Source organism: Nycticebus coucang, chromosome 1, assembly GCF_027406575.1.
Source record: "Nycticebus coucang isolate mNycCou1 chromosome 1, mNycCou1.pri, whole genome shotgun sequence".
Classification (NCBI taxonomy): Eukaryota; Metazoa; Chordata; class Mammalia; order Primates; family Lorisidae; genus Nycticebus; species Nycticebus coucang.
In genome coordinates this window covers 47,972,316-48,097,919 of record NC_069780.1, presented here as the reverse complement: position 1 = coordinate 48,097,919, position 125,604 = coordinate 47,972,316, and the positions used below count along the sequence as shown (strand labels likewise).

Genomic DNA, 125,604 nt, shown 5'->3' with positions numbered 1-125,604 from the left:
GGCTATTAAAGTGCCAGGCCAGAGGTGGCCAGGGCCTGAAGCTGGGCAGTGGTGAAGGAGCCCAGAAAAAGGGTGTATTTGAGAAATAGCCAGGGTGTGAAACTGGGCTGGCTCCACAGCCAATAGAGGAGAGGATGGTGAGGGGGGAGGGTGGGGCTTGGGTTGACTGGGTTGCCCTGGCGGGCCTTGCTGGCTTTGCCGGCCTTGCTGGCAATAACATTCCTCATTATAGTTGCTGCCTGCTCTCCTGCCAATAATTCTCACAAAGTGACAGGGAAAAGGGTGCTTCAGAATGACAGATGCTTTGTTTGAATGTACTGATTATAGCCTTACCTTCTGGCATTTGCCCTTTAATGTAAGACGAGCCATTTTTAAATAACTGGAGGCCAGTCCTATTTGCAGTAGAATTCTAGAAAATAACTAGAGTTTATAACTTTTTGCAGTTTTCCATTTGCCATCTCACTTAAGACTCCCAGCAGTGCTGTAGTGGAGAAAGCAGTCTCACCAGCCCCCTACTGCCAGTGAGGCAGCTGTGACTGAGAGAGGTCCCATCACTTGCTCAAACCCACATGGCTTCTGAAGAACTGACCCAGGAATTCTGTAGAACCTTTCTTACTCTGTGACTTTATAGAGCCCCACATTAGCTGAGTCTTTTGGTTTTTAGTTTAGAACGGCATATGTTGCTTTTTCTTTCTATTTTAAAACATATAATATCTACAACTTGATTATAATTTTCATAAGGTTAGGAATAATGTATTATATCTCTTTTTCCTTCCACAGCTACTAGGCAATCAACAACGAACTAGGTTTTAATAAGTGATTTCTTTCAAAAATAAAAATAGCTAGAAATTGGGGGCAGCATTTAAAGTCAGCCTAAATTACTTATTCTAAAGGAAAGGAGTGGGGATCAGAGTGCCATCTAGTACTGCAGAGCCAATGGGGACCCAGCCAAGAGAGCACTTATAAGCTGGTAGTTAAGAACAAGGGCTTTCCTGTTACAGATCTCTGTTCTCCCGTGAGCTGCAGCACTTACGACCTTAGGCAAATTATTTAATGTCCCTCTGTCTCAATTTCTCCATCCCAAAGACAAAAAGAAATAAAACAACGCGGGATGGTTGTAGAGTACATATAAATTCATAGCCCAGGGCCTGGCATGTAGCAAATCTTTCAATATATGTTAGTAACCATTAGTATGTTAGTAATCCAGATAGCAACTCAAGCCTCCATCCCAGGATTTCTGTGCTAACCTTGGGATATAGTTGCAACTCTGTCTCCCCACCCTACAGAACTCTCATCTCACTAATGCCTTATCTCCATTTCTTGGATTCACACTACCTTATATGTGGAGTTTGAGCTGTTTTTTCTTGAATGCCTACTACACCCTGCTCCTCAAAAATAATTATACAGTACATTTCAACATATGGAATAATTTTACTAATAATTCAGAAATACAGTAAGAAGATTCCATGACAGATTTCTAGGGTGGAAAACTTAAGGTATAATGCTGAACTTTGTTCTTCTGAAGACTCTTGGGACTTCGCCAACTCTAGCTTCCCATCAAGTTGCTCATCTCTTGCTCTGCCTCCCTCATTTGCTGCTAAAACAACCCAAACAACAATAATTAGGGTACTTCCCACTGTTCATGGGGTTGGAGAGAACACGGCTGCTTGCTCAAGCTCCCTCTTGAATGGCCAAAGACTCCACAGATGAGGGGTCCTTGCTTGGGGTCCCTTCCCTTCTCCTTTATCCAGAGGCTCTGTGAGGAGAAATTTTAGTCAATTTCAGTTTTAGATACCTTTTTTACTCTTAGTAATATGTTAATATCAGACACTGTGATGATGAATGCTTCCTGCTTAGTAAGATGGAAAAGGATGACATTGAGTGAATTGGGTTTTTTAAGTATCTCTTGGCTAGGTTATGACCTTCACTCCTGTCCCAAAACTTACCATCTGCACTGACTATAACATTGCACAACCTTCAGGTGATAACTTTAAAAGGAGTTTGGTTTGCATGAGATGCAAAGACAACTCCTTACAAAGCAATGCCATAATTTTGACTCAAATAAACTACCTCTTAAATAGCTAATTTTTCTTCAGTCTTTAGAATAACATGGTGTCTTACAATTACATAATATCTATAAATTACTGAAATGTTTTCAAGTTACCTCTATTTGAAATGAAGGATATCTTGTTATTTTGGGACAAGAAATGAATGTCTTCGTCCTTGTGCCAATAAAAATGAGTTAATCTCAAATTCATGCAGATCTGGAGATCTAGTTCTTAAAAAGGTGAATCCCTGAACTTGACATTAAATAAAAAGTGCAGTTAGAAATTTGAAGTATGCCTTCCATTTCACGGGAACCACTTTTTGAAATTTTGTCAGTAACTCAGTACATTCAGTATCCGGTGACTAAAAGATATTAATACAAGCTGTTTAGGAGAAAGGATGAAACATCCTTCTGCTTTCTACTATATGATGTCAACCCTCTCACTAACTTGTCTTTTCTGAAGAGCAGTCAGAAACGTTGGTGTGAACCCAATCAAAGTTACACGACTTTATATCTGGGTTTTTTAATTGCCACTTTGATGGAGCGTAATAGATAGTTTCACTGAGAAAGCTTGTTTTGTTATCTCTAATCTGTCATCATTTTGATTTGGTAATATCCATAATGTCTCTAGTTTCAATTTCATTCCTTTTCAATTTACACTTGAGGTTTAGACATGTGTGAATTCACAAATCCACTTCAATTTAGAATAAAATTTCCTTTTGGAATAATTAGACAAAAGGACTAAAATCTTCACCTAATTCTCAAAACAACAGATATTTTAGAATCTTAACTTCAGAATAAACAAGTAGATTCAGAATTCTTAGAAATTTGAATGACTGTTTCCTGAAACAGTTGCTATTCAAAAGCTAAAATTTCAACATTAATTTGTTGCATAATAATTGTAATGCACTTGTTGTTTTTGCATGGCCAGAAAGAATCCTTTTCCCTTTTTTAAGATAAAACCCACATTCTCCTTGGGAAGCCACTCCTGTTTAGTCTCAATGTAGGTGGCTGGGATAAGTGAACTCCTCTTGGTGGCAGGGCAGAGCGTGTGAGGAAACCTACTCAATTAGAGTATTGTATGAGGTCTGACTGTTAAGTTCTTGAACTTAACCTGTGCACATACATTAGCAGCACTGTACAAACAACTCAGTAAGGTTTCGTATCCTTGGTATATCGGTGTCTCACATCTCTGTTCATGTCAATGTGTGATGGTGTCTTCTGAGTGGTGTTCATTACTGTTATTGCATGTCTCGTATACCATTGTGAGAATGTTGGAGCTTGAATTAGAGCAATAAACAAACATTCATACATTTCTTATTAAACTTGGCCAGAGTGGAAGTGAAATCAGGAACATTTTAATCTAAGTTTATAGAGATAATGCCATGAAGAAAATAGCAGTATACAAATGGAGTAAATGTGTTTCTGAGGGGAGAGAAAGCCTCACTCATGAAGAGAGGTCAGGGTGGCCAGTAACATTGCAAAAATTAATCACATTGCGCATCAATGGCTGTGAGAAGCATAGCAGACCAAGTAAACTTCAATGGAGAAACAGGAAAATCTCAACTTAAAATCTTGGCGTGAGAAAGGTGTGGATCTTGCATCACGACAATGCACTAGCTCACATGACATTATCTGTGAGGGAGTTTTTAGCCAGTAAACAAATGACTGGATTAGATCACCCTCTCTACTCACCTGATATGCCCTCCCCCCACAATGAGTGTTTTCTTTACCCAAAGATAAAGGAAATATTGAAAGGAAAACATTTTGATGGCATTGAGGATACCAAGAGTAATACAATCTCAGCTTTCATGGTCTTTCCAGAAAATGAGTTCCAAAATTGCTTTGAAGTGAGGACTATGTGCTAATCTCAGAGTGTAGCTTCCCAAGGGGAGTACCTTGAAGGTGACCATAATGATATTCAGCAATGGGGTATGTAGACTTTTTTAGGATAAGTTTGTGAACTTAATTGTCAGACCTCATATCTTTCAAGGACCAACAGAGCCAAGAGATGGAAAAAGAAAGAGCCTTAATCGCTTTGAGACTGGATCCAGCTGGCCTAGGATGCAGTTTACCTTGGAGTCCTTGATTATGTAAGCTTAAGTCAGCTTGAGTTACTTTTCCTCTTACTTACAATAGACAGAATCCTGATCATAACAAACAACTTCAGAATATATTTATTTGGCAGTATCTTCAGTAATATTTCCCTTTAGTTTATGTCTACTATGCTACTAAGTTTTTGAAGTAGATATAAATTACTTACGGTGGTAATTTCAAAAATGACCCCAAAATGCACATTCAAGGGTTTATTGTTTCTATTTCTGGGTTGGTAGCTCTTATTCACATGTTACCGTGAACAAATCTTATTTGTATGTAAGTGAAAGTTTCTATTACCAGAAGCGTTTCTAAAATCTGAGTTTGCATTTCATTTCATGTGTTTTGTTTCTTTGCTTCCTGTTTCTAGACTGTCCATGCATCTGCTTTAACATCTTACAAGAGGGAGAGAGAAAGTGGACTGTATGAGATGAACCTTTACAAAGCTTTATCTGGCCAGTTACAGGTGGTAACTCGTGCCTGTAATCCTAGCACTCTGGGAGGCTGAGGCAGGAGGATCACTTGAGGCCAGGAGTTCGAGTCCAGCCTGAGCAAGAGTGAGACCCCCCTCTCTATAAAAAATAGAAAAATGAGCTGGATGTTGTGGCAGATGCCTGCAGTCCTAGGTACTTGGGAGGCTGAGGCAGGAGGATCACTTGAGTCCAGGAGTTTGAGGTTGCTGTGAGCTATGACAACCACATTGCATTCTACCCAGAGAGACAGAAAGAGACTCAAGAGGAAGACTTAACTTTTTGTACTGCACCACAATTTTCTTTATCTTCTTTTTTTCTTCCTCTTCTGTTTTTATATAAGAATGTACTTATATGTAAGAATCTTTGTTTACTAAGTTATATTAATTTTTTTCTTCTTCTTTTTTTTATTAAATCATAGCTGTGTACATTGATATAATCATGGGGCATCATTCACTAGCTTCACAGACCGTTTACCAAGTTTCACATATACCCTTGTAAGATGCACCGCTGGTGTAATCCCACCAATCCCCTTCCCTCTACCTACCTCCTCCCTCCCTCCCCTCCCTTTCCCCCTTCCCCCTATTCTTAGGTTGTAACTGGGTTATAGCTTTCATGTGAAAACCCTAAATTAGTTTCATAGTAGGGCTGAGTACATTGGGTACTTTTTCTTCCATTCTTGAGATACTTTACTAAGAAGAATATGTTCCAGCTCCATCCATGTAAACATGAAAGAAGTAAAGTCTCCATCTTTCTTCAAGGCTGCATAATATTCCATGGTGTACATATACCACAATTTATTAATCCATTCGTGGATCGATGGGCACTTGGGCTTCTTCCATGACTTAGCAATTATGAATTGGGCTGCAATAAACATTCTGGTACAAATATCTTTGTTATGATGTGATTTTACGTCTTCTGGGTATATGCCCAGTAGAGGGATTACAGGATTGAATGGCAGATCTATTTTTAGATCTCTAAGTGTTCTCCATATCTCTTTCCAAAAGGAATGTATTAATTTGCATTCCCACCAGCAGTGCAAAAGTGTTCCCTTTTCTCCACATCCACGCCAACATCTCTGGTCTTGGGATTTTGTGATATAGGCTAGTCTCACTGGAGTTAGATGGTATCTCAAAGTAGTTTTGATTTGCATTTCTCTGATGATTAAAGATGATGAGCATTTTTTCATGTGTCGGAAGGCCGCGCACCTGTCTTCTTCAGAGAAGTTTCTCTTCAAATCCCTTGCCCAGCCTGTGATGGGATCCCTTGTTCTATTCTTGCTAATGCGTTTGAGTTCTCTGTGGATTCTGGTTATTAAACCTTTGTTGGAGACATAACCTGCAAATATCTTCTCCATTCTGAGGGCTGTTTGCTTGCTTTACTTACTGTGTTCTTGGCTGTGCAGAAGCTTTTTAGTTTGATCAGGTCCCAGTAGTGTATTTTTGAAGCTGCTTCAATTGCCTGGGGGGTCCTCCTCATAAAATACTCGCCCAGACCGATTTCTTCAAGGGTTTTCCCTGAACTCTCCTCTAGTATCTTTATAGTTTCATGTCTTAAGTTTAAATCTTTGATCCAGTGAGAGTCTATCTTAGTTAATGGTGAAAGGTGTGAGTCCAGTTTCAGTCTTCTACAGGTTGCCAGCCAGTTCACCCAGCACCATTTGTTAAATAGGGAATCTTTTCCCCACTGAATTGGCTTGTCAAAGATCAAATAACAGTAAGTAGCTGGATTCATCTCTTGGTTCTCTATTCTGTTCCAGACATCTACTTCTCTATTTTTGTGCCAATACCATGCTGTTTTGATCACTATCGATTTGTAGTATAGTCTGATGTCTGGTAGCGTAATTCCTCCTGCTTTGTTTTTATTTCTGAGTAATGTCTTGGCTATTTGAGTTTTTTTCTGATTCCATATAAAATGAAGTATTGTTTTTTCAAGATCTTTAAAGTATGACAGTGGAGCTTTAATAGGGATTGCATTGAAATTATATATTGCTTTGGGTAGTTTGGACATTTTAACAATGTTGATTCTTCCCAGCCATGAGCATGGTATGTTTTTCCATTTGTTAATATTTTCAGCTATTTCTTTTCTTAGAGTTTCATAGTTCTCTTTATAAAGATCTTTCACGTCCTTTGTTAGATAATTCCCGAATATTTCATCTTCTTTGGCACTACTGTGAATGGGATAGAGTCCTTAACTGTTTTTTCAACTTGACTATTGGTATATAGAAAGGCTACTGATTTATGAATGTTGATTTTGTAACCTGAGACGCTGCTGTATTCCTTGATCACTTCTATGAGTTTTGTAGTAGAGTCCCTAGTGTTTTCCAGATATACAATCACATCATCTGCGAAGAGCAAAAGTTTGATCTCTTCTGACCCTATATGGATACCCTTGATCACCTTTTCTTCCCTAATTGCGGTGGCTAAAACATCCATTACAATGTTAAAAAGCAATGGAGACAATGGGCAGCCTTGTCTGGTTCCTGATCTGAGTGGAAATGATTCCAATTTAACTCCATTCAGTATGATATTGGCTGTGGGTTTGCTGTAGATGGTCTCTATCAGTTTAAGAAATGTCCCTTCTATACCGATTTTCTTAGGTGTTCTGATCATGAAGGGATGCTGGATATTATCAAAAGCTTTTTCTGCATGGATTGAGAGAATCACATGGTCTTTGTTTTTTAATTTGTTTATGTGCTGGATTACATTTATAGATTTACGTATATTGAACCAGCCTTGAGACCCTGGAATAAAACCAACTTGGTCGTGATGTATAATTTGTCTGATGTGTTGCTGGATTCTGTTTGTTAGAATCTTGTTGAATATTTTTGCATCTATATTCATTAGTGATATCGGTCTATAATTTTCTTTTCTTGTCGGGTCTTTTCCTGGTTTGGGGATCAGGGTGATGTTTGCTTCATGGAACGTGTTAGGTAGTCTTCCTTCCTTTTCTACCTTTTGGAACAGGTTGAGTCTAATTCCTCTTTAAACGCTTGGTAGAATTCTGACATGAAACCATCTGGTCCCAGGCTTTTCTTTTTAGGGAGGTTTTGTATGGTTGATGCTATTTCTGAACTTGATATGGGCCTGTTCAACATTTCCACTTGATTCTGGCGAAGTCTTGGAAGGTGACGTGCTTCCAAGTATCGGTCAATTTCCTTCAGATTTTCATATTTCTGAGAATACAGTTTCTTGTAATATTCATTAAGGATTTTTTTGATTTCTGAGGAGTCTGTTGTTATTTCATCTTTGTTGTTTCTGATTGATGAGATTAGAGATTTTACTCTTTTTTTCCTGATTAGGTTGGCCAAAGGTTTATCTATTTTGTTGACCTTTTCGAAAAACAAGCTTTTTGATTTATTGATCTGTTGTATTATTTTGTTTTCAATTTCATTTAATTCTGCTCTAATTTTGGTTATTTCTTTTCTTCTACTGGGTTTGGGGTTGGAATGTTCTTCCTTTTCCAGTTGCTTGGGATGTCCCATTAAGTTGTTAATCCTCTCTTTCCATTCTCTTGAGGAAGGCTTGCAGTGCTATAAATTTCCCTCTTAGAACTGCCTTTGTGGTGTCCCAGAGGTTCTGATAGTTCGTGTCTTCATTGTCGTTTTGTTCCAAAAAATTGGCGATTTCTTTCTTAATCTCATCTCTGACCCAGATATCATTCAGCATAAGGTTATTTAACTTCCATGTTTTTGTATGAGTATGCAGATTCCTGTTGTTACTCAGCTCAAGTTTTATTCCATGGTGGTCCGAGAAGATGCATGGAATAATTTCTATTCCTTTAAATTTAGACTTGTGACCTAAGATGTGATCGATTTTGAAGTAAGTTCCATGGGCTGATGAGAAGTATGTGTATTCTAAGTTATATTAATTAAGCAGGATTTTAACTATAAGCAGAAAACCCCAACTCAATTGGCTTAAATAATATGAAAATCAATTTCACATACCAAAAAGTTTAAGTGGGAATAACTTTTTGGCTAGTTAATTCAACTACTGATTGATAGGTCCTTTTCTTCCCATTTTGCTGACTTCAGGAAAGTGTCCCTCATTTAGTAAGATGCCTGCAGCAATGCCAGGCATTAATGTGCAGATGATAATAATTAGGGGGAAAGAACTGTTTCTTCCCGTGTGTCTTTTCATCAAAGATGAAATCAGGTCCTGTTGACAGAATTATATCAGGTATTCATGACTAAACCAGGTGCTGACAAAAGGGATGGGAATATATTATTGGCTTGATCTACCCTCCTGGGATTGGGGATAGGAACAGCTTCCTCTAAAAGGATGGCTGTGAAGAGAAGGAATACTCAGTTGGGAAGACTTCTGCTGGGGGCCAGTTTCTTTTACAAATGCACAGAGCCCAGCCCGGGAAGGGCCCTGTTCTTTAATGCTCTCATGTCATGTAATTCTCAATAAATTTCAAACAAAGGGCTAATGGAGACTGTCTTAGTTCTGGAGCATCAAATAACCTCACCAAGGGCTTGGGAGAGTGTCTTTTTTATTTTCTTTTCCTTGGAAGATTGTGAAAATAAATTTTGCTGTGCAGAAGTGAAGCAAAAGAAGCCAAGGGAAGATGGAAGACAGAAGCTACTTATGTAGAGTTGTCAGTACAGATGTGAGCTGTCAAAAAGAGAACAGAAGGGGTGAAAGACAGAAAGTAGAAGGCAAGAAAGGACAAGAAAGAGTTGTTCCCTGGGGATAAGCCAAAACAGGTGGACAGCTTATTCTCCCAAGGCTTATTGGCAAATGTGATTGCTTCCTACAGGAATTGCTCCAGGCAAACGTTGTGTTTAACTTTGTAGCTGTTTAATAATCCTTACAATCATATATTGGCTTACAGTTATTTTTTGTTGGTTTGTTTTCAATCTATTTTTCCTCTCTCCTTTTTTCTCCTTTCCCTATTCCCCTTTTCTGCTGTCTCTCCCATTTTTCTTTTAGAGGGCTGCTTTCCTCATAGTAGTCACCGCAGGTCTCTCTCCTCTTTTCAGAAATAGATGATAATGTTTGGTAAATGTCTATTTTGCCGACACGTGCAAGGCCTGGTAAGAATGTGGAATTTAAGCTGACCTTTCAAAGGTCCCCAGACTTTTGAAAGTTATGGGGACCAAAAAAAAAAAAAAAATTCTCGTTTTGATTTGATCCAGTTTAATTCAGTCGCTTTTAATTTAAAGAGATCTGACTGATACATATCAGTGCCACCACTAGACAACATAGTTAGGTATTTTTGGTCACGTTTTAAGAAAAGGTGTTTTCAAGGAAATTCCATTTTTTTATCTTCCCGACTGTTTAATACTTAGAAAAATAAAGAATAAACACAATCTATCCTTGGGAATGCGTCCTCTGACAGGTTGGCACTAATCAAACCCCACTGGATTCAGCCAATCAGAACTGAGCAGGGCGTGGCCATCAGCTGCGTGTAGGTGGAGAGAATTGTTTGCCTTCACAACTTAGCTGAACTCGGGGAAGTAGGGCAGGGGTACCTGATGTGCTACATGGTAAACAACACAAATCAAGTAAAAGGTGACTGTACTCAAAATCTTTACCTTATATACATGGCAGAAATGACTTCAAGCAATAGAGAAGGCGAAAAGGACACATTTTTAATCAGATGATGAAAAAAAGTAAGATAAGGAAGCAACTTCAGAAAACTTAAGCTTTCTGTTGGACTTCCACGTAGCCATTCATGTCACATGCTCTTGAGTTCTGTTAACCTCCTTCCCTGTAGAAATAAAAATAAATACAAAACAGACTGGCAATTTAGTCCTATTAGCCAAAGGGGAAAAAAAAAATTTTTTTTTTTAAAAGAGACATGGTCTCACTCTGTAACCCGCGATGGAGTGCAGTGGCCTGGTCATAGCTCACTGCAACCTTTCTTTCCCTCCTCACATTCCTTCCCTCCCAGCCTCACATGGTTCTACTTTCACTCCTCTTCTCTTTTCGGTGAGGTGCTTCATTGATCTTCCTGAGTCATCTCATCCATTTCCACGGGTTTCACCACAACTGTGTCCCTAACTATATCCAAACCTTCATTTCTGCCCTGTTCTTTGCAGAGGAAATCACTGCCTGTTTTTTCCAAGAACAAAACAGAGATGTTCCTGAGTGAGAGTGAGAAGCATTTCTTAGGACAAACCCTGTATCATGTTTAATTTGATCCATATTTTCCTGAAACTCTTGAGTTGAGGGAAGACAGAGATGATAGGAAACTTTTCACCTGCCAAATAATAAACCAAATGTTACCTCCATCCACAAAGAGGCAGTCACAATCAGACGTATTTACAGTTTGTTCCTTTCCCTGGCACTGAATAGAATGCATAATGCAGTGGTTTCATCAAAAGGTTGTAATGTAAGAAATTACATGCTGAATCTTCCTAACCCCTGTAAACACAGTAATAGCTCCATGGAAAAAAGAGTCTCTAGAATTGTGAAAAATGATGAAAGATTGAGACATTTGGCAAATGAATACATATGTAAATTTTTAAAGATGATTGAACTAAAGTAACTTGGTTTTTGAAATTTGAAGAGGGGTATGCTTGTTCAAACATAGAAATAACATGCTGTATATCCATGTGATTTTGGCAATTAAATTGTAAAATCTGGTCTCTCACTTTTCTTGGATAAGGGTGGCTTTTAAATTGACTCATGTATAAAAAGAATATGCTACAGAACAAACTTTGGGTTATTTATTTTTTTCACATAAACTGGCCTGTTTCCAATTTGTGAGTTATTGAAATTGAGTCAAAGCTGATGTTTTTATAGTGAAATTTTTGAATATCCATTTATTCATTTTTAATGATAGTGTTCAATTATACTACTAAATAAGAAAACATACCAATTTTCTTAAGTGTTCTGATCATGAAGGGATGCTGGATATTATCAAAAGCTTTTTCTGCATCAATTAAAAGAATCATATGGTCCTTATTTTTTAGTTTGTTTATGTGTTGAATTACATTTATAGATTTACGTATATTGAACCAGCCTTGAGACCCTGGGATAAATCCCACTTGGTTATGGTGTGTAATTTTTTTGATGTGTTGTTGGATTCTGTTTGTTAGGAGTGTCCATCCTTATCCTTAATTATTTTGGTTGGTTTAAAGCCTATTGCGTATGCAAACAGGATTGCAATGCCTGCTTTTTTCTGCTTTCCATTTGCCTGGAATATAGATGACCATACCTTCACCTTGTGTCTATATTTGTCTTTTAATGTAAGATGTGATTCTTGTATGCAGCAGATATCTGGCTTGAGTTTTTGTATTCAGTCAGCCAACCTGTGCCTCTTTAGAGGACAGTTTAAACCATTCACATTAATTGAGAATATTGATAAGCCTTTGAAGAGTCCAGTGGACATTTTTCATCCTTTTGTGACTGTGGAAGTTGGAATTTGATCAAAATTTTCTGGGTGAGTTTACTTTTGTGGTGGAGGATTACGCTGGTCTTTATGGAGGATAGGTCTGAGAATATCCTGGAGAGCTGGTTTAGTTATCGCAAATTTCTTCAACATGTGAAGTATTTAATTTCTCCATCATAAATGAAACTCAGTTTAGCTGGGTATAGGATCCTGTATTGAAAGTTATTTTGTTTTAGGAGATTAAAAGTCAATGACCATCCTCTTCTAGCTTGAAAGGTTTCAGCAGAGAGATCTGCAGTTATTCTAATATTCTTCCCCTTGTAGGTAATGGTTTTCTTTCATCTGGCTGCTTTCAGAATTTTCTCCTTCATATTAACTTTAGTGAAATTGATTATGATGTGTCTGGGGGATGTCTTATTCGGTTTGAGTCATGCTGGAGTTCTGAAACTGTCTGCTATCTGAATTTCAGAATCTCTTGGCATGTCTGGAAAGTTCTCCTTCATAATCTCATGGAGAAGAGACTCTGTGCCTTGTGAAGCCACTTCGTCGCTTTTGGGGATCCCTATAAGACGAATATTGGTTTTCTTTGAATTATCCCAGAGCTCTCTGAGAGAGTGATCTGTTTTTGCCCTCCATTTCTCATCCTCTTTGAGAGTTTGGGAGCGTTCGAAAACTTCGTCTTCAATGTCAGAAATCCTTTCTTCTGCTTGCTCCATTCTGTTACTGAGGGATTCTACTGTATTTCTCAGATCTTTGAGGGATGCAACTTCTTGTCTCAATGTGTCAAAATCTTTGGTCATTTGGTCTTTGAATTTGTTGAATTCTTGAGATATGTTTTGGGTTACTGCTTGGAGTTCTAATTCAATCTTATTTGCTATCCAGATTCTGAATTCGATTTATGACATCTCAGCTATTTGTTTGTGCATGGGATCTTGTGCTGTGTTTGCCCCATTGATCCTTGGGGGAGTTGATCTACTCTGATTATTCATATTGCCAGAGTTTTTCTGTTGATTTCTCCTCATGATTGTTTTTCACCATTGCCTCTGGCTGTCCTCAGAGTTGGGGAGGTGTCTCTCCAAGATTTCTGAAACTAATAGAGGCCATCTACAGCAAACCCACAGCCAATATCATATTGAATGGAGTTAAATTGAAATCATTTCCACTTAGATCAGGAACCAGGCAAGGTTGCCCATTGTCTCCATTGCTCTTTAACATTGTAATGGAAGTTTTAGCCATTGCAATTAGGGAAGAAAAGGCGATCAAGGGTATCCACATAGGGTCAGAAGAGATCAAACTTTCACTCTTCGCAGATGATATGATCATATATCTGGAAAACACTAGGGATTCTACTACAAAACGTTTAGACGTGATCAAGGAATACAGCAATGTCTCAGGCTACACAATCAACACCCATAAATCTGTAGCCTTTATATATACCAACAATAACCAAGCCGAAAAAACAGTCAAGACTCTATTCCTTTCACAGTGGTGTGAAAGAAGATGAAATATTTGGGAGTATACCTAACAAAGGATGTGAAAGATCTATACAAAGAGAACTATGAAACCTTAAGAAAAGAAATAGCTGAAGATGTTAATAGATGGAAAAACATACCATGCTCATGGCTGGGAAGAATCAACATTGTTAAAATGTCCATACTACCCAAAGCAATATACAATTTTAATGCAATTCCTATTAAATCTCCATTGTCATATTTTAAGGATCTTGAAAAAATAATATTTTGTTTTATATGGAATCAGAAAAAACCTCGAATAGCCAAAACATTACTGAGCAATAAAAACAAAGCAGGAGGAATCACGCTACCAGACCTGAGACTGTACTATAAATCCATAGTGATCAAAACAGCATGGTACTGGCACAAAAGCAGAGAAGTAGATGTCTGGAACAGAAAAGAGAATCAAGAGATTAATCCAGCTACTTACTGTTATTTGATCTTTGATAAGCCAATTAAAAACATTCAGTGGGGAAAAGATTCCCTATTTAACAAATGGTGCTGAGTGAACTGGCAAGCAACCTGTAGAAGATTGAAACTAGACCCACACCTTTCACCTTTCACCGTTAAGATAGACTCTCACTGGATAAAAGATTTAAAATTAAGACATGAAACTATAAAAATACTTGAAGAAAGTACAGGGAAAACTCTTCAAGGAATCGGCCTGGGTGAATATTTTATGAGGAGGACTCCCCAGGCAATTGAAGCAGTGTCAAAAATACACTACTGGGACCTGATCAAACTAAAAAGCTTCTGTACAGCCAAGAACATAGTAAGTAAAGCAAGCAGACAGCCCTCAGAATGGGAGAAAATATTTGCAGGTTACACCTCCGATAAAGGTCTAATAAACAGAATCCACAGAGAACTCAACCATATTAGCAAGAAAAGAACACATGATCCCATCTCAGGTGGGCAAGGGACTTGAAGAGAAACTTCTCTAAAGAAGACAGACGCACGATCTACAAACACATGAAAAAAAGCTCATCATCCTTAATCATCAGAGAAATGCAAATCAAAACTACTTTGAGATATCACCTAACCCCAGTAAGAGTAGCCCACATAACAAAATCCCAAAACCAGAGATGTTGGCGTGGATGTGGAGAAAAGGGCACACTTCTACACTGCTGGTGGGAATGCACACTAATATGTTCCTTCTGGAAGGATGTTGGAGAATACTTAGAGACCTAAAAATAGACCTGCCATTCGATCCTATAATTCCTTTACTAGGTTTGTACCCAGAAGATCAAAAATCACAATAGAACAAAGACATCTGTACCAGAATGTTTATTGCAGCTCAATTCTTAATTGCTAAGTCATGGAAGAAGCCCAAGTGCCCATCAACCCACGAATGGACTAGCAAATTGTGGTACATGTATACCATGGAATATTATGCAGCCTTAAAGAAAGATGGAGACTTTACCTCTTTCATGTTTACATGGATGGAGCTGGAACATATTCTTCTTAGCAAAGTATCTCAGAAAGGGAAGAAAAAGTATCCTTTGTACTCAGCTCTGCTATGAAGCTTTATTATAGCTCTCACATGAAGGCTATAACCCAACTACAGCACAAGACTGTGGGGAAAGGGCCAAGGAAGGGGAAGGGAGGTGGGAGGTTTTGGTGGAGGGAAGGTAATGAGTGGAGCCACACCTATGGTGCATCTTAGAATGGGTACAGGTGAATCTTACTAAATGCAGAATACAAATGCCTACATGCAGTAACTAAGAAAATGCCATGAAGGCTATGTCGAACAGTTTGATGAGAATATTTTAGATTGTATATGAAACCAGCACTTTGTACCCCTTGATTGCACTAATGTACACAGATATGATTTAACAATAAAAAATTAAAATAAAAATATAAATAAATAAGAAAACATGAAACTTATGTTCTAAAGAGAAAACAACAACAATAAAATATAAGAAGATAATTTTAAAAAGTGATAAGTGGTCTACAGGAAATAAATAAGGTGGTATCACAATATTAATAATTGTTAACATTTATTGAATACTTTCTATGTGCCAGTACTGTTCCTTATGTGTAATCTTGTAATGTAGGTACTATTCGTATCCTCATTTTATGGATGAGAAAACTGAGGCACATTGAGGTTAAATAAATTGTCCAAAGTCACATAGCTACAAATAACAGAGTGAGGATTTGAAGTGAAGCAGTTTCCTGTGTAATGAATCAATAGTTTTGCAGAAAACAACCAAAATAGTTAAAAGAAACATCTTAAAATCATCAAAGAGGTAAAAAGATAATTTTTTCAAAGGCCAAAGGTGAAGAGCAAGTGATAACTCTGAAGGTAAAGGGACACAGAGGTGAAGTGGGCATAGAAACTGCCTTTGCCTTAAAGACATTTACCTATCTGAGTAAATCAGAAGCTTTGTTTTGATGACATTGCCAGAAAAGGGAGATGTCACAGAGTGGCCTCTCCTCAATAAACTAGAAACTCTACTCCATAGGGTTGCACAGTCAGAACAGGCATGAACCAGAAGTAAAACAACCCAGAAGAAAATTAAAGCTCCTGATTTAATCATTGTCTCAATACTTAGTTTAAGATGCAAGGATCGGGCGGCGCCTCTGGCTCAAGGAGTAGGGCGCCAGTCCCATATGCCGGAGGTGGCGGGTTCAAACCCAGCCCCGGCCAAAGAAAAACCAAAAAAAAAAAAAAAAAAAAAAAAGATGCAAGGATCCCCAGAAGACCAGTAGATGGAAACAAAAATTCTCTTTGGGGGTTAGTGAGCCTTTATTTGTAGGTCTCAAGCTGTTTCCACAAATAATTTTTCAAATACAACATTCTACACACAAAGGAAATTGAAAACATAAGGAAACTAGACTTAAGTAGGAACCAGCAGAAACAATAACCAAAAATACCCACAAAGACTTCAAAGACAGACAATAAAAGAACTATACTGACCTCGTTGAAGTAAAAAAAAAAACAAAACTTGAAGACATCCTTAGGAAACAAAATTATAAAACATAGCAAAATGGATTTGAAAAAATATAGATGATCTAGAAATAAAAAATATAAGCAAAATTTAAAAAATCAATGAATGTATTTGATACCAGTTTATATGAAAAGCTAAAGAGAAATTAATGAACTGAAATATAGGTTAGGAGAATTATCTTGAGTATTGCATGAAAAGACATAGAGCTGAAAAATATAGTGGAAAAAGAAAGAATTAGAGAATAATATGTAAAGGTCTAATCTAACTTTAACTCGTATTCTAGAAGGAAGCACAGAGGCAATATTTGAAGACATGAAGGCTAAGAATTTTCTAGAACTAATCAGAGCCCCCCAACCAAATTATAGAGTTAAGAAAACTGATGAATCTCAAACAATATAAATACAGTAGTCCTCCCTTAGACATGGTTTCATTTTCTGTGGTTTCAGTCAGTAGTGGTCAACCACAGTCTGAAAATATTAAATGAAAAATTCTAGACAGAAACAATTCATAGGCAGCGCTCATAGCTCAGTGGGTAGGGTGCCAGCCACATACACTGAGGCTGTCGGGTTTGAACTCGGCCCAGGCCAGCTAAAACAACAATGACAACTGCAACAATGAAGAAACAGCCTAGCGTTGTGGTGGGTGCCTGTAGTCCCAACTACTGGGAAGGCTGAGGCAAGAGAATGGCTTAAGCCCAAGAGTTTGAGGTTGCTGTGAGCTGCGTTGCCAAAGCACTCTACCCAGTGTGACAATCTCAAAAAAAAGAAAGAAAGAAACAATTCATAAAATTCATAAATTTTAAATCACATGTTGTTATGAGCAGCATGATAAAGTCTTATACTATTTCACTCTATCCCTCCTGAGACATGAATTATCATTTTGTCCAGTGTAACCAGGCTGTGTGCTACCCACCAGTTATCAGATCGACTGTCCTGGTATTCAGTGTTTTATGTTCAAGTGATACTTATTTTATTTAATAATGAACCCAAAGGGTAAGAGTAGTGATGCTGACAATTTAGATATGCCAAAGAGAAGCCATAACGTACTTCCTTTAAGTGAAAAGGTAAAATTTCTTCACTTAATAATAAAAGAAAAAGAATCATATGCTAAGAGTGCTAAATTCATGTCAGTTATTGTTGTTAATTTCTTAGTATCCCTAATGTATAAATTAAACTTTCTCACAGGTTACATATATACATGTAGGAGAAAGCACAGTATATGAAGGGTTTGTTACTATCTGTGGCTGTAGGCATCCACTGGAGGTCTTGGAACATATACTTCTCAGATTAGGCAGGGAAAACTATACCAGGAAATTGACCCTTAAATAAATTAGAGTGAAACATCAGAAAATCAAAAGCAGAAAGAAATTGTTAAAAGCTTCTCAAGAAAAAGGCAGATTATCTTTAAAAGAATAACAACCTGCCATCATAGTTGTCAGTGAAATGACTATCTTCAATGTGATGAGAATTGTGCAGAGATCTAATTGTGTGGGAGCTTGTATACAATGGTAAGAAATTTGCACTGTAGTAAATCCAAAGACCTTAAAAGGTTGTGAGCAGAGGAGAATGACATAATCTGATTTAAGTTTTACAAAGGTCCCTCTGGCTGCTTTGTAAAGAAGAAATTTAAGGGAGAAAATGATAAAGACAATAGTCAAAAGGTCATTGCCATAATTTGCACAGGGATAATACTCAAAGAATATCAATATATAAATGAACATCAACCAGAAAAATGGATTTGTCTTGGCCATATCTTAATGCTATTATTCAAACTTTTATAATCTTAGATATATAAAAATAAGCCTAATTGCATAGATAATATAGATAATATGTAGTTAGGAAAAAGGGAGACTACCTAAGGTGATAAAATTAGTACACAAGAAGATTTTAACTTCTTGACATGGTGTAACAAATGGAACAAGAAGAAATTAAGCAGGGTAAGTGTATTAGGAGTGACAGGAGTGAATACAGTTCATCTTGGAAAACACGAAAGGTTTCTTTGACAGTGAGCCCAAGATGAGTGAACAGTGGCTTCAGTCTTGGGCTCATTAATTACTATCTGTGATCGTACCGTGTTTCTTTGTACTACTTAAACCAGACTTTAAGGGTTCAGGTCATTTATGAGCTCCTTGCTAAAAAAAAATGAGGACAAGGATGATGAGGGAGAGCATAAAAGCATATTAGGTAGGCATTTTGGACCAACTGGGGATATTTAACAGTGATAATTCAATTTTAATTTTTCACTAATATTTGTTGAACATTTCTCTTATGCCAGGGACAGTCATAAGAATTAGAGACATCAAAACTATATAAGGATTTTGGATCCTGTTTTCATGGTGTTCATAGTTTCATTACAGTATAAACAAGAATAGAACATTCATGATAAATTGCATAATTATCTTCAAATAATTTCAGGTTTATTATGTGGAAGAAGAAACAGGTATAACATCTAGGTAAGAATGAAAAGCTGTGAATAAAATATTTAACTTATTAAAACAAAGTATTTCCTAAAAATTATAATTTTCCCAATATGGAATAGATTATCTTTTTTGTTTGTTTGTTTTGTGATAGACTCTCACTCTATCATCCCAGGTAGAGTGCAATTTTGTCATTATAGCTCACTGCAAACTTCTGGGCTCAAGGGATCTTTTCGCCTTAACCTCCTGAGGAGCTGGGACTACAGGCATGCACCACCATGCCTAGGTAGACCATTTGTTGTTGTTGTTGTTATTATTATTATTATTATTATATTTTGCTCCCAGGAAAGTAGGAATGGACTATCTTTTATAATAGTAAGTTTTCCAACATTTGAGTCATTTAAACATAAGAATAATCCACTTTGAGGGGATTATACATTAGAAGGCTGAACTATGTATATATTTTTTTAGTTTGTTCTCATCTGGATAATCTATGATTCAATGTGTATTACTTCTTAGTTACTGATTTACAAACTACCACAAGCTTAGTGACTCAAAACAAAACATATTTATTACCTCTCAGTTTTATGGGTCAGGAATCCAGGTGTGCATTAGCTACATCATCTACTTGCTGCAATTAAAGTTTGACCAGGGTTGAAGTCTCATTTGAAGGCTAGACTGGGGAAGGATCTGACTATGTCAGTTCTTCAAGGGTTGTGGGACCGAAGCCTTCATTTCTTGGCTGGCTGTTGGCTGCAGGCTACCCTCATTTCCTTCCCTTGTGTGAAGCACCATGGCAACTTGTTTCATCCAAGTTTGTAAAGGAGACAGGCTATTGATCAGACAGAACTCACTATCATATGTAAGCTAATCATAGAAGTGGCATTCCATCACCTTTACTGTGTTCTATAAGTTAGAAACCAGTCATGGGTCCTGCCTACAGTCAAGGTGAGGATATTACACAGGACATAAATACCAGGAAGTGAGGATCCTAGGGGGCCGTGTCAGAAACTCTCTACCATACTATAAATAAGAAAAACCAAGGTGTGTTTGGAGGCCTGAGGAGGTTGGAAAAATTTGGAGAATCAGAGTGGTTCATCTGATAAAGAATGAAGGGGTTATGGAGTAGAATTAAAAACCTGGCCAGATGTTAGCAGCCTGCAGAATAATGTTCTTTGGGACAAAATGCGTTATGTTAGAAATTTTGCTCTGACAGAGAGTTATAACTCTAATACCAAAATCTAACAAAGGTAGAACAAAAAAGAAAACTACAAATCGCTCATAAAGAGATGAAATCTTAATACTAGCAAAGAGATTAATCACTGTAATAAAAGAACAATAACTACAGTCAAGTGAGGTTCTTTCCAGGCATGCAAGAAAAGTGCAATATTAGGAAATCTGTTAGCCACCACACGGTTTAGGAGAAAAACTCCAACCCCTGATTATCACAACAATCTGCAAAAAATAAAGGCATTTTATAAAATTCAATATTCACACCTGAATAAAATGTCTTGGTAAAATAAGAATAAAAGTACACTTTAATAAATATTTTAAAGTGTTAGAAGAAGAGTTTTTAGCATGATAGATTAATCTCTTGATGCTTCCAATTAACAACCTTCCTGTATCCACGCTTTTGTAATGTGACTTTGCATCTCCTCTCACCAAGAGGTAGTCAATTTCTCATATCTTGAATCTCAGCAGGTCTATTTTTGGCTTACAGAATTCAGCAGAAGTGAATCTGTGCCAGTGATAAGCCCAGGCCTTAAGAACCCTTGCACACTTCCAGTTTTTCTCTTGGACCATTGCCCCTACCAAGAGCACAAGCCCTGGCTAGCCTGCTGAAGGCTGAGAAATCACAGCAAGGAGAGCCAAGAGGTCCCAGCTGACAGCCAGCCAAGTCCTGGAAGCAGAGTTAGCAAGATAGCACATGGCTGCATGCAGACACATGAGCCCAGGTCAGACCAGCCAAAATGCCAACCTGACTTGCAGTACCATTAGCTAAATAAATGGTTGTTTTAAACCATTAAGTTTTGAGGCAGTTTGTCATGCAAAAACATCTAAAGCATATAGCTAGTAAGGCCATGGAAATCTTCAATCTATTTCCTTGGTTTTGGAAATGACAATTTCTGGTTTGGGTTATTTCCAATTCATTAATAAATTTCTGTATGCTAACAAAGGGAATCAAGTAATGAAATGATTATTCTTTATAAATAAGAGCCTTTATTATTGAATTACAGATCAGACTCAGGATAATGATATTTTGCTATTCTTTTTGTGATGAATTTAGTTTTAAGGATCCCTTAAAAGACATTTAAAGACAACTGTATTTAAAGGACAACTGGCCTGAATGAGAATTTTAGCTGGTTTATGCCTTTTTTCCTTACTCACATCCTTAAATGTAAATTCATGATAATTGCTTAGGCTTATTACTCTTTTTTTTTTTTTTTGCTAACATGATTACTATAAGCTATTAAGCTTTATTTATTTATTTATTTATTGAGACAGAGTCTTACTTTGTTGCCCTCAGTAGAGTGCCATGGTGTCACAGCTCATAGCAACCTCAAACTCTTGGGCTTAAGCGATTCTCTTTCCTCAGCCTCCCAAGTATTTGGGACTACAGGCACCTGCCACAAGGCCTGGTTATTTTTTTTTTTTTTAAAGACAGGGTCTTGCTCTTGCTCAGACTGGTCTTGAACCTGTGAGCTCTGGCAATCCACCTGTCTCAGCCTCCCAAGTGCTGGGATTACAGGCATGAGCCACCATGCTCAGTCAGCTATAATACTTTAAATCACAGTGCAGACCTGAGTTTCCAGAAGCATATTACCTTCGTGTTTTGGTTCAAAATCCATCTGTTCCTAACATAATCTCATAGCAGATGAGCTCTTTTCTCCCTTTGATGTATAGTAAAAATGGAATCCTTGTATTTCCATTTCCTTTTGGGAAATTTCCAGCATTCCCTATACAATCAAATAATGGTACTGGAAGGATAATTTGGGGCACACAGCCTCATTAAGTATGCTCTTCATTTTTATGATGTTACTAATTGCTCTGCATTAAATGCCTCTTTCTCTTTTCTGGTACTATGCAAGATTTACTACAGTGTAAAATACAATTCAGATATTCCCAGTTATCCTCTGAAGATTAACTAGTCATTGTAATTATTACGTGCTATAAAAACTGGACCTGTCATTTAGATTACCCAAAGCAATGCAAATCTAGAGAAATAAACAGTCTGTTAAACAATGAAAGTCATAATTAAAAAGTCATTGTGAGCCCTACCCTCTTCTTGAGGAAGAAGTTCTGGGCCTTGGGGATCCATCTCAAGTTCCCAGTGATGTTCTTGAATCCAACATCATTGAAGGGCATGAGTCATCTAAAATCATCTAGGATCTCTGGGACTGAGATTTCTCTCTAAGCTTACTCCCAATTCTTCAATCAAATCTTAAATAAATGAACTAAATAACCCTTAGGAGTAGATACCCTTCCTTTTGTACTTTTTTCTCTAAAGAGCTATTTATTTTCCAGCTAACTTAATGTAAGACAGGCTTTCCTACCACAACAGCTTTAAACATAATATCACTGATTGGGATTTTTCTCATTCTAGGTCTTTTCTGTTTGTTAGAATCTTTTCTTGATATTTACCACATAGATAACTTAGGAAGCACAACTAATATGACCATGACACTAGGTCCTATGATAAAGAGTCTATGGTCTTCCCTGTGGAAGAGACGATTATGAAGTTATTCCTTCCAGACACTTCTTTAAAAGGTATTGTTATCTGTTCTCATCAAGGAAGCTTTTGGGGGGCATCTATTCTTTAAGGAGCACATTCACCATTCTTTCTCTTTACTAATAAAGATAATTATATTTTGGAGTCATGATCCAAGTTCAGTTTCCTTGCTTAGAAAATGAATGCATTTCAGAATGAATGTAAACAAAATTCTGAAAAACTTTGGAAAAATATATATGTTCTTAGTTGCTTGGCTCTGCCCAGTTCTGGCAGGTTCTGATAGACAGTGCGGGCGCAAGAAACCCCAAACACACCTCTCCTTCTATTACTATTACTGGGATACACAATTTCACTTAGTCCTAAACAGTACTGCTGTTAACCCAATGAGAGAAAGGAGTCTGTTATAGGCTAATTGTTTTTACATGTAACACTTTATCATTTTTTTTTATTTCTTTTCTTTATGCTACAAATATACTCCCCAAATAGTCTGCAAATTAGGAATCATTTCACTAGAAAGATAGTTTTGTGGAAAATGTAACTTGGTATGAAAACATTATCACTCCCTAGGATCAGATTTTGTGACAATGATGCAGTTTCCTCTTAAACCTGCCATACTCACACCCACAGATACCAGCACCTGTAAAGCTTACCTGAAAAAATCCTCTAGTTTCTCTACAGTTTCTCACCACAACCCTAATTCAGGCCCTCATTTCCTTTCCTCTGTTCTGCTGCGTCTAGCTGCAACTTGGTCTCCTCACTCCCTGACCTTCCCTATTCTAGTTCATCCTGATTTTAATCATCTGGAGGGCAACTTCAGTCTTATCACTGACATGTTTAAAATCCTTAAGACTAAACGTCTCAAAATTGAGTACATAGGATTCATGCTTCTCCATTCTTGTGATGCTTTACTAAGAATAATGTCTTCCACTTCCATCCAGGTTAATATGAAGGATGTAAAGTCTCCATTTTTTTTAATGGCTGAATAGTATTCCATGGTGTACATATACCACAGCTTGTTTGATATGAGGACAATTAATGACAATTAAGGTCACGGTAGGGGTGGGGGAAGGGGAGAGCAGAGAGAGAAAGAATGAGGGAGGGGTGGGGAAAGGAAGATCAGAGCGAGGGAAGGAGGGGGGGTGGAGCCTTGGTGTGTGCCACACCTTTTGGGGGCAAGACACGATTGCAAGAGGGACTTTGCCAAACAAGTGCAATCAGTATAACCTGGCTTATTGTACCCTCAATGAATCCCCAACAATAAAAAAAAAAGATTCAAACGTTTTGGGGGGGGCATTCCCAACTCTCTTCCACCTCGACAGGACTTCTCTGTCCCACTGTCCTTCCTGTGGCAAAGCAGACTGTTCTACTCACTCTTTGCTGCATCCACTCCGTACTTCCCTGCCCTTTCTGCCTTTGTACTTTCAGTTCCTTTAACAGAAATAGCCTCTCCATCACTTCAAGTATAAATTCTATCAGTCCCTCACAGGTCAAATCAGATGCCACCTTATTCATAAAGTCTCCCTGGCTTCCCTGTGTAAATGTAACTGATCAACTTCCCCAGCTTGGGGGGCAGAAAAAACTACATTCTCTAAATACAGCTTCAATCGCTCTGAGCTCTACCCCACAGAATTGTAGAATGTCCTTCCCAGTGGAAAGTCCTCTCTCCAGGGGAACTCCAGTGCCCTCAGGCATGCTTTCTCAGTCCTAGTGGGCAATATAATTGCTCTTATTTCCAGGAGAAAAGCAGAAACAGAAAACCTGTATCTTCAGCCCCAGGGCCCTTTCCAAGTCACACCTTGGTGCTGGGAAAACACCAGAAATATGGTTACTCCTGTCCATTATTTGAGAACCTTTGTCATACTGCACAGGTACTACTGCCAAATCTGGCAACATGCCAGTCAGAGCAAGTCCCGTCCTCTAAAGAAATGCCCTTGGGACATCTAAGATGATACCACTTTGTTGCTCTGACTGTCCTTTCCCCTACTGCAGAGGCCAGGGAAACCTTGTCTACCTGCTGGCACATGCAGCCACAATTGCCCCCATCACCCCTAATGTTGAGCTGTTACCTGATTCCTCCAGTCTACAAAAGTGTGCCCACAGAGCCTCTGAAACCCACAGTACTGTGAGCAATGCTGGAATGAATAGCACACTCTCGAGGGATTTTCATCACAGCCCATGTTGGAGGTAGAGCCCTCCACCCCATGCCACTTTGTCCCTTGCTTCCTGACTTACACTCCTTCCCAAGACTAAACCTTCACACCGCCTGTCATTCAGTTAAATGTGCCTTTCAGGAAATCATCCAAGTCCTTAGGAGATGCACCAGATGAAATACCTTTAATTGTATTTTTTTAAAAAAGATCTCAACAGTGCAAACTAGATTAAGCAATAATAAAATTTTATGGATGACATAGTAAGTAATTTAGGGGTAGGACAGGCTCAAGCACCACTTAATGCAGTAGCTAGCCCCATTTCCATGAGAATCTTGGCTCTATCTTCATTTTTGTATTGACTTCATACTCAAGGATAAAGGTAACAGGTAGGCTTAGAAGGCCGTGAACATACATTCCTATGAATGTATGTTCCTTAGAAGGAGTGACAGGGTGGCTTCTGTAAGAACTCCTGGAGTAGCTGGCAAAATGTTACCCACAAACTCCAGAAAGATTCCCCAGAAGCCCTTTTTCAGCCTGAATGGATGAGATGGAGAGTCCCATTCCTGAGCCAATTTCTGGGAAGGGGGACCAAAATTACTAGTTGGGACCGTCCCACCATGAGTCACATAAGGTTTTACACAGAGGGTGGACACCTGAACAAAATTGGGTGGGTAGAAATGACAAAAAGATCACTGAGCAGGCAATCACCATGCCCATGAAAGAGGAATTTCACTCATGCCTTATAATAGCTCCCGTCTTTCTGAAGTGGAGATGTTGAAAACATCTCAAATATATTGATTAAAATCTTAGATACTGCAATATTACCCATTTAAAAAAAAGATTTTAGAATTTTACAAACATGATATTGAGCCAAAGAAGACAGATACAAAGGAGGATATGTACTGTATGATTCTGTTTATATAAAGTTCAAAAATACTCTATTGTATTAGAAATAAGAGGAGTAAGGACTGGAAGGGGGCAGGAGGAAGGATTCTGCACTAATGACCTGTTCCTGATTGATGCTAGTTACAGCATGGGTTTCATTTGTGAAAGTTCATTGAGCTGTACATATCTGATTTATGTACTTTTAGAATGTATGTTCTACTTCAATTAAACAATTAATAAAAATGAAACCATAGTGTGAAGGATGTGCAAGCTGTTACAGATACCAAGATAAATAAGACACAGTCTCTTCAAGACTCAGGGACTTGATAGCTGAGTGGAGGAGTCATATGTTAATCATCCATTGTTACACCGGTTTAGTCATAGTATGTTAATAATCCATTGTTACACAGGTTTTAGGATATGTTCTATGAAAAGGAACATTAACTCTAAGGTTAAGTACACCCTCTCAGAAAGGATCACATACAAGTTGGAACAAATGAAATGTATGGGTATGAATTTCCATAGTGAGAGATGAGTGGGGTTGCTGCAAATGCACAAAAGTAATAGAGTAGCTGAGTATGGTTCAGTACAGCTGGATCTGAGTAGGAAAAGAGCAGACCACAGGGGACTTTTAGGAGGAAGACTTTACATTGAGGCCAAAGGAAAGGAGATGGCCACTTTCTGTCATCAGCTAAGAACACAGTCAGCACCCACAGTGAAGGGATTTCTATGCAGCTGAGAAATTGGAAATAACATCTGTAAAGAGATTGACAAGCATCAGGGCTTGGCTGAAAGGAATTAGCAGGATGCCAACAAGCCCAAAAGTCAAGTAATCTAGATTCATGCCCCTCTTTTTTCTACAACCTGATCTGTACCCTTAGACAAGGCGGAATGGGGAAGGGAAAGAACATTTATTGACTATTTCCTCTACTTAGGCATAAGAGAAAGGTAGGGACATCTAGTTCATGTCATTTAATAATCTCATTTAATGCACTCCCATGTCATAGTTATTCTTATTCCAGTTTAGAAGGAACTGAGCCTCAGAGTGGCAGAGCTGTGATTCAAACCCAGGACTTCTGGGGCCCTGGTTCAATCTCTTCCTGCAGGACGCTGTGGAGGATCAAACGTCCTACCTTGTTGGGGCCTGGTTTTCCTCATCTGTTTGGGTGAAGGATATGCTCCTGGTTAGTTCCAAAGTCCTTTCTAGTTCCTTCCAAGATTCTATGCTATAATTAGGATACAAATTCATCACCCAGAGATTAAATGAAAAAAAATATTTTTAACATACTTTATTTGCAAATTCTTGGTCATAAGTTATGTTCTGTTTTGTTATTTTTTTATAAATCAAAGGATAGGCTTTTAGAGATTTGTTTGTAAATTTTATAGAAAATAAAATGTTTCTTTAATAGTAGTTAGGCATCTACAAGCTATTTAAAGCCAGGCCTCTAGATGTTTAAAAAGCAATACTATAACTAATTTCCATAAAATATCAGTGGAAAAAAATCATGCCTACTTGCGAGAATAATGACTTTATATAAATAATTAAGCATGATGCAATGTTGTTTTTAATGATTAAAGTCACTATTAATTCTCTCCTTATTCCTATGAACCTCACATAACCCATTCCCATCATGATCTGTCCCAATGCAAAATTAAAATGTTATGGCTAGACTTTGGTATTGGGCTCAGAACATTTGTTTGTTTTGCTATTACTGACATCAAATGCATACTCAGTGATAGAAAAAAAAGACTTCATATGATCTGACTTTTTTCTCTCTTAAAGGAAATAACATTGTGACCTAATGCATCTATATCAACATCTATCTCCATATGTGAATGATACCCACACTAAACTATTAGTAAGGCATCCATGAGGGGGATGTGGTACTGTGGGGAAACCAGTGGGCTTTTACTTTTGGTTTTACTCAAAATATTTTGGTATTGTTAGGATAATTTTTTGCCATTAAAATATATTCATATGTTACATGCATAATTGTTTTACTTCAGAATATTACAGGGGTACACATGCTTTAGTTACATGAATTGCTTTGAGGCTATAAGGGTGCCCATCACCTGAATGGTGTGTATTGTACCAATGAGGTGTGAATTTACCCTGCCCTCCTGCCCCTTTATACCTGCTTGCTTTCCATTGAGTTTTAGTAACATATGTACACATGGATGTTGATCTATTAGGTCCAGTTTAATGGTGAGTACATGTGTTGTGTGCTTTTCCATTCTTGTGATATTTCACTTAGAAGACTTGTCTCCAGTTCCATCCAGGTTCTTACAAGAGATATGAATTCATCGTTTTTTATCTGAGATGTAATCCATGGTATACATATAACACATTCTATTAATCCACTCATGTATTAACGGGCACTGAGTTGATTCCACATTTTTGCGATTGTAAATTGTTCTATAATAAACATTTGAGTGCACTTGTATTTTTGATAAAATTACTTCTTTTCCTTTGAGTAAATTCTCAGTAGTGTGATTGCTGGATCAAATGGTAGGTCTACTTTTAGTTTTTTGAGGTACTTCCACACTACCTTCCCTAGAGGTTGTACTAATTTGGGGTCCCACCAACAGCGTATAAGAGTTCCTCTCTCTCTGCATCCACACAAGTATCTGTTATTTTGGAAAGTTATGTGATATCTCATTATGGTTTTCATTTGCATTTCCCTGATGATTAGAGAGGTTGAGGATTTTTTCATATGTTTATTGGCCATTTTTCTACCTTCTTTTGAAAAGAAAGTAGCTTGGTGCCTATAGCTCAAGTGGGTAAGGTGCCAGCCACATACACCAGAGCTGGTGGGTTCAAATCCAGCCTGGGCTTGCCAAACAATGACAACTACAAGCAAAAAATAGCCAGGTGTTGTGGTGGGCACCTGTAGTCCCAGCTACTTAGGAGGCTGAGGCAAGAGAATTGCTTAAGCCCACGAGTTAGAGGTTGCTGTGAGCTGTGACTCCACAGCACTCTACCCAGAGCGACAGCTTGAGGCTCTGTCTCAAAAAAAAAAAAGAAAGAAAGAAAAACTTCTGTTTAGATCTTTTGCCCACATTTTTATAGGTGGTTTGACTTTTTTTGCTTGCTGGTTTGCTTGAGGTCTTTATAGGTTCTGGTTATTAGCCCTTTATCAGATGTATGGCATACAAATATTTTCTCCCATTCTGTAGGAAGAAAATTCTATTTATTATTTCCTTGGCTATACAGAAGTTTTTTTAATTTATTCAGGTCCCATTTGTTAATTTTTGTTGTTCCTGTGATTACCTTTGGGGTTTTCTTAATAAAATACCTAGGAATATATTTAACCAAGGAGATAAAAGACCTCTACAGGGACAATAAGTAGGTGATGAAGGAAATCATAGAGGATGTAAACAAATGGAAAAACATGTTATCCTCATGGATCCACAAAATCAACTTTGTTAAAATGTCTATAACCACTCAAAGTGATCTACAGATTTGATGCAATCTCCATTAAAACACTAACATCATTTTTTGGAGATCTAGGAAAAATATTTCCAAGCTTCATATGGGACCAGAAAATACCCTAAATAGCCAAAGCAACCTTAAGCAGTAAGAAGAAATCAGAGGCATCACTTTACTAGATCTCAAGCTATGCTATAAGGCTATAGTAACCAAAACAGTATGGTACTGGCACAAGAACAGAGACACAGACCCATGGATCAGACAAAAGACTCAGATATAAAACCATCCTCACATTGCCATCTGATCTTTGACAAAGCAGATAATAACATTCACTGGGGAAAAGAATCCCTATTCAATAAATGGTCCTGGGAAAATTGTTTAGCCACATGTAGAAGATTGAAACAAGATCTGCACCTCTCGCCACTCACAAAAATTAATTTATGATGGATAACAGACTTAAACCTAAGGCACAAAACTATAAGAATTCTAAAAGAAAATATGGGAAAAACTTTTATAGACGTAGCCTCGACAAAGAATTTACATGTGTGCTTTTTTTAAAATAAAGAGTACCATTTTCCTAGCCTTCAAAATTCTTCAGAATTAAATCATTCTGAAAAATTGGAAAGCCAAATAAATGACCATATCTAATGAAATCTTATAATTGAATAAAAATGATTACATGTTTTACTGCCATTCTTCATAACACCAATGTTTTATGCTGAGAATCCTAATTTTTTCTTAAAGATTTTAAACATTATTGATAGAGGGAAGTACAACAAAGAAACAACTCCATTAGAATACTCTCTGTAAATGTGAAGAACAAAGGATATACACAAAGTCCCCACATCTAAAGCCAAGGAAATCTTCTCTGGGCAATAACAGCAATGTTCAAGAGCTGTGAATGCCTAAGAGAAGTAAATTGAGAGTTTAGCAACCAAAGCTGCAATCATTACTCCCACAATTACATTAAATTTTCAAAAATTTATTGACTGGCCACATTATGCATTAGGGAAACACAAATGAATAAAATATGGTCTCCTTTAATACCAAATTAGAAGGCTGATCTCTACCTAAGTAAGCTGCATGCTCTACTCAACTATCAGGGGTAATGTTATTAGCATCTAAAGCAGGGAGGAATTAATTCTGCCTTGGGAGAGGTGAGGCATAAAAATTAGGGGAGCTTTTCAGAGCAGGTGACTTTGTACTAGACTTAAAAGACAGATAGGATTTTGCCAGGCAGTAAAGGATGTACAGAAGTTTATTTCTTGGTAGTGGAGAAGGATAAATATGAAAGCGACAGGGCAAACAAAGGCATGTGGGCACTAGGTGTGGTAATGTAAGGTACCAGCCTCAGGAGTGGGAGGCAGTGAGGGGAGGATGCTGAATGAGTCAGAAGTACCAGGATAGGAACTGGAAAGGTAACTTAGGGTTTGAGTCCAATTCTAGCATCATGGCAGACTAGAAACCCTGAAGGATTTCCTATAATACTCCCAATTCCTCAGTAAATTATGAAAACATCATGCTTTTTAAAGAATTGCTCAAATCACAAAAAAATCAAGAGAAATAGCCTAGGGCTGGCCCCTTGACTCCCATGCTCAAATAGAACAGTGAGTTGAAATGAAAATGGTGAGAAGTAAGCCATCACTAATCTAAGCATTGGGATCAGAATATTAAGCCTCATTTACAACCCCAAACCTCAGATATAAACTTAACCTGAGATTTCAACATTTAAATCTGGATCCCAAATCAGCAGAGTCTCTTGGACCCCAATAGCAGAAAATCCAAATCTTCTTTGGAGAAACATAACCCTACTTCATGCCCTTAGACCAGGCGTCCTCAAACTGTGGCCCACGGGCCACATGAAGCGGTGTGATTGTATTTGTTCCCATTTTGTTTTTTTTACTTCAAAATAAGGTATGTGCAGTGTGCATAGGAATTTGTTCATAGTTTTTTTTTTTTAAACTATAGTCCGGCCCTCCAATGGTCTGAAGGACAGTGAATTGGCCCCCTGTTTAAAAAGTTTGAGGAAGCCTGCCTTAGACTATATTCAATCCAATACAAGATCGCAATAAAAATTATTCACAAATAAATTACCAGACACACAAAGGAAAAGCCACTGTATGTGTGAGTAAACAGAAATAACAAGCAACAATATAGAACTCCTCAAAACTTTCAATAGTGTAATTACTAATTACAGAATATAAAATAACTATGCATGAGATAATTTTAGCAGTAAAGTATAAGATTTTAAAAATAAGCTAGAATGCTGGGCTTAGTGGATTACTCCAATAATCCCTGCACTTCAGGAGGCTGAAGCAGGAGAATCGCTTTTGCCCAGTAGTTCTAGGTCACAGTGAGCTATGATCACACCACTGCATTACAGCCTGAGGGGTAAAGTGAGACTCCTTCTCTAAAACACACAAAAAACAAATAAATATTTTTTAGGATAAAATGAGCAAGAAATACAGACTTCCAAAAATGAGCAAACAGATTAGAAAAATAACCAAGTTGAACATTTGGAAATGTAATTGCATAGAATCAAAACTTAACCGACAGGTTAAATGAACAACAAAAACAGAGAATAGCCTTATTCTACTTTTTCTTTTCTCATGGCATTTATCACTTTCTACATTCCACATAATTTATTTACTTACTATGTTTATCATTTATTATCTATACCCCCACTCTTTAAAGATAAGCACTTCCTGTGCAGGGATGTATTTGTTTTGTTCACTGAGGTATCCAAGTGGCTAAAACAGTGCTTACCACCCTGTGAGTGCTAAATAAATATTAGTTAAACAAATGAGTAAAGTTTTCCAGAATGTGACAAAAAATATAAGGAGAGAAAAAATATGAAAGAGGTATTAAGGGATGTGGAGAACAGAATGAGAAAGAAGGCTTAACAAACATCTAGTTAAATTACAGAAAAAGAGAAATCAAAGAATAAGAGAGAATGTTCTCTAAGAGATAATGGCTGATAATTTTTCATCACTGACGAAAGACACAGAGACACAAACATAAGGTTAATTATTTCCTTTCTTCCCCAAGATTCTTCCTCAAGAACACACTCCTTGACAATTGTCACAGAATGAAGACGACGAGGTTTTGTTAAATAGGACTTGTCCTCATTCCCTCCACCTCACCTAGATGAATTTAGGACATCCAAGTTGGGTCAAATAGTGTTCTTAACAGGAACGGTATAAGGAGGGAATAGACATGAAGGTTTATGGTGTCTTGATTAAAGCAGACTTCTCTCACCAAACTTTTTATGTTGCCCTGTCCCCTTGTCACTCTGAAGGCTTTGTCATTCTGTGAAATCATTACAGTAAGATACAGGATAGGTGAGAAACTCAACTTTCTTTTACAAAGTGAGAAAAGCACAATTAATTGTGAAAGGAGAGATGGAAAAGGACAACTGGTACCATGCTCTGGATAGTAGTCACCCTCTTAAGCTAAACAGATCAATTTAAGAATAAGTACGCAGGAAGTTGAGGATATAAAAATAGATTCCCTTGAAACTCTCTGTGCCCGAGGACACCTTGGGCTCCCAGAGTTACAGTTTGGCCAGTCTGAAGGTTGCTGCTTTAGACCTGTTCACGCTTGTGTATGTTAAGTGGTTTATGCAAAAATGTTTGGAACAATAATATTTGTACTAGAAAAATAAAAAAGAAACAGCCAGATTCCATCAGTAAGAAAGTAAAAAATAAAAGTAGGATATTCACAAAATTGTATATTACATGAAAATGAAGATAAATGTCCAACTGTTACATACAAAAACATGGATGGACCTTAGAAACATAATGCTGAGTGAAAAAAAGCAAGCTATGGAAGTCTTGATGCCATTTTTATGAAGTTTAAGAATAAGCAAAACTAAATATATAATTTAAGGAAATATATATATGCCGTTAAACCTTTTTTCCAAACAGCAGGAAAACGACAAATGTGGTTTTCAGGTCAGTGGCTATTTTGGGGTAGGGAGATAAAACTGAAGGTTCAGCTGGGGAACAGCACCCCACATGGCTTCAACGGTGTTGGTAATAGTCTAGTACTTAACTTGAGTGCTGTGTTGGTTTCCGAGCCCAGATTAAACACTATTTCTGGGTGTGTCTGTGGGACTGTTTCTGGATGAGATTAGCATTGGAACTGTTGGGCTCGGTGAAGTAGGATGTCCTCCCCATGAGGGTGGGCATCATCCAATGCATTGGGGGCATGAATAGAACAAAGGGTGGAGGCAGGATTCACCCTTTTTGCTTCTTGCCCTGAATGAGCTGGGACACCCCGTCTTTTCTAGCCCTCAGCTTGGATTTATACTCTGATTCTCAGGCCTTCAGGCTTAGACTGAATTTCATCATCATGCTTCCCCAGTCTCCAGTTTGCAGACATAACCATTTGAGCCCATTCTCACAATAATTATCTTCATAATAGATAATATATGTCTCCTACTGGTTCTTTTTCTCTGGTGAACTCTTAGTAACACAAGTGGGTATGCAGGGGTTCATGTTTTATGATGCTTCATATACACTGCATATAGCTACTTTTTAAATATCATATACTATATAAAAGAAAAAAGTCCCTGGCCTTCAATTTTGCAAATATTGGGTATAGAGAAATCACATATAAAATTCAAATTAGATGATTAATGTGAAATCCTTTCAAACATCAAAAGGATTATGATTCTTTTAAAATATATGCATATTTTCTTGAGAAAGCTATAAGCTCTTTGAGAAGAGAGACTGTTTATCTTCTTTTGTGTTATAATACCCGTGATACATATTGAATCACATCCTCATTTGAACTGAAACGTTAAAAATGAAAGAGAAAAGAAAAATAACTTGATTGTATCCAGGGAGTAACAGGAAGTCTTTAAAGGGTGATGCAAGAGTGACGGGATCTGGTCTGGATGGAAAAGATGACTCTAGCAGCAGAGAGGCAAAGAAGTGGGAGCTGGGGAGGCATAGAGACCTGGACACAGACCCCAGGAGAACAAGCAGGAAACTTGCAGTAACGCAGACTAGAGAAGATGAGTACGGGAACTAAGACGAGGCGGTAGGAAGAGAAAGGAGAGGCAGGAGCCAAGGCGTAGTCCAAAGGCACCGCGGACGGGAGTGGGGGGTAACTCCACGGGGCAGGCAGCTGCCGTGACTTGCTTTCTCATCCAGGTGAGTGGGAGGATGATGGAAGAGAAAAGGAGAGAGAAGGGCAGGTGTCTGAGCAAATTCACCAGCCTCGTGACCTTGGAGAAGCCAGTTGGCTTCTTCATAGCTCATGCTTCTCGCATATAAAATGAGGTGTCAGCACAGCGCTCGCTGAGATCCTGGCTTGAACACTGACTCTGTGACAGCAGAGCGCTTTTCCTCCTGAGCCCTTCAGGACATGCTATGGTGTTTATTTCTCAGATCTGTGTGAGGCAGGGAGAACTCTTGGAAAGATCACACATTTTTCCTTTTCTTTTCTTGCTGTCCTTTGGAAAGTTAGGGTCTAAGAAAAATATTCAGGACATTTTCAGGGAAAAAGATAACCTGAATATTCAAGAATATTTTGTGGCCAAAAATATAATGGCAGAGAAAAAGCAACTGCTGTATAATACAAATAAAAATCCTTCATTTACTTCAAAATTTGCTGAATATAAAGTGAATAATATAAACAGTGATGAGTGACTCCTGGGGAAGAGAAGGATTCACTTAGGAGAATGTTTATCTTTATTCCATTAATAACTTGATTAGCAGAATTTCTAGCTTTAGGTATAAAAAGGTGCTAAATAAATATTATTTTATGTAAATGATAATGCATTCATTCAAATGAGGAATGTCATTTTAACAGGCTTACCATTGTGTAAGAGTGAGTATGATGTTGTGAAGCCATGCTTTAATAAAGATCTTTATTTCATAGAAATAGTTCTCCAAAATTATGGAAAAATAATGATTCAAAACATTTTTACACCAAATATATTACTTGAATAAAGCATTCATGGTTATATAAATTTTATTTCAAACAAATTGCTTTTAGTTTTTAAAGGAGGTGTTGAAAAGTTCTGTTTCAATAAGGAAGCTACTGTTGTTTTTCTTTTAGCAGCCATATTTGTTTTGTCCCCGGGAAACATGATTTATAATTTCTTTTTATTTATTAAAGCAATGAGAAAAGATATACTCTTCAGCAGTAGCTGTAGAAATTTAGTTTCAAGAAGGGAGCAAGAGAGGGAGGAAGGAACACAGGAAACAGGGAGGGGATCAATAATTAGGAGGAAAAATTAAAAATTCATTAGATAAATATAATTCACAAGTACTGTGGGGAAATATTTATCCCTGCATTATTTTCACTTATTAGTCACGAAGAAATGTCATTAAGACCCTGTTACTGCTTTTATTGTATCTTTTAAATTTATCCTGTGTTTAAGTCCTCTCTAGGGAAAAATACATATTCTCATATATGGTTTTGAAAATCACTCTGGAAAGAAATCTGGAAAAATCAATATAGTGTAACAGAAGAATACTATTCAACAATTATTTCTGTACTTATCCATAGGTAACATTCACCAAATGATGGACATTTAAACCATCAGTGTATGTTATTACAGGTAAAAATACTATTTTTCTTAATGTTGCCAAGTAATGTATAGTAGCTTGATAGCAGAATTACAAAGTATAGAAATAAGCTACTAAGTAATAAGCTATAGTAATAATTCTACTAGAAAGCTACTAATAGAATTTCTAGTAGAATTAGCTTCACTAGTAGCTTTCTAGTAGAATTAGCTTCACTGAATGGTAATAATTCTTTCCCAATTCTTCCCATAAGAAGAATTAACAAACACAGTTAAATACCAAGTGGGAAAATAACCAAAGTTAAAGTCCTTACATGGAGTACATTAAGGTGCCCTTGGTTCATCCCTCTTTATTTTGCCACTGCACTGACATGCAGCTCTGTGCTTTGGTGCTGGTACATTTTCCTGTATTTCTCAGTAAATACCTATTAACTAAATGACTGATTAGTTCATTGTACTTTTCTTTCTATAGCTTACAAAACATGTCAAGAGCTCCAGTGTAAAAAAAAAATGTGACTTTTCCTCCTCTCCCATCGTTCAATCCACATCAAAAAATTAGAGAAGGAAGAAAGTTTTATATCCTATATCTAAATGAAAATCTAAAAGAAAGAGTAGGGATTGAAGCGATGAATGTACACTGAAAAGTTCTCACATGTTACTCAAGTGGCCTACAGTCAAGGAGCAAAGAGGCTCCAAACCTGTGACCTGATTGGTCACTAGTGAAACACAATCAGGTTTGGGCACAAATAGGAAAGAAAAAAGCATGGATTTGTTAGATTCATGTTGTATCAGAATAAACACATGTAGGGTTAGCAGAGAAGTGATCCCCTTGCAATAACTGTCCCTATAATTAATCATGTAGATAATGAAATTAAACAAAAGCATTTTAATTTGAACAGTTAGGTTTAATTTTTTTTTCTATTAATAGAAATAGCAAATAGTTGAAACTTTGAAAATCACAGAAAAACTAAAGGGAAATTTAAAAATTATCAGAAATCCTAACTACCTCTCCCCCTTCCTGCACTCAGAAATAAACTTAAGTTCTTATAGTCTTTTTGCTATATTGGTTTATGGGGAAAAATGGCATAAAGTTATAAAGTTCAGTAGCCTACAGATCTTTAATTAATAAGTATCATCAACTTTTCCTCATATCATCCTTTTGTGGCAGCTCAGAATTCTATTGCACAGAAACACCAAATCCTATTATTTCTAGTTCTTTCTATTACAAATCGTTCTGTGACTATGCATGTTCAGATTATATCAGATACACAGTACAATTAATAATTAATCAAATAATTGAGCTCTGATGAGGGAGGACGTTTAACAAGAAACAAAGAATGGATTTAAATGGGTTTGGACAATTATGTATTGCTTATTTTACACATTCACAATGAGAAATTACTGATCTCTTGAGGTCTGAAGTGTGACTAAGAAATAAATGTTGAGATTTTAAAGGAAAAAAATGATGATGTCTGCTTTAAACTAATTGCTTTTCTTAGAGATTCTTTGAGGTTTTTTCCTTTTTTTTTTTTTTTTAATTGTTGGGGTTCATTGAGAGTACAAGAAATCAGGTTACACTGATTGCATTTGTTAGGTAAAGTCCCTCTTACAATTTTGTTTTGCCCCCAAAAGGCGTATCACACACCAAAACCCCACCCCCCTCGCTCCTTCCCTCTCTCTGCTCTTCCCATTTTTTTTTTGTATGTTTGTTTGTTTGTTTTTAGAGACACTCTGTTAACCAGGCTGGAATGCAATGACACAATCCTAGCTCACTGCAACCTCCAACTCTTGGGCTCAAGGTATCTTCCCACCTCAACCTCCAGAGTGACTTGGGCTACAAGCATTTGCCACCACACCTAGCTGATACTTTTCATGTTTCCTGGGTGCAGGAAGGGGGAGAGGTATTTAGATGGGGTCTCACTATGTTGCCCAGGCTGGTCTTGTACTATGTACAAGCAATTCTCCAACCGCAGCTTCTTGAACAGCTGGGATTACAGGTGAAATCATTTAACAGTGGAGCAAACAAAAGCCTTAGAATTTATTTCCTATATCATTTATCATTTGTCAGTGGATTACTAAAAAGAAACATGGGAAAGAATTTTTGCTATTTCAGGGAAGTTTGAAGACAAATGCATTCTAGATAAATTAAATGCTCAATATGCTCATATACCAGTATGATCACTGATCAATTTCAATAGTGGATTGTGTCAGAGGCAAAAAACTATGTGGCTTTTTTAAAAATCTAAAATTCTAGATTATAATTAAGTATTTAATTATAAAGTATGAGACTGGGCCAAGCAAAGTGGCTCACCCCTGTAATCCTAGCACTCTGGGAGCCTGAGGAAGCAGGTGGATTGCTTGAGTTCAGGAGTACAAGAACAGCCTGAACATGAGTGAGACCCTGTCTCTACTAAAAATAAAAAAATTAGCCCAGTGTTGTGGAGGGGGCCCCAGCTACTCTGGAGGATCACTACTTGAGCCCAAGAGTTTGATGTTGCTGCGAGGGAGGCTAACACCATGGGGCAACAGAGTGAGACTCTAGCCTGGGGCAACAGAGTGAGACTCTGTCTCAAAAAATAAAAAATAAATAAATAAATAAATAAAGTATGAGGCTGGGATCCTCTGTTACATACCAGCATCAGTTTTACTAATTCCATCGCCAACACAAATGATAAAAAACAAACTCAAAAATAACTCAGAATATACCATGTAAAGGAATCAGTTAATGGACTAATTCTTTCTGCTCTTCATTGGTTACACATCCTGGTAACTGGTGACCTTTTTTTTAATCCAAAAACTTTTATTGGAGGTAATACATCAGGTTATTTATATAAAAAGAAGTTTTAGGAAAAGGACTATTACTATATGCCTTTTATCCAATTTGATCCCTTGCTCCCAAAATAGTTCTATACTTTAAATATGGGCCAAAAATAAGAGTAATAAAAGGAAGCAGGAAAAGGAAAGAAATAAAATAGATTTAAGCCAGGGGATGGAGAGATTTACAAAGAATCTAAGACTTCTGCTCTGAGTTATTCTCACAACTAAAACTTCAATCTAGCCCTGTAAACACAACCAAATTGCTTAACAAAGACTTAAGATCATCACAATTTAGAGAAGATGATGTTTAGATAAAAATATATTTAAGAAGTGCCTAGATCATGTCATCATCATAACCCTCACCTAATGTATCAATATAACAAAAAAAGTTCTGGTCAAAATTAAATTTCTCAAACATACACCGAGTGCTAGTCCTCATCCTCGGGAAAAGGATGTATAACAACAAAAGTGTTTGCTCATAAATAACACATATTTAAGTATATATTTTTCTGTCACCTTATAGGTTATCCTTTCTCCAAATAAGACATAATTCTTCACATATTTCTACTCACCTCCATCCCCTACTGCTTTCATTCTGCAATGGATTCTTCTGCAATGGATTCTTTCATTCTTCTGATTTAATGTGCAGTCTGGCAGCACCATTGTGTGTTTCCTCCAGCCTCACCCACCTGCGCAGGTGGAGGTGCAGCATGGCAGAACTAATTTCACCAGTGAAAGGGAGAAGGAGCAAGGGAGTTGAGTGCAATATGCAGGGAATGGTTGTAATGCTGGTCAAGGGATTTAAGCCAGGAAAGGGGTCATGCAGGTAGAGAAAAAGGGCAGGATTTATGGATAGGAGTTTCTGGAAAGATCTGAAGATTGCTAGAGTTGAACTACTAGGAAGAATGTGCTGTAAGGTCAGAGAATGAGGTAGATGGAATTGAGATTAGGGAGGGGTTTAAGTAGTAGTTATGACAAATTCTAGGGTATGGTCATGGAGTATTGACTTAGGTAGAATGTAGGACAAGTTACAGGAAAAGAATTCAAGAAACAGAGAGGACAGAGTATTGGAAAGATCATCTACATATATACTGAATCTTCAAAACTTAAGATAGGAAAAGTGCTGGAGAGAGTGACAGTGAGTTTGAGCTAAAATCATAGAGAAATTAGGAGGGGCTCAGGAAGAGATGGCTGCACCAATGAGAGTAAATTGGTAATATCATCTGGTGACGTCAGATTGAAAGCTGACAATAGTTTGAAGCAGGGAAAAGAGAGAGAAAGAGAGAGAAACAGACTTAATGTCATTTCAGGCCCATCAACGTAAAAGGGTGTAGAGGGAAAAAAAGCAGCCCTGACTTGAAAAGACTGGAAAGACTGGAAGAAAAGAAGCATCCTCAAATGATAACCAGGTTTTCTATAGAGCAAGAAGATGAAGGGAACTTTCAGAAAAAAGTGGTTGCAGGTATAACAGATTTTGCTGACAATGGACCTTGAGTTGCTGAAGAAACAATGGAATTAGGATGAGTTGTTTCTTTAGGAACTCAAGGTCCATTGTCAGCAAATCAATTCAGGAGTCTGGTAATGAGCATGTGGGAAATAGAACTAAAAGTAGAAATGGGCAGAGCTGATGGGAAGGAAAGGTAGTTAGGAATCTGGAGTTTTTGTGGTGAGCAATGTGTATGTAAAGGTAAAGGGTCAGGCCAGGCATGGTGACTCATGCCGATAAACCCAGCACTTTAGGAGGCCAAAGCAGGAACATTGCCTGAGGCCAGGAGTTCAAGACCAGCCTCAGCAACATAGCAAGACCCTGTCTGTAAAAAACAAATAGAAAAATTACCTATTTTTCATGGGCCTGGTGGCATGTGCCTAGAGTCCCAGCTACTTGGGAGGCCAAGGCAGGAGGATTCCTTGAGTCCAAGGATTTGAGGCAGCAGTGAGCTATGATCCCATCACTGAACTCCAGCCTGGGAAAGAGCAAGAACTTGTCTCTAACTAAATAAATAAGTAAATAAAAACTAAATAAAGTCTGCTGATGGAAATTTAAATAACTACACCCTTCATATAGGGCAATTTGTGGGTATTTAAGAAAACATAAAGTGTATATATATTTTGACTCAAACATTTTAGTCATTTTCCTGGGAATTATTCTCCTATGGCAATCAACTTACAAACAAATTAAATGATGGATGATTAAATAAAGTCCTATATGTATTATGAGATAGACATATTGTTAAGGAAAAATAAAAACAAGTTGCAGAACAGTAAGTATAGTGTAATTTCATTTATATATATTAAAAAGTAACATTAAGCTATATGCAGTGTAACATACATAACAAACACTTCTAAAAAACTTACAACATGCTAGAACTGTAGGTGCTTTATGTATTAATTTGCTTAATCAGCTGTGCACTATTATCATTGCTATTCTATGGATAAGGGAACAGCCCCATAAAAAATAAATAATTTGCCCAAGCACTCAAAATGTTAAAAGGTGGAACTCGAGGGCGGTGCCTGTGCCTCAAAGGCATAGGGCACTGGCCCCAAATGCTGGAGGTGATGGGTTCAAACCAGCCCCAGCCAAAAACTGCAAACAAAAAAAAAAGATGGAACTTGAATTCTGTTCCAAGCAGCCTGGCTCCAGGGCTCTGTGCTTTTCAACATATTAAATTGCCAAACAGAGACAGGCGCCCCCCAAGGGAGTTAATTTTTTTTATTGCAATTTTTGGCTGGGGCCAGGTTTGAACCTGCCACCTGTGGTATATGGGGTGGGTGCCCTAAGATCAGATGGGCCTTGGTCAGGAGTTTTTTGCTGGTGATATGATCTTGCCAGACTTTGCATGAAAAAAACAGTATCACTGATAAATGCGATAGATATAGGAAGATTTCCACGGTTGCCCACTTGGATTCTTCAAAAACTTAACTCGAAGGCTGAGAGCAGTTTCAGTGAAGAAGAGGAAGAAAAACTTCAAGATGCATTTTCTCTAGAGTAACAAGATCTCCACCTGGTTCTTGAAACAATATCATTTATTTTAGAACAGGTAGTATATCACAATGTGAAGCCAGAAGCAGCAGTTAGAAAACATCCACCTTACACAAGACAAAGCAGAAGCCTTTGTGAATGCTTGGTCTTCCATGGATCGAGAAACAGTAGAGAAGTTCAGGCAGAGGATTCTTGCTCCCCATAAAACAAGTTCATTGTTCACTTAGAAAATCCATACAAGGTAAGAGCTGCGCTGCGACCGCGACCGTGATTGGTGCCAGCCACAACCGCAATGGGTGCCTGCCTGGACCTCGATAAGAGCTGCACCTCAACCCCTGACCCGCGACCACTGGGCCTCCGCATGCCCTGACCAAGAACTCTGGGAGCCACGCAACCCCATGTCCTCCCTCCTGTACCCTCCATGCCTCCACACCGGCCTGCTTGTCTGGCCAGGGACTCTGGTAGCCACGTGCCCTCCAGAGTCCTCCTTGCCTCTAAGGAGAGCCCTTCTCCTGGCCAGAGACTGCTGGAGCCTTGGGCTCTCTGTGCCAAAGTTGCTGGGTGCCAGGCACTCCCAAACTGTGTGCACCACCCCCACCCTGTTGCTGGATCTGGATGTGTCACACTCTGGAGTTGCTGCCAAAACCAGAACCCCCTGGCTGGGGCAGCACTACACAGGGTCACTCCCTACAAAGATCCAGCAACAATAGAGTGATCCCACTGGGGTCTAATCTTGGAGAGACACCTCCCCAATTCTGAGGAGGGCCAGAGGCAACGGTGAAAAACAATCATGAGGCAAAATCAACAGAAAAACTCTGGCAATATGAATAATCAGAGTAGAACAACTGCCCCAAGGATCAATGGGGCAGACATAGCACAAGATCCTATGCACAAGCTAATAGCTGAGATGTCCGAAATCGAGTTTGGAATCTGGATAGCAAATAAGATTGAATTAGAATTCCAAGCAGTAACCCAAAAGATATCTCAAGAATTCAATGAATTCAAAGACCAAATGACCAAAGATTTTGACACATTGATACTAGAAGTTGCAGCCCTCAAAGATCTGAGAAACACAGTAGAATCCCTCAGTAACAGAATGGAGCAAGCAGAAGAAAGGATTTCAGACATTGAAGACAAAGCTTTTGACTGCTTCCAAACTCTCAAAGAGGAAGAGAAATGGAGGGCAAAAACAGATCACTCTTTCAGGGACGTCTGAGATAATTCGAAGAAAACCAATATTCATCTTATAGGGATCCCCAAAAGCGACAAAGTGGCTTCACAAGGCACAGAGTCTCTTCTCCATGAGATTATGAAGGAGAACTTTCCAGACATGCCAAGAGATTCTGAAATTCAGATAGCAGACACTTTCAGAACTCCAGCATGACTCAAGCCAAATAAGACATCCCCCAGACACATCATAATCAACTTCACTAAAGTTAATATGAAGGAGAAAATTCTGAAAGCAGCCATATGAAAGAAAACCATCACCTACAAGGGGAAGAATATTAGAATAACTGCAGATCTCTCTGCTGAAACCTTTCAAGCTAGAAGAGGATGGTCATTGACTTTTAATCTCCAAAAACAAAATAACTTTCAACCCAGGATTTTGTTCCCAGATAAACTGAATTTCATTTATGACAGAAAAATTAAATACTTCAATTACATTCACATGTTGAAGAAATTTGCCATAAGTAAACCAGCTCTCCAGGATATTTTCTGACATATCCTCCATAAAGACCAGCATAGTCTTCCACCACAAAAGTAAACCCACCCAGAAAATTCTGATCAAATTCCAACTTCCACAGTCACAAAAGGATTAAAAATGTCCACCGGACTCCCAAAAGGCTTTCAATATTTTCAATTAATGTGAATGGTTTAAATTGTCCTCTAAAGAGGCACAGGTTGGCTGACTTGATACAAAAACTCAAGCCAGATATCTGCTGCATACAAAAATCCCATCTTACATTAAAAGAAAAATATAGACTCAAGGTGAAGGGATGGTCATCTGTACTCCAGGCAAATGGAAAGCAGAAAAAAGCAGGCATTGCAATCCTGTTCGCAGACGCAATAGGCTTTAAACCAATCGAAATAAAGAAGGATAAGGATGGACATTTCATATTTGTTAAAGGTAATACTCCATATGATGAGATTTCAATTATTAATATTTATGCGCCCAACCAGAACGCACTTCAATTTATAAAAGAAACTCTAACAGACATGAGCAACTTGATTTCCTCCAGTTCCATAGTAGTTGGAGATTTTAACACCCCTTTAGCCGTGCTGGATAGATCCTCCAAAAAGAAGCTAAGCAAAGAAATCTTAGATTTAAACCCAACCATTCAACATCTGGACTTAACAGACATCTACAGAACATTTCATCCCAACAAAACTGAATACACATTCTTTTCATCAGCCCACAGAATATACTCCAAAATCAACCACATCCTAGGCCACAAATCTAAGTTCAGAAAATTTAAGAAATAGAAATTATTCCTTGCATCTTCTCAGACCATCATGGAATAAAAGTTGAACTCAAAAACAACAGGGACCTGCATACCCATACAAAAACATGAAGGCTAAATAACCTCATGCTGAAGGATAGATGGGTTATAGACAAGATTAAGAAGGAAATCACCAAATTTTTGGAACAAAACAATAATCAAGACACGAATTACCAGAACCTCTGGGATACGGCAAGGCAGTCCTAAGGGGGAAATTTATAGCACTGAAAGCCTTCCTCAAGAAAACAGAAAGAGAGGAAGTTAATAACTTAATGGGACATCTCAAGCAACTGGAGAAGGAAGAACACTCCAACCCCAAACCCAGCAGAAGAAAAGAAATCACCAAAATCAGAGCAGAATTAAATGAAATTGAAAACAAAAGAATTATACAACACATCAATAAATCCAAAACTTGGTTTTTTTGAAAAGATCAATAAAATAGATAAACTTTGGCCAACCTAACCAGGAAAAAAAGAATAAAATCTCTAATTTACTCAATCAGAAATGGTAACGATGAAATAACAACAGACCCCTCAGAAATTCAAAAAATCCTTAACGAATACTATAAGAAACTCTGCTCTCAGAAATATGAAAATCTGAAAGAAATCGACCAATACTTGGAAGTACGCCACCTACCAAGACTTAGCCAGAATGAACAGGCCTATATCAAGTTCTAAAATAGCATCAACTATACAAAATATCCCTAAAAAGAAAAGCCCAGGACCAGATGGCTTTACATCAGAATTCTATCAAACCTTTAAAGAACTAGTACCTATATTACTAAACCTCTTCCAAAATATAGAAAAAGAAGGACTATTACCCAACACATTCTATGAAGCAAACATCACCTTGATCACCAAACCAGGGAAAGACCCAACAAGAAAAGAAAATTATAGACCAAAATCACTAATGAATATTGATGCTGAAATACTCAATAAGATCCTAACAAACAGAATCCAACAACACATCAAAAAAATTATACACCATGACCAAGTGGGATTTATCCCAGCATCTCAAGGCTGGTTCAAAATACATAAATCTATAAATGTAATTCAACACATAAACAAACTAAAAAATAAGGACCATATGATTCTTTCAATTGATGCAGAAAAAGCTTTTGATAATATCCAGCATCGCTTCATGATCAGAACACTTAAGAAAATTGGCATAGAAGAGACATTTCTTAAACTAATAGAGGCCATCTACTGCAAACCCACAGCCAATATCGTATTGAATGGAGTTAAATTGAAATCATTTCCACTTAGATCAGGAAACAGGCAAGGTTGCCCATTGTCTCCATTGCTCTTTAACATTGTAATGGAAGTTTTAGCCATTGCAATTAGGGAAGAAAAGGCAATCAAGGGTATCCACATAGGGTCAGAAGAGATAAAACTTTCACTGTTCGCAGATGACATGATTGTATATCTGGAAAACACTAGGGATTCTACTACAAAACTTTTAGAATGATTAAGGAATACAGCAATGTCCCAGGCTACAAAATCAACATCCATAAATCTGTAGCCTTTGTATATACCAACAATAAACAAGCCGAAAAAATAGTCAAGGACTCTATTCCTTTCATAGCAGTGCCAAATAAGATGAAATATTTGGGAGTTTATCTAACAAAGGATGTGAAAGATCTCTATAAAGAGAATTATGAAACTTTAAGAAAAGAAATAGCTGAAGACGTTAACAAATGGAAAAACATACCATGCTCATGGCTGGGAAGAATCAACATCGTTAAAACGTCTATACTACCCAAAGCAATATATAATTTTAATGCAATTCCTATCAAAGCTGCATTGTCATATTTTAAAGATCTTGAAAAAATAATACTTCGCTTTATATGGAATCAGAAAAAACCTTGAATAGCCAAAACATTACTCAGCAATAAAAACAAAGCAGGAGGAATCATGCTACCAGACCTGAGACTGTACTATAAATCGATAGTGATCAAAACAGCATGGTACTGGCACAAAAACAGAGAAGTAGATGTCTGGAACAGAATAGAGAACCAAGAGATGAATCTAGCTACTTACCACTATTTGCTCTTTGACAAGCCAATTAAAAACATTCATTGGGGAAAAGATTCCCTATTTAACAAATGGTGCTGGGTGAACTGGCTGGCAACCTGCAGAGGATTGAAACTGGACCCACACCTTTCACCATTAACTAAGATAGATTCTCACTGGATAAAAGATTTAAACTTAAGACATGAAACTATAAGAATACTTGAAGAAAGTACAGGGAAAACTCTTCAAGGAATCGGCCTGGGTGAATATTTTATGAGGAGGACTCCCCAGGCAATTGAAGCAGTATCAAAAATACACTACTGGGACCTGATCAAACTAAAAAGCTTCTGCACAGCCAAGAACATAGTAAATAAAGCAAGCAGACAGCCCTCAGAATGGGAGAAAATATTTGCAGGTTACACCTCCAATAAAGGTCTAATAAACAGAATCCACAGAGAACTCAACCATATTAGCAAGAAAAGAACACATGATCCCATCTCAGGTGGGCAAGGGACTTGAAGAGAAACTTCTCTAAAGAAGACAGACGCACGATCTACAAACACATGAAAAAAAGTTCATCATCCTTAATCATCAGAGAAATGCAAATCAAAACTACTTTGAGATATCACCTAACCCCAGTAAGAGTAGCCCACATAACAAAATCCCAAAACCAGAGATGTTGGCGTGGATGTGGAGAAAAGGGCACACTTCTACACTGCTGGTGGGAATGCACACTAATACGTTCCTTCTGGAAGGATGTTGGAGAATACTTAGAGACCTAAAAATAGACCTGCCATTCGATCCTATAATTCCTTTACTAGGTTTGTACCCAGAAGATCAAAAATCACAATAGAACAAAGACATCTGTACCAGAATGTTTATTGCAGCTCAATTCTTAATTGCTAAGTCATGGAAGAAGCCCAAGTGCCCATCAACCCACGAATGGACTAGCAAATTGTGGTACATGTATACCATGGAATATTATGCAGCCTTAAAGAAAGATGGAGACTTTACCTCTTTCATGTTTACATGGATGGAGCTGGAACATATTCTTCTCAACAAAGTATCTCAGGAATGGAAGAAAAAGTATCCAATGTACTCAGCTGTACTATGAAGCTAATTTATAGCTTTCACATGAAGGGTATAACCCAATTATAGCACAAGAACATGAGGAAAAGGCCAAGGAAGGGGAAGGGAGGGGAAAGGTTAGGGTGGAGGGAGGGTAATGGGTGGGGCCACACCTATGGTGCATCTTAGAATGGGTAGGGGCGAAACTTGCTAAAGGCAGAATACAAATGTCTACATACAATAACTAAGAAAATGCCATGAAGGCTACGTTGAATAGTTTGATGAGAATATTACAGATTGTATATGAAAACAGCACATTGTACCCCATGATTGCACAGCTATGGTTTAACAATAAATGTACACAGCTATGGTTTAACAATAAATAAATAAATAAATAAACTGCCAAACAGATATAGAAGTATATTTTTAAAAGCCCTGAAGGGGTAAGAAACTGGCAGTCTTAAGGCCACATGTGACCTTCTGGTCCTTAAGTGTGGCCTTTTGACTAAATCCAAATTTTACAGATCAAATCCTTTTATTAAAATTGGTGAACAGAGAAAGATGAAACTTTTCTTGCCTCCTTTGGTTCTTAAGAAAGAACAATCCTGAAATCAGAAGGCCACAGGTTCCCCACCCACGTGAGGGGAGTAGAATTCAAGGGCATAAAAGATGCAAAACATCGTTAGTTTTTACTTGGAATATTTTGGGCCTCGTTAAACTTTTGATATAGAATATATTCACTTGTATAGTTTGGGGTTTTCTCCCTTGAAAAAAAGTTGCAATGTGATTCCAGTTTGGACCAGATTTGTGTACAAGGTAAAATTCAGCATTATTTAAAGACTAAAATGGCTTGAAGGAGACTTTAAGGAGGAGATTTTTAAGTCTTAAAGGATGAAAAGTTTGTCAGGTAGACATAGAAAAGTTTGTCAGGTAGAACATAGTTGGTGCTCACTAACTCTTTTGAATGAATGGATTCTAGGTAGAAGACACACAAACAAAATTTCAAAGGAAAGATAGCAAGAAATAAATCTGGCGAAAGAGGTCAGGGCCAGATCATTGCAAGTGTGTTAAGTAAAGGACATTATCTGGAAGCAATGAGGACACTTGGAAGGATTTTAAGTGGCAGAGATCCAAGGTATTTGGGTTTACCTTAGGTTTATGGGTCATCCTACAGGTGATCACTCCACATTAAATAGTAAGGAATAGTACAAGAGAATAGCTGTTGCTGCTAAGGATGGTGATGATTTGAGATTCTGGGAGATAAAGTGCCACACCTCTTGGGGGCAAGACACGATTGCAAGAGGGACTTTACCTAACAATTGCAATCAGTGTAACCTACCTTATTGTACCCTCAATGAATCCCCAACAACTAAAAAAAACAAGTGTATAGATTTTAATCAACCCTATCTAAAATGATCTACTACTTTATATTTTCTGCATTTAGGGTCATTTCATTTGCTCAGATTGCAGCCTTGGGATTTTTCATTTTCTTAGGTATTGGTGATTTTTTTCCACAATTCTGCATTTATGTAAAAGTAGGTTCTGAAAGCAGGTCTATAGTCATAAATAAGATCTTCTCATATGTTCTCCAAGAACATTATTCTATCTAAACTGTTCCATTTTCCCCTGGAACAGTTCTAATACATAAATCCTTAGTGCACTCTTGCTGCTCGTTATGAGCTTTTATTGTTCCGCCTAAATCAATTCATTTCTGGACATTAGGTTTCTGCTGAATTATCCCCAGATGTGTCTGTTGATATTTTAGTGTATTTGGCTGTCATATGCATACTATTTCTAGCCAGGAATGAGCTGATTATTTTTAAATAAGGTATTATTGGTGGCATAGGCCCTTCAATGCATTTTTGGTCAAAATCCACCTGTGATTCACTAAGCTGACTTTTCATGAAAATTGGAGCCATTTATGGTTTGGGAGCCTGCCATCTCCTTTCTGATGTGTGAGAAGTCTCTCCTTTGGGATTTCAGAATTTTAAGCTGCTAGCCAAACAGTTGAATGGGGGGAAAAGTCCTCATAAAACAAACAAAATATCCTTTAAAAAACATTCTTTTTTGTTGTTCAGTAGGTAAGATGAATGTTTAACTTTCATAAGAAATACTTTGGTGTATAGGACTTGCTTGTTTGATATAGATACCAGGTCTTTTATTACTGTTCTGGGGCTCTGCAGAAAGTATCACCTTCTGGGGTACCCACCTTTGGTACCCACCTAATGTGGAGTGACCACCTGTAGGATGACCCAGGGTACCCACCTGGGCTTTGCAGAAAGTATCACCTTCTGGGGTACCCACCTTGACTGGGTACCAACAAAGTCCACTGGACAAAGCTCCTTTTCCAGAATAAATCTCCTTTAAGCCACGATTCAAAGCTTCCACTTTCCAGTTATGTTTTCAACCATTCTGTTCAGTAGTCAAGCCTACATCTATTGCATACAAAAAGATATAACCTGCCTCCTTTCTTACCTTATGACAACATAGATGCTGATTGATTGCCTCTGTCCCCATCCCCAAAGGATAATTAGAACAGAAGTTCTGATTGAGTTATAGCCAAGGCTTGAATTCAAAAGGCACAAATTTTCAATGAAGACTCAATTGTTTACTGTATTTGATGTTTACAGATCCATTTGGACTTTTCCAGTCCTTACAGATATAGATGGCATTGAACATCAGTGCTTTTCAGGATGCTCATTGATTGACATCATTTGACATCCTCCTTGGAGCACTTACTCCATCACTAAGGGCACTTACTCCATCACAATGTTCTCTATAAGGGCAGTTACTCACGGACTTAATCCATTAAGAAAGATGTAAGCCACACCAAAAATTTTTTCCAGGCATTTAAACCTCCTCTAAGAAAAGATTTATTATATTAAAAAATAATCTGTAGAGCCAAGTGAACTGGGTTTTAAAAAACTATTTACATAATGAAGATATTAATGTATGTAAAAGTATGAACATTTAGGCAGGACCATTTGGAGGAATTCAAGCATTCTAAGGTGATCAGATTAGACTTTATGTCCTTTAAAATATGTTTAAAGTCTACATAGTGTTTGATTTTCTAAGCCGTATAATCTCTTCCCTTTCCTTTATCCCTAAAATCCTTAAAGACACTATAATGATTACTATGTTATACTAAAAGTATTAACAATTTAAGTTGTTACCTATTTCTATGTTGTGTGAATGTCTCCTAATTTTAATTTTTAATCAAAATTTGCATCAAAATGAGACCATCGAGTATCCTATATGGGTATTTCAAACATTTCCAAGATAACTTATTCCAGGTGAACATAAGAAGAAACAGAGAATTTTTTTATTTTTTAGTCTTTTTTGTTTTTCTTTATCTTAACACTTCTGTCTGATGTTAAGAGTTACAGGATAAAGAAGTTACATTTGAAGATTAGAGCCGACTAATGTGCGGAAGGAAGGGCATGGCTTACAGTAATGGGAAACATTGTTCTTTGTATGTTCAGAGTGTTTAAGTAAGTTCCACTTTCCTTCTCTAGCTTCCTATTTGGTTGGACTTGGGACACTTGGCTAGTCAGGTCCCTCTGTATCCATTGGGGGTGAGTAGACACTTGTGCTTTTAAACAAAACAAAGTATAGTGATTATTCACTAACCTGGTAATATGGAAACGAACAATGATTTTAATTCTATTTTGAGCAATTCAGACCTTAGAATAGGGTTGCATTTGGGATCCCATCCTAAGAATGTGCATGTAGCACTGAATAAAATTGACATAAAGGGCTGAATGCATGGGAAAAGTAAAAAGCATCACACTAAGTTTTTTTGTTTGTTTGAAATGAGGATTCTCAATGTTGCCCAGGTTGATCTTGATCTCCCGGGCTCAAGTGATCCTCCTGCCTCAGCCTCTAGAGTATCTAAGATTCCAGGCCCACACCACTATGCCTGGTTTCTACACTTGTTTCTAATTGACATTTTAAATATGTCCTAAGAATTCAGCCTGGATAGGCTTAATATAAATAAGAAACCATTTTAGCTTATTTCACTAAAGGTAAAAAGTACCATGATTGGAAAAACTGACCTGCTCTATTTTCCCAACTTCTCTTTCTGACAGGCGACTTATATGACTCACTTCTGATGGTTTCCCTGTTATGAGTGCTTGATACTCCTCTTCTCCCTCCAGGAAGGAAACATAAATTTGAGGAACATATAGTTTATGAGTCGGCAAGGATCATAGGGATTAGGATTAAGTAGAGTTATTGCCAACCTTGCCAAAAATAGAGGCCGAACAGATTTGATGTTTGTTATGTTTTCACAAAGAGCTGCTGAGGAAATGAATGCTAAGCCTTAATCCCTACTTTTCTTCAAATCTCCAAACACAATAGCAACCTAAGTCTTGGAGTTAAGTAACTTTTCAGATTGTGAATTTAAAAACTGCAAGCATTCATCAAATCTATATCCTACTAGTAGAGAGCATTGATAATAACATGTACAAGGACTAATAACATGTACAAAATCATATTAACAGGTAGGCCAAAGAATGCTTGGGCATAGAAAAAATGATTAATAATGCACTTAGTCACACGGGAAAGTTGTTACAACCTCTTTAAGTACCTAATTTACTCCTGGAGATTTCTGCGGTGTATAGAACTATGAATTTTTTCATCTATAAAATTTAATAGTTGTCAAGAGCTGCGAAGGATTCAAGACTTTTACCCAATTGCAAGCTAACAAGGTAGTCAGCCACAGTTTTATGAATGCTGACAGAAGGCACAAAACTCCCAGGCTAGGAATGAAGCACAGTTTATTACTCATAGCAACAGCAGTAGCCAGAAAGTAGAACCACTTATGCCAGTTCCCTGAGTCCTATTTCCCACAAAGTGACATGAAGAAGACCGGGTGACACCTAGGTGCACATGCTGTGGGTTGCATTGCAAGAGAAGAACCCTGAGCCCTGAGTTTAGGTAGCCTGAATCTTTTATAACAGTCAATAAACCTGCCTGACCTTTGCCCAAGGGAGAGTGTTATCTTTATTATTCTGGACAGTAAATATACAAAGTCTAATAATTAAGTTGGTGCACTCATCCTCAAAAAGGTACTATATAGCAGTACAGTCACGTTTGAAGTACTCCCTTAAGAAGCTGTGCCCCCATTTCTAAAACTGATTGAAGCTATCTATGACAAACCCACAGCCAACATTTTACTGAATGGAGTAAAACTGAAAGCTTTTCCTCTTAGAACTGGAACCAGACAAGGTTGTCCTCTGTCACCTTTACTATTCAACGTAGTGCTGGAAGTTCTAGCCAATACAATTAGGCAAGACAAGGAAATAAAGGGAATCCAAATGGGAGCAGAGGAGGTCAAACTCTCCCTCTATGCTGACGACATGATCTTATACTTAGAGAACCCCAAAGACTCAACCACAAGACTCCTAGAAGTCATCAAAAAATACAGTAATGTTTCAGGATATAAAATCAATGTCCACAAGTCAGTAGCCTTTGTATACACCAATAACAGTCAAGATGAGAAGCTAATTAAGGACACAACTCCCTTCACCATAGTTTCAAAGAAAATGAAATACCTAGGAATATACCTAACGAAGGAGGTGAAGGACCTCTATAAAGAAAACTATGAAATCCTCAGAAAGGAAATAGCAGAGGATATCAACAAATGGAAGAACATACCATGCTCATGGATGGGAAGAATCAACATTGTTAAAATGTCTATACTTCCCAAAGCTATCTACCTATTCAATGCCATTCCTATCAAAGTACCTACATCGTACTTTCAAGATTTGGAAAAAATGATTCTGCGTTTTGTATGGAACCGGAAAAAACCCCGTATAGCTAAGGCAGTTCTTAGTAACAAAAATAAAGCTGGGGGCGTCAGCATACCAGATTTTAGTCTGTACTACAAAGCCATAGTGGTCAAAACAGCATGGTACTGGCACAAAAACAGAGACATAGACACTTGGAATCGAATTGAACACCAAGAAATGAAACTAACATCTTACAACCACCTAATCTTTGATAAACCAAACAAGAACTTACCTTGGGGGAAAGACTCCCTATTCAATAAATGGTGTTGGGAGAACTGGATGTCTACATGTAAAAGACTGAAACTGGACCCACACCTTTCCCCACTCACAAAAATTGATTCAAGATGGATAAAGGACTTAAATTTAAGGCATGAAACAATAAAAATCCTCCAAGAAAGCATAGGAAAAACACTGGAAGATATTGGCCTGGGGGAAGACTTCATGAAGAAGACTGCCATGGCAATTGCAACAACATCAAAAATAAACAAATGGGACTTCATTAAACTGAAAAGCTTCTGTACAGCTAAGGACACAATAACCAAAGCAAAGAGACAACCTACACAATGGGAAAGGATATTCGCATATTTTCAATCAGACAAAAGCTTGATAACTAGGATCTATAGAGAACTCAAATTAATCCACATGAAAAAAGCCAACAATCCCTTATATCAATGGGCAAGAGACATGAATAGAACTTTCTCTAAAGATGACAGACGAATGGCTAACAAACATATGAAAAAATGTTCATCATCTCTATATATTAGAGAAATGCAAATCAAAACAACCCTGAGATATCATCTAACCCCAGTGAGAATGGCCCACATCACAAAATCTCAAAACTGCAGATGCTGGCGTGGATGTGGAGAGAAGGGAACACTTTTACACTGCTGGTGGGACTGCAAACTAGTACAACCTTTCTGGAAGGAAGTATGGAGAAACCTCAAAGCACTCAACCTAGACCTCCCATTCGATCCTGCAATCCCATTACTGGGCATCTACCCAGAAGGAAAAAAATCCTTTTATCATAAGGACACTTTTACTAGACTGTTTATGGCAGCTCAATTTACCATTGCCAAAATGTGGAAACAGCCTAAATGCCCACCAACCCAGGAATGGATTAACAAGCTGTGGTATATGTATACCATGGAATACTATTCAGCTATTTAAAAAAATGGAGACTTTACATCCTTCGTATTAACCTGGATGGACGTGGAAGACATTATTCTTAGTAAAGCATCACAAAAATGGAGAAGCATGAATCCTATGTACTCAATCTTGATATGAGGACAATTAATGACAATTAAGTTTATGGGGGGGGAAGCAGAAAGAGGGATGGAGGGAGGAGGGTGGGGCCTTAGTGTGTGTCACACTTTATGGGGGCAAGACATGATTGCAAGAGGGACTTTACCTAACAATTGCAATCAGTGTAACTGGCTTATTGTACCCTCAATGAATCCTCAGCAATAAAAAAAAAAAAAAAAAAAAAAGAAGCTGTGCCCCAAAGCCAGCACCTCATCTACCCTTCAAAGTAATTCTGGGACTTTTTTTTTTTTTTTTTCAGAATGACCATCACAACTGTTGTCATATGGCACACAAAAACATGCAATAATGAACATCACTCAGCAAGACAATGCCACATGTTGACAGGGACCCAGCTTATGAAACCTTACCAAGTTGTTTGTACAGTGCCGTCAACATAAGCACACAGTAGAAAGTTCACGAACTTAATTGTCAGACCTTGAAAGATGACAGCTCTGATGGTCATTCCAAAAAAGAGTTCCAAAATTGCTTTGAAGAATATACTAGGTACTGATGTTGGTGCAGAGCTTCCGAAGAGGAGTACTTTGAAGGTGACCATAGTGATATTCAGCAATGAGGTATATAGCACTTTTTCTAGGATGAGTTTACGAACTTAATTGTGAGACTTCATATTTGCTCTTTGCTCCAGAGAAGGACACTACCTCCTTCTTCCAAGGCTCTTTGCCATACAACGTGCTTGAAAAGATATTCCAGAACAGAGGTAGCCATTGCCTCTGTTCACAAGATGTATATCGCATGTGAGGCCCTCATAGAGAATTGTCTTTGAATTACAGATTCCTGACTCTATTTGCTCAAGATTGAGACTGTATGTGAAGCCCCTAGATCTGCCACTTAGCCCATTTTCCACTCCTGCCTCAAATTGAGCTTTTCTTGACAATGCTATTGATAGATGTTGATAGAGTAAAGGGTGGAAAATTTAAATGGGTTGGGAATTATAACTTTAGTAGTGGGGGAGATGAAAGTCAGAAACCTTATAGGGGTGTTCCACCAAGTCTTCCTTGCTACTTGGCAGCTCCTCGCCCCTCCACCCCCCCAAAAGCATCTTCCTTTCACTTCACTTTTATACACAGCTAGTAATTCCACTAAATGGAGAGTTATTGCAATCTTTGAAAAATGTATCCCTTGGAGCATTAAGGACTCAGGTGTTCACTCACATTAGTGGGAATTTGTGTAAGGCAGTTTCCCTTTAATAACTAGCTGAGAGCAACTACCCTGAAGGAAAAGTAATTTTGACTGGTCGGGGATAGAATGAATGGTCATCATTACGCATGGAACACTTTAGTGGTACAGCAGGTCTAAGAGATAACATTGTAGAAGGATTAAAGCAATATGATGTCACCAAGCCCATAGGTGCCAGGGAAGATAGGCACAGTGAGATAGAAAAGGATGCAGAGAAAGAGCACAGAGATGCCAAAGAGAAGATTTGGCCATTCTCAGATGTTACTTGGAGTTGGCACAGTGCCAAAGCAGAGGAAGCAATCTCTCTTCTTCTTTCTCTTCACTATTGGATCTCTTTATTTCACAAATATTTATCATATGTCTCCTGGTGGCACTGCCACTGATGTTATTACTATTACCATTTATTGAACACTCATTAAGTTGCCAGATTTATGATTCCACTGGTGGGACAAGGTCAAATAAAATGTTGTCCCTACCCCAAAAGAACTTATAGACCATTGGAAGAGATGGAAAAGTCAGTCAACAGTTATACAACTAAGCTAATGCTATTCTGGAGAGGAATCTCAATCAGACATCCTAAATCTTGCCTCAGGACCAACACTTCAGACTTCTATTTTGTTTCTTAGATCACAGTAGTAACCTAATAATAGCTAATACTTTCATGGGACCTACTATATGCCAGGCATGGTTTTTAAGAGCCATTAACACATAATCCTTACAACAGCCCTATAAAATAAGCACTCTGAGTATACCTTAATTTTCCAAAGGTAGAAACTGAGGCTCAGAGAGGTTGAAGTGGCTTCCTCAGGGTCACAGAGCTTGTGGACAGCAGAGGTGGGATTTGATTCTTGGTGAGGCCTACAGTATTTTTTCTTAGATACCTCCCTATACTGTCATTGAAACACATTTAAGATAAATGTCCAGAACATATAACCATCATTTATAACTTATTCTATGTTAAATTTTGAGTCCCAAACTTCTGACTTGAAGAAATTTTTAAAACACATGTTTTTATTTAGGAAACTTCCTGTCTTGCAAGAGAACTGCAAACATTAGCAATAAACAGTTTTAAGACACCATAAACCATAAATTCTTTCTGAAGGACACTAGAATGTTAATTACCACATCATAAGTTTAGGGATTGTGGTTTTGGGGGTTCACTTATTCTGATATGCGCATTTTCTATTTTATTAGTTTATACTGCTAACAAAATTAAACACTTAAGTTTACTTTAAAAAGCAAAGCAAAATCCGTTTATAAGAGAACTTCTATTCGTAAGAAAGAAAAAAAGATGTATACCATTTGGAACATTCTACCTCTTCTCCATGCTCTTACTGCTTTCAGAAAATTGCAAAGTTTAACCTCCATGCTGTGGTGCAAGAATTACTTCTCAACAATTCTTCTTATTAAATATGTTGCAGACGGCCCTATTTGCATTGAAATGTTTAATCTTTACTCTTCATGTCTATTTTTATTCTTTGTGATTTCTTCTATTCCTTAGACATCAGACAGTTCTTCTATTCTAGGCTGAACTGTATCCCCTTAAAATTCACATGTTTAAGTCCTATCCCCAGTATACTACATCAGAATGTAACTGTATTTAGAAATAGGGTCTTTTGACAGTAATTGAGGTAGAATGAGGTGGTGAGGGTGGACCTTAATTCAGTATGAGTGATGTTCTTATAAGAAGAGGTGACCATGTGAAGAGAAGAAGGCAACTATTTACAAGCCCAGGAGAGAGGCTTCAGAAGAAACCAACCCTGGAGACTCTTTGAACTCAGACTTCTAGTCCGAATTATGAGAAATCATACTGCTGTTGTTTAATCTACCCAGTACTTTGTTATGGCAGCCCCAGGAAACCAATACAGTGTGTAAGAGTAAACCCAGGTGACCTGAGCATTTATGTAGAGTTCCTATCCCATCAAAAGCTCTGCAAAGGAACTCCATGAATTTGTCAATGTAATCATAAAGAAATTATAGACTTTATGAATTCATTCAACAAGCATTTATTGAGCTTGCCCTGGACGTCAGGTATTGAACTAAATGGTTAGGACAGAAAGATAACTACCCCCCCTCCAAGTAGCTCAATATAAATAAGACCCCAAATCAGCATCAAGGAATTCACAGTTTAAAGAGGCACATAAAGAGTTTCAATACGATGTGATCAGTGGTAAGATTGTTGTATGCACAGGGTGGGTAAGGATCATGGGCCAGGAGAACTTCACCGGGATTCAGGAGGGCTGTCGGATTGGAGGCCACAAGTAACCTAGGTCTTTAGGGAAAATAAGAAGTCTGACAGGTGGATGGGGGAGAGACACTTCAGGAATGCCATAGACAAAGGCAGGAAAATAGGAAAGTGTCTAGAATATCAGGTGATGAGTGAGAAGTGCAGGGTAACTGGAGTTAGGATGTGTATGAGAGAAGGTGGGAGGAGAGACTGATGATCTGGGGTCAGACAATGAAGGGCTAGCTTTGCCAAATTTGGATTTTAACCTGAGAGCGATGGGAAGCCACCAGAGACTTTTATAGAGAAAAAATCATGATCAGACTTGCTTTGAGCTGAAGTCTTCTCAGCAGTGTGGAGAACAAAATGGTGAGGAAGTGGGTTGCAGACAGACTGGGTAACAGGGAAGATCATGGAAACCTGAACTGAGGTGGTGATATGGGATGCAGAAGGGCAGTCCTGCTTTAGAGACATGTCAGAGGTGGGATCTGGGTGGGGCTGGTAACTTACACTGTGAACATTTTAACACTTTCATGGGTGCCAGCCAGTGAAAGTTACTTATAACTGTTAAAGCACTAGACAATATTTACTTGTTTTTTACTTTTCTGTATCAGATATATGTCACTGCTTCCTTTAACGTGTAGGCTTATTGTCATTTTAATAAAATACACGATGTTTTTATTTACTTTTGAAGAATTAAATTCAAAGGGGCTCTATACTTCCTTATTTGAGTTTTGTTTAAATTTGGGAAGAATTGTTCCTCATAAAAGTACAGTAAAATTGGGTACAGTTAAAAATAAATAAATTTTATTTTATCTCATCATAGCATGTCTGGCATTTTTGTGATTCTTCCAAGTTGGACTTGCTGGAAAACTGCCTAGTTGAAGAAATAGAAAGTCTGGGGAATACACTCTCCTGGGTCTAATCTGAGATTTCTCACTACCCACCTACCTTGAGTAGTTTACTCCGTCTCTCTAGGACTAGGCTTTCTTATTTCTAAAAGGATAGATTCGTGATCTCTAGGGAATTTTGCTGACTAAAATTCTGTAACTCTTCCCAGAAGAATGACTGCTGTTGAATTTTAAAATGCATTTTTTTTAAGTTTTTTAAAAAAAGACTTTAAATTTTGCTGAAAAGTCTTTCTTGGAAAGTACATAAATCCTGTTAGATGTTTTCGAAATTCATGAAAAGAAATGAAGCATCATGCACGTCTAAAACATTACCATTCTGGGGTATAAATGGAGTGTACTTGAACCTCTGCAGGTTCAACTAAGGCTTACGGAGAGTAACAGTGAACAAGCGATGCTTTTTGAACACATCTAGAGGCCTGAATGGGGTATATACGACTGCAGGAAGATAAACGAGCCAGCGGATTCCCTTTTACCTTCCTCAGGAAAGCAACTTGTATCTGTAGATGCAGAAGGGCTCTGGATCTCTGGAAGAGAAAAAGGACAGCGGGGGGCAAGTTTTTCAGATTTCTTTACTCTTCACCTGCCGGTCTGACTTCCTCTCCAGTTCTGTCTGATAAGGAATTGACTCTCCCACCTCCTCGTCCTACCCCTCCCTCTCCTACTCCCTGAGTAACGATGCTGTCCTAGTAAGTGATGCTGTCGGAGACAGGAGCCCGGCACAGAGGAGGCATCGCCGCCGCCGCCGCGGGGCTGGAGAACCTTTACCGGCACCAGCGCCCCGCTCGGCCCCGGGCGTCCTACTCGCGGCCACGGCCGCGGCGGTCCCTCCCGCGGTTTGATGGTGGGCGGCTGGGGCTCGGCTTCGGCTCTCGCCTCTAACCGCCCGGGCGCGGCCCGCGCCTCGCTCTCCTCCCGCCTTCCCGCTCCGGGCTGCCCGGGGCTGCGGGAGCCGCGGGAGGCGGGGAAGGGACGCCGCGGGGAGACCACGCGGCCGCGCCGGCGGCGGAGGCCGGCGGCCGGCACCCCCTGGCTCGGACCGCAGCCGGCGCGATGTCCACCAAGGTCAGGAAGTGCAAGGAGCAAGCGAGGGTGACCTTCCCCGCGCCGGAGGAGGAGGAGGACGAGGGCGAGGACGAAGGCGCGGAGCCGCAGCGCCGCCGCCGGGGCTGGAGGGGCGTCAACGGGGGGCTCGAGCTGCGCTCGGCGCCCTGGCAGCGGGAGCCGCACGGCTACTGCCCGCCGCCCTCGTCCTCGGGGCCCGACCTGTGAGTACCCGGCCGGGCCGCGGCCCGCACCTCGGGAAGGCGGCGCGGGCGGGGGGCGGAAAGGCGCGCCCGGACCTCCGAGTCCCGCGCGGCACGGGCGGCCAGTTGGATATGGGTGACTTCGAGGGTGCAGATGCAGACCTCCCCCAGGGGCTTGCCCACTAGGTCCTGCTCGGTGGAGTGGATTGAAGGGCACTGAGTGTCGGGGTCTCTGTTCTGGTCTAGCGCAAAGCGCAGTCTGCAGACGGACACACAGACACCAGACGAGCATCCCAGCAAACAGCCACTCTCTCTCCTTTGGCCGGGGACACGCGCACGACCACCCCGGGGGCTTGGAAAGGGACCCTGGGGGTTCCGAGCTTACCCGGGGAGACCAAGGAAGGGGAAGGTGTGCACAGATCCAGGCGCGCACTTGAACCCCGAACTCCTCCCTGTCCCAGTGAGAAACCACCCTGGGAACTCGGGTCCCTCCGACGCTCGGGCGGAGGCAGAGAAGTGGAGAGCAGGGAGGTGACAGAGTGCACACAGGGTGTGGACTGCCGGGACGTCTGGTCTTCCTGTGGTTCAGTCACAATTGGGATTAAACTGGAACCGAAGCCCAGGGTCCCCCGAGGGAGGAAGTGGGCGCGGAGCAGCCGCGGGAGTCGCTTTAGTGGTAACTTTGGCTGCGGTTCCCAGGCGGCTTTGGATCAATGGCTGTTTCTTTTCTTCTTTCTCTTTTTTCCCCCTCCCTCTCTCCTCCCCCTTTTTTCCTTCTTCCACCCCCCCCTTTTAATTTTCTTTTTTAACCAAGGAACAGTCGGCGCTCTTGTGTGTGAAAAAGACCAACTTTTCTTAATTTTCAATCTGCGAGACAGCCTTTAAATCAGTTGTGAGACGCAGAGAAGATAAAAAGAGGGTGATCAGTTTTATAGGGTGAGATGCTCTGTATTTTTCTTGTCACGTACCTTGGGCGTGCCGTGGAGCTTACTGTCTTTTTTAGGAAAAACGCACCGAGAACTAGGTAGAGAACTTGAGGTCAGACGGTGGTGGGCGGCACCAGCCCGCGGAGCGGGGGAGGTGGTTCTCCCCGGTAGGGACCGAGGTTCGGCAGCGCCCCCTGCTGCCCAAGGGCTGCCCGCAGCTCGGGGCCGGGGCCTCTGGGGCTACCCCGGGACCCACGGAACCGCGCCCTCTCGGCTGGCCCAGAGGCAGCGCCAGTCCTAGACACACAGGCTTGTAGAAATAGAAGCAATCAATGACTGGGAGTAGAACCCGCAAGGAAGGGTTCTGATTAAAAATGAGCGACGCAACTCGACGTGGTTCAGTTATTGCCGAAGGCTAGTAAGGAGTGGAAATGGCCCAGGAAATGGAGGGAAGGTATAGCCTTTGGGATTAAGACGCTCGCTTCCCCACCTCCCTTAGGTTTTTAACACGTTGTCCATTTTCCTTTTGCCAAATTGATTTTTGTAACCTACCTCAGTTTCTTGATTCTCTCAAAATTCTTTTTTCTTTTATCTTAAATCCGGACTAAATGGGACACCTGAACAGTCTTATCTGAGAAAGTAGGGCGGAGCAGAAATTACTTTGCCTTTTAAAGTTTGAGGTCAATTACACAAAGCCCTTGGGCAAATTCTTGTAGGCTTGTAGTCTAACTGCTGACAGATCATCTTTCCTATTTGCTAATTATACATAATTCAACAAGTAAACGTGGTGTATTTATTTTGCAGAGATGAAGATGATCTAGTCATTTTAAGGAGATACGTTGATAAATATTTTTTCTAGAGGCAGAACAGCAGATCTTCATGTTTATTTGAAGCTGTCACTTGGTATTATTGGAGACTAGCTTGATATCTGCATCAGAGATTAGTTCTTTATACCACCTTTGAATAGCATGTGGCCACTATAATGAACAGTGCTTATTTATATTGTTTAAAAGTGAACATGACAGGATTCAGAAGGGTTATTTTGGTAGGCAGAAAAGTGTGATTGAATTTAAAATTCAGGGGGATGCTGAGGATAGAATCCCACTTTTACTAAAAAATTCCTTGAGGTAATCCTGTTTTCCAGTATTCCATTTGGGAATTTTAAATAGACTGACTTAGGAGGAATAGTGTCATGTTCTATACCACTAAGAAGATTTTTTTTAATTTTTGATAGAACTTTTAATTCAACCGTTGATTCAAACCAAGACTTCCTTTATCTCAACTGTTTGCAAACTTAGGGCCAAGTTATATGTCTTAAGACAGACGATTTCATTCTTGAAAATTTTCAGCTATATCTGAAATATAAATATATCTGATGAATTCCAAAAAGGTGATTTAAGGCCGTTCTCATTAGTTTCATTTCAAACATTCTCAAGCATGTAAATGTGCAAAATCCAGGCTAAGTACAACAAGCCATGAGTATGAGTATGACAATTTTCCTGCTCTCAGGAGTTTAAAATCTCCTGAGGAAGGGGTAGGAATGAGATTAGGCATGAGCAATTATGCTATAAGTTAGAATAAAATGATATTGTGTATATATACATATATATCTAAAGATGTATAGATAGAGAGATCTAGGGTCAAGTGCAAAGAGGAAATGGACAGACATAGGGGAAATCAAGGACAGCTTTCTGGACCCTCAAGAATAGCTGGGATAACAGGCAAAGACTGGAGGAGGGAGAGGGGGGCAGCATATGGGATTAATGCTGTCTCCTCCCAAAATGCTAGGCATGTCTAGGGAATATTAGTCGAGAACACAGAGTATGTGTAAGGGAGCAAGGAAATTTGACTGGACATGTTAGTTTGGAGCTTATGGATCTTGTATACCAGGATGAGGCAATAGGGAGCCACTGATTGTTTTGAAGCAGTAGTAATTTAATCAAAGCCACTCTGAGAGCAAGATGGATTGAAGTGACAATCAACCAAATGTGAAGAAACAAATTAGGATGTTATTGTAGATGCCCAGGCTGAGATTAGTATCTGCAATAGTGCCCTTTCTGTGGAATCGGAAGGGGAGAGACTGGGAGAGAGAATACACAAATAGAGTCTGTGGGATTTCGCCATTCCTATGCATAAGGAGTTTAAAGAGAAAGCAGGATCAGAGATAATTTGGTAATTTTGACCCAGATAACTAAGATTGTTAATATCATTGTTTAAAAGAACAAATAGAAGGAACTAATTTTTAAGATAATTCTGATTCGGATGTCAAGCAGGAAGATGGACATACAAAGTTAGAGTTCAGGAGAATTTGAGAGTCTTCTGTCTAAAGGAAATTGTTACAGAGTTGTGAGGGTTGAGGAGCTATCCAAAGAAGTGGGAGGGGAGAAACAAAGGGAGCTAAGTTAGTTTTTTGAGGGAAAAAATTTTGTTTTAGAGGGTGAAGAGAAATAGTAGTAAGTAAAGGACACAGAAAAAGAGAAGAAGCAGCGTGGTACTATGGCAAGGCTGCCAAGAGAGAACAATTTCAAGAAAAGGCTTGGCAAACTCAGGAAATCAAGAGAAAAACTGACGAGCCACTAGTAAGAAGAATCAGTCTGTGTGTATTCACAGATATGCACAAAATCATTAGCTGTCTTCAGCAATGTTATCTTTAAAAGAGGAGGATGTCTAAAAATGAATTCTGTTCAGTTGTTACTCCAGAGAAAGTGCTGCCAAAAATTGGTCATAAGAAAAGCAGTCAATTTGTGGTTATATAATTTGTCATGCAGTCATTTATACTCATTCACGGGAATCACACCTCTTTCAAGCAGTGTTTATCATTGTCATCGTTTGGCAAATGAGGAAATCAGTACACAGAGATATAATTTTCTAACAGTTACCCAGCAAATCAATAATAAAGCTTCTCTTGTGGTAGGGGAGCTGGAAATGAGTACACAGTGCCTTGTAACAGAGATTATCTAGTTGTATGTTAGTTTCTGTGGCACTGGTCTTGGCTTTGTTTAGCTGTGGGATTAAGAACAGTGCTGTGTACTGGCAAGGGCATCCGATTGGAAGTAGCACCTTCCTCCAACCCCCGGATTAGAAATCAGACATTCTTCAAGTGACTGTTGACTCTCTAAGGACAGGAGTCTGGACTTGGAGGATTCAAGTCAGACTGACTGGTATTATTAAGGAAGAGGTAGGTTTTTTTTCACAAATTATAGAATAGCATAGCAAGGCATTAGACTAGAGGCCTTTAATAATCTGAAAATGTTCATTATATTCAGTTTTATACCCTAGAATAACAATTTCGCTATGTACAATATAAAGTTGTCATGTTTGTTGGTTTGTTTTAAATTGTTTCTATATGTGTATATAATCTCAAAATGATATATGCCTATAGTTTTTAAAGTTTGATAGTCAACTGCGCTGATGGGGAAAAAAATAGTTAGTGCTGAAGGACATAAAACAATGGTAAGCCTCCGGCAGTCCTTTACTTCTCTCATTTTCTTGCTGTCCATTCCTTTTGACTCTACTTTCAACTCCCTCCCATCCTACTATCTTGTTATTCATATTTTTGATGTTATCAGGTGAGAATTTTTTGCTCACATATACCTCTTATTCTCCCCTTATCTCCCACAACATGGTTTGTAACAATTTTGGTGATTTTGCTGAGAGAGAGAAAGAAGAAAAAGAAAATAAATTTCTGGTTAATATCTTATTTAAGTTCTTCATTGTTATGACCATAACCACTGTTCACTGCTAAACCAAGTAATATGGTATGACCTCATTTCTTTTCTTTTGATAATTACTTGTTTTGGGGGAGTAAAGGTTTCCAACTGTGTTTGTGTGTTTTCCTGAAGATAACCCTTCTATAGCCCCCTACTTCCTCTGGCTGTGGTCTTTAATTTTTCTTTTTCTTCAGAAAGCTTTTAGAGTTATCTCTTTACTAGTTCTCACCTGAAGATATACCTTGCCTTGGGTTTTTTTCTCATTACTTGAGCTGGACATTTAATGAACCCTTTAAATCTAGAGATTCTGTCTTTTAGTTCTGGGAAGTTCACGTGTATTATTTCTTAAACACTATTTTTATTCATCTTTTTTTCTGTAATTTCTATTATTAGTATGTTAGACTTCCTGGTTTGATTCCTTAGTTTTTGTGTCTCTTTTCCTTTGTTTTCCAGTGCTTATCTTTTGTGTTCTTTCTGAGATATTTTCTTGACTCTGTCTTTCAGCTCTTTCACTGAATTTCCATTTTACCTATTATATTTTTAATCCCTTAGAGCTCTTTCTTGTTTTATGAGTATTCCCTTTTCTGTAGCATTCTTTGTTATTGGATGCAGTTTAAAAAATATATCTCAGGGGAAAAAGAATTAGGAAATAAAAAACCTGGCTATTAGTATGGTGGATGTGGGTAGGGGTCCTCCCGTTCCTGCCCTGGGCCTGATATTCCCTTATCTAGAGCACCTCAGTTTCTCTGTCTCTGGAGAGTCCATATCCTATATTTCTCATAGGGATATGAGAGGTTTGTCACTTAATCAGATCAGTTAGGGGTTAGAAATCTAGGGAGGAGGTTTCTACCCACTCCTTATATAGAGTTTCAGCCAATTCTCTTATTTTAGGCTCCAGCCTCATCTCTGCTTTCTGGAATTTCTTTTATCTTCAGTTTCTGGACCCTGTTTGGCATAGATCAAAGTGGATCAGCTTGCTTCTTATTGCAGGCATTCTAGTTGGAATTTATTTCTTTCCACTGAAAGATTTACTGTTCTTCTAACTCATCTCCTTTCCATCTTTATATATTGGGGCTTAGGGTTGCACGTGTCTTTTGGTTTCATGGAAGGTGAAATTTGTGTTGCTATTCTTTTTTCTCCTTCTTATTTGGGGGGGCATAATGTTGGAAAGAAGAGGTGATAAAGATCTTTATTCAATCATTTTGAATCCAAACATCCCTATGATTGTGTTTTACATGTTTACTTAAGCTTAATGATGACAATATTCTATAACAGAACCCAGATTGCAGAAGGCAGAGTGTTCTTACTTCCATGGATCTCATTTGGCACATGGCATAGATAGTAACCCACATAGTGTGATAAGGTCTCACCTAAAATCATCTTCACTCCCTAAATTTAGGTAATATGGAATATTTTGGAGAATGATCGAATGTCTGAGTTAGAAAGAATTTTATCTAGTCCAGTCTTTTATATTATAAATTAAGAAGCTGAAGTGGAGGGATGACATCTAATACACAGCATCTCCAGGTCATCTGAAATCTCTTCACACTGTGGCCTCCTTTGGGTTAAACCTCAAAGAAATTCTAAAATATATTGACTCCTGGGGGGAGCAACACAGGAAACTATCAATTAGTACTAATTAATTTATGAGATCCAATTAATTCATAATTTCAGTTTGGCTGCTGATGGCAGATCAACTTGAGAGTTTGTGATCTAAGTAGGAGGAAGAAGAATGGGGGCAAAGAGGAGAAGAGGATATCTCCATGCACTATTGACCCCTGCCAAATAGAACTAAAGATTATTCCTTTTCTTAATACCTACATGGTGAAAGCATCCTAGTCCAGGACTGGGCCACCATTTGGGGGAGTAAATCAGAATTTCAGGGATTTTTCATTACTGTACTGGGACAGCAAATCTCTCTCTGCTTCTCTCTCTCTTTCTCCCCTTTCTCTGTCTCTTAAAATTATTCTTAACCTTTGAGCTTTTCCTTTGCCTATTGCAAAACCCTTACCCCCAGTTACAGTAGACGATCAAATACCTCAGGAAATGCAATAGAAGGAAGATAATGCTTTGCTAAGTTCCTGGGCCCCTGGCAGGAAGGACGACTTTGAACTTTCTGGCTTGGGGTTAAGAGGGCCTGGAGCAATCTTCTGAGAAGGGGAGGTCCTTTGCATGGCCGCCAGTCTTGCTTCTCAGTCCTTTCCCTACACTGCCCTCAACACTGCACAACATCGGTCTAGAAGGGGAACCATATTAGTGGCCTGTGCAGGGAGAAGACACAGGAAGGAGTGTGAGTTGTGGGCTGTGGGATGGCCAACTTTACACTTGTGCATAAGGGGCAGGGGAGTGACATCATCAGAACAATTAGGATTGCTACAGCATTTTGTCTTTGAGCATCTAAGCCACGAATTTTATCTACAATTATACAGTCCAAAAATTTCCCTGTTAAAAAACTCTCCTATTTTCTCTTCACTATTCAATAATAGATGGTAATATGGATTTGATACTAGACCTTTTTAAAAGATGAGATTTAAGTGTCCACAAATGTGTGACCCATTAAGGGAAGATCTTGACAATGTCAATATGTTATACAAGTTTTGCATTTTAAATACATTTTGTCTGGTAGGACTGATGCACGTGGACTCTTGAAAAGTAGGTTGTAGGGGGATGAGGTGGGAGCAAACTTCTAAAATCCTCAGACTTTCGACTTTAGATATGGCTGATAATGATAGAAAGCCAGATCCCTTCCTTTTAATAATGTTAGAGGTTAAAAATATACATAATTGATAGTGACTAATATATTTAAATAGCCAAATATGAACTTCTCTTGGGTCAGTACAAGCTTTTTTATTATTTGAGGTAATTTTCTCTCAGTTCTTGTTCAATTATAGACTGAATTCATATGTCTTTTAATTTCACGGTTACTAACCTTCCTGAAATAACAAAAAAAAGTTTTAAAAAACATTGTGAAGTGAGTTTTAAAAGATATGCTTAATTACTAATTATTAAATGTTATTAAATGTTTAAGTGTTTCCCCCTAGATTGTCTTAAGAAAACATAACTTTATGTATAATTAAAATCAAAAGATGTAGAATGCACCAGATACTTTTGTGGTGTAACTAAGAATTTGATGTTATTAAGCAGAAATCTGCCTTGAAAGAAGAGTCATAGTTTACATTTTAAATTTCTGATTATTAATTTTTAAAGAAAGATCACTCCAATTCCCCTTCACCATGACTTCCACACATTATCATATGGAGGTGAAATTTTTTGCTTAGGTCTTCAGTGATATGGTTTAAGTATGTGTACTTTTATCTGTGCTTTTATCTGTCCAACAGATATTCTTCACTATATACCATGTGCTTCACTATATACCATGTGCTTTTATCTGTCCAACAGATATTCTTCACTATATACCAAAGGTCAGGCATAAAGAGATAAGTATAGGATGTTATAGTATCATCAAGAAGACAGGCATGAAGACTGATAATTATAAAGCAATGCAATAGTTGGTTTAATGGAGTTATACACAAAACACGATTCCTGGAAACTTAAACATCAAAGCTCTAGAAGGCATTAGCTTGAATGCCATCTTGGATATATATGTTTAAGAAGTATGACCAAGAAGTCATGCAGGCAGTGGCTAGAAGTCCTCACATCTGCTCCTGGTGGACTTTTAGAGGTAGAAATATCCTGTTAAATGAGTTTTTGTTTTTCTGCTTTTAGCTGCAAAGATCTGCTCATATTTCATGAGAAGAATGATAGAGAAAATGATGAAGATAGGAGACCAGAGTTTCCCTCCTTAAATAAACACCAGCTTCTTGTCTCACTGGGGCAAACACAAAAATTCACGTGTATCTAACAGATGTATTGTAATTTTACGTGAACAGTTCTGAACATATTAACAACATGGGCCAATAGTGACTCTCAGGGAATGCATTACAATGTAGACTTAAATATCTCTCTGGGTTTGTAAGTGCTGGGATCTCTACATTTTCATTTGTTGTGGGATAAGAATCTTTAGAAATAAAGCTGTGCTTTTCTCTATCTTCAGAGAAGCACCGTATCTTGCTGGTTTGGTTGTTACCGGTGATGATGTGTTATTGCGCTGGGTAGTGCAGGCTAGCAGGAGGTAGGATGGGACATAGGACAACTCACTACTGGACACTCGAACTGCTGGGCTGCTTTTCCCTAGCCGTGCATGCTGATACTCTTAAGAGAGAGAGAGAGATGTTCCAATGTGCGTGTTTGATGGTATTATCAAGGCTGTTGGTCAGGTTGCCTCTCCTTCCAACTGCACACACATGGGCCTACTGCATAGATGCCAGATGTCTCCAGAAGCAGCCACACTGACAGGTGCCTTCTTACCAGGGGGCCGAGGGGGTTTTCTATTTTTTGACTTTCCATCTATGACTTTCTTATCCTCTGTCAGTGCCTGCTGCCTCTCACCCTCGTTACCACTTCCCAATTGTCACTGTCTCCAATGCTAGAAGGAAGATGGTGGTGCTCTCTAACACTTTTCCCTTCCTCTGCTTTTCTCACTCCTTGGCTTTGTGGCTCCGTCTGTTCTTCTTGCCCTTTACAAAATGATGGACTTGACCCTGGCCGGCTGGCACAGCCACGTTCTGCAGTGTGGTGAACTGCTCCGTCAGAACACTTCAGACGTTGTTTTCACTGCTTCAGCTCACAGTGGTGGCGTCCTCAGCTTTCTGCCTGAATTGAGGAGTTGGTTAATTCTTCACCTCATTTCAGTGAGGGATTTGAGGTGACTTCTTTAATGACGCTCATTTATTGCAAAGTGCTAAGGAGCTGTGACTGACTCCAAAAAACCATTTTGGATGTTTGAATAGCTATTCTTTGTAGAACCAAAATGTTCCAACACAAATGCTTAGCATCTATTTTAATAATGATGTTTTGATTTACAACCTATTGTTCATTTTTCTTGTTCCAAACAGATAGCATATTAAAGTAGAGAGCAATGGGAGGAGGATCTCAGATCTCTAAATCTTCTAATTCTCTGTCCCTTGGTGACCTTAAGGGAGTTACTTACCATTTGGACCATGTTTTTATCTACAGAATTAGTATCAATTGATGAGTGTTTTTGAGAGTATACCACACTGTCTTCAGTGCTATAGAGATGACATATACAGTTTTAAACCTCAGATAGAAGCATAAAACACTTATTCTCAGTTGAACTTGAGTACATGCATTATCACAGGAGACAATAGTCAAGGAGATAAAGATAAAGGAGATGAAACAAAATTAAGAGTCTAGACTTTGGGCAGACCACCCATATTATAAGAGCTCAGGCTGACATGGTCAGGAATAGATTCAGAAAGAATCAAAAGAGTCAACATTTCAGAATAAACAGAATGCATATAGGCATTGTCCTATGAAACTTGATCCTCTGTTTTCTGAGCGAAAATGAAAACTGGGCTGTGGTAGAAAGGTAGGAGGAATTTGAATTGGTGAAGAGCAAAATTAAGAATGTGTTTGGTGATAGAAGAAAAGGGGGCTGGGCACAGTGGCTCATGCCTATAGTCCCAGCACTTTGAAAGGTCAAGGTGGGAGGATTGCTTGAAGCCAGGAGTTTGAGATCAGCCTGGGCAACATAGCAAGACCCCATCTCTACAAAAAAATTAAAAATCAGGCTCAGTGCCTATAGCTCAAGTGGCCAAGGCAGCAGCCACATACACCAGGCCTGCCAAATAACAATGACAACTACAACCAAAAAATAGCAGTCGTTGTGGAGGGTGCCTGTAGTCCCTGTAACTTGGGAGGCCAAGGCAAGAGAATCGCTTAAGTCCAGGAGCTGGAGGTTGCTGTGAGCTGTGATGTCACAGCACTCTACCCAGAGTGACAACTTGAGGCTTTGTCTCAAAAAAAAAAAAAAAAAAAATTAAAAATCAGCTGGGAATGATGACATGTGCCTTTAGTCTACTACTCGAGAAACTTGAGGCCAGGAGTTTGAGGTTGTAGTGAGCAATGATCATACCACTGCACTCCAGCCTAGGTGACACAGCAAGACCCTATTTTCAAAAAAAGAAAGAAAAGAAAAGAAAAAGAAGAAAGAAATGTCCCATGACTTGGATGAGCAGCAACATGTAGCTTCTACTATCTGCCTATAACAAAAGTCTCCTGAGCCTCCACCTGCTGAGAAAGAAAGAAAAAATAACCAATGTCCAATCTGTGGCTTAAATTAGCTTAAAAATTTTTGTTTTCTGCTTACTACACAGACACTTATTCTCATTTAATAAATGAATTGAGCAATCAATAAATTATGCAATTAAGTCAATTAAGCAACTAAGCAGTTCTGTGAGTTGACAAGGAAGGAAGGTCTACCCTACATTACGGCAGGGTAATGTAGGTAAATTGGTGCCATGTGTCGCTATACCTTGAGCCAGTGTGTAAGGGGCTTTTGGTTTTTGGTTCTTCCCTTGAAATCTCTAAAAAGGTTTGGATTCTCTATGGACTGCCTGTCTGCCACCACTCAGCACACTTTTTAGAGGCTGAAGGTTGACCTCATTTATCTTAGTTTGATACTAAAAAGTAAATGTTGTTTTTCATAAATGTTCTCTCATTTGGATAAAATTATTCAAGCTCTCAGGTAAGCCACCCCTCTTTCCTGATTTTCTCTGTAGCATCTGGACACAGGGGGAAGGGAACTTATGTGTCCCTGAAGGGGTGTCTTCTAACTTTTCTAGTCTCTGGGTGATGTTCCTTGTGTACTTGGGTGCTGATTGCCAGCAGAAGTAACTTGATCTTGGCTGATTTGCCTTTCTTAGAAACACAGATGTGCTCCCTGGCACACTTGGTTTCCTCTATGGAGCTGAGTGCCTGCAGCATCCTCCATTCTTCTCATGGCACCAGCCTTCATGCAGGCTCTCTGGCTCTCAGTGCAGGGCCTACACCACATGGGAGCTGAGGGTTCCTTGAGAAAGCTCTTGACCCACGCCATTCCACTTCTCAACCAGGCTGGGCTGGTTAGATCTCCAAATAAAATAAACCTGGCAAGAAGGCCCTGTTCTCAGTATTTCCTCACTTTCTAGAATCACATCTTAATTTTTACTTCTTCTCTGTTTTTTCTTTCTTCTACCAGGACAGTAAGCATCATGGCTTTACAGTCCAAAGTGGGAAAGCTATCCTGTTTGCATGATGAAAGCTCCTATGATTAGAATCATTCAGGATGAATTAGGGAAATGATGAAATTGAGCAAGTCTTTCTGTTAGATAATTTCCCTTTTCCAAAATTCTTCTTACAAAATCTCATTTTTCTTACAAAAATCTGAACATTACCTTGTTTTTTGTTTGTTTGTTTGTTTTTTTTGTACTCTTTCTCTGAAATTTATCTTTTATCCCTCCCCCTTAATACATCCCCTCACCTTCTGGACAAAAATGTCTTGAGTCAACCAGGACAAATATCTTGTCTTTGGAAGGGCAAAAGAGAAGAATACCTTAGTGAATGTTCAAAAAAAATCCTTGATAGTATGAGAATACCCTTGGTAGTACAGGAATAGCAGAATAATATGTTTATAGGACAGTGAAGAATGAATCTGAGGAACAAGGGCAAGAAGGTTGGATAGACAGGGTGGAGTGGGCTATAACCATCCCTAAAAGTCAGTCAGAGGAGTCCGGATTGCAGGAATAAACAGTAGGGGGAATAGTGATTTTTTTTTTTTAAGAAGTGTGACACGGTAAAGCAGAGGGGGATGATTGTGAGGTATAAATCCCAGTTCTGCATTTTACTATTTGTGTTACCTTGGGCAATTTCCTTTGAGCTCTGTTTTCCTATTTACCAAACAGAGAAAATAATACCTATTTGTAGCATTGTTAGAGTAACTAAATACAATAATGCATTGAAAAATCCAGGCCAGGTGCTCAGTAAAGTTTAGTTACCGTCTCTCATGCCTCTCTGCTGGAAAGCTGTTGTAACAATCCAGGTGTGATTGATAATGATCTGGAGGCTGGCGCTGGCAATGAGGATTAGAAGGAGGTGTCCAGCACAAGGAACATTCCAAAGGAGAAGCATCAGAACTTTGTGACTGACAGGAGTGAGGCATAGATGACCTTGAAATTTCTAAATTTTAATAGGTAATCCGAGATAATACAAAATCTAGGAGAGCGAGCTGGTTTAAGGAAGAAGGTGATTTGGGGCATTTTAGAGTGAGATGTGGGACCTAAGGTCAGGTTTAAGAAGGGATTTGAGAGCTTAATAGAACAGATATTTATTGAGTACCTACTTTCTGTGGGGCAGTGGGCTGTACTCTCCTGGTAATAATAAATAATGCATGAGCTCACTATCCAGGGGTGTGTGCTGCAGTGGCACATATGAGGGGATAATTGTTAATACCATCTTTAAAATTAAAAAAAAAAGGATTTAGACAACTTAAAGTGGGTTTAAAACATATAGGATAATCGGTTTAAAATTTGTATGAGATAGAGTGCCAGAAACTGGGACAAGATAGTAATGATAATTGAAGATGTTTAGATCTAAGCTAAATTCCTAGATACCCTGAGCCAAAAAGAAAAAATAAAAAGAAAAGAAGTGAGGGTTACTTAGTTTTTATTATTAGATTAAAGGATAAAATCTCACCTGGAGAGAGAGGTTTCTTGATACACCATTCTAGGATCACTTTAGCACTTGAATTCTCATAAAAGGTACAACTAATACTATAATGAACAGTATCTTTAATTGCAGTTTTGAAAAAGATACAGTAATGCTTTAAAAATTCCTACATAAAGCAAGGTTATGGCATTTCTGTAGGCTGATTATTTGGATCAATTAAGCAGCCTCCTGGAGACCAAATTTTTAAATAGTACTATAGCATATTAGAAACGAAATGAATGCAGGGCTACTTACCCCTTAGTCTTTGCTGCTCTAACGACTTCATTTTTGACAGGGCCAGAGTAACAACTGCTTAAAGACCTATGTAGTCTGGTGTCTAAGATAGCTCCATTGTTTTTATACTGGAAGTTCATAACCTTCAGCATGCGTAGGAATTTTAAAGCATGCTTATGTAAAGTGCATGTTCTAGGACCCAAGCATGAGAGATTCTGATTTAGTTCATCTGGACTGGGGGTAAGAAATCTGATTTTAAAAAACATTACAAGTGACCTTGATGAAGGTGGTCCTCAGGTCACACATAGAGAAACATTGCTGGAGGCCAGATGAGTCGGTGGCAAAGTCATAAAAACTGAGTGGTGTTCCTTGTGTTTTTGCTTCTTTTCTTTCTTTTTTTTTTTGAGACAGTGTCTCCCTATGTCGGTATAGAGCTGTGGTGTCACAGCTCACAGCAACCTCAAACTCTTGGGCTTAAGATGGAGCAGAGGGTTCCCTGTGGCTATATCAAAATATTTCTCAGTGGTAACTTTTCGTGTGCTTAAGTGTTTGGCCAAAGTCAAAGACCACAAAAAACATGGAAAAAATTTTTTTGCCTCAAAATATATGGTCAGTGTCTTAGTTCAGGCTGCCATAACAAAACACCATGGACTAGATGGGTTAAAAAACAGAAATTTATTTTCTCACTGGAGAGAGGTTCTGGAAGGTGGAAGTCTGAGATGAGGATGCAGCATGTCTAGTTTCTGGTGAGGACTGTTTTCCTGGCTTACAGATGGACAGTTTTTTGATGTGTCCTCACACAGCAGATGGGAGGGTGGGAAGAAGCAAGCTCTCCAGTGTCTCTTCTTAGAAAGACACCCATCCCATCTCACCTTCATGATCTAATAATCTCCCAAAGATTCTAACTTCAAATATTACCACACTGAAGCTTAGGGCTTCAACATACAAACTTTATGAGGACAAAATTGAGTCCATAGCAGTCATATATTACCAGCCATCCATGTCAGCCCCAAAATAGTTTAAATATGTCCCTCGTAGATCATCTGATTTTAGATCAGTGGTACTCTGACCAGAAAGAAGGCTCTGCAGATTTTACTCTGGCAGTGCTGAAAGAGCTGACCCGTTGAATGGGGATCTAGTGTTAGCATTACTAGAGTTAAGCATTTTCTCCCCTTCCCCCTCATTCCTTCCTTATTTCTCATATTAAAAGAGATACATTGTCAAGACCAACTGCGATCGGGCCATGTTTATACACTGTAAATGACGCGAAAGTTGACTCATACCATTCCATCAGTCCAGATTAATGAAATTTATCTTAGTACTATAAGGAAAGTTTAAAAAAAGACACTTGTATGGATTCACCATGAAGACAAGTAGCATTAAGTCAGCTCTTTTATTCTGAAATAGCAGTATAATTTGTTCTAATTGAGATATCTGATTTCACACTTAACTCAGTGTTAGAATATTTTAAAAGCAAAATAAAAATGACTCATGTAACTTGTATTATATAGTACTAACATCACATATTTCAGTTCAGATATACAGTATGTAAGTATAGGTTCTGAAAGAAGAATAATTATAAAGTAAAACATTACAATACTAAGAAATATAAATAAATCTCATGAAAGAATCATTTCCTAGTATTTCAAACCAATCTCTTTTGGGGTAAATGGTAGGGTTCGTATAAGTGATTTTCTTGTCAGTAGAAATAATTAAATTTAAAAAGCCCTTCAACTAAGATATGACAATAAGAGTTTATTTCCCAAAGATAACCCCCTGAGTATAGATAGAAATTCTGCTATGTCATATGCTCTCTCTTATAGATATATCATGGAATGTCTCGCCATTTGAAGAGTACCAGTTCATAGCTTAAGAGTAAAAACATTAACCCAATGAAGTCAGTACCTAATAGTAATAAAATGTACTCACTTATTACAATAATATTTACAAGATTTGTTGAAAATTTTTGTCAGAGAGTTTGGTCTTGAAATAAACTTCTCTACTGGGCAGTTCAGTGAATGCTATTTCCCAGCTCTTGTTTACCTAAAAACCATCATCATGACCAACACACACATACCTTCAACCCCCTTGTCTCTCACACACATCACACACCATACACTCTACACATCACACCCTACTCTTAATAGCCAAGTATATGCCATTTATTTAACTTCAGAAAGATGATAATATAATGGCTGCCAATAAGTATCTGTACTTTAACATTTTTGTCAACTAAGGTATTAAAAATAAAAATGTCAAATATTAATTTTATTTCTAATAAAAGTATTCTAACTATGGTTAAAACTACTCCAAATGTGCAAGAAGGTATAAGTGAAAAGTAAAATTCTTCCCCTGCAACTCCTCAGTGCCAATCCTCAGACCCCCAGGAGTAACTATAATTGAAAGCTTTTTGTGTTGATTTCTAGAAGTTGCTGCAAATATGTGTGTGTACATAAAATTAATGTGTTTATTTAATTTTTAGAAGTTGGTCACCTGACCCTAGTTGAGCAGTTAGAATTGGGAGCCAGTCACTCAGTGTGCTCTCTGCCACTGGAGAAATAAAGAAGCCCCTCTGGGGATCTCTTGCTTTTCTTTCCTCTGTAGACTCAGGTTTGCCTGGCTGCATTTGCTCAGTCTCTATCTGGGAAACCTTCTGTCAGTGGCTTCTGGGTCCCTTTTTGGTTTGGGGCCTTCAGAGCAAGAACCAAATGGGGATTGGTAGCCACCCCTGAGTCCTTCTGCTGGAGAAGCTTCCCAATTTTCTTGTCCATGTTTAGGCAGGCCCCCAGGGAGGCCAGTGTCATCTCTAGTTAATTTTCAACTCTTGCTTCTATGAATATGATTTTTTTCAATGGTAAGTTATTTCTGGAATATATGTTATAGAAATAAAGCATTTTCTTTAACAACGATTTTTTTTAGACAGTCCTGTTCTGTTGTTGCTTTGACTAGATTGAACTGGTATGATCGGAGCTCACTGCAGCCTCCAACATGGGCTCTGCCTCAGCCTCCCGAGTAGCTGAGACTATATGTATGAACCACTATGCCTGGCTAATTTTTCTGTTTTTAGTAGAAATGGGGTCTCACTCTTGCACAGACTGGTCTCCAACTCCTAGCCTCAAGGATTCCTCATGCATCAGTCTCCCAAAGTGTTAGGATTACCAGGGTGGGCCACAAACCCCACTTAATCACTGACTGTTTTTATTTTTCTTATTCTGAAATCTTCTGCTTTTCTTTTTTTTTCTCTTTTTTTAAAATTTCAGAATATTATAAGGGTACATACATTTAAATATTCATTTTTAACTTTGACTTATTTGCTTCAAAAGTCATGTGCAAAAGACTTTATTTATCTGGTACTTTTTGGTACATCTCATCACTGTCCCCTCAATCACAGATTTTTAAAGAGAAGTTATCTTAAAAGTAAAGATGCAGATTTGTACCATATATGTGCAATATTTCAATAGCCGCTGAAATACTATCCAGCTCATTGAAATATTACAGATAGTCAAAATTATCATATATCATTTATTTAACATTTTTTCAGAGACTTAGAATTTCTGGAAAAGCGTTTTATTCATGAGCTCATGAGGAAAATCTGGCGAACTTTATGAATTTTCATTTTACACTTGGGGTGAGAAAGCACAGGAAATGAAATTATTTACCTAACATCAAATAAAAGAACTCAACGTTCACTTAAGATGTGAACTCAAATCACTATTCCTTTGGTTAATGGCACGAGTTCTATAAGGCAGTTAAATTTCAACTAATGTGGTTGGTGTTAGGGTATCAGTGAGCATTCATTTGGCTATACAATTAATGCCCAGAGGCTTTATTCACAAAATAATGCTAGCAATTTTGAAACCATAAATCAAACCATATCCTTTCAGTTCAAAGAGGCAAGTATGTAATGTTGGTAATTAAACAATTCTTATTACAAAGGCAGAGTTATTTTCAATGAAACAAATTGACACTCAGATTGTATAATTGCTAAATCTTGTCTCTGTCTTTGACAAAATTAATCCTGTAATTTGAGGAGGATACCCTTAAGAAAAAAAGATAATAAAACTAAGATCCTGCAAGATGATACTTGGCCTAAATACTGGGGTGTTTTCTTGTCGTTTTTGTCAATGATTTTATTTAGTTAAAGTATTGATAATTTGGAGGACTGTTCTGGCCTAATTCTTAACAAAACAAAACAAAAAACACACAAACTTATTTTATCCTTCAAGCCCTGCTAGAGCAGGGATAAGGTTATGCCACAGGTATAAGTTCCTCATTTACCAGGGTCGCAAGGGAGGCTTGGGTGTGTGGAGATTGTTTTTATTATCATTCCATCCGAATGCCTTTATCTAGAGAACAGGAGCTCTTGTTCTGAACCATTAACAGCTCCTCTCCGGGTTAAAGCAGCCAGCTTCAGATAGAGGCGTCCATGTCAGGTGAGTCCGCAGCATCCGAGTGATTGGCAACTGACCCGACCTCCTGGAGGGCACAGGTCTGTGGCAGATACTGTGCTTTGCAGAAGGGGTCCCCATATTTGCGAGGAAGCAATATACTCTAATACTCTACGGTTGTTCTGTTGTTGCTACTGACTAGGTCCATGGAGGGAAGCCCATCCCTGAGGCGCATGACGGTGATGCGGGAGAAGGGCCGGCGCCAGGCCGTCCGGGGTCCCGCGTTCATGTTCAACGACCGCGGCACCAGCCTCACCGCCGAGGAGGAACGCTTCCTCGACGCCGCGGAGTACGGCAACATCCCCGTGGTGCGCAAGATGCTGGAGGAGTCCAAGACGCTGAATGTCAACTGCGTGGACTACATGGGCCAGAACGCGCTGCAGCTGGCCGTGGGTAACGAGCACCTGGAGGTGACGGAGCTGCTGCTCAAGAAGGAGAACCTGGCACGCATCGGCGACGCCCTGCTGCTCGCCATCAGCAAGGGCTACGTGCGCATCGTCGAGGCCATCCTCAACCACCCCGGCTTCGCGGCCAGCAAGCGCCTGACGCTGAGCCCCTGCGAGCAGGAGCTGCAGGACGACGACTTCTACGCGTACGACGAGGACGGCACGCGCTTCTCCCCCGACATCACCCCCATCATCCTGGCGGCGCACTGCCAGAAGTACGAAGTGGTGCACATGCTGCTGCTGAAGGGCGCCAGGATCGAGCGGCCGCACGACTACTTCTGCAAGTGCGGGGACTGCACGGAGAAACAGAGACATGACTCCTTCAGCCACTCGCGCTCGAGGATCAACGCCTACAAGGGGCTGGCCAGTCCGGCGTACCTGTCTTTGTCCAGCGAAGACCCGGTGCTCACAGCCCTGGAGCTCAGCAACGAGCTGGCCAAACTGGCCAACATAGAGAAGGAGTTCAAGGTAAGCTGCTCGCGCCCACCCACTGCGCAGCTGCGCTGCCCTGCCCCTTGGGTAATTTGCTCCCCAGAATAGTTCTGTGCAGTGGATTTAAAATCTCGAGGAATTGGGAGCATCATCCACAGCTGATCTGGTGGGATTTTTTCCCCCCTCTCAATGAGGATGCTGTGATCAGTTGACTTTGGGGATATGTGAACTGTATTCTGCATCAGAGAGCTATAATTATGGTGCAACTCTAATGTTCTGGGTAAACATTAAACAAAACTCAAGACTTCTTTCCCATTTTATTACAGGAAGGGACGGATGTGATGTTCACCTCTTCACATTCTTCTTCCTGTCTGTGGATAGCTGTATAGTGGCACCCAACAGAGCAGTGTTAGGTTTTTGGTTTATTTGCTTATTAACTGAGGGAGTGCACTATTCCTGGAGCTACTGCAACACCAGGTCCATCGGTGGAGAGGACGGACCAAGTTCCTGTTCCGTCTCTCTGTAGTAGTATTTGTGCACTGTTCATTGGCCAAAGCATTTGTATATCCCTTTAGAATGAAAAATCAAAGGGACGATATAAAATACTATTAAAATAACTTCACTAATGTGACAAAAATGCCTCCTCTTAAATTTCACAAATATATATTCAGCATGGTAAGCCACAGATGTCAGGTCAACTCAGAAATAGAAGGACAGCTAAGTGGTTTGCTTTAATGGGCTTTGTTTTTTCTCCAAATAAGTCATGGACATCATCTCCCATCAAGCAGTATTATTTATTTTATAAAAAATTATGTATTAATGATAGACCGTTTTTTAAAATCAATTGCTACATCCTCCTATGCATTTTGAATAGTTCTAGCTACTAAGTCTGAAACAAAAGGATATTTTGTAGTTCTGGCCAAAATCATTCAGACTCTTTTTGGCAGGTTCTTATCTCCCATATTATACCTAAGAATATGATTGTAGACACCAATTTCTTGAGTTATTTTACAGATGCTGAGTTACTCTTTTTAGCCTAGTTTTGTTGTATAGATCACAGAATGATTATTCTGTCTTTCACATCTTAGTATGGTTTTCATACTAGCATGAGATTCACACAAATGCAAGTAGCAATATAATTCAGAGTAAGGAAAATCTTACCATAGGGTTGCAAGAAAATGGTGGGAAAGTGGTTCTCCCCCCACCCTTTTATGCCCAGCAAATTCCCTAGAGAATCATTAACCCTTATCTTGTCCTGGTGGAGATCTAGCCAGAGTATAATTTTATTTGTTAATCCATTAATTATTTTCTGTAATAAAAGCAATACATGTTTATTGTAAAAAACATTTGTAAAATGTGGGAAAATACAAAAAGCAAAATAAATATCACTCTATATCTTCTCTCTTTGAATATATTCATTATGTGGTATCTGAAAAGATTTATTTCCTTGGACCAAAAATGAGCTTTCCTAAAGATAGAATTCAGATAAAGCAAGTAGAAACTTAAAATTCTGTTTAAAGAGAGTAGAAAAGGACTTGGGTAAAATACCTCTAAATGTAAGTTCATTATTTTCAGATAATAATAAAATATAATTCTAAATTTGTTTGCCACTATTTCAAATGTCACATATACGTTGTTTTTACAAATTTTGCCTGATATATCTTGAAAGTCTGCAAAAGAGATTCTATAAAAGGGAATATTTTCCAAGATTATTTTTTAATAATTTACTAAAGATGGTGATGTTTTCAATTCTATCCAGAAGAGTCATCTCAGTGAAGTGGTGGTAAGAGAATTTGTTATTCATAGTTTTCCCCTGAAGCTGGCTAAATCCATATTGGTAATGCTTAGAATCTCTTTTATTCTGACTTAAAGGCTCACCTCTGATAATCTTTCAAAGGTGGGAAAATACCACAAGAGGCAAAAAAGAGTCAAAAACACAAGTGGGCTTTAGAGGATATCTACAAAGCTGCCAAATATCTAAGGATATGCAAAAATCATCCAAATCTCCCAGTTCCTTTTCCTGGATTGTGTGGAAAGCACTTGTGTAGCATAACTCCCAGAGCCAAAATTAGAACAGTTCTTCAGAAGTCTCTAAGGACTGCAGGTCTCTCTCCCCGAACTGCATGTGCCCCCACCCCCCATTTTAGCCGTCCTTATTATTCCTTTCTTATCTGTCATCCTTTCACCTCTTTGCCCTCTCATGTCCTGCTTACGTCCTTCTCTCAGGGCTTTAGACAGACAGAGAATATAGTGCTTTCATAGCGCTGACCCAGAGACTCTGAACTCTGAAAGGGCAGTGGAACTGAAGCTCATTTCTGAGGCAAGCAGGTAACCTAATTTGCCCTGTTCCATGATGGTTTCTATATTCTGTCCATGGGGACTTTGAGCTCAAAGGACTAGCCTTGAAATGAAAAAATAGATAATGTGCTCCCTAGTGAAGAAGAGGTAATTTTTTTTTCCTTTTTCCTTTTCACTTACTTACCCCTATTTTATCTTATCAATGCCCTGTAATATGTACTTTACCCCAGAAATGGCCCTCATTTAGGTGCTCAGGAGTAGATTCCCATCCGTGCAGTTTCTGAAGTTTTCTCAAAGAATGCAGTAGGCTTGGGGTCAAAACCATATGAAGGTCATGTCCCCAAGAGGTCAAACATTCTAGGATATGGATTTAGATAAGTTAATGGAGGACATCTCAGTGACAGGTTATTAAAAAAATATTCTGGATGTGCAAATGCTGCCTGAAGCTATTCTGAGAAACAGAATATTGGACAGGATGGTCTCTAGGTCTAATCCTCCAAATGTCAGTGGCAAGAAAGATAGTCATTTATTAAGCCGTGAGAATACAAATTGAAATTTACTACTTCTGACTGAGACAATTATGCATTGTTTTAAACAAAAAAAAATAGCCATTTTACTTCCCTGTGCTTCAGTTTTCCTCTCCTTCAAATAGAAAAACAGTTCCAATTTATAACACTCTACAGCTGTAAAGAAGAAAATGGATATAATCCAAAAGTAAGATTGGATTTTATAGCAAAAGATACTGTAGGAGTCATCTGATTATATAGACCTTTCATTTTGCAAATGAGAAGACCAAGGCCAAAGCCAACATGCCATCTGCTGAGCCAAGATTTGAGTGTCCTGGCTCTCAGTCCTAGGTATTATATCTAAAATAAGATACCTGGTTATACTGAAGCATTTTTGTAGTATTTAATAGTACACCACCCACGTTCTCACCTATTAATCTCACAATACAAATATTAGGTAGGATTATTCTCATCAGAGAGGTTTGATGAATTCCATAAGATCGCACAGCTAGTAAGTGGTAAGATCCTGAGCTCAGGCTGTCTGGCTTCAGATTTCATGCTTTTAACTACTCCAGAATCTTGCCTCTTTTGTTATTAGGGAAAGAGCCTAACAGAGTGATGAATTTTAATTTTTCTCTTAAAGATAAAAAATGATTAAATGGTGATTAAATCATACACATTAAAAGGAGTGTGCAGGAACCCATCGATAGCTTGTGATGAAGAAATTCACTGTTCTTCCTCTGACTTGAGAAGATCCTCAGCGTTTTGAATTCTTTCTCTATAACATGTGTTACTCCTAAGCTATTGGTAGGTCCATCTAATAGCTTTGTGGAGGGCCGTGATAATGGATAGTGACACAATAACCACTAAGCAAAACTAAATTAGGAGAAGATTATTAGAAAACGTAGACCATACAAATGGTCTAAGCTGTAAAGTAACCTGAGGCAGGACCTTGTGGTGGAACTAACAGACAGCGTCCACTTTAAACAGATAGTTGCTTTTGCAACTGAGGAGAAGTTATCTTTAGCTGGAGCTTTTCATTTTTTCCTATGAGCTCTGCATACGTTTTTAAAAAATGGTATCAGTATCCAATGATTGTGATAAAATAAATTGCCATTGTCTCTAGCTCTGCTTATTTTCTGCACTTGGGCGACAGACTTCTTCCAGTGGGGAATGTCTATACTGTTATGAAAACAGTGTTGCCCTTGCAACTTGTATGATTACCAATTTTTCACTTCCTGACTGATCTTTCAGTGGATGTGAAAATAACACACAGCTTTTGCAGAGGGCCGTGGTAATGGATAGTGACACAATAACCATTAAGCAAAACTAAATTAGGCTCCCTCAAACTGAGCAGCCTACAGATTATAATTTTTAAAGGTAATGAATTATTCGTTAAGTGTTAACAGAAGAAGTGGGAACTATGTTTCCTTCAACGCGTAGAAAGTAGCTTCTTTTATTTCTGATTAATGGAGAAATGGCCATCCTATGTTGTACCAAATTTTAAAGAACAGTCTGAACTAAAGAATAACGTGAGGAAATTTCATCTACAAAATTGTATTAAAAGGGGAGCTTTATATGGAAACAGGCATGGATTTAATACTTCTTCTGGATGCTATAATAAAATATTTCATTAGTCTTTCAGGAATGGAGGGCAGATGGATATTCAACTGACACTCTGCATAGAAACCAGAGACTGAACATTTTATTAATTTTATCAGTTGCATGGTACCCACTTGAATGGAAACCAAAGATTGAAGTTTTATTCATTTTATCTGTTCCCTTATGAGGGGAAAGGATTAACTGTAACTGTTCTTTATCTGAATTTCTGATATCTGAAATGGAAACTATTCTAGTCTGTGTAGCCTTTAAACCGTCTCTCATCTTCATGTTTATTTTAGCTAGTGATGTGGTTTTTCCTATCAAAGCAAATTAATTATTTAAGGGAAAAAAATTGGAATTCTTCATGTCTATTTTTAATGTATGATTTTTGGAAGCCCAAAATTCCACTGTGCTAAGTATTGCCTCATTACATACATAAATACACTGAGTGTTTCAGGACACGTTGAAATGAGGAATTCTATTTTCCTCATGTACCAAATTAAATTATTATCTGGTTAACTTTCCTAATGGGCTAGAATTAGTGAAAGTCATAAAAGTGGAATTGGGGTTTCCAAAAGTGAGACATTTCCCCAAGGGATGGTTTTTGAGACTCTGGCTGGAACCAATGGGCTAGAATAATAAAACTCCATTCAGAAAGTAACAGGGAAAGCTACCAACTGACTTTCTTATACCAGTTCATGCCACTTGTAAATATGCAAATGAAATTAAAGATTCACAGATTATTTTTAGCAAAGTGTTAGTTCCAGTGGCCTGGAAAATTTTCTCTCAGGTATTGATATTCTGTAACCCTTGAGAATTCAATTACATATAATCAGAAATTTCTCTCCCTACAGCTCCACGGGGCATGATAATATGCCCTTCATACAAACTAGGGGAAAAAACCCTCTCTGTACTGGTGGATACCGATCTACCTCTGTACATTCATTATAAACCATTCATTTTCAGACATTAAAATACATCAGACTCACATGGAATGTGTGTTAAAACAGGGCCCTCCCTAATTTTCCAAATCAGGATTCAGGCTGTCTGGGGTGGGGTCCAAGAATTTGAATTTCTTTCTTTTTTATTTTTAGAGACAGGGTTTCATTTTGTCACCCAGGCTAGTGGAATGCAGTAGTGGGATCATAGCTCACTGTAACTTGTAACTCCTGGGCTCTAGAAATACTCCTGACTCGGGTGGTGCCTGTGGCTCAAGGAGTAGGGTGCCGGTCCCATATGCCAGAGGTGGCAGGTTCAAGCCTAGCCCTGGCCAAAATCAAAAAAATAAAAAAGAAAAAAAAAAAAAAAAGAAATACTCCTGACTCGGCCTTCTGAGTAGCTGGGACTACAGCTAATGAAAAATTTCATACCCAGCTAATGAAAATTTGCATTTCTAACACATTCTCAGGTGCTGTTGATGCTGCTGGTCTGAGGACTACACTTTGAAAAGCAATGTCTCCAAAAAGGCAAGGGATAGTAAGCTGAACAAGTTATTTTCACTGTCAACCCAAATAACAGAGAAAAGTTTTCCAAAAGCAAATGGTATTTATTTGGGAATATGACACTGCAATAGACTGTGTGCCATTGTAAACGATGTGTGTATTGAAGGAGGTAGAGGAAGATAAAAGTTTTCAAAGGAAAAATGGGGAAGATTACATAATGACTTTGAGATAACTATCCCTGGCTATAAGAATTGATAACAAGGGTAGGACCAGTCTGAGGTTGGACAGGCAGTTGCTGGGCCTGCCTGTATTTTTTATGAAGTATTTTTTATGTAAGGTTGTAAGAACCTTTGTGCAAGTCTGCAGTTTTCTTCAGAGTCTTTTGTGATAGTTTTTAATCAGGCATTCAGGCATGAAAACCCTCACTTCAAGGCCTTCCTTGGCTCTTTTTCCGGGGTTTTGTTTTTTGTGTTTTTAACACTCCATTTTGATGATGAAACTTTTCATATCACATAATTGATCTTCTGTGTCAAATTGCCATTTGAAAAAAAATTACCATTTAAAAAAAATTTCCATTGTAGGAACCGTCTTGTTTCGGCTTTAAAAGAACTATTATTTGTACTGTTTGATCTTTTAGTCTTTCAGCATTGGCACTTAGACAGCTTTGCTTAATATAAATCAGTAACTTATGTGCATACAATTTTTTAAGTACATTTAAAATTTTTTTAATTGACATGTAATTATATATTTATGAGGTACATGTGGATGTTTTAATACATGTATACAATGTGGAATAGTTGAATTAAGCTAATTAATACATCTTTCACCTCACTTAATGTTTTCTATAGGGAGACATTCAGAATTTACTCTCTTAATACTTTTGAAATATATATTATTATATTAATAACTACAGTCAGCATGATGGGCAAGTAGATCTCAAAAACTTATTCCTCCTATCTAACTGAAACTTTGTGCCTTTTGACCAGTGTCTCCCCATTCCCTTCCCAACCCCTGCCTTGCCCCCAGCCTCTGGTAACATTTTTAGGTTCCACTTAAGTGTCTAAGTGAGATCCTGTACATACCATTTTCAGATCTGTCTCATATGGTTGAGCTGGTTGCAGAAGGAAATGTGGCTAAGGAGTTAGATGGGAACAAATCTAGCCTGTACCTAACTCAATAAGCCTTACATCCACGTAGGAGCTGCAGCTTTCTACCCAGAGAAAGGGACACCTTTTCTAATTCGCACAAACTCTAAACACTTTCCGCCTAAAGAGAGTAAATTCTTTGCATTAAACGCTAAAACTCTTGTTCTTAGAATGACTATCGGAAACTTTCCATGCAATGCAAAGACTTTGTAGTTGGTGTGCTGGATCTCTGCCGAGACTCAGAAGAGGTAGAAGCCATTCTGAATGGAGACCTGGAATCAGCAGAGCCCCTGGAAGTGCACAGGCATAAAGCTTCATTGAGTCGTGTCAAACTTGCCATTAAGTATGAAGTCAAAAAGGTGAGTGGGCCCATTTTCAACCAGCACCATATTAAAATACACATGTGATATCAACTATGCCATAATCCCAGAGAAAATTTTAAAATAAAAGTAGATACTATTGATAATTTTTTTTTCTTCAGGAAAGAGATTACGTGAAGAATCATAATAAAGTTCCGAGTCAAATGTCTAACTTTTGATCCTTTCCACTTTTACCCATTGTGGGATCTTAGATAAGTTATAAATATTTAAATTTCAGTTTCTTCATATAAAAAAGAGGACAATATCTTTTACCTATCTCAGAGTTTTAGTGACAGTTAAATAGATTAAGATAGACAAAAGCACTCTGTAAACTATTAATTACAATATAATTAATAATGATATTTGTTACTTGTAAATATTTTTGGAGGCACTGCTACATACATTCCTATGTTAGTCCTTGCAGCAAGCCTATGCTACTCTTTATTTTACCTGTAAAAGAGGTAAGACATATGATGAGGTTTTCTATTCCACAAGGAAACTGAGGTTTGTCAAGTTTGCTAACACTTCTAAGGTCACACAACTATGGAGTTGGTCTCATAGGTGCCAGAAATAAAAATGATTTTTTACTCAAAACTGCTATGTGTATCCATTTGCTAACACATATGGGGGTTTTAAATAGTTCATGAAAATTATAGTTAAGATGTTTCACAGTAGTAAAAATCTCAGTTATGTAGAATACAACAGTTTATATGTGTTAGATTTATTTTTATTTTTTATTTTTTTATTTTGGGGATTCATTGAGGGTACGATAAGCCAGGTTACACTGATTGCATTTGTTAGGTAAAGTTCTGGGGGCAAGACATGATTGCAAGTGTTAGATTTTTTTTTTTTTTTTACTTTGAGAGGAGCTGATAAATGAAGTAAGCTATTATTGAGACTAGATCTGGTTTTATGGACTGGTCAGTCTACACACAGCCAAGTCTTGTGTCCTTCCTGTAATGTGGCATGGTTCTAGAACCTGCCTGCAGGGGTTCATGTCCTGATGTCACCATACATTCCCTGTGTGACTGTGGGCAAGTCACCTAACCATCTAAGCCTCGGTCTGCTCATTAGTAAAGACAATAATAATACCTACTTACTCAGTTGTTTGAGGATTGCGTGAGATAAAGCATGTAATTAGCACAGGTAATACACAGTGATTATTTAATAGGTATTAGCTAGTAACCTTTCTACATTATGAAAATTCACACTCAGTATGATGACTCTTAAGCAAGTTCAGTCTTCAGTCATCAAAGGAAGTTATCATGTTCTTTGTACTGGTGCCAGTCCTTAGTAGCAGACTATACCCACTTTAAGCAAGAAGGAATTTAGTAAGGGATGTTGGGGGTGTTCACAGAATCCTAAAGAGAGGTAGAGGAACAAGCTTATCTAAGCTGTGCTTCCAGAAACCTTACCCAGAACTAGACTTAGAACTGACCTGGGAAGGGAGTTTCTATGGCCCAAATAGAACAATTCTGCCTCTACTACAGATAGCCGACTCTCCTATATCAGCTGAAAGGATGCTGTCAGTCATACCTGTTATCATATGACCCTTTCCACTGGTCAAAATGCCTGTGATCAGTAGAACCTAGGCCAGTGTCTGAACCTGAACCCAGCAACAAGTAAAGATGGGCAAATCTCTCTGTCTCTCTCTACACACACACTACTAAAATGTAGAGAACTTTCACATGTAGTGTTTGCAAGATTTTTGATCAGCTACTAATGACAGATCTCCCCTCTACTTATTAAGAAAGTCAACTGTGAAGATTCTCAGCAAAGATTGAAATAAAATAACTTTTAGGCTGGGTGAGGTAGCTCACACTTAGCACTCTGGGCGGTTGAGGCAGGTGTATCACATGGGCTCATGCATTCAATACCAGCCTGAGCAAGAGTGAGATCCAATCTCTACTAAAAATAGAAAAACTGGATGGGCATGAGGTAAGCATCTGTAGTTCCAGCTACTTGGGAGGCTAAAGCAAGAGGATCTCTTGGACCCAGGAGTTTGAAGTTGCTGTGAGCTATGATGCTATTGGCACTCTATCAGAGTAACAGAGACTCTGTCTTAAATAAATAAATAAATAAATAGAAAAGGAAAGAAAAAAATAAAATAACTTTTGAAGGAAATTATAAATTATAAGATAATTAAATTGGGTAGACTTGAGACCTACTCTCAAGCATTCTTGCTAGTTGAGGTTTTGCTGTATTGAGGGAAAAAGATAATTTTGAACAAGATTAATAGTAAACCACTTTTTAGAAAACTGTCTGGACATATATTCACAGATCTTGCAATATGTATCTCTTCCCTTTGACATCTAAGGAGGGAGAATTTATTTCAGTTTTCACTGTTTTTTTTTTATCATTGTTTTAAAAGTGTCATATTAGCCAAGATAGCTCATCTGCAGATTTCTGTTAACCAAACTGTCTTGAAAAGGGAATGTCTTCCTGCATGTTAACTTTAAATAAATTGGTGTGTAGGTTGCAATGTATGAAGTGTCATTAATAATAAATTTGCTGTCAGTCAACCACCAGAAAACCAAAAAAAAAAAATAGTTAGAATTGAAGGGATATTTAGGAGTTTGTGTGGTAGACCGCATTAGTTATTTAAAAAAAGAAATGGAATAGAGTAGAAGATGAAATTTGATTTGTGGAAAATGGGTACAATAAAATTAACTTTTAGGCAAAAATGCTGATTTTGTCCATTTGAATAATTGATTTTTAACCTGCAAAAAATTTTGAGTTATAATTTTGAGTGTTATCTCTATCCTCTCTGTGATGGGAAGCTGCACATCCGTCTTCTTGACACCAATAGAAATAACAAGATCTCTACCTGCTTCAGAGTGAGCTACACCTATTGCGAGAAAATTCTGACAGAAGATACTAGAACTTGGTATACCATTGAATCTGGAGACTTGGGCTCTCGAGAAAGAGCAGGAGAAGATTTTCTGAGTTTCTTCCTGCCTGCTCTCCTATTTCCTCCATAGCGGGATTAGGTTTAACTGTAGAAAATTCACCTGAAAAAGAGACTTGTAGCAATCGAAATAGATTATTCATTGTGTATCTGTTTTCTGTGCAGGAAGTGTGCAGGAAAAGGCCAGAATTTGAAAAATGCAATGAAAGAGTATTAAATACTCTGCAGAGACTTTGGGTTGCAAACCCTGGTCTGCACGGTCCTGAGTGCTGTGCTGTGTGGCCTCTTGTCCTGGTTTGTGCTCAGGCATTAAGAGATGAGAGATGATTTTGCACTTGGCGAGTTCAAAAGTCCAGAGAACTCATACAATATTTTGGTTTATATTTCACAATACAATGAGCATTAAAAGTACTTGAATTGTTTAGTTTTTATTCGCAAGAATATTTTATTCTAAATTATATAAATTTTGGCTCTAACAGTGTCACTGAAAACAAAAACAAGTGTTTCTACCATGTTTTTGCACAGTGGTATTCCCATGAAAATCGTTCTTCTAAAGGCTAATTTCATGAAGAGAACAGTGTAACATGAAGTTTTTCGTGAAGTTTAAAATTGATTATTTTCTATAACCTTCCCTGACTGGTGGTTCAGTTTAAAATCTATTAGTCATCTGGCAGGAAAAATAGTTTGTAGTGAATGCTATGGTAGTTTCATTTCATTGAAAAAGTGATATTTTCTTGTGTCGAACATCCTCCCTTTTCAATCAGAAAACCTCAAATAAGGGTATTATTTTTGTGATGACTTCAATTTGCTGGTCCAGTGAAGTTGGGAAATAGTATACAAATTTTATCCAGCTGGCCATGGCTGGTATGGTAACATAAGACTTTTTTTTTCTTAGGAGGTAAAACAGTTTTAAGGGATAAAGGTGACTACCCTATTTTGAAATCACTGGAAAGAGCAAAACTCATCTCTCAGAGGGATTAGCATTTTTGCCTTCACTTGGCATTATTGTGTTGGTTTTACTATCTTTTATAAATGCTCCTGTGTACTTGCATTAGGACTTTAAATCATTGAAAGAAAATATGTTTGTGTGAATTAAAAGGAATCAACAGAATCCACGAGGTGATATTATCTGAAATAAGAAAAGAATAGAATTAGTAGAATAAGAAATATACCTGTTAAGCTGAATTTTAAAGTGTGACTGCAGACACCACAATTTTGGCTAATATTTAACATACAGTAAGTGTTTTCCCTAGACTATAAAACTTACATCAAATCAAAGATTGATCAACCCATGTGTTCCACGTGAACACAATTGATTTCCATCAAGTATTTGAAGCTGTGCAAACTTTATACAGATGTAATTGATGCCATAAAGCACATCTTCAAATTTAAAGATTAGCTTAAGGACAAAGAGCAGAAAAAGAGAGCTATAACACTAGCATTTCTGTCCTCAAGAGTTTAAATCCTACAAAAGACTAGCATCTTAATCCACGTGTGTTGTTATAACATAATACCTGAGACTGGATAAGAACAAAATTTTATTGGGCGTCACCTGTGGCTCAGTGAGTAGAGCGCTGGCCCCATATCCCAAGGGTGGCAGGTTCAAACCAGCCCTGGCCAAACACCTGGCTGCAAAATAGCCGGGTGTTGTGGTGGGTACTTATAGTCCCAGCTCCTCTGGAGGCTAAGGCAAAAGAATCACCTAAGCCCAAGAGTGAGAGGTTGCTGTGAGCTGTGATGCCACAGCACTCTACTAAGGGTGACAGAGTGAGACTCTGTCTCTAAAAAAAAAGAACAAAACTTAATTTTCTCGAAGTTCTAGAGACTAGGAAGTCCAAGATCAAGGCACCGGCAGGTTTGGTTTTCTGGTGAGGATTGTATCCTAAAGAGGGGAGAAATGCTATGTCTTCACATGGCAGAAGAGCAAGCTAGCCAAATGCTATGTGAAGCCTCTTTTATAAGGGTCTTTATACCATTAACGAGGGGATAGGCCCTATAGCCTGAGGACTCTGGAAGGCCCCACCTCTTAATACTATCACCCATTTTGGAGAGGACGCATTCCAGATGCTCACAAAATGGAATTTGCTCATCAACCCTTATGGACACACACCTACCTGTCTCTTAACTTCATGAGGAGTTTGCATCATGCAGAAACCCTTGATCTATAAAAAAAAAAAAAAAAAAAGGACATGGCTTACTTCTCAAGTGGTAATCTGATTTGATGTAATTACCTGCTCTTCCTTAGTTTTGTCTGAATGCACTGTTACCTGTCCTAAGACTAGCCTAGCTGCAGTCACCAGGGATACCTTTTATTTGCACCCATCCAATTTCCCATATATGCAGATCCTCCAAAACATTTAGATCAACATTCAAATTAAGACTATTTTACATTCTGATTATGTCTCTTGGCAAGCATTTTGAGTTCAAGTCTCCTGTTATAAGAACTTATTTTGCATTTATTCAGAGATGCTTACCGTGTGCCCTAGAACAACGACTGCTTATTACTTAACACCGCTGGTACTCACATCTTTATCTTTTTGTACTAAATGCTCAGTACTGTACCTGGCTCCTAAGAGGAGCTTCAGACATTTTGACGTGTGAATTAAGGAATGAGATGGAAATTCAGGGACTGTGGAGGGAGGGATGACACAGGAAGGAAATGATTCAAATATATGTAGTACAGGGACAGAAGTAGAAGTTTGGAGAAGTTCTCAACCCAAAACCAAGAAAGTCAGCACATAGACCTAAGACGTCTTCAGCTTTGATTGTATCCACACATTTTATAAACAGTTCAAATAGGACTGCACTTGTTTGTGACATATTGTTTTCAAAAATTGGAACCTTGGGAAAGTGACAAAACCTTGGTTTGGAGGAAAAATCTAATATATGTGTAGCAACTAGCAATGACTATTCAGCATCAGGACCTGAGATTTTTTTAAACTGAATTAAAAGGAATTTCCAAGATAAAATATGTGTCTTAGTTTAGGCTGCTGTAACAAAGTACCATAGACTGGGTGGTTCATAAACAACAGGTATTTATTTCTCACAGTTCTGGAGACTGGAAGTCTGAGATTAGAATGGTCAAATTCTGGTGAATGCTCTCCTGAGAGACTTCTTATTGTACCCTCACAAGGTGAAAAACAGCTAACGATTTCTCTGGGGTCTCTTTCAGAGGAGCACTAATTCCATTCATGAGCGCCCCACCCTCACGACCTAATTAGCTCCCACAGCCCCACCTCCCAATACTATGACAGTGAGGATTAAGATTTCAACACATGAATTTTGGATGAACACAAACATTCACAATATGCTTTTCCACATTGAATCATCAAACAAGAAAAGATAGCATCTTCTTTGTAGTACTTTAACTCCCCCCACATATACCTGTAAGAACGTTCTTCTGTCTTCACTGTTGGTTTGCCCATTCAATTTAAGGTAGGAAGTTTGTCATTTTGATCAAGTTTGGTGACTTGGTGACTTCATTAGTTTCTTTTGTTATGTCATAGAAAATGACTTTAAGATTCTTCAAATACATAAACACTAAAGACTAAAAATTACGAATAATATGACAGAGCAGGTGGTAAAGCAAAAATCTTATCCCATCCAAACTACCAGTTTCAAATCTAAATATTGCTAATGCCTTCTTACCTCTTCTGTCAAGGGGTTGTGAAATTCTTGTGCAAGGTGGTGCAGGAGCAGCTGCCAGAGTTGCTGTGTGGACTTCCACCTCGGAGGAGGGGTGTTGCATGCTGGGGGCAAGAATGGGGATTAGAGAGAAATTGTGCTTCCATTGCCTATTCTGAGAGATGAGACTTTTAAAAAAATGAAAATTGCTGACGGAGGGGCAGGGGTGGGGCAGTATAAAAAGAATTGCTGATGGGAAAGTGTATGAGTTAGTGGAAACTTGCCCATTTCTTTGTAGGTGTGCTTTCGATAAATAGCCAAATAAATTGAGGAATTTCCTGGAGTTGCTAAGAATCATTAGGATCATTAAATAGAACTTGACTAAAGAGGACCCCTTTGATAAATGGGAACCTTAGCTGTTCTCCTTGACTCCCAGAATTCCCAAAAACATTTCACGGGGAGTAATTCCTAACAGGTTCACTGTTTATTGTTTTTTAGAAGATAGTGATACCTTGATTTGTGTGTTGCTAAGAACTTTTTTAAAATATGTTGGCACTCATAATTGATTTTTGAATGACCCTTATTAATTACCGAGCTTGGATGAACTGCACGTGTCCATTCAAAAAAAAAGCCTGTCTAGCTACAAATGGGCACCTTTTCCCTTAGGGACCTTTAACCTTTGTGTGGACCTGACTACAGATACCTTCTGTGCCTGAATAAGGACAGGGTCTTAAAGAAATTTCAGTTCCTCTAAATGAGGCAGACAGATGACTTAGCCAAATCAAATGGGAAAAAAAAAAAAAATCAAATGGCTGGGCTGAGTAAGTATAATTTGCTCATTCTTCATGATTAGAGTTGTAATTATTAAAGAACTGCTGAAGATAAATGTTTGTGTTCTTTTGACCTTTTGATAGAGGAAGCAATAAAAGAGAATAGATTACTGAAATATAATAGGAGGGAAGCAACATTTCTTGCCAGTTCCTGGAAGCAGTGCAAGTGTGGACCCAGCATAATACCTGCAGGTTTATTGACTTTTTTCTAGATCTTCTGCAGATTTGCAGTAATAGTACGTACATATGTATGGAGCACATTGTGTATTTATTTTTCACACATAAGCATTTTAGGTTTTGTTCATGAAACTTAACATATTTCTCTTTTGGCTACAGTCTACAACAAACCAAATAACATTTTTTTTTCCCATTTTCAACTGAATGTGAGTAAGCTGGAAGACAGCAAGGTGGGACACATTTTCACAAAAGAGACCACATGTCGCCCAGATCCTACAGAAGGAAAAATAAAGGAAGGGGAAAAAAATTACCAAAACCTTCCAATGCCCATATTCTGGAAAATATCCAGTAATATCTTTAGGATGCACATGTATTCAGTAGTTGAACTGTTCGTTGACAATGGTATGATAATCTACTTTTTTCCCTCCCTCTACTTCTCTAACACTCTCTCTCTCTCACCCTCTTGTCCCCTAACAGTTTGTGGCTCACCCCAACTGCCAGCAGCAGCTTTTGACAATCTGGTATGAGAACCTCTCAGGCTTGCGGGAACAGACCATAGCTATCAAGTGTCTAGTTGTGCTGGTCGTGGCCTTGGGCCTTCCGTTCCTCGCCATTGGCTACTGGATTGCACCTTGCAGCAGGGTACTGGCTTTCTATACCTGTTTTCTATGTAATTGGCATACCATGTGCCTTCGGGATGAAAAAATAAAAAGCTTAATACTTAAGGCTCTTATCATTTTTATCCTGAATGTTAATTGACTCAAGAGCACAGATTCTGCTTTTTAATGACTGGATCAAGTCAAATGAAGATGAAAAAGAATTTGGTACTAGTGAGATAGATCATATTTGCCTGCATAAAATACTTAGGCTTTAAGATAAAATCCCCATGGCAGAGAGGAGAAAAAGCTACTTGAGTGAAGTAGCACTAGTGCCAATTTTACCGGCAGCATAATAAGTCAAATGTCTACTGGGCTGGCTGTGGAAGGAGAGGGGAATAGATAGCCCTACTGCATTAGGACCAAGAAACTGTTAACCTGGGAACTAGAAGAGCAACTCATTTGGATCTGCCAGAAGAATTTAAGGCTGAGTGTGTTAAGCACAGTTGAGAACAGTGCTGTTATCCACAGTCTCCAGGAAAGTGCCTGGTGGGTTTCCTCAGCCCTTTGTTCTTCAGAAGTTTCAAAAAAGTATAGAATTGGGGTTTGGGTGTTTTGAATTTTTTAGATTGTTTATTTAGTTTTGCTTGGATCATTTTTTTAGTACCTTTATTCTCCTCTCAACTTGCAAGGGTGGAGTCAATTTGGTTGTGCCTAAGAGATCCCTTAAACAAGACCTGTGATCCTAACAGAATCTGTAATAGGTTAATAAAGGGCACTGCCAGAGAGAAGGAGCTGCTCTGAAATCCTTTAATCCTGTTTTTATACTCTGAAATCTGGTTTTGTTTAAGTCAGAGGTAGTTTCAGGCAAAATGAGTCAAGGCCACTTATAAATGATCCTGGAAATCTGTCAACTCTCTGGCTCAGCAATCTCCCTGGCAGAGTCCTGCTTAGTAGGCGCCATATACATGCAAGAGCATCCATCTGTGTCACTTCATTGTTGAGTTGCCCGTGCAATTTAAGGAAGAAAGTTTGTCATTTTGATTAAGTTTGATGACTTGACTAAGTTCTTTAGTTACGTATCATGGAAAACTATTTTAAGATTCTATAAATACATGAACACTAAAGATTAAAAACTATAAACAATATATGAGGGCATTCAATATAGCAAAAATCATATCTCACCCAAGTAATTTTGCTTTCTGGCAGGAAAAAAATTGGAAAGTTCAGGTTTAGAAGTGTTTGTCTCTCAGGGCAGCTTAATCAGTGAAAACAATGTATTAAATTCAAAGTACGCATTTTGGGGTCTGCTTGTTAAAGTGCAACTAACAGTTTGGTGAGCTCTGCTGAGCAGAAAAGGAAAACATGAGAATTGAACTATTTCTAAGCCTGCGTTGATGCTTGCTGTATACCACTTATCTTATGGTAAAGGCAACATGACTAGAATTCTCCATGTACATCCCATTTTAAAGACAGGCATGCTGCGTTCTTTTCATGTTATTTAAATTTTTAAAAGGTTGACCTTTAGGAGAAACAGACTTGGCAACTACCAAGAAGTCTGTACGTGCTGTGGATATACTCCAAACATGCCCTTTTTCCGGCTGTACAATAGCAGAGCGATGTGTAAACATGTTATTTTCCTACGTCTAATACAGAAAATGTGACATTTGTCCATGTGCATTTGTGTTCAATCCCAGAAATACTTGACATTCTTTGGTCTTTTGTTGACATAAAATTAAGATTCTGAACTTCCAAAATATTTGTTTGAAGTTATAGACCTAAATGTGAACCTCAGTACTTTTTAAGCTCACGGGTTGAGTTCAAAAGCAGGGTCTGTGTATGTAGAATAGAGAATTTACTTGATAATTCTCCCACATGTGCCTAATTCTTGGACTGTAGAAGCCTTTGGGATAGGAGGAATTGTTTTCAATTTTTATTAGAACATGGCACTTTTTGTTTTTTTTGAAACAGAGTCTCACTTAGTTGCCCTTGGTGGAGTGCTGTGGTGTCATAGCTCACAGCAACCTTAAACTCTTAGGCTCAAGCTATCCTCTTGTCTTAGCCTCCCAAGTAGCTGGGACTACAGGTGCCTTCCACAGTGCACAACTATTTTTAGAGATGAGACCTCACTTTGCTCAGGCTGTCAAACTCCTGAGCTCAAGCAATCTACCCACCTCAGCCTCCCAGAGCGCTGGGATTACAGGTGTGAGCCACCACTCCTGGCCTAGAACATGGCACTTTTAAGGACATAATATCTCAAGGGATTTTTAAGAAGTCACCTTAAAATAATTATAAACTGAACTTTGAAAGTGCTGTTTTACATGATTTTCCAAACTCAGAGATGACTTTTAATTAAGTTAACCTACTTAGAGATTTTAATTATTTTATATCTCCCTCTTCTTGTGGGGGTATTAGCAGACAAAATATCTTGATTCTAATATTTTCTGTTTTATAGCATAGAAGATATAACTTGATTATGGAATATTTAAAAATGTGAACTAAAATCTACTTCTGTAGTAGTAACATTTTTAACCTTCAAAGAGTTTTTAATGTCCTATGTGTGTCTGCAAATTCATCATAACATTTCAATTACAAAACAATAAAGAATTAGACGGTAAAAAATTTTAGAGTCTTTTCCTAAACCCTAAAAACCTTGACTTCATAGTCTTTCATGTAAACATAAGAGCCAGAACCAGTATAAGCCCTGTGATTTCCAGATGTGCATCTGTGTGTATGTAGTCTAACCTGAGACAAATCCTAAGACATGGAGAAACAATGAATTTTGAAGATGTATGAAATTATTTATGGAGGAAGCATTCCCCTAAAAATAGTAGTTTTCACAATATAGAAACAAGCAGAATTTTGAGTGTTTGCATTTGATCTAATTTTTTTAATCCTGTATAATTGTTGTCACATGCAGGAGCCAGATTTTCTAAAGCAAACTTTCCCCATTTTGTTACAGCTGGGGAAGATTCTGCGAAGCCCTTTTATGAAGTTTGTAGCGCATGCGGCTTCCTTCATCATCTTCCTGGGGCTGCTCGTGTTCAATGCCTCAGACAGGTTCGAAGGCATCACCACGTTGCCCAACATCACTGTTATTGACTATCCCAAACAGATCTTCAGGGTGAAAACCACCCAGTTCACATGGACAGAAATGCTAATTATGGTCTGGGTTCTTGGTAAGCCTTTCAAGTACCCTAATGTCTACCGAAAAATAATTATATAAATGACTGTCATTTTCTATTAAAAATGTTATTATAATCTTATATGGTGACAACATCACCATTGTAAAATGAGCTAAATAGCAAAATAATTTGGTCACTAGATAATGCTGATGCTTATCACTAAATAAATTTTTGTGTGAGTAACTTGAGCCTCATTACAAGCATACCATGTTTCAGAACTCTAACTTTAATTATTGAACAAAATGTTCAATAAGTTCTACAAGTTTTTAAAAGTGACTCACTGTGCCAATCAATTATTTAATGGAATAGTTATAAAATAACCCAGTATCTGTGACTAAACTTAACTGATGGCTAAAGAACTTTTATATTGCTTTAGTTCCAAAGATTTTAGGAGAGTTTTCATTTTCAGAGAATTTATTACTTCACCTCACAAGGGCATTTCGCAAAGCTGTGTTAAATTTGGAGTAACTTGAGAGAAAAGATTTTTCACCATCCTAATAAATAGAAGTTGGAATGAATTTGTCTATTGATCATTAATCCAAAGTGGTTATATATATATATGTTCTTTCAATTTGATTGATTGGGATTCTTGGTAGCTGCTCATTTCCTGAATTCATAGGCTCGCTCTTTCTCCACTTCTTTCATTTCTCTGGCCTCAGCCTGGGTCGTGTAATTATTGTATGAATTTTACTTTGAGCAGTTACATTTCTTTTTAAAATTCCACAATATTTTCCCTTTATATCAGGACAACTTGTTAAATTGGAAATTTTTGTCTTCTTGTCCCAGAATGGCATTTTCTGCCTTCAGTTTCTTCATAATGTCCTGGAGCCTCCCACTTAAGGGTCGACTTTTTTCAAATGATGTTACTTACTTCCTCAGTATGAAGCAGAAATGAGGAGAGAGGGTAGGGGCATGGTATAAGTGTTCATGGATGAGTGGGAAACTGTTCTTGTTAAAAACCTTGGGGGCTTGCAATTGGAGGATTGGCTAGTCACCAAACCGTAGTGATTTTATAAGGATGGATTTTCTTCTATGTCCAGAAGTCTTATAGGGCAAAAATCCTTTGGCTGGCTTATTTCCAAAGAATGTGTTTCTCCAATTTCCAACTTGGTAAGGTGAATCATTTCCTTAGTAGAAGCTGCTTCTTCTACTTAACTCTGCCCGGGGCTTCAGTGACCGGACGGTCAGTCGGTGCTTTGTGATGGTTAGTCCAGTGCTTTATCCAGGGGGCATTTTAGAGATGTAGCCTGGTGGGGGACAGAACGATGGCTTCTCAGTGTAAGCAATAGAACTAACCTGTTCCCTTTGTATTTGTTGTGGCAGGAATGATGTGGTCAGAGTGTAAGGAGCTCTGGCTGGAAGGACCCCGGGAGTACATTTTGCAGTTGTGGAATGTGCTCGACTTTGGGATGCTCTCCATCTTCATTGCTGCTTTCACGGCCAGATTCCTAGCTTTCCTACAGGCAACAAAAGCACAACATTACGTGGACAGTTACGTCCAGGGGAGTGACCTCAGTGAAGTTACACTCCCACCGGAGATACAGTATTTCACTTACGGTAAGTTGTTAGCTGAAAGGCCCTCTTAGGTTTCAGGAAGGATATTGGAACCCTATTTTGGAAAGAAATGCGAATTAAGAATATATTTACTGCCAGGCACAGTGGCTCATGCCTACAATCCTGGCACTTTGCAAGGCCGAGATGGATGGATTGCCTGAGCTCAGGAGTTATAAGCCTGAGCCAGAAAGAGACCCCTTGTTTAAAAATAGCCAGGCATTGTTGTGGTGGGTGCCTATATTCCCAGCTACTTGGGAGGCTAAGGCAAGAGAATCACTTGAACCCCAGAGTTTGAGGTTGCTGTTAGTTGTGACGCCATGTTACTCTACTGAAAGTGACAAAGTGAGCTGTCTCAAAAGATAAACAAAAAAAGAACATGTTTGCTATGAGAGGTGTGTTGAGTGTTTATGGGCAGTAGAGAGAGATGGCATGAGTTTTAGAACTGTACAGAACTGGATTCATATCCAGGCTATTATTTTCCCTTGCTGCATGACCTTGTTCAAGTTAATTTGCTTCTTTGCGCCTCAGTTTTCATACCTATAATAAAATGATGTTGCAAGGTGGGAGAAAATTACCTTTAAGCTGAACGACATAGTTACTCTTACGTCAAGAAGAGTAAGAGTCTTGATTAAGAAAAAAAATAACTTGATAAACTGCTTGATGTGGAAAGTGAGTGCCTGAGATCATGGGTTGGAAGTGGTAAGATATCAAAAGGTGCTAAACTGCTCTGCAGGCAAAGTGAATGAAAATTCAGCAGAGTTTGGAATAGGCAGTGAAATGACCATGAGAATGTAAGCTCTGGGGAACAGGCAGAATTATTGCAGAGGATGTTGGGTGTTTCACATAGCATGGAAAGATTCTGATGCCTTCCTTACCCAGCACAAACCCATGTTAGTAATGTTCGCTCTGCTTCCTTTGAGGACAAATCAAGGAGCTGCAGTTAGCAAACTTTTATATAGTTGTAAAGTCTTAAATCTAGATAAGACTTTAGAAAGTATTGCCTAATACTCATTTTATAAGTAAAGAAACTTGGGCAGAGAGTTTAAATGCATTTTGATTGTGAAAAACAACTCTTCGCGAGTGTAATTAGGGCTTATGTTGTGATGAGTACAAGAAGCATGTTAACATAATTGAAGGCTGGACTCCGGCTACAAAATATAAGATGTAAATTTCACACATTGTGAAATTTGAACACATTATCTCTTAATGTCAGCAAAGATTTTTATACCAAAGAGACTCATTCAAATGAGCGAATGCAAAAAAAAAAAAAAAGAAAACAAATGAGCAAATGCATTATGTATCGAAGCAGTACTCTGAACCCCATAAATGCATCATATACAAAGTTACGATTTAATAAAAAGCAATTTAAAAAAAAGAGCAAATGATCACCATTTGTAATTAAAGAATTAACTTAGATTGTATTTTTGTGTGATATATATTTCAAATATTTCATAATCTATTTACTTAAATTTATTCATGTGTATTTAGAGCTTGGAGGAGAATTTGGGATTCGGGCTTCCCTACTTCATACATATGTACTTCATACATATGTATGATTTTGATCAAATTTTTAACCTTGATAAGTTTCTGCATCTGTAAAAAAATAATAACATCAAATTCGTAGGGTCATTGAAAGCAGTGTTGACACACATATTAAACATTCAAGAAAGATTCATTTTTGTTGTTTCAAATATCTATAATGCATCCATTCTTTTGGGAGTGATTCAGTTCACGTAAAGTTGACACACGTAGTGTTTCACAGACCTGCCAGGTCTGCTGCAAACTTAGTAAGTGACCTTGAAAAACTTGTTTGGAGTCCCCATTCAGATCTATATCCAAATTTTTTCACTTCAATGGCATTTTACATTTTCTAGGGACAAATTATATTGCTCAAACATCATCAGCACCATCGTGATTCAGTGACTTTCTCACTCTTTGCAATATGACATTTTATTTGCATAAACTGTTAGATGAAATAATTTTCCCACAAAATGTAGAAAAAGAGTTTCACTCCAGCTGTGCCTATAGGGTGACAAAATAGTTGGTCAATACATCTAAAAACTGAGGGGACAAATCAGTCCAGTCAGTTGTTTTGTCATCCTGGACGCAGTCTGTGTCTATGAAGTCTTTTGAAATCTTTCTCCATCTTTTATATTTTATTCTGTTTCTCCTCAATATGAAATCAAATTAGTATCTTCATCATAGTGTTTCCTCCATTGATAGTAATGTAGAATTTATGTTTCTGGTTTAATATGAAAAATAATGCCTGATCAGTTAATTAAATCTAGAGTAGTTTGAAGTGAGATGATAACCACCTACCTATAACATAGATCCTTTTTAAGGTATTTACTTTAAATAATTAGCAATGAATAGAAAGCTCCATTTTTAATCTCTTTCTTTCTTTTTTCTAGCCAGAGATAAATGGCTCCCTTCTGACCCTCAGATCATATCTGAAGGCCTTTATGCCATAGCTGTTGTGCTCAGCTTCTCTCGGATTGCATACATCCTCCCTGCAAATGAGAGCTTTGGCCCCTTACAGATCTCTCTTGGAAGGACTGTAAAGGACATTTTCAAGTTCATGGTCCTCTTTATCATGGTGTTTCTTGCCTTTATGATTGGCATGTTCATACTTTATTCTTACTACCTTGGAGCTAAAGTAAATGCTGCTTTTACCACGTAAGTAAGACATCTTATTAAAAAGGTGTGATGAAGAGAAATTCTAACAAATCCAGATGAAGCAAGCGAAAAATCTCAATGATTATAATAAACACGTTTTTAAAGCAGGAAAAATAATCCATTGACAACAGTGCTTGTACGTGATTACATCACTCAAGGCTCATCTCTGAGCTTAGTTGAGCATTTGACCACAGAATGGATCAGAGTTTGGAAAAACCCTGGACAGAACTGGCTGTTTTAAGAAAATGGGATAACAAATTTCTAATATTGAAGGTCTCTTACATTATGTATAACATTAAATTCAGTTTTATTTTGGAGCCAGAACTTTTTTTTAAAAAAGAGGAAATTATAGCTGTTTTACAGCCCACTAGAATGGTAATACCACTTCCTTCCTTTGGTCATATTGGTTTTGTACTAAAGACTCACCTCCTCCGTGAAGCCTTCCTTGATTAGGCCTTCTTAGTCATTGTCCCTGTAATATCCTCAACATGGAGACGTTGTGAGGCCTTTCTCAGCCCTTGCTGTTCGATTGTCACAAAGGTGGGGCCCTCTCTCTGTGCTGTAGTCCTTCCAGATGGTAAATCTTCCCCTGCTTCTCCCTTTGTTTCCTATAATGTAACAACTAGAAACAAACTATACATTTAATAAGTTCCCTGTAGATGAAAGTAGAATATCAAGTCCTCATCGGCATGTAGATTGTTCTGACATGAAATCTTAAAAGAGTTAATGGGTAGGTAGGTAGGTCTTCTTAGAGGTGAAAAAGACACAAAACTCATTTAATTATATTGAAGAAAACAATCTGTTTGAGCCCAGCACAGAAAAGACAGAATGATCCTGCATCCAGTGCCACCCTTGCCCCCTTCCTCCTTTTAACTCAATGGTAACTCATTTTATACATTTTCTTCAGTACTTTGTTTTGGCAAGTGGCAGCATGATATAGTGGAGAGATTAGCTGGCCATGTGCAACCATGCCATCTAAGTGTTTAAAAAAAATTTGAGGCTGGAAAAACCTAGATTTGAATGCATTCTCTGTTATTACCTAGCACTGGGGCCTTAAGTTACTGAACATTTCTCAGTGTCAATTTCCTTATTTTTAAAATAAGCACAATAAGGTTTAAATAAGGTCGTTGTGAGGATTATGTAAGGTAAGTTATATAAAGCCTCTTGCCCACAGTAGGAGCTCAGAACTGCCAGTGCTCTCTCTTTTTTTACTGCCCCCCCCCACACACACACACATGAACTCCATATAGATTCGAAGAGAAGTTAGAGGCAAGAAGGTTTGCAAAGGAGAAAGAGGAAGGAACAGGAGAATTTTGTAATACAGTTGAATAAAGGTCAGAAACAAAGAGCTCATAGTTTCGCTTAGACTCCCACCAGCATCTATGCTATAATACCATAAAATCAATGTTTTATAATCAAGAGTAGCTCTATAAGAATAGAAACCTTTCTATTCAACCCTGTATTCACGGGGTCTAGCAAAATTTTTAGAACATAATAAGTGCTCCATCGATATTGGTTGAATGAATAAATAAGCTAGCGCTTAAATCTACAAATCTATAAATTCAATGTTATTTAGAATCTGTTGTAGCACATTTTTTAAAAGTATTATTCTCATAAATCTTTCTCTGGAAAAAGACACTTTCTAACCTTCCTTTGTAATGGAATTTTACCTCCATCTCTGTTTAAGGATTATTTCTTTTGTTCACAGATCAATGATTACAACTTGGTTGTAACCAGCCAAATAATGTTGTTACCAAAGGTCATTTAAGGGACAAAACTAGGTAATTAGTCTGATGAGGGCCTAACTGCCAATCATTGTGATAGAAGAATAAGGAAGTAGATTATATAAATTGAGGAGAAAGATCCGAAGTCTTTCATTCTGTTGCCTCCTCTTCGTTTCTAATTAAGTATTATTTCCAGATAGGTAATACTTTCTTGTGACCAAAAATTCAAACAGAGAGAGAGGTGTCTGTAGGGAAAATCCTGTCCTCCTCTCCACTTTGGCCTAGTCTTATAGTTTTCCTTAGTTCCCAGAGGCAGTGATTTCTTTCTTTCTTCTTTTTTTTTTTTTCTAGAGATCAGGTCTCACTCTGTCATCCAGGTCAGAGTACGGTGACGTGATAATAGCTCACTGCACTCTCAAACTCCTAAGCTCAAACTATCCTCCCACTTCAGCCTCTAGAGTAGCTGGGTCTACAAGCATGTGCAACCGTGTCAACTAATTTTTAATTTTTTTTCTAGAAATGGGTCTCACTTTGTTGTTCAGGCTGGTCTCAAACTCTTGGCCTTAAGCCGTCCTCCCACCTTAGCCTCCTGAGTGCCCAGAGTCAAAGGTTTCCTTTGGATACTTCCAGAGATATTTTTTACATACAAAAATACAAATATTTGTATAACTCTCTTTTTAATTTAAGTAATAGAATATTTCACACTTGCTACATGTTATTGTTTCACATTTAATGTGTCTCAGATTAAACACATGAAGATCAATCCGTCTCATTTCCTCCAATGTCTGCGTAGCATTGCATTGTGTAGATATACCAGAATGGTTTAGCCCATCTTCTATTGGTGGATAGTTAGATTAGTATTATTCTTCCCTACTGAGAATGATGCTGCAAGGAATATATTTATACATACTTTTTTGAAGCGGATATATAATTTCAATCCCAACTTTGTTCTACTCCAGAAAACCTGCTCTAAATTTCTAAACCACCTACAAAATCAAAACTCAAACTTCCACCCCTCTAGGACAGTGGTTCTCAACCCTCCTAATGCCACGACCCTTTAACACAGTTCCTCATATTGTGGTGAAACCCAACCATAAAATGATTTTCGTTGTTACTTCATGAAGGAACTGTATTAAAGAGTCGCAACATTAGGAAGGTTGAGAACCACAGCTCTAGGAGAAAGGAAAGGGCATCGTTACATGACTTCAACTTTCTCCTGCTGAGTTCAGAGAATTCTTACTTGAGGATAGCTTCAGAAAAAGTAGATGTTGTTCATTTAATCACCAGTTCCTGAAAACCCAGGAGAATCATTTTTGTTAAATATTCAGAACAAAATAATTCCACTCTTGAAGTATTTTATGATGGCATTTTACATCTGTGGAGTAGTCAGACCCTAACTTGTTTTCACTTTTGACTTTTTAGAATCCGTTATAACAAAATTTTTAAAAACACTATTTTCATAATACGTTTTCATACTGCAAATTGTTGATTTACCTGCTTTGTACCTTATTTTTTCAACAGTGTAGAAGAAAGTTTCAAGACTTTATTTTGGTCAATATTTGGGTTGTCTGAAGTGACTTCCGTTGTACTCAAATATGATCACAAATTCATAGAGAATATTGGATATGTTCTTTATGGAATATACAATGTTACTATGGTGGTCGTTTTACTCAACATGCTAATTGCCATGATTAATAGCTCCTATCAAGAAATTGAGGTAAACCTGTTTTCTGTCCGTGGTGTGTCCCCTTGTCATCTCACTTTGATAATATGCTACATCTGCGTCTGTCCACTACAGTTCTCACTCATAACAAAGAGGCTTATATCCAAGCAGAGGGAGCCTGGGCCTTTCTATGCATTTGCCACATGGATAGGTAGTCACACACTTTCTGGTGTCTTCTAGGAGCACCAGAGGGACGCCCATGAATTTACTACCACTCTGCCTTTTCTCAGGATATATTTCGGAAATTTTGAAATTGGTGACTGGAAAATATATTGGCCCTAGGGAAATTATTCTCTTCTTGGTTAGCCAACCATTCTTCCCTGTAGAAGAATTATAAGATGCTTGGCAAAGATGGATAATGTTCTTGATCCATTCAGAATGTTTAGTATTCTTTTGGTTTCAAATTAGGCTTGATTTGATACAATTCTTCACCATTGTAGATATGTTTTTTTATGCCCTCCAATTTAAGTGTTCAGTATCTGTTTAGTGCTTTGCTGTTTGTTAATGCCACTGAATCTGTGTGTATGTGTGTTTGTGTGTGTGTGTGCGCGTGCGCGCATGTGTTTGTAGAAAGAGACATTTAATACTTTTTTTTTTTTTTTTTTTTTTGCAGTTTTTGGCCGGAGCTGGGTTTGAACCCGCCACCTCCGGCATATGGGGCCGGTGCCCTACTCCTTTGAGCTATAGGCACTGCACTCATTTAATACTTTTTTTTTTTAATTGAGTATGTCTACATTTTGATTTATCCTAGACCTTGGCCAAGGCTGTACTTCTCATCTTGGCTGAGGCAGAGTGAAGATGGGGACTCAAGGGAATTTGAGCTTGGCCACCCCAACAGGTCTCCCCTACCTGACCTGGTTTAACCAATTTTCAGGTTAGGCCACAGGGGACGTGGATGTGGGGCGGGGATCTTGGGGACCCCCAAGACTGCCTGCCTTGGTCTGGAGGAGATAATGGGGATGGTCCAGGCTTAGGAAGGGGGCCCAGGGATATAGAATATTCTGTCATCAGAGCCTTTGTACTTGACCTAAGGTGGGGGGCGGCAGCGGGAGAAGCTGGGGGCCCGTGGTCCCATGTGAGGTGTGTTGGGGGCATGTGAATGTAGCTGGTGGTGGCAGCTTGTGCCAGAAGGCGTGAAACACACCTCCACGTGCTCTGCTGGGGGCAGTTAAAAAGCTGAAAAGACACTTGGCTTTGTGGGGCAGAAGGGGCAATGAGGACTCTAGGAGAGGACATGTCCTTGGGCAGGGCAGGCCAAGCCCTGGGGACCCTGTTGGCCTCTGTCCCCAGCTACAAGCTGACAGCAGGCCAGGGCGTGGTGAGCCTGCTGTCAGGGGGCAAGTGACAAGTATATAAGGCTGGTGGGTAGCCTGGGCCATGCAGGGCCTGGGGAACCCTGAAGTGGAGGCCGAGGCCTATTGCCAGCCATGGCTGGGAGAGGGTGGAAAATGGCTGGAGGGTCTTGGCTAGGGGTCCTGCCAAAGGGCCATAGACACCTGGGGGCAAGCCCCAGGCAGACAGCCACAGGGAGGCAGGACAGAGGCAGGGAGGGTCCACCCTGGAGGAGCATTAGTATTTCTGAGAGCACCTTAGTGTGAGCATCTCTGTGTGTGTTTTTGAAACTCATAACATAGGTTCTCAAAGCAGAAGTCAGGTCCTCCGCAAATGAAAACTCTGGTACTCTGAACTCCTGCTTGGGTGTGGTAATGGCCGGCAGGGCTGTGTGAACTGAGGGAACCAGCTTCCTTCACCTGAGGAGCCCTCCTCTTCATTTCTTCTGTCAGCTAGGATGGTTATGCCTATTACCATGGGCAGTGCTGGGGATAAAAGGATATGTTACGCAGGTCTAGGCTACTGAGGGACTTAATGGAAGACACATAAACTCCAAAACGCAATTCATCTGGGTACCATTTTTTTCCTTTGCCCTTGAAGTATAATATGCTGTGTCTGTAACCCAGTTTGGGCAGGTCTAGGAGAGGAGGAGGGTGGGTAGAGATTGGAAAATGGTTGGTCAACATGCGTGAATTGGCTGGGGTAGGAGATGGAAGAGAAATTGATCTTTCTAGTTTTCCTTGCCCCCTGAATTTTTCTTTTCTTTTTGCTTTGTTAGTGCGTGGTGGACTGGAAATTCTGATTAAGTGGGACCAGACAGAAACATATAAAAGACAAAAATTTTAGATTAATATCTTTTTATTTGAAAGATGAGAATATTATGTAGGCCTATTAAGAAAAATGTATACAAGTCACCTATTTCAAAAACTTAATTTAGATTCATCATAAGAACCTGCTGGCATCAGTTACTAGAATATTTAGTTTCTAAAATTAGTTATTTCTTTTCTATTTTTGTAACACAGGATGACAGTGATGTGGAATGGAAGTTTGCTCGTTCAAAACTTTGGTTATCATATTTTGATGATGGCAAAACATTACCTCCACCCTTCAGTCTGGTTCCTAGTCCAAAATCGTTCGTTTATTTCATCATGCGAATCATTAACTTTCCCAAATGCAGAAGGAGAAGGCTTCAGAAGGACATAGAAATGGGAATGGGTAACTCAAAGTCCAGGGTAGGTATCAGAAACTTACCAAGACCTCAAAATAAATGTTTTGTCTCTTTTTCCTTGTCTTTTGATGTTCATTCAATAATTTTTATGTGTGAACTTAGAAGATGTTGGAACTGTCCATTCCATAGTCTTTCACAGACTAATACTTAATATCATCATGTTTTAAGAAATCACTTAGTCTTCGTGCTGCATTTGATCAGAAGCTCATATAAACCAACAGATTAAAAACAAACAAAAACTTCTTTAACTTGCTAAAAGTTACCAGAAAGGTTATCATCAGAAAACACTTTGTTTTCCTGTATTCCATGCTTCTCAATTGTTATACTGAAATTAAATAGTACCAATTTTCTCCTTGGTATGTATATTTCACCACCACTATATTCTCCTTTTCTGTAGAAACTGTTTACTGGGCTAAAAGATCTTTTTTCCTTTAGTATCACGTAATTAATACAGGTCTAAGCTCATCCTCAAATCTCCAATAATACCCCTTTATAAATAAATAAGAATGGGTTGCCTTTGAATTGTCCCAGTTGAGTCATACTTTAATTTTAACAAAGAAGATAACTATCATGGTGACACTTTATTATCATGAACTTAATCTTCAGAGATAGAATTGGTATAATAGATGGAAGGATATGGGCAAACCTTAAATAACAGAAAACAGATAGGAGCAAATGTATGGGGCTAAAATATAATCTGGGGGTCAAGCATGGTGGTACACTCCTGCAGTTCAAGGTACTTGAGTGCCAGAGTTGGGACCAGCACTTGAACTCAGGAGTTCAAGGTTGCAGTAAACTATAATTCCACCACTGCACTCCAGCTTGGGCAACAGAGTGAGACTTGTCTCTAAAAATAGTAATAATTGTATATATAAATCTTTTGCCTAAAATTGTGAAAATGGTCTGTGGCTATAATATCCAAGAAGCCCACAGATATCAATGTTATCGTCCTAAAACATACAACTTCCTGAGCAAAAGTAAATGTTTTTCTCTCAGTTGAAGCTGGAGGGGAAAAAATAGGATTAATGCAACTTAATTTCTTGCTTTAAAGATAGATGTGGATTTTTAACACTCTTGCAAGGGTGTCCACTTGCAGCCTTTGGGCCATCTGAAGATTATTTGAGGACTGTTTTGCTCATCTGTGGTGCTGGGTATCACAAAAAGTAAGCATGGACCTCTCCTTTTGCTCACTAGCAGTCGTTAGTATTTGTGGATTGAATATGTGCCCAAACCACTCTTATTCTTTCAATGTGTGGCAGAAAAGAAAAAAGGTTGGACACCCTTGCTAGAATCTCATTGTTTAAGAAAATGGCCTTTTAAATCTTTTTATTTGATCTAAATGGGGACGCTAAGGCTATTGGGTTACAAGGCACTTATTGGGTGTGACATCATATGATTTAAAGTAATATCTCGTATTCAGTGAGAAGCAGGTAATGTGAGGAAGAGAGCCTTGGCATTATAACCTGGGTTGAAATCCTGATGCCCATGACTTATTAGCAAGTAACATGGATAAATCACTTCACCTCTTTGAGCCTTGAGCGTCTCACTTGAAAGAATTTCATAGGGTGATTGTGAGAATTGCATGAGAAGACACAAAGTTCCAGCCTCAACAAATACACCCTCATTCACAGTTTACAAAGTGCTTTGCTGTGCACGAGAACCTGATGCAATGCTGGGAAGTCGGTATCACCATTATCCCCATTTGTTAGATGAGACAAATGAAGCCATTCAGATAACTGCCTCTGCAAGGTCACATAAGCTAGTCACTGCAAAGCTGGTGTGGAATTCAAATTTTCTGGCATCAGATGCCTAGTTATCCCTGCTGTCCCTGGCTGCCCCTTATGCTCAGCAGCTGAGTCCAGGCTTATTGACTTCCTCCCCACAAGTGGTACCTTCAACTTTGGAGCAACTGGTTTGTTAAAGGGACCAGGCTATGATGTCATCCTGGGCAGCTCCTGCTACTGCTGAAATTGACTTTGTTTTTAAGAAGCTGTGTTTTTCTGGGGACCTATTAATGGAGGCTTCATTACTAAAAAAGGAAGTCTCTCAAATGTGGGCACTCACGGCTCTCAGACTCCACTTCTCACACCTTGAAGTTTTCTTTCTGTAGGCAATAGGTTTCATTGACTTCATCCCTGACACCGTCAAATGTGGAAGGGGAAGTACTAAAAATCAGATTGAGAAGAGCTCGCCCACCTGGCTGGAGGCTACCTAGGCCCCTCTAAAGGAAAGATGTGAGGGAAGCTTTCTATTTAGGCTGTCCTCTCCTGCCTGTATCACTCCCCTGACAGGAAAGACTAGCTTTTCTCAGAGAAGATGCTAAAAATAGAAGGAACATTGCGCTCTGACCTCTCAGGAGGCAGGCTTCTTGGCGTCCCAATCTATCCACATCTGGTTAAAAACTGCCATTTTGATTTTGTTTTATAAAATCACAGAGCTGTTTAAATCTCCTTAATACTATCTGTTTGTGCACAGAGCTGTTTAAATCTCCTTAATACTATCCACATCTATAGATACTGTCTGTATATTGAATGTACTACAAATTTGGAGAAATTCTGTTTTTCTTTTTTAGACGAAAGGAAGGAGCCTCAAGATTCCTTTTCAGCCAGCCTGGTATACACCTAACCTCAGTCAATAGTCAGACACTGACCTCCAGTGGCAAACAGGAAAATTAACTTTGTTAGTTAAGGTTTTCTCCTAGCACGATTTTAAAGGAAGTTAAGAGGGTACTTGCCTATCAACGCCACTTCCTCTTCCTTCCTGACATCCCACATCTTCCCGAGTTATAAGGGTGGGAAGTCAGATCTTTTTGGATAAAGGGCCCTGCCTTTGAATTGCACATTTTAGGTTGTAGCTTACCCACAGATTAGAGGCAGTCCCTGTTCATATTCGTACATTCTGTTCCTACCCACTCAAAAGCTAAACCTAAAAAGAAAAAAATAGAGAGAGGAAGTGAAAATCAAAACTCTTTATCCCTGAGACAGTATCCTTATACTGAGACAGTCCAGAACCTGTCTTATACTGAGTTCTCGACTGTCTCAGTATAAGGCCAAGATCATTTGGCAGATGTGTTATTTTGGCTAACATTGTAGCGCTACAAAATACCAGGAGGTACCAGCTGAACATGGGTGTGCTTCTTGTTCAAGTCTAGAAGAACATAGGCTCAGGATCATATTGAACTGCTTCTGTGACACTTTGCCTTCTAGATGCCATGAGTTCATTTTGATAAACCATACAAGGTCCCCAGGAAAAATTGCTTAGCATGAGCCAACATTTTAACATTTTTTTAATATTTTAATTTAATAATTAAATTTATAATTTAATTTTCAATTAAACAATTCCACTATGCTAGTACCTCTTGCCAACATTTTGATAAATGTAAGCATTTAACTCACATTCATTTTTATCTTTGGGAATATATCAAATAACTTATAAAACTCAGCTTGCTTAAAATGTTCCTCAGAAATGTTGACTCCAAATATATTATCCAGGAGATTAAAATGGATTATATTTTTGATTCCAAATGAATGTATTCTAATTTACTAGGTTAATTGTATTTTTTCCTAGTTAAACCTCTTCACTCAGTCTAACTCAAGAGTTTTTGAATCACACAGTTTTAACAGCATTCTCAATCAGCCAACACGTTATCAGGTAAGCCTTCGGTTAAGTCATATCTCTTAATCTGCATGTAGTTCCATATATGTCTGTGTATGTGTTTGTGTGTGTGTGTGTATGTGTGTATAGTGAGTAGAATTATATTCTTCAGATCTGCTATAAAAATAGTACAAAGCAGAGGAAATGAGAAAATAGTATGGGAGTTGGAGGGGATTTTAGAAATCAGAGTCCAAGTACTTCATTTTTTTTTTTAAGTTGAGTAGTAAGAATTTCTTTTGCAATATTGAAAATGAAATGTTGCTACAATTTCCAAAGAACATTTACAAGAATACCCCCTAAGCTGGAGAAGGCAGTGGCAGATAGCATTATTTTAGAAGCAATAATGCTCTCACAGTAGGTGAACCTGACACAGCTTGCCAGGTTTTTCCTTCAGGTGATCCGCTTTTTAAATGACTTGTTAAGGCCAGATGCAATGGCTCACACCTGTAATCCTAGCACTCAGGGAGGCCAAGGTGGGTGGATCACCTGAACTCAGGAGTTGGGGACCAACTTGAGCAAAAGCAAGACCTCATCTACTAAAAATAGAAAAACTAGCTGGGTGTTGTGGTGGGCACCTGTAGTCCCAGCTACTTGGGAGGCCGAGGCAAAAGGATCCCATGAGCCCCAGACTTTGAGGTTGCTGTGAGCTAGGATTTCACAGCACTCTAGGCTCAACTAAATAAAATAAAATAAAATAAATGACTTGTTAGGTCATTTTTTTTTCTTTTTTCTTTTTTTCAGTTTTTGGCTGGGGGTTGGGGGCTGGGTTTGAACCCACCACCTCTGGTATACGGGGCCGATGCTTTACTCACTGAGCCACAGGCACTGCCCCCATCAGCACTACTTTTAAAAGTATTTTTTGCATTTTGATATTAGATGTGATGTGTGAATACTATTCTCCAACTCAGAAGAGATTATATTTATTTTTAATCTAATTAGTCGTTTTGAACATCAAATCCTTACATTTCTCATGTGGTACTTCCCAGATTTGAGGATACATTACGTTTCTAATGTATTGGTGGTGCCAATTAATGGGTATAGTCTTCCTTATACAGTTTTCTTAAAAGCAGGATATTCTGCAAAGTTGTTTGACACGTTGATTATCAAAGCCTTGCATTTAAGATTGTGTTTATATACTATTATATGCTTATTCTTGGCTTACTCCTTCTTCTATTGATGGAAATAGAAGATACTGTCAATATTTAGCTATTAGAAGCAATACTGCAGTATTTTTGTATGCGTAATATTTCAAATATGTGAAAATTTATAGAATTGTCTGGCTGAAATATAAGTCCATTTTTATTTTTTTACCTGTTATCTAATTGATATTGATGGAGCTTGTACCAATTTACTTTCTTACGATAAATAAATGAGAGTGCCCATTTTGTTCTCAATTTTCAAACCATGTGTTACCAAAGTTTTCATCTTAGCCAGACAGGTGAAAATGGTTTTGCTTTACATTTTTTACATTTTTACATTTTTTATCATGAATGAAGTTGACTTTCTTTTATGTTTAATGTTCTATGTGCTTATGACTCAATATATAGTCAATGTATGTTTGCTTTTCTTGTGGGCATTTTGTTATCAGTTAAGACGAATTTTTTACATTTTAAGATTATCAGATTTTGTCTATGATATGAGTTAAGAATTTATTCATCAGTTTTTTGTGTGTCTTTTTAATATTTTAAGAGATTTTTCACCCATCCACAGCATTTTAATTTTTATGTAGCCAACTCTACAAATTTTTCCTGGCTTCATGTTTTGTGTACTATTTGGAAAGCTCTTACCCCATATGAGATTATTCGTTAATTTTTAATCCATATTTCTTTAGTACTTTTACTTTGTATATGAAAGTATTTCATTCATATAGGATATATTTTCATGTAATATATGGGATAGGGATCGAAATATTTTTTTTCCAGCTGAGTGTGTTGAATAACCTATTGATTTGAAATGCCATTTTTATCATTGACTAAGTTTCTATATATTTAAACTTATTTCTAGGCTTTCCTTTCTTTTCCATTGATCTGTCTATTCATGCTGTAAAACTATTTTAATTATTGTAGTTTAAAACAGAAGTCAAACAAATGACAGAGAAACAAAATTCTGCCAATATATTTTAAAAGGTTTATTGTGAGCCAATAAATACTATAACCTGGGAAACACAAACCCAAGAAGCCTTGAGTAAGTAGTCCCAAGGCTGTGAAACTACCGTTTGGCTTCCTTCAGATTAGGGAGGCAGGAGATACAGACAAAGATATAAATTAACACATGGAAGGTATCCATAGACTTGGCCCCAAAAGGCAGGATGTCTCGAAGCAGAAGCTTACAATTCGTAGATGGATTTAGGAATTTTTTTGTTTGGCAATTGGTTGAGATAGTTAATCTTTGACTAAAATTTGGAGTCAGTAAGAAAGTATGCTTAAGTTAAGATACAGGAGTTTGTTCTCTGTCATGCCATACCAGAGCCAGGTTGGAAAATAAGCCATTGTACTGTGTCAAAAAGACCAGTTTTAACAAGATTTTGAGGTTTGTAAAGTGGGATTCTTCAGACCCCTTAGAAAGGAATTTGAGCAAGCTGAAAAGGTCAGAATTCAGTCCTCAGAAGCAAAATGCACACATACACGTACACACAAGTCCTTACTCAGGGCTCTTATTTGATAGAATTTTCCTGGATTTCCTTCTTCCCTCCCTCCCTTCCTTCCTTCATCTCAAGCTGTCGCCCTGGGTAGAGTTCCATGGCATCATAGCTCACAGAACTCTTGGGCTCAAGTGATCCTCTTGCCTCAGTTTTTTTCTATTTTTAGTAGAGACAGGGTCTCACTTTTTGCTCAGGCTGGTCTCGAACCCATAACTCCAGCAATCCAACCGCCTTGGCCTCCTAGAGTGCTAGGATTACGGGCGTAAGCCACCGGGCCAAGCCCTTCTTTATTTTTCCATGTGAATTTTAGGGTCAGCTTATTTGGTCACAAAATATCCTGTTGGTATTTTTATTGTGATTGTGTTATGATGAATTGACTCTCTATGCTGTTCTCTTTTCATTTTTACAAACATGATAACTTGATACCTGTCTCTTTGTTCAGGTATTCTTTGGTATACTCACGGTCATTTTAAAGTGGTCTTCATATTAATTAGGATTAGTTTGGTGCAACTCATACCAAACCACAAAATATCAATCATCAAGTGTCTTAAAAGAAGATAGAAATTTGGTTCTCTGTCGTGTTCCTGATATGGTACTTAACATTGTCATGGACCCAGGCTTTTTTCTCTCATGTTACTGTGTCACATATGGCTCTCAATCTAACATTATCTTCTAGTCTGAGAAAGCTGCTGGAGCTCCAGTTATTATTTCTGCATTCCAAAATTCAGTTAGAAGGTGATAAGAAAATTCTTTCTTGTAGGGAACTTTTGTAAAGTTATACAAACCACTTATCTGTGACAAAGGCTGGAAAATAAAGTTTCAATTTCAAGTGACCATGTGCCAAGCTAAAATACTGGGGGAAAGAATTGGCAGTCTCTGCTGAAGTGGATTATATTATTTGTCATGGTGTTTATCTTTATGTTTAAACATAAATCTCTGTTACTTGATTTATATGTTTCAAGTTTTATCTTTTGACCCTCCATCTCTAAACTATGAAGAAAAGTACTTATTTTTCACCATTTTCCCAATTCTCTTCCCAGCTCTTGCTAGTTAAATAATTAGAAGTGTGGGAGATAGGAGGATACTTTTTTCTACTCCCTTAGGTTCAGTACCTGGGGGCTACTAATTTAGCTGACTAAAGACAGATTAAAGGGGGAAAAATAAAGTTTATTTATGCATACAGTACACATACATGTAGAACTTAGTTGTGAGTAACTCAAAGGATTAGTTAGAATTTGGAGATATATGTATATATCATCTTAACAAAGAGTAAGAAATTTGTGGAGAAATGACAAGACAGAAAAGGTATATGGGTTGCTGGTGTAGTAAATTGTGGAAACATAAATATATGGGGGGAACTCATGGAAGATGAAGTTTTGTAAAGTAGATTTGTGAGACCCTTCTTGGTGCTCACTTTATGACTCCAGTGATAATGGTTATTTTTACTTTTCCTAGTATGGGAAAGGAGGAAGGAAAGATCTTCTTTATAAAAGAAATTTTTATCCTGCTTTTAGGAAGATGGGGGTAGACAGAGAGTTCTTTCCATGTTTGCTATGTTTTAATTGCCTTCAGCTCACAATAATCTATGTGACAAAGTGGCATATTTCTAGAGGGATATATTTTGATCCTCTTGTCAGGATTATACCCCTGATATTTAGTTTTATGCCCATAGTTAAACAGAGTCAGTACTCACCACCAGTCTTTTCAACATAATTTTCTATTAATCTCTTTCTCAGCTTAAGTTTGTTGTCTTGTAGTTTTCTTTCTTTTCTTTTCTTTTTTTTTTTTTTTTGCAGTTTTTGGCCAGGGCTGGGTTTGAACCCACTACCTCCGGCATATGGGGCTGGCGCCCTACTCCTTTGAGCCACAGGCACTGCCCAGTCTTGTAGTTTTCTTCAAGAAAAGTTTATGGGAACTATGTTCTCTGAGTTATTTCATGTACAAAATTTGTTTCTCTTTTGTATATATTTATATTGACTAGCTGTAAAATTCTTAGATGATGCTTCATTTTTTTAAATGTGTTTGTAGATATTACTTCATTGTCTAGAATGAAATGTTGATGGAAGAGTTTGAGGTCAGCCTGATTGTTTTCAACATACAGTTGACCGAAGATTTTGTTTTGAATGCTCCAAACTTTCTTTATCTCTTAAATCCAATAACTTACTTTGATTGTTCTATAGGTAAATCTGTGTCAATTTTTCCTGGCACTGTGACCTTTCATTATATACATTCTGTTTTCCTTTATATCTGAATAAAGGATATATTCAACCCAAATACCTTTTCTGTCTTGTCATTTCTTCAGAGATTTCTTGCTCTTTGTTAAGATGGTATACACGTATATACCCAAATTCTAACTAATCCTTTGAGTTACTCACAACTGAGTTCTGCATGTTGTGTACTGCATGCATAAGTAAACTCTATTTGAATTATATCTTCACACTTATTCTGGTTTTTTTTTTCCTCCATTCTTTTTGGGTGATTTTTCTCAAGTACATGAAGACTTGGAAGGATGGCTGTGATTGAATTCTACTAATTTTAACAATATTTTGTTGAAAACCTGTTAGTTTGGTTATTTAAAGTTAATGGCACACAGATTTGTTAATAAATAGGAATTTGTTATAAGACTCCACAGAAGCTCTGCTCTAAGTCCTCGAGTCTTACTCTCTTTGGTGTCTCTTGTTGGCAGTTCTGCTTTAAAAGCTGGCTTTGCTTTGGAATACCTTTGATCCAGATAGTGCTGGATGGTCTTTGTCCCAGGTGATGATCTCTGGTTCAATCCATGAAAGCTATCATTTCAGGCTTGGTTTTACTAGAAGCATATGGCAATTTTTCTCTACAGGGGCAAAATGAGACATTTGTATTGAGTTCTACTCACAAAGAGGTTCCTAGCACATTCAAGACAACCCTTATTATGCATGGTCTTAGGTTATATAGATACAAAGATAACAGGTCATTCTTTCAAGGATCTTGCCACTAGAGTAGAATGATAGTGTTGGTGAGAAGGTAGCACAGGCAACATACATTCACAGTATGGCTATGGGGTATAGGTATGTCTACAAATTAAATAGAAGTAAATATAAATAAAATGAATTATCAATAAGTGGTACTGAAACCCAGGGAAACCCAGGAGATGGGATATTTAAAAGTCAGTCAAGTAGGAAAAATAGCAAATTCATTCTCAGCTGCCCCAAAGAACAGAATTTAGACAGTGGTTAGAAAGCACAGTTAATTTGTGTGCCCCCCCAACCCCCCCAACCCCCCGTGGACCTGCTGTTTGCTACAATCCTTCTGAACCCCTAGAGCAAAGTGGATTTGCTATGTGGTATACTGATATCCCTAGAAAACAATAACCTGAGTTATAACAGAAGGTATACCTAAACAAGTAAAAAAACCCTCAAATGTTAATAATAATTTTGCAATATATACAGACATGCATCTTTTTATATTTTCAATAATAATTAGAAGTTTTCCATGTAGAAATACTATCTATTTCTGAAGTATTATTCTATGTATTTCATATTTTTTGTTGGTCAGGTTAACTTTAATTCTCTAATTGTTAATGGTATACAATGGATATTTGTATATTGAACTTTAATCCAGAGATCTTGTTGACTCACTTTTAATTTTTTTCTATGTACAAAATTATGTTGCCTGGATAATAATTAAAAAAAAAAAGGAAAGTACGGTGAAGGAGATTTTGGCTCAATACAAAGGAGTTGTTTTCTAACAGCTACAATTGTCCAAAAATGGATTAGACCAGCTGTCTGGGAAACCTAGGAGGCTCTCAATCATAGGTGTTTATACAGAGGCTATGTAATGGTAAGACTGTTAGGAAGTCTCATAATGAGTGGTATGAAAATATGAAAAACAACAAATTCCAAGGTCCCTTCCCCCTCTAAAATCTTACATTGCTATACTTCAGAGTTATTCACACATGTCCAAATCAGTCTTATTACTTTCACTTACACTTTTTGGATTGCTAGTAGTACAAAACCTACTGATGCCAGTCAAATTTGGCTTCTCTATAGAATTAAATGAAAGAATGAATGTACAAGTATTTGATATATTGCTTAACAGTTGTTAGCTGAATTTGAATCAGTACAAAATAAGCAAATGAAGTTTCTGTCTTTTGGGGAAGGAAGAGATCCAATCACCCACTACGTGTACCTCTCTACCCTGCCCCATTGCCTCTACCTAAGAGGTAATCCCTAACCTTAAGTTTGGTTTCTCATCTTATTACCTTGTTTTTTTTATTTTTTCAGATATAATTTGTAGATATTCCTAAAATATGTTACATAGATTTACTTGTTATTAAACTTTCTAAGAATAGTGTCATACTTTGTAAGTCTTCTGCAACTGGAATTTTTCATTCAACAACACTGTGCTTCTAAGATTCATCCACACTGTTGTGTGTGGCTGTGATTCATTAATTTTATTAATGAACACAAGGACATTACATTGTGTAAAATACGATAGATTGTCTGTTTTCCTGTTGATATTTGTTTAGATTGTTTCCAGTTTTTAGACGGAGTTACTAAAAACATTGTTGTATGTCTCTTTCTCTACATGGGTAAGGTTCCTCTAGGTTTTATAACAAGGAGTGGATTTTCTAAGAGAAAGGGAATACAAATATTCAACTTTAAAAGATAATACAGACCAGGTGCAGTGGCTCTCCAGCTGCTAGGAAGGCTAAGTTGGGAGGATAGCCTTGAACTTAGGAGTTGAGGCCAGCTTCTCAACATATTTGAGATCCTATCACTAAAAAAAAAATTTTAATAAAAATTTTAAAATGTAAAAAAAAAGTTGTTTTCAGTCATCTGTTTACACTCATGCCAGTGAAGTATAAAAGTCCCATTGATCTATATCCTTTCCAGAACTTGACATTATCAGATTTATCAATTTTTCCACTTATTAGGGGTAAAATTGTGTTTCTTTTAGTCGTAATTTGTATTTTCCCCTGAAAGAAGAGTTTGGGATTGCTTAGTAATCTTGTTGACCATTCACATTTCCATTCCTGTGAAACACTTTTTATTTTGCACATTTTTAAATTGGATTGTTTCGGTTTTTCTTATTTATTGAATTAAAATTCTTTCTAGATTATTTGTCAGTTGTAAGTATTAGTAATATTTTCTCTGGCTCAGCGCCTGTGGCTCAAGCGGCTAAGGCGCCAGCCACATACACCTGACCTGGCGGGTTTGAATTCAGCCCGGGCCCGCCAAACAATGATGGCTGCAACCAAAACATAGCTGGGTGTTGTGGTGGGCACCTGTAGTCCCAACTACCTGGGAGGCAGAGACAGGAGAATCGCTTGAGCCCAGGAGTTGGAGGTTGCTGTGAGCTGTGATGCCACAGCACTCTACCCAGGGCCACAGCTTGAGGCTCGGTCTCAAAAAAAAAATTTTTTTTTCTCCCAGTCTGTGGCTTGCCTTTTCACTTTCTTTCTTCTTCATACAGAAGTTTTAAAGTTTAATGAAGTTTAATTTATTAACCTTTTCTATTGTGATTAAAATTTTTTATCTTAAAACAAATCCAACCATACCCCAAATTAACAAATATATTCTACTATACTTACTTTTTTTAGAGGATTCAAAAGCTCTGTGTTTCACATGAAAGAGCCACATGAAATTAATTTTTTCTGTCTATGGTATGAAGTAGGTATCCAATTTCATTTTTGCCATATCTATATCACCCTATAAGAGCATTTATTTAGATTGAAAAACAGTCACAATATGTATTGCCATGAGAAGAAAACATGTAATATAGCAGAATATATGGTATTTTAAAAACATAAAATATAATAGACATAGTAATTAGTACATATTTAATATACAAAATGTAAAGAAAAAATATTGGAAGAACATACACCAAAAGTATATGTACATACTTGTACTTGTATACACCAAAGTAACAACAGTGATTATCTTTGGATGGTGGAGTTATCAGTGATTTTAATTATTTCTTTTGTTCTCTTCTGTATTTTCCAAATGCTCTCCTTAAAGCATATATTCATATATTTTTCTAAATAGTGAGAAATAAGGTAGTGTCTATAGGTGATAATGTAGTGTCAGTGCATCTTAAAGAGAAACCGTTAGTTCAAAGAAAAACTAGGAATTGCGATCTTCCAACTTAACTTTTTTTGAAAGCTTCTTTCATTTCTGAGGCCAAAGGGTAGAAAAAATAGCATTTATGAATCATGCATTAAGTCTCAGTAGAAGGTGAAAAAGGGTTAAGCTGAAATCAGGTAACTTTTTTGTAAGTAGTTATACTAAATTCTTCTCCCCTGAGTTATTTACTTTACAGGTATGTAAGGCCCTTTGGAATAGGACCCAGCGTACTTGTCTGTATCATTGGTGATTGAATCTTTTTTTCCCCAACAGCAAATAATGAAAAGACTTATAAAGCGGTATGTTTTGAAAGCACAAGTAGACAAAGAAAATGACGAAGTTAATGAAGGTAAGTATCTCCAGTTTGAGAAACATCCTTTTATAACTTAATAAATCTGGAAAACTTCACACTGATGTGTAGTTTAAAAATACAATCCTGGGTTTCAGTTTGGTTTCCTCCAAGATTGACAGGAGAATCTTATGTTACATTTCTGGAAACTTCATATTTTAAAGAAACGATTATTAACAATGTGGATCAGAGGCGGTTTGTCTCCACTCAGAGTACCCTAACTGATTCTTAGAATGTAAACACTACTGTCTTTCTAGGAGTTTAAAAAATACTTACATAAAATAGTAATTTCAGTTCTGTTTCCAGTGAGTTCAAATTAGTGTTAACATTTTTCCAGTAACGCAGATAAAACAATGACACAAACAGAATTCACATGTGTTTGGAAAAACCTCTATTTTGTTGTCCAGAAACAGATCTCTAACCCATCTTTCTTGTCTGGTGTTTGGAAAAACTTCTATTTTGTTGTCCAGAAACAGATCTCCAACCCATCTTTCTTTTTAACTTGGCTCCTTCCTTAAGCATGCTTTCTTTTGTAAGGCATATCTGAGACAGAGCATCTGTAAAAAATTTTTATCAAATGCTAAAGGGTAGAGCCAAAGCACAGGTCCAGAGTTAGAAAGAAATCAACCTAGGAGAAATGAATTGTCCTAAAAATGGAAACTGTACCTTTTACCACCAATAAGATGCCTCTAGATGTACCTGTACTGATAAGGGAAGAAAGGGCTAAACTTAGTTAAACTGTTGAAGGCTTTGTAGCCATTGTTTGATTAACAGAAGAAATAAATCTCTTATAAATCTCAGTCAATCCAAGGGTATATGTGTACAGAAAAGACATCTATGAATGTGTGATTGAGAACTAGCAAAAAGTCCAGGCATAGTGACCTAGAAACAGTCTCAAAGTGACACAGTTGGAATGGGAATGTAGTTTAGAAAGCAGAAATCTGATCAGTTGTACCATAACCTCCCTTGGGAAGAAAAAACTGAGGGAGAGGAATTGTTTGGCCATAACATCATTAAAAACAAGGAGCTTTCTCTAACATCTTACACAACAGAGGAAAATTAATGAGAATTTTATGTTTTGTACCTTTTTTCAAAGGTCAATTTATCTTTTAAGACAGGTGTTTTTTTTAAAACATTTTAAAAGAAAAAATTGAAATAGCTATTGGAGACTTTATGAGAAAACATTCCTATTGTATCAATTTTACTCTGTTCTTTTCTAAATCTAAAGAGCAAATGACCAAGTATGTATTTTTTAATACAAATACTACAGGTGAATTAAAAGAAATCAAGCAAGATATCTCCAGTCTTCGTTATGAACTTTTGGAGGACAAGAGCCAAGCAACTGAGGAATTAGCCATTCTTATCCATAAACTTAGTGAGAAACTCAATCCCAGCACGCTGAGATGTGAATGATGGATGTAGCAACCTGGAATCACGGCTTTGACTATAGCACAAATGTGGGCAATAATATTTCTAAGTATGAAATACTTGAAAAACTATGGTGTAAATTTTTAGTATTAACTACCTTTATCATGTGAATCTTCAAAAGTTAGGTCTTAATGATTTTACTGTTTTATCATGAAAACGCATTTTATTTCTCTGCCTTGACATTAGAAACAATGACATACCATTGTATTTAAAGGCCCCATATTATTACATTACTGACATTTTAATCTGTTTTAGAGTAAATTCTATATATTTGCACTACCTGTTTGCCTCCAAGAGACTGTCAGCTCCTTGGGGACTGGGACCATGTCTTTATTCATCTTTGTGTTTCCAGCGTCTAGTACAGTGCCTGGTAAACAGTAGGTGCTCAATAAATGTTGTTGAAACCAACTGAACTGCCAACAAAATACAAATGAAAATAAAAGCTCATCACTATGTAGCCTATCTTCCCTTGTCTAAGTGCTGAAGAGATTTTTTGAAAAAATAGAAACCGAAAACATTTTACAACCAGCTGTGACTTGGTGAGATTTTCTTAGAATTTTAGGTGTCACTGATAATCCTAGAACCCCTGTTGAGCCCTGAGTGACGAATTCAACAATGAAATGGGTTAATAGAAAATATGATTACGTTGCACATTTAGTTTTCATAGAATTATCTAAAACAATACATTAAAGATTTTTCTAAAATATATATTGTTTGCATTCTGTCGTAGACATTTATTTGTTGTTTTTCAGTAACGTGAATTTTTTAAAGGTAGGATTACACAGGGTTGTTCTTTCATTATAACCTTCTAATTTCTGCCTCTGGTGTTTTAATGCTAAATAAGATATCAACAACTGATTTCATGCCTTGCCCATTAGCTCCATTCTGAGTTTTGGAGGGTCTGCTTATGGGAAAAAATAGGAAAGAGCCATGACTGTGTGTGTTCCTGGTATGTTTCATTTCCTTTTGAGGCGTTTCTTGCCATCTTTGCTTACAATGATTGACATCTTTTTCTCTTATCAGAGGATTTGAATTCCACTTTGTATACAAAATATATTATGGTCTATCTGTATTTGCCTTAGGACACAACTCAGCTGAATACTGGTAATATCCACAATGCCATATGACTTTAATAGGAAAGAGGAAATAGGCCAGTAAGTCATTTGATTTCTTCATGGACTATGTAACACTCAAAGCATTTTTTAACCAGGTAGGTTTAAATCTTTCAGAGAGTTATGTTTAGCATGCTGAGTCTCTTTAGTTAGTTTATACCAACTTTTAGAGTAATACAAATTATGATCATAACTCAAAGAGGTTTATAGGTCCTTAAAACCAGTTAAATACTTGATACTTCAAAATCTTTGCTACCACACAGGATGACTTTCTAGATATGAAGACAGAAATTAACCCTAAGTGGAGCTACATAAAGTTCTTTAAAGATTATTTCTTAATTTTCTACTTTTTGGGAGTTACAACAAATTAAGAAAAGGACTCTATACAGTTTTTTCTATCATTATGGAATATTTCATTAACTTTTATGCTATGCTAATAGTATGTGTCTTAAACATTTTTCAAACTTTCTGTATTTTATGTCATGCCTCAGATCTGAATAAAGTATTGAATTTTTCCATTGCTATATATTATTATACATTTTATTAAAACAGTAAAGATATGGAGTTTTTATAATAGATAATAGTTTTGGTTTTATATTGTGGTCCAGGATTCCTGGTGTGGAAGATTTTGCTTATAGTTATGGAACAGAATATTTAGTAATTTTCCTATTTGTGGCTGGAAAAATGCTGAATGAAATAGTGGCATATTCATCTAGGGATATTCAGGTAAGAATCCTTGGGATCTGGAGAGCACAGAGCTATGAAGATAAAGCTCCTGGTCTCTATATCATGTGTGTACATACTTTATTTGTTTATGCCTCTCATTATTGTAAAACTCTTGACAGATTATTTTTATTTACTATTCTTATATAAAACTGATACAGTTTTACTAGTTCCTCTTCTTCCTTTTTCATAGTTTCAAGGTGTTAGCCAAGAAGGAGGCTATAGTGACAAGGTATAGTGGATGCTGTTGTTTTTATTTTTTATTTTTATTTTATTTTGTTCAGACAGAATCTCACTCTGTTGACTGGGCTAGAGTGCAGTGGCATCATCATAGCTCACTGTAACATCAAACTCCTGGGCTCAAGGGTTCTTCCTGCCTCTGTTTCCTTAGTAGCTGAAACTAAGTCTAACTAAGTTTTCTTCTCTTTTTTTCTTTTGCTGTTGGTGTCTTTGATGCCCTGCCCAGATGCTCTCTACTGGGCCGGGGCACTTACCTCCCAGGCACTCCTGTGCAGTTCCCAGCTAATCACTTCTCCCTAAGAATTGCCTTCAACAGAAAGAAAGTAGCTTTGCCATGGATGTTATGCCCCTCTTTCTGCATGGCTTACTTGGGGGCAGAGGGCAAAACAGTTTGTTCCCTTGTCTCAAGGTGGGGTCAACTTTTTGGTGCACTTCATTTCCCAGAGCTCCTAAAGAGATTAGGCTGAAGCAGCTTCAGGCTAGTTTCTCATCTGTCCTTTACTGTTTTTAGGAATCTTCTTTTAGCTTCTTAATCTGTCTTTTCCTGCTTCCTTCCCTCCCTTTCTCCTGAGGACATTCCCTCAATGAATCTGCTTCCAACTCTTGCCAGATTTGGCTTCTAGAAAACCCACCCTTAGACATAAGGTATTCACATGGTAGCCTATAGGTGAGGTAAGGATGAGTTTAGGGGATTGTTGTCAGAATTAGTACTTCTTTTGAGGATAAATATAGCTCTAGGTCAGCAAGTGCTTGCCCTATCCACTTTGTAATAGGCATGTTTGGGAAAACAACGCTAACAGAAGTTGGTAGGGACTTGGAGATGGGAGCATTTAAGTAGAACCAGAAAACAACTTGCCTAGGGGGAAAAAAAAACATTTAGATGCTTACAGTTAAAGGATTGTTGAAGCCTCAGGGCTTTTTCTTCCTTGTGCCATCTCTTCATTTTTTACCTCTATTCTTCTTAGTTCTTTTCTCAGAGATAAGATAAAGGAAAGAAGACAACAAACTGCTTCTTACTCTTACTGTTTCAGCAGTGTGGTACTTTGTATGTATCTGCTGTATTAAATTACATAGCACCCTTGACTTTGTGGAATTCACAATCTCTTCAGTACCTTAGATTAATAGACTTGGGAGAGAATAGGAAACTATAAAAATGGCATATGTTTTCAAAGAGTTTCATGCACTATAAAAACTTAAAAAGATATAAATATGTTGTAATTATTAAAAGCAAATTTAGTACTATTTGGAATAACTATCTGACCAATCATATCCAATATATTTCTTTTTCAAATGCATAAGCCAAATGAAAGCAGCTTTTGTAAGTGGGAAAATAAATTGTACTATGGACAATATCTAAAGAGAACTGAAACCACATTCATTGTTACTGTTATTTATTGTTACTGGAACAAATCACTTAACCTCTCTGGTTTTCATAACTAGGTCAGTCAAACAAGGTTATGCTACATCAATGAGTTCCTGGTTCTTGGGGGTCATAGAGATGTTTCAGGCTTCATATCATTGAGTATGGTGATAATGATCTCTCTTTCCGTGCCTTTGTTGTTTTTTTTAAACAACTGAGTCTAAAATAGATACCCTGTTTTCCCGAAAATAAGACAGTGTCTTATTTTAAGGTGTGCTCCCAAAGATGCGCTAGATCTTATTTTCAGGGGACGTCTTATCTTTCCTGTAAGTAGGTCTTATTTTCAGAGGATGTCTTATTTTAGGGGAAACAGGGTATGTAGGCCAAGTGTAAGAGCACACACCCATATACCCAGCACTTTGGGAGGCCAAGGTGGGAGGATCAGTTGAGGCCAGGAGTTCTAAACCAGCCTGGGAAACATAGTGAGACCTCATCTCTACAAAAAATTAAAAAAAAAATTATCTGGGTGTGGTGGCACACACCTGTAGGCCTACCTACTTAAGGTAAGAGGCTTGATGGTCTGAGCCCTTATACAGTGAGGGAGTATAATGAGGTGTGTCTAACCTCCAATCCTGGCATGGACGAGATTTCAGTTTAAAGGTTTTTCTGGGGTACA

At 38.1% G+C, this 125,604-nt stretch overlaps 1 protein-coding gene and 1 long non-coding RNA gene across 2 annotated transcripts; one reads left to right on the top strand and one right to left on the bottom strand.

Moving 5' to 3' along the window:
• Positions 1-40,226: 40,226 nt before the first annotated feature.
• Positions 40,227-60,653, bottom strand: LOC128574104 (uncharacterized). The gene is made up of 3 exons (XR_008376628.1): positions 60,577-60,653; positions 58,838-58,888; positions 40,227-40,341 (listed from the first exon to the last, which is right to left on the bottom strand). It is a non-coding gene; the product is annotated as an uncharacterized LOC128574104 (long non-coding RNA).
• On the top strand, positions 59,185-121,952 carry TRPC3 (transient receptor potential cation channel subfamily C member 3). The gene is made up of 12 exons (XM_053574702.1): positions 59,185-59,629; positions 77,673-78,444; positions 85,572-85,760; positions 93,777-93,941; positions 96,858-97,074; positions 98,404-98,637; positions 101,046-101,310; positions 104,556-104,751; positions 107,112-107,321; positions 110,885-110,968; positions 119,990-120,065; positions 121,336-121,952. The coding sequence occupies exons 1-12, from the start codon at positions 59,415-59,417 to the stop codon at positions 121,476-121,478; spliced, it is 2,766 nt and encodes a 921-aa protein (XP_053430677.1). The 5' UTR covers positions 59,185-59,414; the 3' UTR covers positions 121,479-121,952.
• Positions 121,953-125,604: the final 3,652 nt, after the last annotated feature.

Coding starts and splice junctions, on each gene's coding strand:
- TRPC3 (XM_053574702.1), top strand. CDS start 59,415: ATGTCCACCAAGGTCAGGAAGTGCAAGGAGCAAGCGAGGGTGACCTTC. Junction 101,311..104,555: donor GTAAATGCTGCTTTTACCAC/GTAAGTAAGACA, acceptor TTTTTTCAACAG/TGTAGAAGAAAGTTTCAAGA. Junction 120,066..121,335: donor AAATGACGAAGTTAATGAAG/GTAAGTATCTCC, acceptor CAAATACTACAG/GTGAATTAAAAGAAATCAAG.